General features: G+C 40.7%; 4 protein-coding genes across 5 annotated transcripts in view; 2 read left to right on the top strand and 2 right to left on the bottom strand.

Moving 5' to 3' along the window:
- Positions 1-805: 805 nt before the first annotated feature.
- On the top strand, positions 806-44,085 carry jph3b (junctophilin 3b). Its single transcript, XM_074678323.1, has 6 exons — positions 806-2,619; positions 16,814-17,300; positions 23,210-23,575; positions 29,253-29,377; positions 32,046-33,025; positions 42,515-44,085. Exons 1-6 carry the CDS (start codon positions 2,238-2,240, stop codon positions 42,593-42,595), a joined length of 2,421 nt encoding a protein of 806 aa, XP_074534424.1. The 5' UTR covers positions 806-2,237; the 3' UTR covers positions 42,596-44,085.
- Positions 44,086-47,492: 3,407 nt separating this feature from the next.
- Positions 47,493-100,800, top strand: zcchc14 (zinc finger, CCHC domain containing 14). Of its 2 annotated transcripts, none has more exons than XM_074678576.1 (14): positions 47,493-48,452; positions 50,885-51,109; positions 59,602-59,782; positions 64,511-64,581; positions 64,722-64,793; positions 64,931-64,998; positions 80,473-80,654; positions 83,531-83,567; positions 83,659-84,172; positions 86,476-86,573; positions 91,733-91,830; positions 91,961-92,104; positions 93,620-94,828; positions 96,254-100,800. In XM_074678576.1, exons 1-14 carry the CDS (start codon positions 47,958-47,960, stop codon positions 96,307-96,309), a joined length of 3,450 nt encoding a protein of 1,149 aa, XP_074534677.1. In that variant the 5' UTR covers positions 47,493-47,957; the 3' UTR covers positions 96,310-100,800. The 2 variants fall into 2 exon arrangements, with proteins under 2 accessions (XP_074534677.1, XP_074534679.1); XM_074678578.1 differs by having other exon boundaries at positions 91,964-92,104.
- Positions 100,801-102,540: 1,740 nt separating this feature from the next.
- Positions 102,541-112,228, bottom strand: map1lc3b (microtubule-associated protein 1 light chain 3 beta). Its single transcript, XM_074678493.1, has 4 exons — positions 111,949-112,228; positions 106,498-106,553; positions 104,074-104,180; positions 102,541-103,919 (listed from the first exon to the last, which is right to left on the bottom strand). Exons 1-4 carry the CDS (start codon positions 111,986-111,988, stop codon positions 103,742-103,744), a joined length of 381 nt encoding a protein of 126 aa, XP_074534594.1. The 5' UTR covers positions 111,989-112,228; the 3' UTR covers positions 102,541-103,741.
- A 23,888-nt stretch (positions 112,229-136,116) lies between these two features.
- det1 (DET1 partner of COP1 E3 ubiquitin ligase) overlaps positions 136,117-144,179 on the bottom strand; it is a 10,876-nt gene continuing 2,813 nt past the window's right edge. The window contains exons 3-9 of the mRNA XM_074677673.1: positions 142,421-142,687; positions 142,105-142,317; positions 141,181-141,404; positions 138,960-139,089; positions 138,671-138,861; positions 137,038-137,229; positions 136,117-136,784 (exon numbers count right to left, since the gene is read on the bottom strand). Coding sequence (XP_074533774.1) covers positions 136,595-136,784; positions 137,038-137,229; positions 138,671-138,861; positions 138,960-139,089; positions 141,181-141,404; positions 142,105-142,317; positions 142,421-142,687 — 1,407 coding nt within the window. The 3' untranslated portion in view covers positions 136,117-136,594. The remainder of the gene's footprint in view (positions 136,785-137,037; positions 137,230-138,670; positions 138,862-138,959; positions 139,090-141,180; positions 141,405-142,104; positions 142,318-142,420; positions 142,688-144,179) is intronic.

Raw genomic sequence — 144,179 nt, forward strand, 5'->3', positions numbered from 1 at the left:
TTACACAAATATAGAGTAGACTCAAAAAGACCTACTTATGTTGAATTCATTTCAAAGTAGGCCTACACACTAAACTTCTGTTTGGAGTTTTCTTTTGTTATAACATGAAAAAACAGACAAAGAAAAAAATCGTAAAAAACTTTAAAAGCTGTGTTATGTTTTTCGGCTCCAGACCACATTTCTTTGGTGAAAGATGGTGCGAAATGGCCCTTTTGATAGTAAAGGTTGCAGACCCCTGTTTTAAATAAATTGCCTGATCATATTCTTCTTTGTCCCACTTCTGTCTCTCATTTTAGCATTTTGAAACTCTACTTTTAACCTTTTAAAAATCTAGCAGTTAAAAATGTAAATTTGTGCAATTTCTCAACTGGTCTTAAAATTCTGATTGGGTTTTTATCAGTGTTTATTAAAAATATTCACTCCAGCATAAAACCAAGTAATTAACACTTGTATCCAAGAAAAGACAGGTCAATGCAGCTTTCAGCCTCTACGTATTATCAGACATGCTTCTCAAGGAAGAAAGATGCAAAAGTTAATTTGTACGTTTGTTTAAAGTCTTGATCCCTTCACTCACCTTTGGACTCTCAGGTCAAGACAACCAACTGGGACAGAAAGGAAGACTGAGGATGAGAACAAATCAGTAAAAGCTACAGTGGACCTAGAACATGGGAAGGAAAAATGCTCCCTGTCAGATTCACCAGCAGGCGCATGTCTCTTTAAGAGCTGGGGCGTGCTATTGAGCAGGATGGTAGGGGGTGGGTGGCTGCAATGGAACGGTCCTCTTTAATGAGGAGATTTTCTGAGAGACACACACACGGGAGGGATACAGTGATCCAGCTATAGGAGCTGAGGAGGCAGTAGACTAAGACAGCAGACCGGAAGGCTGACTAGGTGATAGCCGGTACTCCGTAGGGGAATAAAGGGAAAATCAGGAGATGTTGAAGAGGACAGAACACACCTCAACTGGATCATAAAGATGGATGTTATTTTAACAAGCAAGCTGTCTGAAGACTACTCACGCAGAGGATAAACCAATTATGGACGCAGTGGATTAAAGACCTACGAAAGGACCTAGAGTGGGAGAAGGAAAGAGGGAGGAAGAAGGGAGATATATCAACTTAGATGTTTGGTTTCTTTGTCTATGCGCATTTTCTGTGAAATAGATTGTGTGCCTGTGTGTGCGTGTACCAGGCAGCAGACTGCATTGCTGCTCTTCAGTAAGACAGGACAGACAAAACAAAGGCAGCCAAACAGATAACCTTATGTGTTTAGCTCATTCTTCTGTCTCTTCCTCTCTTTACGCCTGTGTGCGCTCTGTAACCAGGCACAATGTCTGTGGTGAAGGCTGAGAATAAAAATAGAACTATAAGCTACAGATGCCAAGTTAGACTTTGATGGTCGCTTTTTGTCTCAGCATCAGGAGGAGGTTTCGAGGGAGTTCAAAAATATATACTTATTACATTACATTATATGTATGTTTATTTTTGAGGGAGTGGGTGTAGAAGTTGAAACAAGACTTGTGTTTTTCCTCCAACACGTAAGATGTCACAAAACCAGCTTGGCCTTAGGTCTGGATAGTGGGGACGGAGAGTGACTTCCATGTGGAGGCTGGGAGGTTTGCAGAGGGAATTCTCGGTTCACTCCAAAGAGGCGGAGGCATCATCAGGTAGGAGGCCGCTGAGCGCTGATGCCTGAGTGGAAAACAGGAAAGAAGTAGGTGGAGGAGTTGTGCATGTGTGTCATAGACTGTGTAGGCAGGCCATTGGCAGGCTGATGTGGCTGGCTGAGGGTTAAAACTCCTGCTGAGAGGGGATAATGGGAACTCTGCGCCCGGTCCCCTCCTATCTATCTTGCATCAGCCACACAAAAGCTGTAAGGGCTAGCTGATGCCACTGAAGTGCTGACCAAGAGAATGATGTAAACTGCATCGACATTTTTCACAAGGCCAGGAGACCCCTCACATCCCTGTCAGGGGCCAAGTTTTTTACTCGCTACTTTTCTCTGTTTTCTCCGAACCACCCCTAACAAGTGGAGGCAGTACTTCTCCTAAGCTACAGTCCTTTCCCTCTTACTCCTTCTTCCTCTTTACCCCTGACCCAATCAACCTCAAAACCCAGATCCATGGATTGGTTCTAGTACCAACCTGTCCTCCTCCCCTTCCCCCCTTCCCTGTTTTATTCGTCCTATCTTTTCTTTTTGTTGAGGCTTCAGGAGAATCGCCAAGACCTATTTCATGCATGTCCACTGGCGGCAGGTTCAACTTTGACGATGGGGGGTCATACTGCGGAGGGTGGGAGGAGGGCAAGGCACACGGCCACGGGATCTGTACTGGACCCAAGGGCCAAGGCGAGTACTGTGGATCCTGGGCACACGGCTTTGAGCTGCTGGGCGTCTACACATGGCCCAGTGGAAACACCTACCAAGGTACCTGGGCTCATGGCAAGAGACATGGTGTGGGTGTTGAGAATAAAGGCCGCTGGGTGTACAAGGGGGAGTGGACACATGGCTTTAAGGGACGCTACGGCGTGCGTGAGAGCTTGGGGACGAGTGGGAAGTATGAGGGGACTTGGAACAACGGCTTGCAGGATGGATATGGAACAGAGACCTACTCAGATGGAGGTAAGACACGCGAAGGGATGGGTTTCTGTGTATGTTAGCGTCTGTGAAGCAGACAGGGAAGGGCTGTATGTGATATATTATAACCTCATCATGATTTACCTGCTACACTGGAGCGTTTGACAGGTAGACAGAGAAGATATACATTAGTCTGGGTTGTCCTGAGGTCTACTCAGGTCATACTTTCATTCTTCTGTCCTTACCACCTAGACACACACTCACACTCACTCTCACACAACTGTGTAGCGTCAGGGGGTGAATAAGGACAGGCTCTGAGTTATTTCTACTCTTGTTTGCTTCTTTCAACAATCTCTGCTCATTCTAGTCACATGTACACACAGTTATGTTCGTTAAGGTCTGTATTTTTAGGCCGTGTAGTGGTGTCAGATGGAGAAAAAGCTAGTAGGACGAAGACAGATTAATGCTTTCTAGTGACAAGTCATCGAAGAATTGAGTACTGTAAAAACGAATGAGTTACAAATGAACAGAAATAGGATGAAGTCCTATTTTCACAGACACTGAATTCACACTGGCATATCATACGCTGCTCTTCAACCGATTTCAACACTCGCATGTACTTTTCTAAACTTCAATTTTCTAACAATTATTTCTAAACCTCAGCAAATAGATTTACACCTGAGAAGGAAAATTCTTTTTTGATATTTTGTTAATCATCATGCCAAGTTTGACTGATCTGGACATATTAAGCTGGTGTTCCCCAAAACTAAGTTGCGGCATTTTTGGGAGTGAGCTCTAACCTACAACCATGTTCCTTAGAAATGTGGCTCCATTCAAAGAGAAATATACAAACTTTACAACAGTAAGAGATTTATTACATTATTAGAATCACTGTTACCACAAAGAAATAATCTGACAAACACAAATTTCTTTACTTTTTGCGCTCATTTTTGAAGAATTTCTGCTCAAAAATGGACAGAAATACAACAACACAGGGTACCCTCCCACTGTGCATTCAACAGAGCTGGCCGTAGCTTTTCTACAATTTTAGCTTTGTTGCATAACTCTACGACTGGAAGGCTGTTTCACAGTGTTGTTCGTGGATACACACACACACACACACACACACACACACACACACACACACACACACACACAAAAACACAGTCGTGCACGCATACAACATCCCAAGCCTTTTAAATCCCTGAGATGAGTCTGGTTTGAGGGGCTAAATCAGGGCAAAGTAGAAAAGATGGCTGGAAAGTTATCCATACAGACTGAGAGGAAGAGGATGGACGGAGGCAAGTGAATGAATGAATGAATGAATAAGCAGCTTTCTGTATCAGTAAGAGAATGTGAATGAATGATTTTTGTAATTACAGTGCGAGCCACATTTTTTTGTGACAGAAAGCAGCAAAATCAAAAAGCAGATTGTAAAAAAAATTACTAAAAAAAGGGACCAGCAGGAAATTCATGGTGGCCTTATGAAGCCTTTAAACCCACATACTGTAAAAGCAGCAGAGATTGACCTAGTTGTGAGTGTTTATCTTGCTTCAGCAGTACACAGTGTCCTCTACACGTTTGCTTTCTAAGAATCTGTGACATATTTAAAATATTTGTTGACTTCAAGCTTGCAATCAATCTTGATTCTCCACACAAAGAAACCAAAAGATAGTTTAAACTATGGCTGTTTTTGTGAAGAGGAAGAAGAGGAGGATGGTACGCAGGAAAGAAGCGGAAGTGAAATGAGAAATAAAGCTGGAACAGCAGCAGAACTGCTTATTGATAATTTAACACACATCAAAGTCGTGCTGCTTACTGTACAACTCTGACACTGATTACACTCAGTGATTATTGATTCTACTCATCTAGATCTCCAACCTCCTCAACATACAGTTCATAAACATGCTGAGGAGCCCAGAGTGATAGGATATCCTGCCACTTATTGGTTTCTCATGTGTGTAAAATGCAGAATATTTAACAGTGGTCAAAATTGAGGTTACCAAAGACAAACTTCCTAACAACGTGCAAACTTAGGACGCTGTCATCAACCTTGTGGATTAACTGCTTAACCTTTAAAGCCACAGCTGCTCCAGTTGAGTATATCATTTTAATTGAGATTAGTGTATCAATATGTGATAAGTACAACATGTAGCTGAACCGTGGACGACAGCTTTAAGTGAAGCAGAGTAAACACATTTTGTCAGTGTTTACACTGTTGGAAAAAGGAATAAGTATAACATTGGTGAATTAAATGCAACCAGCCTTTGTGACCTCAAATGATAAGTATTTTTTTCTTAAATGTATTCAACTTAATACTATTTCAGTCTCAGGATAAATCTTGAAGTGACTTACCTATCCAACCTGCATGTCTATCTCCAGTGGTTTTGCTGTTAGTTTTGTGTGTGTAAATGTGTCTGTGTGTGCTTGTGTTTGGATACATTTGTGTGTTTGTTTTTTTTTGCAAAAGGAGGATTTCTTTTAATTATTTTGTTATTATTTGATGAAAGTTCAATCGGTCTCATGGGGTTGCACTACAAACAGCTGAACAAACTCCCAGAGCAGGAGTCTTCCACCTTTTTCAGATCAAGGACCCCCTTAAAGATAGAGAGATGTAGCAGGGATCCTCTACTTCATATATCGAATAGTCTTTTATATTTTAGTGGATTTGGTACTATGTACAAACATACCTTATTATCAGGTATTCAAGACCAAATTATTCAGATAACACACCGGTTTATACATTTAAATTTTCATTCGAAATATCTGGAAGGTACTGTGAGCAGCCTTACCACTGTCATTTAGTGAACATACCCTGTTAACTGACAATTCCAATGTCAATACTGTTTGTCAATTGCATGAGAATCAAGTGAACAAGCTATTCAAGTTTTTATTTTAAACATAAGTGTTTCTGACAGAAAACATTTTTGACCTCCATGTGTTCAGTAATTTGTGTTCAAAGACATTAATGTGGATACAAATAGAATATTTGGAAACCCAAAAATGTCACAGACCCCCTGCAGTACCTCCACCAACCCCAAAGGGGCCATGGAACCCCCATTGAAGACCTGTGTCCTAGAGTATTTAAATCATTGACTCAAGTATCCTTCATCTTAACAAAATTATATATGAATGACTACAAGCTACTCTCATGTTCACACTAACAGCTAAAATCCACCATCCAATAGGCTTCATGTAAGTCAATGGGCTCTAATTTCGTAGACCAGGCGCAAGCGCAGGCACACCTGCCCTGCGCCGGCCTTCGCTGCGCGGACAGGAAGCTCTGATTTCGTGGTGCAAGCCTGGCACACCCTGCGCAGTGTAAATTTCGTGCGGCGCACCGCCGTGCGCTGCCAATTTGACAATTTGTTAGACCGTCTGCGCAGAGATGGGTGTGACTGCGCGCCAGGGGGAGTTGACAGCGCACCTGGGGGAGGTGTCAGCAGATTCATGTTGGCGCAGTGACAATTTCATGCCAAAAACAGTGCAGAAAGTGCGCTGAAAGCTCACCAGCTCCAACCTGGTCTATTCTCGGCGCAAAGCGGAGTGCACCCTCCGCAGCGGTAATTTGGTGACAGGCGCACATGTGCGCACATGTCAACAAAGCCTCAGAGGCAGCTTTCCAGAGTGTCAGGCACATTTTAATGCAATAAACAATCACAGCAATCACTATTTAATATAACCGTCTGAACCAGCATATACATTTATATCTATATTAACTGTCCCTTCACATCTGATGTCAGATTAAAGCCGTTTGTCATAATGGAAAGTTAACCTGACGGCAGCTGGAAGTTTGATTCACATCTTACAAGTCAACAATAAACACCCTTTACATCTGGTACTGAGTATAAATCTGGCTTCTCTCATTTCATTTAATTCAAAGAAAAGAGGGAGAGAAAAGACGAAGAAAAAAAGACACAAAATAAATGTATGTCACTCAGGATTTACCCGTGATTTCCCATATATCCTGTTTTAGTCTTTATTTTTAACGTGATCTAAAAAGATGGAGTACATTATTGTAAGGAGGATGAGGTGGAGACACCGGGAGAGTATACAGTATATCACCAGAGGTTCTGCTTGGCGATGACAGACCAGGCGTACAGGTGGATCAAAAGTATTCTGAATGGATAAGCCAGCTGTATTCTAACATTCTTACACTTCCACAATTGAACATTCTTATGCGTCTGATTTCTAAAATTCTTATGTTCATTCTTATATTCCCACTTTTGTACATTCTCATATGTATAAATTCTAGCATTCTGGAACATTCTTTTTCTATATATTTTTTTTCTATATATCTATATCATTCTTGTGTTTCAGTTCTAACATCCTTTTCACATTCGTATATTCTTATATGTTACAAATTAAACATTCAAGAATTTTTAAATACTAACATTCTTGAAATTCTAGGGTTCTTAACTCTCTGACATTCTTACATTTTTCAACATTTTTACATACCCTTTTTTACATCCTGAAATTCTCATTTTTTAACATTCAAAAATTCTTCCATTTTTATTATTATCATATAACTTTTGTAACCTTCTCATATTTTAACATTTTAAATATTTAAACATTTTATTTTTCACAGAGTGCCTGTTCTCTCTCCTTTACTTTCATCAGCTGTTTCTCTTTCTTTCCTCTCCCAGATTTGTAAGCAGTTCCCTCTCCTCTCATCTATCTTTTGCCATTGCTCTACTGCATTCCCACAGCCCTGTACAGTTGGGTTTCTATAGCAACGCTCATAGACATGCAGCAGGTCAGGAGTCACATGGGACTCTGTATTCACAGCTGCTATTGGCTGCTCAGTTGGGCCCTCCAGAGCTCTGATTGGTTGGTGGTCTTCCGGGCTAATAGTGTTTACTAAGATGAAGAGCTAAGCTGAGTGATTACCAAGCACACAGAGGGAGGAGGGGGAGGAGGAGAGGAAGAATGAAAAGAAAGCTTGAGTAATCATTTAGGTGAGACATGAATCACAAAGGAAGAGGCAACTATTACATCACAGTGTCAGTGGTGGCAGTGGTTGTTGTGTATTTAACTCTAAACACTCAGGGTAATTTACACAGGAACTTTTAATGAGAGTTCTTTGAGGGCAAAATAATTCAAATGATTCTAACAATCTGCTTTGTTCACACTGCAAATGTGTTAGGATCAAAATATATGATATATACATGAAGGATTCCTCTTTGTGAACTGTGGCGTGCTGCTCCTGTAGCAGAAAGCTCACTAATGTCTTTATTCTTTCCAAGATGATCCGGTTAAGCCCCTGCCTGGCATGGATAGGAACAGAGAAATCTTGAGAGGGGAAAACGTCTCCGTGGTGTTAAAGAAAGTTTGCTATGGAGATACAATGCATGTTAATTTTATGACCATAAAGCAGTCCTAACTGGGATTCAAGAAAAGTCTAGCTGAGAGCAACTGAGAATATTCAAATTCTAAAGTAATGAAACTTGTCATTGATTCATCAGCTATTCATCCGTCATTGATGATATCATTTCTTTACATTATGATCTTTCTTGAGAAATTTCTTTGCGGGTGTGTAATCCTTAAGTGGAAATCTAAAAGGCTCAGACAGGAAAAGAGCCCAAGCACAATCTCTTTAAGGGATAACAGCCCCACACGGTGTTTTAGTCAGGCTGAGGTTTAGCTCTGACTTGACTTTTCCTTGCCTTTAGTGTCCAGAGGAATCAGCAGAGTTTAGCTCGTCTGCGTGCGAGCCTGTCACACATTACGGTTAAGGGTCTGTCTTGTTTATCCTACTCGTAAGCGACCTTGTCCTTTAAGTTGCCGCCTGTTTCCCCCCTCCTGTTTTAGTTGTGGCCTTTCTCTTCTCATCCCTTTTAATGATATTGGTCTTGGGCCTTCTCATTTCTCAGAACTGCTTTTACCTTACGAACCTTCACGGACTCTTAGAGATAGATACAAAATCAATATAAAGGAAAAACAAAACAAAACATTTGTATTATTCATTTAATTATTTCAGGGTTTTTGTTACATGTAAATGATCGTGGCGCACAGCCACGCCTTCAGAGTTATGATCTGCTTTGTTCAGATGTTTCAAATGTAAATCATATTGCACATAGATCTTGTACATACATGAAAGGATTTTATTGTGATCCAAACCAATAGGAGACAGCGCTCTGGCGGGTTTTTCTCTCTCAGAGACGTATCAATGGAGTGGGAAGCACGGGAACTCCTTGGTCTGTGACTCCAGCTGTCTGTCAGTCATACAGCTGGTGTAAGTTGACAAACACAGTCAACACGCAATGGAATGGAGTCGCACTACAGATGTATCTGGTGTACCCTTACGAAAGAAAAATATATTGCAGCATATTGGAAAATATCATGTCATATATTAGGTAATATATTTCCATATATGAGATTTAGTATTTATATTTTCCAATATATTGCAATATATGGAAAGCGGCAATCATTTGTATATTTTGCAATACATTGCAATATGTTTCATGACTATATAATATATTGTATATGTGCCCTCAATATATTATTCCATGTATATCATAATAGATCAATAATATATTACAATACATTTCAAAAAATATATTGTTACATATATTTTTCTTTCGTAAGGGTATTTCCGGCCTGACTGTAAATCTTTGTAACCTAGCCTCACCCCTCTCCAAGACTGTCACACAGTTAATATTTGCTGTTTACACAGACTGTGTACAATTCTTCTTCTCTGTTCATTCTTCTGAACAATTCTTAGCTGTACATCACGCATGGCAGAGTTCCTTCCCAATGTGCAAACATAAGTCACAATTACTGAAGGAATCAATTGGGTTTATGTTTTCCAGTTGCAGAAATGATTAAAAGAAAGTTTTTCAGTCACATTTTATCTGCAAGCTCATTTTGTAGAAAAAAATTGTGAGAGAATCACATCGTAAACCAAGTATTAGAAATCATATCAAATTGTAAGTTGAGCGTATCGTTGCATCCCTATAGCTTAGGTTTCTTATTTCATCTTTATTTATATCTACCTGCATTATTTAGTAGTCTTTGTCTTATTTGCTTTTTATATATTACCTATTTTTGTCCTTTATCCTTTTTAGGAACCCCAGTGTTTCCTCAGGGAGCCCTCTGCACTGGGAGCACTGGGAGCAGTGGTCTGCTGTGGTTGCAGGGGCCTGTCATATTGGTGTCTACTGGAGGTTGGTGTTTGCTGCACCTCTCCTCTGGGCCCTGTGTCGGTGTCCTGTGGCTGCGGCTGGCTCTCTGCTCCTGGTGTAGACGGCTCCTCTAGTGGTGCTTTCTCAGCTGGTTCGTCTGTACCCCCCTTTTTAATGGACTGTGAAGCACTTTGTGTTACACCTCTTTGTATGGAAAGCGCTTTATAGACAAAGTTTAATTCTGATTTAATTTGATTTAATGACAGATGATCCTGGGGCCAGCACACTTATGACTAAAAAAATAACCCCTTCACTGTATTTTTTATTTATTTATTTATTTGTTTGTTTGTTTGTTTATTTGTCTTTTTTCATGACTGGCTCACAAATCCAAATGTGTACATGTGAGGTACATACCATTAAAGTTTTGCCTTGTAATGACATATGATCACAAAAGCAGGCACTGACTTCACACAAAAGGTTCGAGAATACCGATGTTCATTTTGAAAAGTTAAAACATATGAATGGATGAACTGTCAGAATGAGATACTGGCCCTTAGAGTCATGTGCTTAGTGTCATCTTCTTATGTAAACTCTTCCTTGTGCACTTTAGGCTGGGGCCTGATTTAAGATCATTTCACCCTTTGCCTCTGAAGAGTATCAGGGGCATCATTTTGCTGTTGTGTGCCTCGCGTCACAAAGCAGGTTAATCAGTGAAAAGATGCAGCCTTATCACTCATATGCGCTATTTGCCCTTGCCTTAAATATTGTGTACAGATTCCTACCTTTTACTGAGTTTTCAGTTAAAAACTGCAAATTTATTACAGTCAAAAATGCCCTGCATCTCAGATGGGGTTTTCAGCACCATGGAGAGCAACAGACTTGTGCTGAAGGAGCAGTCTGGTGTCCCACTGAAGCTTTTACTTTTCCTCACACTAACCTGAACCACCCTCTTAGATAAATGAAGCTGTTAGAGGAGATTATAAGGTTTTATAATATCTGGAAAGGCAGCTGTAAAAAAATTCACCATCTCTTTATTAACTTCATATTGCTGATTTATCATAATGCTCACTGTAGAGGCTGTGTGATATGATGAACCAGTGAGTCACTTTTTAGTTCTTTTGCTCAACAAGGTTATGACAACAGACCATGAGTGACAAACTACTAACAATATCCTCCATTTATGTAATGTAAAAAAAAAAAAAGGATGACCTAAGCACATTTCTGATTATGCCTCTGTGCAATTTGATCCTTTCAATTCTGTCAACAATAAAGCTTAACAAACACACAAAGGTAGCATAATGCTGAAGAGGCGTGAGCATCTCCTCACTTCTCCAAAAAGTCAGTCCTTTGTTATTAGTCATACAAACCATTTCAACCTGTTTGATTGTATGCAGATTTATTAAAAGGGGCAGTAACTACAACTTAAAAGGATTTGCAATTTTTTAAGAAGCCTACATTCAGAACAACACTCAGGGGACACAGTGTAACAGTTAAAGGGGTCTCCCAATGGAACACCCTGGATAATGAATCTAAATAATTGAAATCATTCAGTATTTTCAAACATACCAAAAACAACATACTTAAAAAATACAATTACAAAATATGAACCTTAAATCGACAAATCTAAAAGAAAGGGCAAAATAATAATACTACTTACACTTATTTTTAAAAAGAGTTGTTTTGTTTCTTTTGTCTGTTGATGTACTTCTAAGTTGAACTTCTAATTTTGTGATTAAGGATTGCTTTGGTTGCTTACGATCATTCTGTACAAATATATGTATATGTGTGTGTGTGTGTGTGTGTGTGTGTGTGTGTGTGTGTGTGTGTGTGTGTGTGTGTGTGTGTGTGTGTGAGTGTGTGTGTGTGTATCTATCTATCTACCTATCTATCTATCTATATATATACAGCATGCTGGCCTTATTTTTGGCTGTCTGTTCACCTGTTTATTTAACAATTGGGTGAGTGAAGGGGCAGATACTATAAGATTGTTCTTCTTTCTGCTCCTTTTCATTTATTTTGAGACCTATTTTCTTTTGTATTGTACTTCTATTTTTATAATATCAAGAATGACATAAAGACTAAACTAAACAAATATAGCATTCAAATCTCTCTGAATTACATCACACAATGTAGAAGAAATTAGCTTAAAAAATGATTTCAACTTTCCATTCTTGGTCCAAAGCTAAGTAAAATAGCTTTGTCCATGCACATCATTTAGCTAGCTTTAGGTGGCTTCATTTAGCATGCTGTTTTGCTGAATAAAATGAAGAAAATAACTATGTCATAATAATAACCTAGCCTGTCTAATGGTAAACCTCATCACTTACCAAGAAGGGTAAAGCCTTGAATCATAGAAGTAACTTCAGTGGCCCAGTAAATTTATCTCCTCCATAAAGCAGCCGCCATATTGACAAAGCTGAACAATTGCCTTGGTCACATTATCTTTGGTCTAAGGAAAAAAAAAAACAGCAAAAAGCTTAGTTCATGCTAACTGCATCCATGTGCAGATGAATGACATCAGGGCCCTTTTCAAGATTAAAATTTTCCCTCCAAAAATTTCAAACTTTATCCCGGAGACACGCAGAGGAACAGGAGCTCCTAGTGACTGACATACAAAAATACTGGCACGTACATGATTCATCACACAAAGATAAAAAGTATAAAAGCCACACGTGTTCTCTCGTGCTGATTCCACACGTCTCATCAAGTGTTTGTATGGAAAGCATAATGCAACCTTAAGCCACACTCTTGCCACGGGCAAGAGTCAGGTCAGGTCAGGTCAGACTTTCTGTTGGAGAGCATGAATCCATTTACAACACCTTGACAAAAGTATCTTTGACAACAGTACACTGGCCGACAAAGTTGGAGCTGGAGCTCGAATGTCAAAAAAAAAAAAAAAAGACATCACAGCAGAAGAGAGGTAAGCGGGAGAGCGATAGAGCACAAGCTAAAACACGGGTTAAACTGTTTTTGCTAAAGTTGACTCCAACCCACAGTCAGCATTTATTCTGCAGTGGTCTGTTCAAACTTGAGTCTATCAATAAAATGAAGAGTGAGGTTACGCTAGCTCTGCTTGGTGAGGTTGAAGTTGGTAGCTGAGCATTGGTAGGATTCACTAATGCTACATGTTAAAGACACGTGTCAGAGCACTGGGCTGTGAGTGACACTTGACAGATAGTCTGCTCACCTTCTGATCATTAAAGGTAGGGTCTGCAGGATTTTTTTTTACTTGTTAGTAAACTCAGAGAGAGGAGACTCAGGAGCTGTGCACCTGACTTGGCATGTTAGCTAGCAAGCTAATCACAGGTATTTGACACAAACCTGGTTAGCAGAGAGCCAGCTCATCATCCTGTGCTGCTCTCCAAGTGCCTGAAATCAGTTGAAAGTTGAAGCTGAGTGCCATCCTTGTGTAGCAAAAAACTTTATCTGTTTCACTTTGGTTGTGTCTTCTCTCCTCTGTGCTATGTCCACTATCATAGCCGCTCAGGATAGCTTCTTCCACTCGCTAATCAACTTGCTCACTCTCCGCCCTGAAACAACCAAAACATCAACACACAGGCTGAGGAGGAGGTTGAAGCAGACACAGACACTGACACACATATATAGAGGGCCTGGACGATTGAGCGGGATTATTTCTGTAAAAGTTGACTTTTTATTTTTCTGGAAAAAATCCACCAAACTATACTTTTAAACTACAAACTCAGTTTACAAAGTCCGATTGTTATCAGTCAAACAGTAGCACTACTTAAGTGCAAACTGCAAAATAGGACTATTACTCGAAGAATGCCTTTGTAAATAAACCCGACCACGACTCGGTAATATTGTATTTTCCTTTCTATTTGTTTGAATGACTTTTATGATTCATACTTGGTCTACTTTTTCTTGTTCTGTCACTTTCTAATACAAAAACTCTTCATATTTAAAACTAAGAGTGCACATAAGCCTTTGTTTGTTCAGCTTACTGTCTCCAAGAATGTGTCAAACAAAAGTGATGCTATCTCCGTCCCAGGACTTCCCTCTTTATGTCTCACCTTGTTTTTCTCACCCTTTAAGAAAAGCTTTTACGCGGCCATATTTCTTGGCCTCAGTGTGAGACTGTATCTGTGGTTGTTTGTTCTTTGATCTGTCTCTCATGTGGTATCAACATGATTACAAAGGCTTCACCAGATGTGCTGGCCAGCTGTCTGTGAAACAGAGAACAGACAGACTCTTTATTTATATATTTATTGTGTGTGTGTGTGTGTTTGTGTGTGTTTTAGGGGTGTAATGGATACACCACCTCGTCTCGCTCAGAAATATCATGTTTTAGTGTCCTTAACAGCATCCCGATGTGCTCGTTGTGTCAGTGTAAATGTGTTTTTGTGTTTCTATTATTATCTTCATTCGGTGCTTCCTACCTCCCTGACATTTCCCCCGCTGAAGGAATCGTTTGTGTGTTTGCGATGGAGCTGGAGAACTTTGTTGCAGCCCTTATATGGTCATGTAGTTTGGTCGAAGCCCGTGCGTTTGCTACAGAATGAATCAGAGTGCTGTTACATCAGAGATATGGGCAGGCAGGATGGATCTCTAGCACTCCTATTGGAACACATTTCCGTGTGTGTGTGTGTGTGTGTGTGTGTGTGTGTGTGTGTGTGTGTGTGTGTTTATGAGTGAGTGAGAGAGAGAAAGGGGGAGAGAGAGAGGTGCAATTGAAACACACACACACACACACACACACACACATACACACACACACACACTCAGATGGCCTACTTTTCAGCAGCATGGGGACGTAAGAACTGCTATGCAGCAGTGTGTGTGGGGTAGTGCTGAGACAGTGTGTGAATGAAAAAGATTAGGCAGGAAATAGGTATCACTCCTCTGAGCCATTCTACTCTGTCACTTCTTTTATCTTCCTTTCATTGTTAAAACATTTAAAACTGTGAGGCTGTGAATGTTAGGGAGAAACAGGGATAAAGCATTTGTCTTAGACTAAGATTGACTCAGTTTATAACAGATGAAGTTAGACACTGAATAGTTGTGTGTGTGTTATGAAAGGGGCTGTGAGGAGTATAAAAGTGGTCTTGAAAAAGTCTCCTAGTCTAAATATAGACAGCTACTAAACCACTTACAAACTGACAGAGTTTACTTGTTGTCACGTTAGCCTACAGATACGTATAAGCATCGGACTGTACTGATAAATACATTACCTCGGCGTGTTGTATCCAGTGAAAAGTTGTCTTGAACAAGAAAATTTGTTTCAATCTGATCTCCATTAATAACAAACAAACACACGCCTTACTAAAAGTTATTTACAACAGTGTGAGTAAGACCCCAGGCCAGAAGGTGGCGAGGGAGTGCAATTAAAACAGATCCTCCTCACAGCACCTTTTAAGTATTTTTCTTTTAAACCCTTTTAACCCTGAGATCACCCAATTGGGCTTGACTTTGAGGTTGCACTGTAACAAAAGGCATTAAAAATTCTTGAGTTCTTACTTTGAGCCAGTGGCATAAATACCAATACTGATACATCTGAACAAATTTCAAAAGTCTTCTTTTTATTATGACTCCAGAATGATTCAAAGAGACATTTTAGATCCAGAGAAATACTTTTATCAATTAGGGTATATATATATATATTTTTTTTCGTGCAGAGACAAAAAACAGAGGCCAGTGTTTTTAAGGGTTAAAGTTAGACCTTTCAATGAAAAGTCCTCAGTTGATAAATCAATCAATCTTTATTGATATTGCAAGTTACAACAAACTTTATCTCAAGATGCTCTGGCAGAACAAGTCTCATGTAAGAAGATACACTCTGGTAGAACTAGATACATGGTACACTGCAAAATCCAAAGTGTTAATTCAACTCCTGTAGTGTTAAATTTAACATTTCCCTGTGCCTATATAATTCTCTCAGAGTGAAAGTTACACTTTGGAAAGTTTAAATATTTTAACTCTCTCAAAGTTTTAAAATTCTAACACCCACTGTGTTATTTTATCACAAAAAGGGGGATTTGTCACACTAAGTTGTGTTTTTCTTTTTCTGTTGTAACCATGAGTGAGGAGGGAACACTGAGTGGTTGCAGGGGGGCATAGGTCATGCAGCACACAGCGAGACACTCTGTGCCATGCTGGACACAGACAACTGGTCCGTGATGCTCAGAGCACAGACAGCCAACCTGTGCTGTGGAGCACAGACAAGCAGTCTGATGCATAGAGCACAAACAACCTGTGCCCTCATGTTCAGCAGGGTCTCATATCCACTGTGTTTCCTCCTCACTCACGGTTACTCAACAGCAAAATATGCTAAAACCATTGTCTTAAAATGTAAAGGAGCAGTTTTTTAAAAGTTTGTTCACAGAGAATATTTAATGTAAAAGTTTTGAAATTTAGCTTAGCTTTTCTTGAGTTGGATTTATACAAGGTGATAATTGAAATGAATCAAATTACTAAGCACATGAGACTAAACCCAATGATGTTAGTCCAACATTAAACAGTTATTTGAAAAAACTGTTTGTATGTTACCAACTGAAACAGTTTTATCAAGTTGGACCAACAGTTTGTTTTTTTTACAGTGCAGTGTAGTTTAAGTCAATTCTTTTAGCAATGAAGTTGAACCTACTTAAACTTTTTATTTAGTTCATCATCACTAAAATCATTTGAGTGAAATCACTTGCCTCAATTTTAAAACAGTGCGGTTCTTGCCAAAAACTTCAGTTTCATTTCAATTGAATTAAAAGTTATAAACCACCCACTCGTGATTTTTGATAAAACTCTATTGAGAAGTTTTGCTGACAAACAACTTCTGGGTTTACAGTGCAGATACAACGACAGGTTATTGTAAAACAAAATTATTGCAACCATGATTGGGGAGTGTTTTAAGTAACACTGTGTGGAGTTATTTATTCAAAACAACACCAAGAATTTAACACTGGCCTAACACTAGAAGTTTAACACAGGTGGATTTGCTGTGTAGACAGAAGCCTCGAGCAGAACCAGACTCATGCTGGTCATTTGAGGAGACTGTGGGGGTTACGGAGAGAAAAGAGAAACAGCAAGACTGAAGTTTGAAGTCAATATTCTTGAATGTCATTCCTGGTCTTTCTAGCTGACTCAACTTTCACCTCTTTCTCCAGGAACATTTCAGGGCCAGTGGGTTGGAGGCATGCGGCATGGCTATGGAGTCCGTCAGAGCGTCCCATATGGCATGGCGGCCGTCATTCGCTCTCCACTTCGTACCTCCATAAACTCTCTCCGCTCAGGCTCAGAGCACAGCAATGGCACAGCGTTGCTGGACCGGACCGGGGCAGTGGTTCCCGGTCCTCACCCCGGTCCTGGAACTCTGACAACGAGTGTGTCCATGTGCAGCACGGGCAGCAGCGGCAGCAGTCCCGCTGTGTCTCGTGGAGGTTTTGTGCTGACAGCCCACAGCGAGGCTGAGCTGCTGAAAGGGAAGAGGAAAGGCGGACTGTTCCGGAGGTCCATTCTGTCCGGGCTGAAGCTGAGGAAGTCGGAGTCTAGGAGCTCTCTGGCCTCCCAGAGGTCCAAGCAGAGCTCCTTCAGAAGTGAAGCTGGGATGAGCACTGTCTCCTCTGCTGCATCTGACATCAACTCCACAATCAGGTAAATGCAGGAGCTGATCAGGGAGGGGACTGTCTGATAGTCTGCTCTACTTTAGGGAAGGTGAAGGTCAGAAAGGAAAGAAAACCTACTAATACCTGTATAACCTAGATTATATCTTGTTTTGTTTTGTTTTTTGTTCCTGAAAAAAAAAAAAAAAAGAAAGAAAGAAAGAAATAAGAACAGCAGCTGTCAATCGTCTGTAAACAGGACCTAAAACCCTGTTTCAAAACTCCAATGATAAATTAAAAAGAAAACTTTTCAGATTTTTTTTTAAATTTATTTTTTATTATTGTTATTATTTTTAAAACTTGAACTACTATTCATTGAACAGCTTTATTTATTTAAAAAGTAAATAGATAAATTTAGAGAAACACTTGAACAATAAACAATTAACATCAATATTTTTGAAAATATATAAATAAGTAACAAGATATGAGGAATCAATATATGAATTAAATAAAAAACGTCGGAATAAAACATAAATAAAAAAATAGAAATTGAATTTATTCATTTAATTTAAATAAATGTAAAAAATAAATAATAATGAAACAGGCACCCAGGTGTTTAAAATGTTTGCTTGAGTTGCTTCAGTGTTTCACATTTTTGTTACACAGATCACACTTTGCTGTAGTTTTATCCACGGGTTAAAAGCAAAGACTGTAAAAGTACACCCTCATTTGTTGCTAGCAGGCTAAAAGTATCCAAGAGGAGTCACTTCACTTCTGGTCACATGACATGGATGGACTGGTTCAACTTAAAGGGGCTGTGAGGAGTTTGAAAGTTATCTTGAAAAAGTTTCCCTTCTAGATTTATGCTTAATCGTAATCCGCACCTTAAAATGAGATTATCAGCACCAATATTACTGGTTACAGTTTATTTTAGATTGCTACTTTTTAGCTGCCAGGTCAGGTCGCGCTGGACCAGATTGATTTACGGCATGTCTAGGTCTCTATGACGACACCACGCCGGCTGATGAAGCTTAGTAGAGAGAAGAGAGATCTGTGTTTTTGTCCATTGAAAACTATTTCTGTGATTAATTTTCTAGTGATGTTGGACACTGGAGCCTAACTGTCAGACAAAAAAAGGACAGAAAAGCAGAAGAAAGATAAACAGGACAGAGATAGAGCATGAGCTAAAGGCTAACACAGGAGCTAATCTGTTTGTGCTAATGTTGATTCCAACCCACAGTCAGCAGTAATTCTGCAGTGGTCTGTTCAAACTTGAGAGTCCATCAATAAAATGAAGAGTGAGGTTACGTTAGCTCTGCTTGGTAGATGACTGGCAGGACATAACCAGGATTCACTAACGTTACACATTACAGACACGTCTCAGAGCACCGGGCTGACAGCTGTGCTAACAGCTACTAAACTACATACGTACTGGTGTTTACTTGTTGTCATGTTAGCCTACAGATACCTCGGAGCCCCGGACTGAGGATAGCACTACATATATCCGGCTGCTAGGTTTGCTTGATGTCAAGTTTCAAACTGTAGCGCTACGTAACTGTACTGATAAATACCTTACCTCAGCGCGTTGTATCCAGTAAAAGTTGCCTTGAACAAAGAAAATTTGTTTCAAGCCAATCTCCATTTAATTTTAAAATAAACACGTCTTGCTAAAAGTGATTTATGACAGGGTGCATGAGACCCTGGGTCACAAGGTGGCGAGGGAGTGCAATCAAATCAGATCCTTCTCACAGCTTCTTTAAATTTGACTGTTGTCACCTTTCAAACATTAGCTCTATGTAACTACAAAGTACATCGCCCTGTCACTTTGCATCCTGGGAAAAGTTGTGTTGAACAAAAAAAAAATAGAGTTAAAGAGAAGAGCAGCTCTCCAAAACAAATGCACGACTTGGCAATAGTCACATTTTTACAATAGTGGGTGATAGTCCTCATGGGAAACAGAGTTTTTTTTATTAGTGGTTCTGGCCACAGGTGTCACTGCATTCAACATCACAGATAGTCCTCACAGTGCCTTTTGACTCTGTCCAAGTCAAAATGGCCGTGACAGTGACAGTGAGAACAAAGAAGCTCTTTCATGATGTGATGAATTTAACCAGAGTGGGCGGAAAGACGTGAGAGGACCAGGGATCAGTGTGTATTGTACAGAAAAAGAAAACTGCCCTTCATTTGAAGGGCATCAAGGCAACAACAAGCACCTGTCCTGCTTAAGTGTGTTTAAATTGGATTGGCATGCAGTCCTAAGATCCCTTAAGGGCAAAAGGTCAGTTTAACACTCCGCTGACCCAGTCCCTAATGAGAAACTTCCGGCTGTATCCTGTTCTCCAGTGATTCGTCTCTACACCCTACATTACAGCTCATTCGTTTTTTCTTTAAATAACTCTTGATCAGTCTCAAAGGACACACCACCTTCCAGTAAGTCATCATGGAAACGTGTTGTTGGGCAGTCTGATGCACTGAGGTAGTCAAACCCTGTGTTTGTGTTCAGCATCGTCTTTGACAAAAATGAGTGGAGTCAAATGTTTGGGAGAATACAGCACTTTGAAACGAGTGGCCTTGTTTTAAAGACACATTCACTGCACCACTAACGTCAGCAGCTCTAATCTGTTTGTTGGCAGTGACTCTTACTGCAGCTTATTATTAGGACTGATTAATTATCGGCAAAGCTGATTCTGGTCATGCAAACGTTTACGAGAAAAGCTCCTCCAAGAACTCGAGCACAACTTCTAGGAAAATGACCCATCTTTAACCGCTGTTAACAAGTTCATGTTCCCTTTGATACAGAGTGCTGATTGACTGAGTCATGAGAAAATAACGTACAGCCATAGAAGCTCAGTCTGACTGTCTGTCTCCAGCAGTTACATCTCACCATGCACTATACATTTTCCTCTCCTTACTCAACCCCTAACACCTTTTTTAAAATAGAGTATCCTTAGGTGATCCAGGGCCAAACCAGAAAAGCCAGTCCCTGAGTCTGCCTCACTTATCATTCAAAGGTGGTACATTTCCAAACAAAATGAAGATATAAATAGTCATTCCACCGTACAAAACGGGAAACAAACATCATTTCACAAACTACAGGCCTGTCTTCTTCCTACAGCAGTTCTCCACTCTCTAACAATTTGTCAACACTAGACTGGACAGCTTTATAGACGGAAGTAGAACTTCACAAGCACTAATAAAATCATTGGATGAAATAAATTCAATAGACCATAAAAAGCGTGCAATGGGAGTATTCATTGACCTGAAAAAAAGAATTTGACACTATCAATCACAACATATCAATCAAAAAACTGGAAGAGTATGGGATCAGAGGTGTGGTATTGGATTGGGTATGGAGCTATAAGAGACAGAACACAGTTTGTGGTGTCCCCCTGGGATCAATGTTGGGACCCAAGTTCTTTATACGGAATATTAATGACATATGTAAGGTATCATATGTATTGCATTTTATATTATTTACTGATAATATGAGTATTTTCTGCTCTAGAGAGAACTTGGAAACATTACTAAAAGACATTGCTTCAGGAATTAATAGGATAAAATCATTAATTATTGTTTGAAGAAACAAATTACCATTGCACAAAACTCAAATAATGTTATTTGGTAACTGGAGAAGAAGCACAAATGTTAAAAAGTTAGAGATAGATTGGGTGAAAAATGAGAGAGTGACTATTAAAAAAACCCAATAATAATAATAATAATAATAATAATAATAACAATCATATATATATATATATATATATATATATAATAAGTTTAGTCTGTGATTTAACAACTTTGTGTTTTGTTTTGTTTTAGAGTGTTTGAAAAAACTGCAAAGTTTTTATGTTCCAACTTTCTCTTCATCTGGAGTTTTTCTCTTTGTTTTTTTCTTGCATAATTTTTCTTTTACATTTTTTTTTTTAAACAAACATTTTCAATCAATCAATCAATCAATCAATCAATCAATCAATCAATAGTCTCCAGATGGTTGGGTGTGTCTGAGAAACCTCACAATACCGAATTGCTGGAAGATTTTGTGTCTGTTTGAAGGAGCAGCTGCCCAACCAGCTTCGCGGAGGAAAAGTTTTCTATTCTTAACGTAATCTATCCAGTGTTACACACTGAACTTATCTGTGAAAAGCAACCACATTCAAAATTATTTTCCATGTAAAGAAATGTTGAGGTGAGGGGTTTTATCCTGTAACATTTTATCCTTACGATTTAAAAGCAAGCTACAAACCTCTTTATAACAGACGTCATCATAAAGATGCACATACATGTTGGCAACAGAAGTGACATTAAGCTTTATTCAATCAGACAACTTAGCTTTTTAATACTGAATTAAAACTGTCAGCAGTACAAAATTGTCTATTTTTTCCGTGGTTTGTTGTCAGAAACCATTCTCCACCGTGGACTTAAGTTCTACTAAATTCTGACAGGATCACGACTGTTACAGAGCAACCAGTGTTGTAAAAAGTAGCCTTGCTAGCTGGAGACCTTCAGCAAAACGTGTCAATAATTGTTGCAGTTAGAACTGTTAAAACGTAAAAAAAAAAAAAAAAAAACTCTCAAATTTGTTTTCTTTCTTCTTCTTTTTTTTGTTGAGAATGTAAAAGTAAACCCATCAGATGTTTCTTTAACTCAAACTGATGGTGTTCTAGAGAGGTACACTCAGCCAACAGTCATCAGTTAACAGGGTCACACGTTACACTGAAACACCAGAGCTGCTTGTGTCTGTGTGTTATTAAACGTGTACCTGTATCAGCCTCAGTTAACCAGATCTGACTGTAAATAAGTCATGTTAACTGATGAAACTCTGAATCCAGTTTTGACTTTGTGGAGTTCATGAAAAAGTTGGTTTGGAGCAGAGGCTTTGACCAAATGCAACACTTTGGACTCAACATGGAGAGTAGATACTATGAGGATATTTAAATGGTGATTAACAGAAACAGATTTCATGTCCACAGCAAAACCATGGTATTTTACCAAAAAATTAACTATGGTGACTAGCAATCCTGAATTACTTGGTTATTTGTAATCTGATAGTTTTGAAGCAGTTCTCTGTCCGAACATGGTTTTCTGGATCCTTTATCATGATCCAGGTCGTTTGCTGTATTTCTCCATGAAAAAACATCAATCCACTGAATGTCTGTCCCCTTGTTGATGTCTTCCATCCACTGACTGATTTCTCAGAAGGCAGGGAGTCATTTACCATCCCTTAAAGAGGAGTTATTTTGGTAAAAAATTGTGTTTTCTGATGTATAGCAGCTAAGGGGCTTATCAATCTAATGAGCCCCTCTACTAAATTCCTCCAGTGAAAAATGACAAATTTGAGAGTGGTTTAATGATTGATATCAGAAATCTTTGACACTGCTGAATAGGACTTAATCTGTGTGGCTCATTAACAGCATTTTTGTTGTAATATAGTTTATAACATTTTCATACCCATCCCATGTGCAACTTGCACTCTTGAGGAAGAATCATTAGTAGCAAAAACACATGAAGCCATGCGACATCAGAGACAACCTTGTTTATGCAGGAGTGTCTCAGACTTATTCAACAAGAACCACATGTAGTTTTGAGAAAATTAACACACATGTGAACTCTTTCTCTAGGTGATTTCTGTAAAAAATAAATAAATAAATAAAAATTTAAAAAACAGCAAACATGGGTCTGACTTTGGACCTGGCCTGAACTCCACATGTCAAACCACATTCTACCACAGCAGCTGCTCCGAGTGCTTGTCTGAGCAGCCCTGTAAGAGAGTTGTGCAGAAACAAATCAAACAATAATTTAGATTGACTAAACAAAAACGGCTTAAGGATTATAATTTGGCCAATAAACTGTGCTTTTTTGTCGTGTCAGCACTTTTCAAAGTTTTTTGAATTTGCCATGATTACACATTTAAAGTTTCTGTACAAATAAACCAAGTAAACCAACTTCTACCTTCAACCTTTACAGTCTGGGAGACGCAGACACCGATTTGGCTGTTGCTGACGATGAAGTTGACGCCACAGCAACGGAGACCTACAGTGGCGAATGGAAGAATGACAAGAGGACTGGCTTTGGAGTGAGTCGACGTTCGGATGGGCTACAGTACGAGGGAGAGTGGCTCAGCAACAAACGCCACGGCTACGGCTGCACCGCGTTTCCTGATGGCACAAAGGAGGAGGGGAAGTACAAACAGAACATCCTGGTTAGCGGCAAAAGGAAGAACCTCATCCCTCTGCGGGCCAGTAAGATCAGAGAGAAGGTGGACAGAGCTGTGGAGGGTGCGCAGAAGGCAGCTGATATCGCCCGTCAAAAAGCTGAGATCGCTCTTTCCAGGTAGGGAAATTGTTTTTAATGAATCTGTATGTCTGTCTTTTTTCATCACTCTTTTCTTCAAATTCGGTGAAAGATGTTTAAATATTTATAACAACAAAAACAACAGGTAGACACATATCTAAAAACATTTCTACTTTTACTATCACTGCTTACACAGCTCTTACTTTTCCTTCCAGTATAAGGTGTGTAGTTTATGCTATTTATACCCAAACCATTGTTTCTAACTGAGATAACTGAACAGCTGATGTGTCACCCTTAAGGTGGTAGGGTCGTCCTTTCTGATATTTTAAATAGAGAAATAAAGAAACAAAGAGTCCCTGAATCTCTCTGTAATCTCCTCAAAATGAGACCTTCATGAGGTCTTCTCGAGACTTGCTGAAGTTATGACATCATCACATGAGGATCTCCTGATTGGTTCACGACATGTTGCAGGGGTGGGCCTCTAACACCAAGATCTGCCCATAGCTCCATCCCAACAGGCTTCCAGAGGGCCAGCCAATCAGAGGAAAGACGGTTTGTGGAGCAGGGAGCCCTTACGACACATGGTCATCCCTATGGTCACACATTTCCAGGACATTTCAAAATTAGGTCCTCCTCTTTGATTTAAGGCCCAGCCTTTCACCAGATTTTGGAAGCACTTTATAGTGAATGAATAAACCAAAATAGTACAAATGTGCAAACAGTATCTACATGAGGGGCTTGATATTAACACCCACCAACCTGCCAAATGTGGGTGAATTTCAGCTGTGGTGGGTAACACTGCCACTCTTACTAGCCTCTTTGCTGGTTGAATTATTTAATTGTCGGTTTCTGAAATGGCATCCGAAATACTAAACCATTTGCAATGTGAGACTACGACACTACAACTCCCATGAGCACTGCCTGCACACAGTTCTTGCTCATTGGTCCATTGGTGAAGTCTTCTGCTGACAGGAGCACAGACTCCATCTCCAGCCTGGACAGTCTGGTAACTCACAGTGTTTAGCGCCTTATAACGCGATTTAGAGAAATAAAAGTTCACTTAAACCTTCTTCTCTCCCCATCCTGTAACTTTTTAAAAGTGAGGGTGTTTTTCTGATAAAACTAGTTAAAGCTTACAGTAGAGGGGTAAGAGGCCAAGGGGCAGAGACGAGGAGAGAAGAGAAAGTGAAAGTTAACTTTGGTCACATAAGAGATGCTGTAGGAATATTAAAACCTCCTGGCATACAAACACTTACTTATCAAAGTTATATGTAAGTATTTCTCAATATAAACACTATAAACACACCAAATAATTCTGAATAAATGCGACTTATAGTCCAGTGCAAATTATATGTATTTTCTACAGTGGCCCTGAGAGCTCACATCGCTGCAGCTTAAAAAGCACATGCAAAAAGAGAAATCACAAGCAAATTAAGAAAACATCTTCATCAATGTGGCAACACGTGTATGCATTTAGAAAAAATGCTGCAAAGACCACAACACAACACGTGAGAAAAACGCGCTGCAAATACACTACAACACAACGGAAGTGTTTCCAGAGGACACTTAAAAGTGATGCACATCTGCCGACACGCTTGTGTGAGGGATTTTCAGTCACAGCTCTGCTATGGTTATTTTCCCGTCAGTTGTGTGGGGAAATGAGGTGGAAAGTGTGTGTTTTTGATTAATTTAACATTGTACTAGAGTATATGCACAGATTGCTTCATATTACCCTGAGGTGGCTTCAGCATTTTCAGTTCCAAAAGAAGCAGCAGAAAGTGACAGTAGACGGTGTTATGGTGGCAGAGTTTGAATAAATAAGGTGTCTGCTGGAGTTGCCTAAAGTTTCTGTTAATGACATACAGAGAATCATCCAGGTAACTAGTACAACACCATGTAGCAAGTCGTATAAAGGCTTTAAAATGTACGTGTTTTTATTTCTTTTGAGCTTTGACAGTAATTTTCCAATAATAGCTAGCCTGAGCTAGAAGCCTTGATTTTGTGTTTAAAGTGGAGAGCTTCAGGTCAATCATACTTTATAGTAAGTTAAATCATGTGTATATACCTCTCACTTTTGTGTTTGTACTTTTACAAAAATAAAGTGTAGAAATGGGGCTACTAGATATCTCCCTTAAAGCCCCATAATGGCTTAATACAAAACTCTTTTATAAAAGATTCCTATTTCAGACATTCAACATATTATATATCGTAATCTACCAAGATGCTACAGAGCACTTGGCGCTAGCTTGATACTAACGTACATTAGAAATTGCATTGAACTAGCGGTCAGTACACATCAATTGAACTTCGTTTTTTCAGCAAAATACTAACTTTCATCACTGAACCCACAAACAAGTGTAATAGTCTTGCGCATGAGATTCATTTTTAATCCAAACATATTATATAGCTTTTAATCTATCAAAATTCTATAGAGCACTTGGCGCTAGCTTGATGCTAACACATTGGAAATTGCATCAATATGCTAGCAGTTAGCATACATCGATACAACATCGTTTTTCCAGCAAAATATCAACTTTCATCACCAAACGCGTACATGTGCATAACTTCCTCACAAGAGACTCATTGTTAATCTACTCAGCATGTTACATCTCTCCTACACCGCACAACAGTGGAGTGGAGAAGGCTAAAAGAGCTGTCATTCTTTCTTTAAAAGGACATTATTTACGATCACACGTAATGTCCTTCAGCACGTAAAACAACAAGCCATACTCAAAAACTTCAACATTACTTTTAGAATTAACCACACAATAACAACGAAAATGCAGCGTTTTGGATGATTTGACGACAAACATTTAGCTGTGACTGAAAGTCCCCAGCAACAACAAGCATGTTGTCAGATGTGCATCACTTTTCAGTGTCCTCTGGAAACACTTCTGTCGTGTTGTAGTGCAGCAGCGAATTGATGAAGATGTTTTTTAAATTTGCTTGTGTTTTCTCTTTTTGCTTGTGTTTCATACGCTGCAGTGCTGTGAGCTCTCAGGGACACCGTAGTTTTCCTCTTATTGACACTTTTTTTTTGACTGATGCGACTTAAAGTCTAGAAAATACCATACTTATGTAATTGCTGAAAGATTACTGTTGTGCATAAATATTGAAGCAGACAGTGTCTTTCACTCGGTTTCTCAGTTTAATTGTATCTTTTCAGTTACTCTTCTATACTCCTGCACCACTTTCATCAAATGCAATAATAAACTCCTCCTTTTATGAGTTTGTATTAAAAGACTGCATATTTTTATTACATATAAGAAGCACAATCTTACTCCCTGCCTTATCAGAACTGAATGCCTGATATTGGCCTATGGAGTCAATCATTTATGTAGTCTTGATTTGAGGGTGCACAGGGCTTGTTTACATTTATAAGGGTTGTAAATCTAGTTCAAGCAAACTTCAGTATAGTCAGCATCAAACAACAAAATTGTGGCTAGTGAAAATGCTGAGTAAATCATTAGTCACAACAATCTTAATAATGTAGGAATGCTTCCAAAAGGACAGCAGTTAAAGAAAAGTGTTACAGACAGAGGCTGAAACAAGAGTTTATAAGACACTGGTGTGACAAAAACAGAGATTTTTTTAAGCTGTAAATCATGTCAAACGACTATGGGGGCACCCAGACGGGCAGAATACGGCTTGAAAGAAGAGCACAGGGCCTTCCCTTTAAGATGCAATCTAAACATGGGAAATTGTGAGTGTAGGTAACAGAGAGTGGATTGCAGCACATAATTTTTAAATGAAAAGTGGGTTAGCAATTGACCCTGAAACTAATCAGTAATGTGACAACACGGTCAATAACTACATATTGATTGTGCTATATCCATTCATTCGCCTGTGATCAAGAAAGACCCTGCTGTCCTGCTGTCAGAGCCTAAACAGAGAGGACAGGTTGAATGGACTGAGGAGCATCGATGTGGGAGTTCAGAGAAATGTTTCAAAGTGGGGCATGAAGTGTGAGAGAGTAAAAAAGAATTCCGCATTATGCCAACCATGTTGGCAGGTAGCCTAAGAGAGCACACAGAGGATAAATTAAAGGCTCACACACACACACACACACACACACACACACACACACACACACACACACACACACACACACACACACACACACACACACACACACACACACACACACACACACACACACACACACTAACCTGATTAGTATGTTTGCTTAACTTGCAGTTAAACACATAATATTTAACCTTTACAAAGAGTTGTTAAAATCAGTGAGGAGTGTTCGTGTGTTAACAGAACATTGTTCAAGGCCAGTGTACCTGATAGTCTGGGGATGCATAAGTAGCAAGGGGAGGTCATTTATCTCAGAGGGCACCTTTAATGTTGCACAAACTATGCCTTTTTAAGAAATGACTGTAAAAGCAAGAAAATAATGTTGAAAGAGATGAAGAAACCTTGTTTTACTACAGAAAGGCTCCACAGTTAGAAAACTGTTTCAAGCAAAGAATAAAATCCCTCTCACCCGTATTCATTTTTTTAATAGTTAAGAGAAAAAAAATATTTAATTTAAGGAGTTTTGTTGTCTTTGAAATCGGTAAGGTGAGAACTACTGTGAACTACAGATGTGTTTCATTTTTGGGAGTTAAATTATGGAATTGGGCTGCAAGGTGGCACACCTGCATCGTTCTCTTGCGTCTTAGTCCCTCTCACCAGAGATACATGGGAGAGATGCGAGGAAATGAAAACAGGAGAGGATGGAGGAGATTCATTTTTAGAGCAATGGGACATCCTCTCCTTCGGAGCGTCACGTGGAGCGACGTTTTTCAGTGATGATGACATCAGCTGATCACCTCTGGATTATCTATCAGTCAGCTCTAACAGCTGTTTGCGGGTCTGAGCATGTGCGCTGTAATAACTCTGATCAAACAGAAACAGTAACAGAGATTTGTCTGTTCCTTTAACCTGTTTAACAAACATGTTACTATGAAGAAAACCTGCTCTCTGTTTATTTATTTGCTGTGTAGAAGCTCACAGATCACTTTACCGGTAAAATGCGTAATTGTTAGATTATTTAGGAACTATTTAGCCTTTATCTAGAGCCCATCTGATCGTAAAATCTGAAACTTATTAATATAACCTGGTTTATCGTGTTTCAGAAAGATATTTGTTAGATTTTAGTTTTCTGTATCAATCCTCCGTTATACTGATTTCATGATGGCTGTGTTCAGCATTTTGTGCTTTAAACTCACATCACTTTTTAATCCCAGATTTATGATCCGTTTCTGAACGATCCTCAGTGCCTCTTTTTAGCTCATCTTTTCTCTAATTAAACTCTGTTGTGTTTGTGAAGTTTCATGTAGAGAAGTCTGAGCCGCTGCAGCGTCCAATCAGAGAGTGATATTCCATATAGGGGCGTGTCTGTCAGTTAAAAGACTTCCTCAAAGACAGCTCTCGTGTTTCCTCCATCATAGCTCCTCCAATCAGTCTCCTCCATCCTCTCTCCTCTTTCCTCTGAGCTCTCAGAAGGTACTTCTGGTGCCACGGAGGAGAGAGGACAGAGGAGGCAAGGAATTATCGCTTTGAGACGCACACTAAGACTTTAGTTACCCTTAATCTCCATTTACTTTATGTTGTAGATCTAGGATTCAGATTTAATATGCTGGGTAACATGTTGCTCTAAAGCAAAACAAACTGCTGCCTTTTCAATGAACTCTACAAATCTTCTCGTCTGCCTTGTGTTTGACAGGACGGCACACGCGCAGGGTAAAGCAGAGGCAGCAACTGGTGCTGCCCAGAAAGCCCAAGATGAGAGTCGCATGGCAAGGGTCACCGCCAAACAGTTTTCCCCCTCCTTCAAACACCCAGGAAATGGTGAGCAAACACGCTTTCTGAAGCATAGTAAACGTATACATGTTTGTCCTAATGTAACTTTGAGTCACGATCCAGCCAGGGAGAGATAACAACAGTATGGGCACCTGTGTGTGGACAATCGTAATGCATGCTGTCGTGAGTTTATGAGTGTGGGTTGATGATAAAGGTCAGTGGACTCCGTCTTCTAGCCGTGCATTAAAGGCTCTGCCACTCAGAGGTGTACAGCACAGCAGGTAACCAACCAGCATGAATAATGAGTGCTGTTACACACACACACACACACACACACACACACACACACACACACACACACACACATATTGATTTAATAAACAGGAAAAAATTAAAAGTCACATTAAGAGTCAGTAAACATCATTACTCGGTGGTTTCTTATGGTAAAAAAAAATCTCAGTTGGTCAAAAAAAAACACTTCAACACTCAAAGGTGTCAGCAGCTACAGAGAGGGAGATTATTAACATGTCACCTATTCTGTAACACAGGTAACTGTTACCTCAGGTTTCTTACTGAAGTACTACAGGAGTCAGAATACAGTACAGAGTTGCTTTAAAGCAGTTTTTGTTCTACAGCGCCAATGCCCCAAAAAGTTGGGATGCACTATTAAATACTATTTTGTATTACAAGTAATTTTGAAGTTGATGTCAGCAACAAATCTCAAATAAGTTGGAAAAGGACTGTCTTTATAGTCGATATTTTCATTTTATGATAAATGAATGTTTTCATTTTTGAAAAGTTAGGACTGCATCACCTGGACTCTTCTACTACAGAGCCATGCTGTTATAATGGATACAGTATGTGGTTCAGTGTTTTAAGTGGGACCTTCCCTGAAAAGGACGTCTGATGGGAGCACATGTCACATTCAACGAGTACAAAGCGCTCAGGGTTTACCTTTCAGATGTGTAAGCTGTCCATGCTATAGCCATTAATGCAAGCGCCTCCATCAGAGACCCAGGCCTTTGGACCATGAGCTGATAACAGTCCAGATGGTCCCTTTACTCTTCAGTCCAGAGGACATGGCGAGTGTGATTTCCAAATAGAAATTTAAATTTTAATTGATCCGCAGAGCTGTTTTCCTTTGCCTCAGTCCATTTCAGGCAAGCTCTGGTCCAGAGAAGATGGCAGTGTTTCTGGATCATGTTCACTAAGGCCTGAACCACACATATATCGATATATTTCTAAACTCACATTTTTCTGTCCGATTGGGCCTCTCAACCACTCGAACACAGAGATTTCACTCACATAAACAGAGATTTTTAAAAACGGATAAAAAAAGTGAAGAAATAAAAAAATATCCGGTTGAGTGGATCCGTGTAGCGGTGTTAAACGGAGCTGATGTTGACGTGATGACGTCAAGCGCCTAGCAGCAAGTCACTGTGTTTGACTGCACATGCTCATAATGTCTTCTTCTATGGTTTTCACATTTTGCTAACCTGCCACTTATCGGCCAGGCATGGCATTGCAGTCTTCAGAGGCGATCGTTTTCAGTTTGGCCTCTTTGTATGGACAGAGATATTTCTGTGGTGTGGACAAAGATTTTTTTTTAAACAAGGACAAAGATATCCGATCCAAAAAATATCCATATACGTGTGGTTCAGGCCTAAGGCCATGTCCACACGTAGCTGGGTATTTTCAAAAACGAGTATACCCCCCTCATTTGTTTTTAAAAATACTTTCGTCCACATGCAGTGGGTAAATCTGCCAGTGAGTGCGGCTCGTAGCACTCCAAATCCATGATGGGCAGTATCTTACAAACATAAAACCTGTGCCAGCCAATCAGAATGAGCCCACGTTGTTAAGCTGTGACGTTTGAGAACCAAAAACTCAGTTTACCAGCGTCCACATGAAACCATGAAACCTGAGTGTTCAAAAATCTTCATTTTGGCTGGAGTTTTCAGAAAACACAGTTTTTAGTGACGTAAACCTTCGGTTTTATGTGGACGACAGGCGTAAACATATTAAAATGTACGCGGTTTCCCGAATACTCGGCTACATGTGGACATGGCCTAAATGTCTTCTTCTTTAAATGACTGAGCTTTGACTTCCATGCAGTGATCTCCACTTCAGAGCCATGTCTGTTTTTAATGTGTCCATCCAATACAGACTTTTATATTTGTCCCTTGTTTACAGAGATTTCTCCAGATTGTTGGAAACCTCAGATGATACTATGAACTGAAGATGTCAGGACAGTCAAAGTCTTCACAATTTTCCTTTAAGAATTTTTTTTTTTTAATGGTTCCTCAATCTTTTTTGTCCGTTTCTCACAAACTGGTGAACCTCACCAACATATTTTCGCTTCAGAGACTCAGCCTCTCTAAGCTGCCTGTTTTGTACTCATTCATCTTGCATTACCTGTTGACAATTTACCTAATTAGTTTCAAAATGCTCCTCCAGCTGTTTCCTTTTAGAACCATTTACTTTTTCAGCCTTTTGTTGCTGCTGTCCCAAAGTTTTTGAGAGGAGTTACAAATTTAAAACAGGCTAATATTTGACATGAAATAGTGAAATGTCTCACTTTAAACATCTAATATGTCACCTATTGTGTATTGTGTGTAAAGCATGGGCTTATTGGATTTTCAAATCTTTGTTTTTATTCACACTTGGCACAACTCTCCAACATCATCATCCTCCTTATGTTTTTTCTCTGGTGTAGGCATGGAGGTCCAGCGTCCAAAGCGTCAGGTGTCCAGTGAGCTGGAGGGCGAGGGGTTGTCCAGTAGTGCTGGCACTGCAGATAGCCCAGACCTCTACGTAAAAAGCACAGGCTCAGACGACCCCTCTAACGATGCGGCCACACCTGACCTCAGTCCCCCTTCTTCCTCACCACCTCACACTCCTCCTCCTCCAGCCCGACCAACACAGCGGACCAAGAGTGCCCGCTTCCACCGCCAGAGTGCGGTGGACCACACTGATCGGGGGAAGGATCTGGGAGACAGGGATGAAAAAAGTGTGGAAGGGGGGCAGACAAAGATCCAGGTGTTGATGGAGGGAGGAAGTGGGGAAGGGGAAGGAGGAGGAAAGGGGGAGTACCAGCGGGTTAACACTTGGGATGAAGACAAGAGAAGAGGGGTGTTTCCAAAATCAGGGGGGGTCAGCGGTCGAGGAACAGGCCAGACCAATGGCCACAAACACAGCTCCTCCAATCACAAGTCCCGGGAGCATGGATCATCCAATCACAGACAGACCAGAAGGGACAAGTGGGCCGCGTCTTCCTCTTCTGCCTCTTGGACATCAGGGCAAAGGGGTGTGCACAGCAGGGGGGGCCGGCTGCTTGAGCAAGATGAGGAAAAAATTAGCAACTATGAAATGGAGATGAAGCCTCTACAGCCCAGAGACTCCACTTCCCATAAGCTTCATGGGCATGGGGAAGAGAGGCACGGGCACTTTCAAGGAGAGGGGCGATCGCACACGGTGCAGCGACAGAGGCACAAGAACCGGGACGGGAAAGAGCGGAGGGAAGGAAGGGAAGGGCGGGAGGCAGGTAAAGACTCAGTGCACAAGCTGGACAGAACAGCAGAAAAGATGGAATCGCTGCCTCTGCGTCGGGACCTCACGCTATCTGCTCCTCTGAAGTCCTCCCCAATCACACCGGAACAGCACGACCACAGCGCTCTGCTTAAAAGAGGCAACTCGGTAAGACACATGACAACAGCTAAACACAAATCTTTTACATGCAACTACAATATCAGACAATATCAAGAGCATATTTCACCACAGTCCAACTGGCAGCTCCGACCTCACGGGGCTGCAGTCTTCATCCTTGCATTTCTCCAAAACATGGAGAGACGTTTAGTCAAAGAAAAGATGACTGCATTGAGCTTCCAATGCCAGGACTTTACCTTCCTGCAGGAAGGAAAAGAAAACTTAGGTTTGTAGATCTGCTAGCAGAGACAGAACAGTGAGGCTGGCGAGGGTTTGTCCTGTGGAGGTAGGACATAGAGGGTTTGTAGCGCTATCAACCTTCTCACTGCTGGGGGAACTGGGATGCACGGAAACGTCAGGAGAGGCACTTAGGACAAGTAATGGGGTCTGGATGAAGTGCTTTTGGGAAGTTAAACACTTGGTTCTTTGGCTCAAAGTTTCACTGAAGTCCTGGTACAGGTCTTTAGAGATGGAGAGATCACTGTGCTTGGCTCCTCTTCCAACCCAAAGGTGAATTGATGATCCTCAGATTTAGTGTCTGGGGTGGACTTCCAGTCAATCCTCCTGTGGATCTTTCCCATTATGACACGGCCCTGTGATTAGGTCTACCTACAGCTTAAACCCTTACACCTACACGGCCCCTAATATCCACTGGATTCCCTCTTCACTCACGGTTTGGAATGTGTCAATTTAATGGGCTGTAAAGTAAACTTAACAAGTAGACATAAAGTAAACTGAACTTAAGATCATCAGTTATATTTACTAACCTTTTTAGAGCAATTATTTTCCTTGATTCTTTCATCTAAGCTCAACTCGTCTCATTTTCACAGTGCAATAAAGTATAAAAACACCTCGTCCGATTTTACTTTGAAGTTTTGCAAATTATTGAGTTGAAACAACTGAAAACCTTAATTTGGAATGATGTTAAATGTTGATTTGAGAACAACCAAATTTGTAAGTTCATTTGACTTAATCAATTGTGTTCATTGAACCTATAATCTTCATTTCAAATAACTCAATTTATTGAGGTGTGACCAATTGAAGCAATAATTTAAGTTGGTCCAACTGTTTTATTTTTTCAGTGTAGCAGCAGTTTCTTTAGCAAAGCTACCTGTCCATCAGAAACAATTTCTTAATTCTGGTTGTGCAGGTTCAATTTCAAAGCATAAAAATGAATTTGCCACAGAGCAATAGCAGAGATCCTGTGGCTGTTTTCCTGAGGTTAAACAAAGAAGGGGTCTCTGTGGAGAGGCCTGGGAGCCTGAGGGTCCTGTGCAGTATCCTAGCTGTTCCAAGTCTGCATCTTGAAGTTCTATATGATCTTAACTCAATCATCCTCTGCCTCTTTTTTAAGTGTCGTCTATTTTAACCCCGAGACCCCCAACCCCAAACTTGGTACAGATAATTCAGCACAGACACTTATGATAAACTTTACCAGCCCCTGAATGAGTAAAAGAAGTCATAAGGGGTTTTTCATCAATAAACTTCTCCAAGGGTGTTTATTTAAACCAATTTCAGTTTGGTTTACTGCAGTGACAGACCTTAGAGATGAAAAGCAATCAAAATGTCACAGAAACTCAAAGGGCATGGATGTGGCTGCTCTCCAAATTGATGCCTTCGAACTGAAGAGGAAGTTACTGTCACTCAAACACAGAGGTTCCCAACTGCCTTTGTTTACATGGTTTATTAGAGTCTCAACAAAAAGACATGCCTTTACTTATAAGCAGTGAGTTTTTGGCAGAAGGCAGGGCTGTAGAGGGGTAGTAACCTGGGATTTTTGGGATGATAACTCGCCACAATAAAAGCCTCTCTGGCACCGTTTATAAACCCACCAGGAAATCCACAATTTTGAAGTTTTGGTCTTACCCATTAACAGAAGTCGTTCTTGGGATTAATTCCTCCTGGAGCATTGAAAAAATTCTAAATTATTCATTGTTAAAACAAAACTCATGGACAAAAACCTGACAAACTTAAAAAGTATGGCCATAATCACCCATTGAGTTTGATATCTTACAACATACTATCTTTGACAGACACCCTATGAGGGAGAATTTTGTAATGGTGTACTCTTCTGCCTCTATAATATCACACTGAGGGAAAGTTGCAACAATGCATAACTGTTTTTCATATCTGAATAAGAAGAAAGAAAGCAAAGGAGCTAAAGTTGTGAAAACAGGTCTCAGCCAGCAACGCTTCATTGTGTCAAGTGACTTTGTCTGCTGTTTGTTTTTGCACACATTCCAAGAGAAGTTCACCAAATGAATACAGCTAATACAAGAAGGTACAGGAACTTTTAGCTCTCAATAAAACGTTCTCATGGGATACAGGATTCCTGTGACCCCTTGTTGTCTGTGTTTCTACCTCGAGCTGAAGACCCATGTAGATTATGTAAATCAGACCAGTGACATGTGGAGATAAAAAACTAGGGCTGTCATTTTAAGGCATTAATTAGATTAATTAATTACACCGCAAATTAACGGGTCATAAAAATTAACGCAGAATAATCTGGATCCCAAACCCGCGAGGCGTTCAAAGACGCACTTATTTTCAAATGTCTAGCATTTACAAACCGTTTGTCCTACATGGAAAAAGTGGAGTTCTCGTGAGATTTTCAAATTTCCGACGGTCCCTGAATGTATCACACCTAGCAACATGCTTTGAACCGGGGGAAGAGAGCGCACTGTTAAGGGGACTGCCGTCCACATCTCGTTTATTCACACGTCCTTTTTGAAAATCTACAGAAAATCAACCATTTGCTCTAGCTCAATTCTGTAAAAACAGGTATTTTTACACTCTTTACTGCATCAAACAAGCCCTGAATGATCGAAAAATGTCTTGTATTTAAATCTAAAGAATTCTTTGAAAATTTCCTTCCATCTTCCTGGTGTCATGTTTCAGCTTGTGGCTGCTCTGCACCAATGAGCAACAGTTTGTGTGTTCAGAGCATGTAAAACTGAGAATACTTCACTTTTCTTTGATCCAAGACTTGAATTAAGTGTTTTGTAGATAGTTCCTCACAGTTTTTAGCCTTTAGCCCTGGTTCTCCTGACCTCATAGAAGTATAGAAGTTCATATTGCAGTGAAAATTGAGTCCACATCCACCAGTAAAAATGTGAGCAGAAGCAAAAAACGCCCTAAAAATTAAATCAGCTTATCTTAGGTGCAGGACTGTGTAGATCTTGTAAAGATAGAACCATAACACTTTTTTCATTTGTTCCTTCTGCCTCAGGGTACCTCAAAATGTGTTGTTCATATTCCCACCTTATTTTTAAATGTCTTTTAATGTAATTTTAATGTCCTGGAATTCAAATTCTTTATTTTGGGACCTTAAGCAGATATGAGATTAAAATGTGATTAATTCGATTAATTAATTACGAATCCTGTAATTAATTAGATTAATTTTTTTAATCGCCTGACAGCACTAAAAAAAACTACGGCAAAGCACTGCTTAACCAGTAGAGGGCAAATTGTGCTGATTTTATTGGTGTTTTATTTCACTGCAGATTGATTTGTTGACACTTGTTACAGCAGACAAGCACTTGTGATGAAGACATAAGCTCAGTGCTGCTCAACCTTTTTCACTAATTCATACCCAATGTCCCATTTTTAAAAAAATAAAAAAGAACGTTGATTGACTGTCAGCCGGATGCATCCATCAAACAGCTTCAAATCATCATGAAATACTTAAAACCCAACTTAACTAGGATGCCTTACTGAGGACTTCTTCTGTGTTTGATCAGCTGTTGTAAACTGGATATCGACTGACACTTTCAGCTGAAGGTCTCCAGTTTGCAGGGTTACTCTTTAAACCGGAACACCAGGGGCCGACAGAGACACATTCACACTGTCAGACTTAATGAAGACCATTGTTTAAGAGGTACTAAACCAAGTCCATCACAGCTGGGGGTCATTTTATTGTGGAAGGATTGAGGGGGAAATAAAAACGCAATAGATGCCCTACCAGTCAGAAACATTCAGCTTTAGGCCCTGCTCCACAAAGTACCTGAACATCTGGACAGTAGTACCATCCACAAAGGGCCATTTCAAGCATTAAATCAACTGCTTCAGGGCTTAATTTAGATTCTGATTCACAAGGTTAATGGCTACTTAAGACAAAAAAAAAAAAGATTGAAACTGCAGACACCAGAATAAAAGCTGTTCAGAACACTGTGAGTTTTCTAACTTGGTGTTTATAACTAACCAATCGGCTCTCTTGAATTGGTGATTTTATCTCCTGCTTCTCATAACTGCTGCTTCAATAGTTGAAACCAAAGCAAAGCTGTGTTTGGCCTTAATACCAACAGGACAGCAGCTGTATGGTGCATTTTTCATATTTGTCATGTGATCACTGTTACACATTGATTTGACTAAAAGGATTTGTTGCTCACTGTGGTGAGGATACATTTCAGTCCCAGTGACATAACACAATGTCATCCCACATATTAAGATAATCCAGGAAACAGGCACAGAGTTAATCTGGTTAGATTAATTAATTTTTTTTCTCGTGTTATAAACAAGTGTGTGTGTGTGTGTGTGTGTGTGTGTGTGTGTGTGTGTGTGTGTGTGTGTGTGTGTGTGTGTGTGTGTGTGTGTGTGTGTTGGGGGGGGGGGTGCTGTTTTAATGTCATTTATCATCTGCGTTCTAACAAAGACTGTTGGACTGCCCCTATCACACTAATCCTGGATGAACCAGTAGTAAATGAAACTATCAGACCTCAGTATATCATGAGCAAGCACACACACACACACACACACACACACACACACTCACACACACACACACACACACACACACACACACACACACACACACACACACACACACACACACACACACACACACACACACACACACACACACACAGGGGCACAGACAGATATAAAAGTGAAGAGAGAACCCCAGCAGTCCTCTCAGCACCTTGGTAACAGCAGACTGGCAAACTAGTCCCATCCTCTCAGAAGGCCCTCTATTGGTTAACCAGAGCCCTGTTGCTAGGGAACAGCTTATGCCTTGCTTCGATGGTAGCCAATCAGAGGGAGAGTGTCAGTGACAGGGAGGCAGAGGGTGGCTGGAAGTGTGTGTGTTTGGAGGGGGGTGTTTGTGTGCTTGCAGCAGACTAGTGTTAGGCTGGTTCACAGCATACACAGATACTATCACACTCAGATGAATACACAGAGGCAGTGCTGCTTCTCACACACAGATACATTTAACCAAACACACACAGGCTTTTCAACAGGCAACTAAATGCACCATAACTGAACTGTGCAATCCTTTTCATTACATCAGATATACTCCACCAAACCCCTGCACTCAGGAGAAGATATTAATAAGTCATTATTATTTAACAAAGAAGGAACTGTTGTCCTTCCAAAGGCTGAAAAGAACAGTGACAACACCTTAAGGTGCTCTTCAAGGACAGGAACCTTCCCTGGGTACTTTTTTGAGGAACTATGTGCTTTTAAATTGCAGGAACTGAGATCTAAATATAGATCTGGGAAAGCTGATTTAACACTTGAAATAGTCTGCCTGGGTTGTGGTACCTAACTGAGATCCAGGAACTTAAGGGGACAGGGCCTGCAGGCTGAATGTTTCTGATTGGTGGAGAAGCCACAGTGTTTTTATCTCTCCCTCCCTCCATCCACAACAACATGACCCCCAGCTGTGCAGACTTGGTATTTGGTGATGATCTAAAGCTGTATTTAGAGGAATGTGAGTCCTCAATCAACAGGTTCATTTTTTAAGCCAAAACACCTGGTCCAGGCTTTTCAACAGTGGTGGCAGCTTTGTCTCTGGCACTTGTCTCTGTTTAAATCTGAGCAAATCTATCTGAAGTGAAAAAAGCATCACCAATACTATACATGTACTTGTTGTATATCCTCCATGCTAACAGGCTAACTGCAGTGCTGCACATAATGGTGCTAGCCTGTCTTCTCCTTGCTTTAATATTTGCTGAGCGGTCTTCATTGTTGTCTTGCTGCCCTCTTCAGGTCTGGAGGTGTACTGCAATTTCTTTGTTTATAACTGTAAATAAATGACCTGTTTTGCACAATCTCCCAAGGTCTTCGGCCTTTTGTGGAAACAGAGACAAACAACGAGCTACAGAAAATATTTAATTCCTGGAAATTTTTTACCAGGTACTAAAAGTTACTAGACTTACTGGGTAAATAACACCTTTTGTAAGATGTTTCCCCTGACCACAGAGATCTTTATATCCTGTATAAGCTAAAAGTATGATGACGGTATAATGTAATTAAAATTGAAAGATTGAATCAACTTTAAAGAAATACACAAGCACAAAATTGTTACTTCATTTACTGTGAGTGAAAATTAAATCTTGTTTGAGTTAGAGACCAATGAGGTTAGTCTTCACATGAACATTTTAAGATATCTGGCACCTAGAGGAATGAGTTACAAGAAGAGTGAAGGTAAAATCCTAAAATTGATGAAAAAGAGTAAACCTTAGAGACTGGGCTTCATGCCCACTCCTTCTCAATCTGGTCTCTTCAATTGGTGCAACATTTGGCTGTTTTCCAGTTTGTTCCAACTCTGTTTTGTAAGGCTTCAGTAAAGTGCACTGGAAAACTCAAACCTGTTTGAGAAGAAGCGAGTTCTCTCAGATTTCTCATGGTATGTAAGGGTTACCTGAGAAAATAGCAGACGAAGTGAAATTTTCAAGTCAAACTCACAAATTTTCACGTCAGATTTTTGATGATGGTCTAAAAAACCAGAGATTTTAAGATCAAAGCTCCTGTTTGCTGCTTGTGATGTTAAATCTTCGTTTTTACTTTTACAACTATTACCTTCTGTAAATTGAGGCAGTTTTGATAACCTGCTGTATTATAGCTTTTAAAAGTGTTCACTTATCAAATCTTTTGTGAGCTCCTGGATGCAGCTGTCTTATTCATGAAATGCAGTTCATTGTAGTGAAGTCTGTTTATTGTGACATTGCCATCTCTGTCTGACATCGGTGTAGCTATTATTAGCTTTAGCTGTAGCTATAACAGCGTTAGATAGAGCTTAACCATGATTGATTTCAAAACACTACCAACAATTCAAAACATGGCTGAAATGAAAAAAAGAAATCTATCTTTATCATGGGAAATTTCTCATACCCCTTGGTTTCAAGTGAGGTCCAGGTTTGTCCTCTATCAAGGGCTGTTTGCCTCTTCCCCTTAACCTCATGGGAAACTGGGACACTCTTTCACTAGACGTGAATGCACAAAACCAAGAGCTAAGGGACAGAATTAGGATTGGCCCATAATTAAGAGTTGACATTAAAGGCTGCAGCCTTTGGACAGTGGACATGTTTCAGGAGGGAATTTAGGATGATGGGCAGTGACTGTGAATTTAATGCTCAACAAAGTGGTTCAATACCCCCATGACTGAATTTGACTTGCTACAATCAATGATTCACCATAAAGCAAGAAATGTTCGGACAAAGTCTCCACAGTGTTACGTTACTTTGTATAGTTAAAGTCTGTAAAACAGAGTCAAACACCAGGACACCTGTTTGATGCTATAACTTAACACCTTGTGGTCTGTCCCCACATTAAGCTGGGTTAGGCTAAATGCAGAAAGAAAGAAAGAAAGAAAGAAAGAAAGAAAGAAAGAAAGAAAGAAAGAAAGAAAGAAAGAAAGAAAGAAAGAAAGAAAGAAAGAAAGAAAGAAATAATGAGGAAACAGTGTTGGTTTGTAGTTTGGTATTCATTGTTGTTAAAATGAAATCAGTGAACAAAACATGACCTACTCACTTTGATCATTTCAGTAGAGAAAGTTTCATTGGTCTCTGAAAAACAACTTAAATCCAGAGCAATAAAAAGGAGAACACAGCATAAAAAGCACAATACAGTACAAACTACATGCAGTGAGAAGATATGTAGAAAGAATAGTCTTTGTGATAGCGGCACATTAGCAAAGACAGTCAAGGATATAAAGTTTGAATTAAGGAATATATAAGGGTTGTCCAAACCTGTCTCATAAGGCCAACATTTGTTTTTGTTTTTTTAGATCAGGGCCAGCAGTTCTTACTGACACACAACCCTTAAGGTAACATCGGAATGCTATGTTTACTATTTCTCTGCATAAACATCAGCAAACTCTGCTTCTGACCTAATGTTCTCCATTAGGGGGCGATATGGGGGAAATATGTCAAGATGTTTTTATGTCACAATCAGGGTCTGAAGTTTTTCAAGATTTTTTTTTATATTCAGACCTGAAAACAACATTTTTAGACCCAAATATTTTTGATCCCACACCATAAACTATTTTTGTGAGCGAATTGATTTCTTTTCTCCTCCATTTTTTAACTTTAATCTGGTCTTGTGTCCTCTGATGTGTTCTTTAACTAGGCAGTAGATATGAGACCCTGCTGTACATTAAAATATTGTTCTTCAGGAGGCACAGGTTGTCTGAGCCCCACTGCACTGACTGGTGGTCTGTGCTCCATGGCACGGGCTCTTGTACCTACTGACTTTGCACTGTGCGCAAATATCTTAATATCTTTATAAATGAATTTTGACTGGACTATCGTGCTATTTAGGCCAATTTTGAAAATGTAAAAAGATATATTTATTTTTGACGCAGACGGCCAGTCCACACCACGTGGAGCATAGACAGCTGATCAATGCCACAAAGAGCACAGACAGGTGGTCCATGCTGTGAAGCACAGACAAACAGTCTGTGTCGCCCACGCCACTGTTGCATGTCTAGAAGTCAATGCAGGGTCTCATATGGACTGCGTCCCCTCCTCACTAACGGTTACAAAACGCGGTCACAGAAACTATGAGTTTAAGTTGTGCTTACTCAAACAGTAACAAAAGTTAAATCTACTCAGAAATCATCAGTTTTAACACTAAAAACACAGACATTTGAATGAACTAAACTTTCTAACAAATTGTAAATTATCATAGATTAGTCCAATTGAGTAATTGGAACTTTGGGGTTTATAGTGCAGACAGACTTTGGTTTGGTTTGTGACTCTGACAGAAAATGTAAATGTACACATGATTTAGAGCATGGTTCATTTCAGTGACATGATTAATACATTTGAAGATGAAAGCTGGGGGCCGTATGAAAATGGATCCTGACTTTGGGCGCTGGGTGATTCAGTAAGCAGTCTTAGGCAGTGAGATTTTTCTCTGTTCCTGATGGATAAGTCTTTTTGTGACATTGTTTTGCCTCTAACTACCTGCACCGTGGATGCACATTAGCGCGGAGGAAGGAACCCCTCTTTCTTGTCTTCATATCACTAATACTGCATGCAGTGTGATAGTCCAACCACAAACTGGTCAAAAAGTATCTTTGCAATCATGCATCAAGTTATCACTATAAAGTGATGAACATAAAGGACTGTGTGTGTGTGTGTGTGTGTGTGTGTGTGAGCTTTGGTGTAACGTCTGTATGATGATGCTCAGTGTGAGCTCTGTGTGGCTGCATATTTTAACACTCTCTTTCTCTCTTTCTCCCTCTCTCCCACGCAGGCCTACAGCACCATCCTGGTTGTCATGGTGATTCTGCTCAACATTGGAGTGGCGATTTTATTTATTCACTTTTTTATTTAAAGACAGCACCCCTCTCAGAGTCAGCCTATCTACACTCAAACAGCAGAAGAGTCTGACGACCAACATGCCCCTCCATGGTCCCTGCTGAGGAGCTGAGCGGCGCTCTGCCACCGTTTGGGCTGAAGGTAGCGCGCCCAGCCCTGACATCTGCTGAGCTCAATCACCTGGTGAGAAGTTGTTCAAGCGCAAAGCCCAAAGAAATGAATGAGAGATGATAAAGCAGTCCAGTTTACATGGCTAAAGGGGGGAAAAGATGATCTGAACTTCGACTTGGATGTGTTTCAGTTTTTGACATATAATGGACTTCAGGGGGCTGAAGTAGTCTGATTACCAGACCTGGCACTCCAGCAAGAAATCTGCTTCATCCGTCTGCAAACGAAACTGAAAAGACAACTTTTTAATGTTCGAAGAGGTGTCATCAGATTTGTAACTTATAATTTATTAATTACATGTACAATATGTTGATGGATAAATTCTTTATTTTGTTCCCCGTCTATTCTAACTCCTGTGTTTTGGCTCCTCAATCTGCCCTGGAAGTGTCACTGATTCCCAGAGGTGTGCATGTGGGCGTCTGTGTGTCAGGGGCTTTATCACACACACACACACACATACACATACAATCTGTCCCCACTTTTGAGTCAATCTTATCTCACTTTTCATCTCATTCTGGTAAATGTGTGTGTTAGTGTGTGTGTGTGTGCATGTGCGTGTGGTTAAAAAAGAGCATATATGTGTGAATTTTTGCATACATCAAGTATTAAGGCGAAAATGTATTTTGCTACTTATTCCAGCAGCAATATCATTGCAGCACTGTGTGTGAGTGTGTGTGTGTGTGTGTGTGTGTGTGTTCAAGTAGCCCAGTGGCTTGTCCCACTGTTTATAAACTATAGATCTCATAGATCTCAGTATGATACAGCCACAAGCTGCTTTTATTCCACGCTTTCCTAAAAGTTCTTCCCTCACAAGAGTCAGAGGACGGAGCTCTCTGAGTTGAATTTCAGTAAGACCGCCCCCTGGCTAAGTCCTGTGCTTGCTCTTTCATTTAAGGTGTTTTTCGACCAGAAGGTTCTGGAGCTATTAGTTCCTGGTAAATTCTCTGACACTGTAGGTCCCCAGAAACTGTTTGTTTGTCTGCATTTCTACCAAGGGCCCAAGACCTGGGTAGGGTATGTAAATCAGGCCCGTGACATTCGAGAACAAAACACAACAAAACAAATCTTGCACCACATTGTCAGACCAGTAGAGGGCAGGAAGACAATGACAACGACTGTTCTGAAAAAATTACACCATAGAAGGAGAAGACAGGCCGCTATCTTAATGTGCAACCCGGCAGTTAGCCTGATAGCATGGAGGAGATGCAGCCTGTGCTGGTTTTGACTGTGATTTATTTAACTACAAATGGGTTTGTTGATCCCTGAAAAGAGACAGGTGCTAAGGGCAAAGCTCATTCAGAAAAACTGAAACAGCTTTACCTGGTAAACACCAAACTGCTCCAGCGTCTAAAGCTTGAAGACACTACACTGGAGATAGACCCATGTTCTGGTTCAAACAGTAGACTTGTTGATTGAAGGCTTTTAATGGGATGCGTCCTGCTCAAGCAGGATTAGCTTATCACTAAATACTTTTCTGATGAGGAGATTATGACACATATATTGAACTAAAATAGGATGCCTTCCCAAGGACTTCTTCTGTGTTTAAACAGCTGTTGTAAACTGGATATCCACTGACACGTTCAGCTGAAGGTCTCCAGTTTACAGGGTTACTCTTTAAAGTGGAACACCAGGAGTTGACAGAGACACATTCACACTATCAGGCTCAAAGAAGACCATTGGTTAGGAGGTGCTAAACCAAGTTCATCACAGCTGGGGGTCAGGGGGAAATACAAACACTATGGCTTCTCCACCAATCAGAACATTCAGTTTACAGGCCCCACCCCAAAAGTTTCTGGACCTTTGGAAAGCACTACTACCCAGGCAGGGCAGCAGGTTTCGAGGGATAGATCCACCAGCCTAGGACTACATTTAGACCTTAACTCCTCTAACCAACATCCCCCTTCCCATTCTCTCTACTGTATGTGCTATTTTTCATATTTACTATTTTGAATTACTGGAAACCCATGCTAAGCTCTGTTTGTTCTTACTACCAACAGGACTGCAGCTGCACCAATAGGAAAAGTTCAGCTTAAGTAATTTGCACCTCCAGTCAAAAAAAAAACATAGTTCCTCAAAAAGTCTATAGGTCCTGTGAAAGTTCCTCTGGTCAAAAAGCACCTTATCAAAAGTATTAAAGGCTGCAATCACTGAGGCTGAGCCTGGATGTTAAACACCACAGATTTGGTTTTAAAAACTTCTCAACCATAAATCATTGTGACCCACACTTTCCTTTTTTAAAACTGGAGACAAGTATTCATTTTATTCTTGCAGATTTTATTTATACATTTATTTATTTATTTATTTATTGTTCAAGGATTTTTTTTCTGGGTTTATGAAAACCACTGGAGACTTTTTGTAAAGTGAAGTGGTGGTTCACTGGTTGAAAATGATTTTATTAAACAGATGCAAATGTGATGCACAAGTTCTACAAAAAGCAGCAAGGATCTTTGCCAGGATTTACCTTCACACTCCTCAGCCTCCATCACACCCTTCAACACCTTCACCAACAGACAGACGAAAGTACAGAACACTGCTCAAAATGTGTCTATTTTTATAGTCATGTGAGAAAAACAAATGTGTGTGCGTGTGTGTGTGTTTGTTTACTTGTGTGTGTATATGAGGGCTCATCAGAGTGGCTGAGAGTTTGTGTATTCCCCATCTCCACTTGATAAAATGCTATCACAGAGCCTGGTGTGATCAGTAACAGATTCCAGGGGACAGGGAGGCGAGCTGTCTCTTCTTTCAGACAGGGTTTCTCAAAATGTGGATTTGAAGTCAGTCCCAGCACTTCGTTTATCGCTAATGTTTACCAATTTATCGCAAGGGAACCATCTAATGTGCCTGCACCCCGAGAGGCAGTACAAGATATATTGATGCATTTATTTTAGTCCCAGATTGAAGCCCTGTTCTATGTCATCAGCCTGGTGATGATGCCCTGCACCTCCCCTTTTAGTCTGCAGCATGCTTCAGTATGCCAAGCTATCTCTATAGTTTGACTATTTTTCTTTTTCTTTCTTTCTTTCTTTCTTTCTTTCTTTCTTTCTTTCTTTCTTTCTTTCTTTCTTTCTTTCTTTCTTTCTGGGAATTACTCAGTTTTGTTTTTGAGTAATGTGGAGAAAAATGAAAGTGTTTGAAAGAAAAATGTTTTGTCTCTTGTCTTTTTTTTTGCCTATGGTTGCTTGATGCAGACAGAAAAAGAGAAAGAGGCCCTGGCCTGGTTGGAACAGAGGGGTATAGTTACTATAGCAACCTTAACCGACTCTCCTCCGTCAGCAAGTGGGCGGAGTCTGTGCATGGAGGAGCGCTTCCTTTGCGTCTGTTCTCATGAAAAAATGAGATTGAGGGGAAGAGGAGGAAAAGGAGTGGAGCAGAAAGGTAAAAGTGAAGACAAACAGTCGCTTTCTGATGTTCCTCATGTTGAGTCTACAGTCAAAATTATACTAATCTTGTTTTACCGCAGCAAAAAGGCAGGAATTAGGTCTGACAACTGATCCTTCTTGAGGTTTTACCATGGACATGTGGCGCCATCGTGCGGTCCTAAAGATGAACTACAATGAGATCAGCGTCAGGCTTCATTGCAGGGAAAGGAAATATTATTATGGTTCGCTCTTTTTTCCGTTGGTAAATGAAAGATATATGGAAAATAGTTTTGAAATTCAAAACAAAAAAGGCAAGTAGCCCTAAAACACTATATATATATATATATATATATATATATATATATATATATATATATATATATATATATATATATATATATATATATATATATATATATATATATATACATAGTGACAGCCTCATATCAAGTTATACTGTCACTACAACAGTATGTCCCAGGAACTGCTGAATCAGCTGTTTTAACCAAAATTCAAGAATTGAATCATTAACCAAGATTTTATGATGGGTAATGGAGTCAATATGATTAATTCTATATGGAAAGGTGGCATTTAAATTTTGATTCATTAAGGAAAGAATAAGTCCTCTAAGAAATTCACTTAAAATGATTTTGGTTAAGAAAACTATTTTATTGTTATTTTTTTACATTACTTTTTTTTAACTCTGTACTGTAGGGAACAAAAAAAACATGAAAAGCTAAACACAATTATTTTTATTCTGATGTAATTCTGTGTTTCTGTGGTGAAAACGTTTTGGGAGAGGAAATATAATTTGGAAAAGTTAGGAAATATATTGTAAACGCGTCTTTTACTTTATATGTGCCCCTTAGACCTGGTGCAACATGAACATGGGAAAAGTTTTCCCTAAATAAGATGAATTTCACTCAGATTTGACTTAATGAAACAGCTCAATAGAATGGTCCATATTTATCTGTTTCCAGCAGACGTCGTTCAGGACCAATCACGATTGAAGCTTTCGTCACAGACAGGACCCGCAGCCAATCAGAGGCGTCCTGTGAGTTGGGCTGATCTTCGCAGAGTTGGAGCAATCTTGTGGAAAGCTTTGTTTGACCCGATTATGTATCTATGGCAGATTACGGAGGGACCGTCTGACTTCATGTGCGGAAAAACTCCGTGAGTGACTCAGAGAAACGTCGTTGTTTACTTCGCGGTTTGATTTTAACTCGAGCTTCACAGTGACTAATGTCTCCGAAAATGTCTCAACGTTGACTTCATTGGCAGCATCAGCTGAAGCTTCGGACTTGTTCTGTGTTATCTCTAAAACTTCAACCGAGGCACCAGCGGCGAGTTTTACGCCCACGGCTCCCCTGTGGAAAACCATGAGGACGGAGGAAAATGGACTCTGTGCCGTGTGTAGCAGGAGGGGCAGCTCGTTACGGAAAGCCTCACTTTGTCTGAATGTGTCGGGTTGTTTTGGAAGCCTCCGTCAGTCTGCAGGAGCTGTGTCTTGTTCCTTCAGGGGGTAGCGGTCCGACCGGCGGAGAGGGACCCGGCGGAGGGACTCCTGGCTGCTGCGCTGCGTCCTGGACACCAACTAGTTCTCTCTAGTTCTCCTGCAAGATTGACACTCTGGATTGCCTTCTGTTGACTTCTCCCTGTGAGTGTAGCAGACTATGTGCAGAAAGATCAAATCAGAGTAGTCAGCATCAGTCATAATAAACAGAAATCAGAGTATAATCTGAACTTTTCGGCCACAGAAAGCAGCGGGGCGGCCTCTCTCTTTGATAAAAGCTGCTTTCAAGTGCCGCACAACTTTCATTGCACTTATCACATTCAGGTAAATGTGTGAGGATGGTGGAGGGCCGGACCTGTGTCCAGAGGGAGGGGGTGTACTGCTGGTTCTCCTACCTCACTTCAGCACAAAGAGTGGAGTTCCTGTGCGGCCTTCTGGACCTCTGCGTCCCCATCGAGCTCCGCTTCCTCGGCTCCTGCCTGGAGGACTTGGCCCGTAAGGACTACCACTCTCTTCGGGATGCAGAGATCAGAGCCAACAACCCCACTGACCTCTCCGGCCTCGCTAACATCACGGACGAGGTGGTGCGCAGTAAGCTGCTGGTGTCCCTCGCCCTGCTTGGCTCGGACAACAGGGACGCAGCAGGGGTCCTGTACCGGATCCTGACTCACATTGACGCCGTGATCAATAATTACGGCCTGTCACTGAACGACGGGAGGACCGATGAGCAGTTTCTGTTGTTGTTTACCATGGCCTCTCATCACCCAGCCTTCAGCTTTCACCAGAAGCAGGTGCTGAGGCAGCTGCTCAGCCAGATCCAGGACATCTTACAGGTGAGGAGGGTCACTCTGAAGCTCACACCTTTCACCTGACCTGCAGGGTCATCAGGAGCAGAGGGGACAGCTCTTACTGCACAGAAATCATTTGATTCAACTTAAAGCTTTAAGTGCCGCTCAAACTGTTTTAAATGTTAATAAAGTGCAGGTAGCTTGGGTTTCTTGGCAAATTGCTGCAACTCTATCAGGTGCTTTCAAAGCACAAGAATAGAGGGTTTGCTGTAGAAAACAATTGGGCGCTAATGATGGGCAGAGGCTAGGCTTTGGGATTGGAGCTGAACGATTTATCGAATTGAAACCAACATCACAATATGATAGAATGCAGTTTTCAAATTACAAAGGCTGCAATTTAAAAAAAATACTTTCATGTGCACAGCCCTGGAGGGAATACAGTAACTTGGACTGATTCTGTCTCAAGACTTGCAGAAGTCAATATGTTTGGTTTTTTTGGGCAAAACCACTGTGAGCTACAGGTATCCACAGTAGAATGAGAGTAGCTGGCAGAGCCTTACCCCTTATTTACTTTATTCTGTTTGTTACTCTCACTGACAACTGAAGGTCAGTAAAATTTCATAGTGTTCCTTTTTTTAATTAAGTGCAGGGAAGTGACAGTATCCTTTGTCGTGTTGGTCACACTATAGATTGACTTACTGCATCTGTTTAGTGATTAACACAGAAGATTAATGTCCCACCCCCCAAAAAATCTGATGCTAACCAACCACAATATTCATCCAAAAAAATGTGCAATTAGATTATTTTCCAAAACCATTCAACTAGGGCCGAACAATTTATCGTTTTCAGATCGAAATCGCAATTTTAGACAATGCAATTTTGAGATCGCCAAAGCAGCAATTTTTTGCAGCGCTCCTGACTGACTCAGGATCTGTTGTGTCAAGTATTATACACATTCTGTTTTACAAATTTGTAGACAATCGATATGTTAAAAGTGCTGGTAAGCAGGTCAACAACACAAAGCCTCTGTTTAGGAGTAGAAGTTGATGAAAACAGATAATTTATCATCACTATTGATGTTTAAAAAATTGTGAATTGTAATATCTGCCAGAAAAATTAGATCTTTTCCTTAAATCGTTCAGCCCTACATGTGAATATCCCAGAGCTTGATTTGAAGAAAATTGTGAATTGAATTGAAATCACAATATCTGCCAGAAAAATCGCAATTCAATCTTTTCTTAAAATCGTTCAATCCAATCCAATCCAATCCACTTTATTTATATAGCACATTTTTAAAAACATTTAAGTTCACCAAAGTGCTGCACAGTTAAAATAACATAAAAGAAATAAAATCAATTTACATAACACATAAAAACAAATAAGAGTCATAAACAGGGGTTAAGACCATAAAAGGCATAAAATCGTTCAGCCCTACATTCAACCCTACTTCAAATCCTCAATGAAATGGTCTGATGCTGAGATTAGACATTATGGTATTAACTAGACATGCACCGATTGAAGCTCTGACAGCCAGCCATTGTTGTTTTTTGCTCTGACACCTAAAACTAAGGACACTTTATTAGTTGTTAAAGTTAAAACATAAAGATGTTATTGTTTCAGAGGTATTGTTCAATGATTTTCAATAAAATAAGATTGGGACATTGAAGGTAAATGCTGTCAGTTATGAAAAATATAAATCTGTATTGGCCCAAATTGGTATCGGCAGGTCAGGTTTTTTAAAGATCGGTGAGCAGCCAGAAAATTGTGATTGGTGCACCCCTAGTATTAACAGTCAGGAAACCAACCAGAGACTGGAAACGTCTAATAAAAAGTGAGGATCACCTGCACTGAGAGTTGGAGCTGAAACCAGGTCAGAGGCTCTAAAAACTGAGGAATAAAAAGAGCAGAACTTAAAGATGATCAGAAGATGTTCTGGCTCATATCTAACATATTTTCAACTCCACACCCCCTGATTGAAAGACAAGTACTCAGGACTTTAAAGGGATAGTTCAGTTTTTTTGAAGTGGGGTTGTATGAGCTCTATGTAAGTACTAAGGACATTAGATACAGTAGAAAGGTGTCTCCTCTCCCTCAGGAAGACACAGACTGTAATCGATGGTGATGAGGAAATAGGCGCTAACAGGGACAGACCGTACCAAATTCAAAGGCTATTTTCTCTGCCTACAAGAACTAAAATCAAAAAGTAATACCACAGTTTAAGAGTACGCTACATAAAATATTTTTTTACTTACACATTTTATGATGGGGTGGTAGAACTGTTGGTGTTTTAAAAAATGATTTTAGAATATTTAACTTTACTAAATTAAAGTTTATACTCAAACAAGGGTTGGTACAGGTCAGTAAAATGTCTTCTTGTTATGGAAAAAGCAGAGATAGGTAAAATAAGAGATGTCAGAACTGTTAGTTCTTACTCCAGCTGTCCCTCTGATTTGGTACCTACCTGTTGATGTTTGCAGGTGAGCAGCAGAGGAGCAAGAGGAGCAGAGGCTCCAGCAGAAGGCTCATGTAACCACAAAGCTCCCATCTGTAACACTCAGCTTCATCCACCTGATCAAGAGCCTGCTTCCCTGCCTGTGGACACACTGTCCCCTACAGCCTCCTCCCCACCTGATGCCAGTGCTTCTTACCTGCCTTTACCCACCAGCCAAACCTGCCCCTCACTCTGCACCCGCTGGCGCAAGGTAAAAACAGATACAGTCAAAGTGTCATTTGTAGCCATATCACTCTCCTGTTTAGTTTTCTTTTGCTCTGACGTCCCTTTTCCTATTACTACAGAAGGCATCACAGAAATCCTGTTCTGCAGGCAAAAACATAGATCTCTATTCTCTCTTGGTCAGCTTACTCCTCACTGCCAACCAGTGTTGTATCATTCTAGGACTTTAAATCTGTGTGTTGTAAATGGATTCATGTTCTCCAACCTCACCACAAATAGAAACAGAATTTAGGAATAAGACATTATGGTGCTACCAATCTCTTTTTAAAGGGACAGTGCGGAAATGTCCGTTTGAAGTGGATTGCAGTGACATCTTTGACCAGCAACGCACAGTGTCATGTAGATGTGACTCTTAACAAGGTGTGTGTTTATTCTGAAAAATGGAGATCAGATCCGTAAGTATCTGTGGACTAACATGCAACATTAGCCATACCTGCCAACAGTTGACTTTGACAAAGTGTGAGATTGGCATTCTCCAAAATGCCTCAATATTTTCACCCTCCACACACACACACAGACAAACACACACACCCCTGGCTGTGTGCATTAACATCTTTTCCGTTGTTTTTTGTCCTCAGTGCTCTATACTGAAATCGACACATATCCTACACACTACTCATTGATGAGGCTTTCTGCAAAAGAGACTCTGATACCTAACCCAGGTTTGATGTTAATAGTTATTGAACCACTCTATACCACCACGAAAATAAAACCTAACTCTCTAACTAACTTTCAGATGAGTGCATCCCACAGCTCTCTCAGAAATCACACAACACACAGACGTTGGCTACTGAACTGAACTGACCATCGCATGTGATGCATTCACTGAGCCTTGTAATTCCCATGGACAAAATATCTCATCTTAACCATAACACATTCTCATTATTATGACAATGAAACAGCTGTTTCTGGTTCTGATGGCGCAAGAGCCGAACTCCCTCGGTTGCCCTGAAGGCTTGACTAACCAATTAAGGGTGTTGTTTGTGTCACTCCAAGCTGTAGCTCAACAGGAAGATAACAGAATAGATTTTTTTTTGTTTGTTTTGCTCAAAACAGGCACCTCAGGTCATGGCCAATGCATGACTGTTGGCAGCTATGCGTTAGCTCACCTGGTCATGTCCTGCTAGTGCTCACCTACCAAACATCTACCAAGACTGACTCTCAAGTTTGAACAGACCACTGCAGAATAACTGCTGACTGTGGTTTGGAATCAACATTAGCACAAACAGATTAACCTGTCCTTAAGCCTTTAGCTCCTGTGTTAGCCTGTAGCTCGTGCTCTATCACTCTCCTGTTTAGCTTTCTTCTGCTCTTCTGTCCTTTTTCTGTTTGACAGTTAGGCTCCAGAGTCCACCATCACTACAAAATTAATCACAGAAATTGTTTTTGTTGATAATCTCATTCTAAGTACTGGACCTAAAATAATCAGGCATTTATCTTGATGATTATACATTAGATTATGAACACACACGTGAGACTGTATTCAGGTTTACTTGTAAATTCCTCTACAGTTCTCTAACATTTGCTCTCCTCTGCTCTTCCTCCAGGGTTATTTGTGGATTAAAATGTGATACATGATAGAAAAAACGAACTTACGATGTAAAATGCCACACCGTTTGCTGTCAGCTCAGTCATCAACCATAAGATTTAAGCTAGCACCAGACACTGGTTTGACGTACCATATATGGGCTGACACAGGTTTTAGACTTTTTTGAGTTTACAGAGTCTCCTTTATTTTCTTTGTTTCTGCAAATCTTAAAGTGAGGCACATTTTTGTAAACTAAGTTTGTGTTTTGGATTTATTACAGTCCATTCATTTTGACCTGAATGAGGTGACTCACATGAACTGAGGAGGAGGCTGTTTCACAGGCTGTGTCATCTGTTACCATTTACTGAGTATTTACTGCTGATGTGGCTGATACATTTTAAAAATAAGAGCAGAAAGTAATTGACAGTAGTTGTAACAATACCAGAGAGATATTGAGATAAAACATTTCTCAGACCTGAATGATCTACAGCCTGATATATTTCTCAGTGGAGTCTGTGACAATAAGTTTTGCAATAGAGGCGGGATTTAATAAGCTGGTCTTTGTTTTGACACCCATGAAACTGCAGGGGGGAGCACTGCATGCTACCACCAGCACATTTTTTTTTAACAGAGTACTACTTGTTCCATAAAAGTTCTTTTGGGGCAATTTTATCTCAGCAGCAAGCAGCTATATGATTTACCATGTGTTTTGTAAATATCTGACTTTAGTAGTCTTGTGTCATTAGAATGAAGTTTAGTAAATTAATTAAATTTAAAGCGTAACCTAGTCCACTGCTAATACCAGATGAAAAACTACAAAAAATAAAATAATTCAGTTGAGTGTCTGTGAAAAATTTTTATACTGACTTTTTACATTCTTTAAGATTTAAATTGTCATTATTCTCATGTCAGTCTGATGATTTTAATTAAAGACAGAGAGAGGTTCACTTCTTCTCCAGGGCCTGCTCATTCAGTCTTTAAACAAATGGGACCATTAGTCTTGAAAGGGCTGTGAGGAGTTTCTAAGTGACCTTGAAAAAGTCTCCCCTCTAGATATATGCCTGATTGTAATCCACACATAAAAATGAGATTATTAGCACCAATACAGGTTATTTCAAAATGCTACTTCATTTCTTCTTCGTAGCTTCCAGATCAGGTTGAGCAACACTGGTTTGTCTCTATGACAACACCATGCTGGCTGACGAAGTTTAGTAGAGAGAAGGGAGATCTGCGTTTTTCTCTGCTAAAAAATGATTTCTTTGATTAATTCTGTAGTGATGGTGGACACTGGAGCCTAACTGTCAGACAGAAAAAGGACAGAAGAGCAGAAGAAAGATTAACAGGAGGGAGATACAGTACGAGCTAAAGGCTAACACAGGAGCTAAACTGTTTGTGCTAATGTTGATTCCAACCCACAGTCAGCAGTTATTCTGCAGTGGTCTGTTCAAACTTGAGAGTCTTTTAATAAAATGAAGAGTGAGGTTACGTTAGCTCTGATTGGTAGATGACTGGCAGGATATAACCAGGATTCACTAACGTTACACATTACAGACATGTCTTAGAGCACCGGGCTGCCAGCACTATGTATGGACAGCTACTAAACTACCACATCAACTGACAGTTTGCTTGTTGACACATTTCAAAAAGCGCTGGATAACAGCTCTGATAAATACCTTGCCTTGGCGCGTTGTATCCGGTAAAAAGTTGTCTTGAACAAACACACACCTGGTTAAAAGTCACATCTTCACAACAGTGTGCGTAAGACTCCAGGCCAGAAGGTGGCGAGGCAGTCTAAATTAAACAGATCGTACTCATAGCATCTTCAATGTATTGTTACAGAAAGATAAGGCAGAAGACGTCAAAATAAAATAATCAATATGAAAGCTGCTTTGAGGAACAAGCACTGCAGCAATGCTCCTGTAACTCAATGAATAACACTACAGGCAGTTGTTTGATAAACTCCAACATTTCACCACACACATCTTGGATGGACTGAGGCACATAAAAGAATAATAATAACAAAATATTTTACATGAAATAGGTTGTTAACTTTCCACAAAATTTAATTCAAAGGCACTGTGAGGACTTAAAAGTAGGGTATGCATGATTTTTAGAAAAATGAAATGTCAATTTTTACAGGAATAATCCTGATCAATTGTTTCCTACAGGCCTCTAAATGTGTGTGTTAGTGTCTGTGGCTGCCTCAACCCCCTCCTCTGTCTGTATGTTGGTGTTTCAGTTGTTTTGAGATGTTACTAGGCAGAGAGTAAGTGTGGTTACATCAACCAATCACAGAGCACCCAATGTGCAAGTGACTTTGCGCGTTGATGATCCTGAGTGGAAGCTAATCGGAGCAGCTACAATAGTGTACGTAGCACGGAGGAAGACAACCAAAGTGAAAAGAAACATTAAACTGATAAAGCTTTTTGAGGGGGAATGAGGGGAAAGTTTGGCTCAACTTTCGCTCGCTTTCAGGCTCTTGGGGAGCAGCAGGAGCAGCAGCGTCACGAGTTAGTATGTGTCAAATACTCGGGATTAGCTTGTTAGCTAACATGCCACATCAGGTGCTCGGCTCTCTCTTCCATGCAGAAACGCGATGCTGCAGGTGGTTGCTGCGAGTGTATTTACGTAGTATTGGTCCGAGGCTGTGGGTGTGTGCTGCCGCTGGCACTGAGCCAAGGAGGAGGAGCTCAATTTCAATGTCGTTTACTGACAAGTAACGGAAATTTGTGCAGACTTTTAAGACCTTTAAGCATTTTAAAGATCTGCCCATCCAATATGTCATAGGAAATCTTCATGTGATGATCTCACTGTTTCTGTTAGCCTTGTAAAAATCTATTTCTCCATTATATGAATATGAAGATGTTTAAAAATCTGCACACATTAAGTTAACACCCAATGTTGTTACTTTATTTCTATAATAAAATGTGTGACTGCTGAATACCCCCTCTTTTAGGATGTACAGAAACACACAGTAATGTGTAAAAGGTGTGTGTGCTGTAATGTTAGGTCTTGATGTTATGTGTGTACTGATAAAACAAACAGTTTAACTCATGGTCACCTATCAAAGGCTGCCATGCTGACAGGAAGGTGACAGGAAGAGCCTCAGTCTCTGGAGCTGCAGCTTTTGCCTGTTGGAATAAAAGTCCTGGGATCGTGGCAGGAGGGAGAGGAAGGGAATTTCCCAGTGATTCAGTGTGGTTCGTTTTGCCTGTGTTACAGTAACATCTGGGATCTATCTGTAGACTGCTGCAGAGGAATTCTTTAGAGTGCATTTGTAAATGGATCTGAAGAAGAAACATTCATTTTTTCAGGCCTGCATAACAATGTTCTTGCTTTATCTTTATTTTTGTCGTCTTATGACGTGTGACGTGTGCTGCTGACCTCTTGGCAAGCTTACTCTTGTGACAGAAATCCAGATCTCAGAGGGTCTTTTATCCAGTTAGATAAAGGTTAAATAGAATTATCCTTCTTGTCTTTCTCTTCTTCTGCCATATGCAGAATGTTTTGATTCATGACAGACAGCTTCTGCTGTCCTGTGTGAAACGTGCTGAAAAGAAGGCAGCATGTGTTACACAACATATCTTCAGTGGAGAACTGTACTGTGTTGTTCACGATGCAGATTTTTATACTGTGCTGATGGTACACTGTAAATACAGGGAGAAAGAAGACGGATGGAAACATAGAGTTAGACTCATCACATCAGGTTTGTTTCTCTGTTCCATCCTGTCACACAGATGTAAACAAACACTTGTGTACACACACACACACACACACACACACACACACACACACACACACACACACACACACACACACACACACACACACACACACACACACACACACACACTCACACACACACACACACACACACACAGAGTCCAGCACTCTGTTTTAAATCCGTTTGAGTAGCAGTGGAGGGAAAGTACCCAGACAGGAGCGTTTGTATTTAGTGTTTTGTTGCCCTTGGCTCCTGTTTAGTGCAGGTCAGCACATTTCTCTATGCTGAAATCAACCCGCTGCTGTGTGTGTGTGTGTGTGTGTGTGTGTGTGTGTGTGTGTGTGTGTGTGTGTGTGTGTGTGTAGTGTAGTGTAGTGTAGTGTACGTAAGTGCATGTGTGTGTCTCCAGGAAGTTATAAATGCTCTCTCCCTCTCAGCTACTCCCCCTCCTGCTCTCAGTTATTTCTCTTTCTCTCATCTTGTTTCTCTCATTCTTTCCAAGTTATCTCTCTTTCTCATTTCTTTCACAATCTCTCTCTCTCTCATTTCTCTTTCTCTCTCCTTCAGTTTTTTTTTTTATTTTGCTCTCTCTGTCACTCCCTCTCTCCTCATTCTATCCCTTTTTCATTTCTCTCACACCTTCTCCCATTTGTCTCTTTTCCTCCTTTCTATTCAGGTTCTCTCACTTTCTTATTTCTTCTCATTTTATCTTTCTCTTTCTCTTTTCTCCCTCGCTGTCTCAGATCTTTCTCTCCTTTCAGTTCCTCCCCTCCCTTTTCAGTTCCCTCTGTCCGTCTCTTTCTATCTCAGATCAGTTTTGCACTCAGCTGCATCTTTTAGCGAGAGACCACAACACATTCATCGCTGACGTCACAGCTTTTTTCAGGACTATTCCTATTATTATCCAACTCATCAAGCGGTAACACAAACTGCAGAGTAGGGCTGCAACTGACGATTATTTGAGTAATGGATTACTCTGATTATTATATTTACGATTAATAAATCAGGAAAAAGATGAGAATGCATCATAGTAGAATTCGCAAAACCGAACGTGTTGTTATTTTAGTGGATGACTATAGTTTGCTTAATGATAATAATGATAATATATATATATATATATATATATATATATATATATATATATACACACACACATATATACAAAATATATTCATCGCTGGGCTGCAACTGACAATTATTTTATATATATATATATATATAAATATTTATTTTTATATATTTTTATATATATATATATATATATATATATATATATATATATATATATATATATATATATATATATATATATATATGCATATATATATATATATACATGCATATATATACATATTTATATATATATATATGTATGTACATATATTTATATATATATATATATATATATATATATATATATATATATATATATATATATATATATATATATATATATATATATATATATATATATATATTATTTGAACATAATTATTAAACTGACCAGATGCTACATTTATAAAGTATTAAAAGTGATATGAATGTGTTGTCAGTTAAGAACTTCGTGCCAAAAAGGCAAATAAATACAAATGTGTCCTCAATCTTTTCACCTGCAGGTAAAACAGTTCACCCCCTCTGCCCTACCACTATCTGTAGCAGCTAACACTAATGCTAACTTTGGTTTCATGGACTTCTTCAGGTTTTCTAGCGGGGTGACGATTTAAAAAAAAAACCAACTTAACAAGTCCTAAAAGACAAACCATGCATTTCACAACATATGAAAGGAGTGTATGTGGGATCTTGTAGCTCCTCATCTCGCTGTTCCCGGAGTCACGGTTTAACTGGTGTTAGGTTAACTGGTGACAATCCAGACAGATGCTTTGGAGGGCAGTCTTGAAGGACCCCTTGTCGGGAAATGAAAACAACGGGAAAACATCGCTTGTGGACCAAGACTGTTAAACAATACGTTGTTAGGAGGAACATGCAAGCCTTAATGGCGACAAAGTGTGTGTAAATCGTAATTATCCCAAGAAATACGACACAACGTCAAATTCAAATAACCCTGCAATGAACTGTTGTATCTCTCGTCTGAAGACAGCTGGAATATATTCCAGCCACCCACAATTCTTCACAGAATGAGTGGTAGAAGATTAATAAATGAATGAATGAATGAAAATGATGTGTTGGTGTCTATGCTATCTAATATAACAGGAATAATGTTGACTTCTTGTCGTATTTTATTAAGGCAAAATGAAAATATATAGGTGGCTATGTTGAAGCCTGCTCAAAACACTTCAAACTTCAATAAAAAGTGAAAATCTTTGTAAAGTTTCCCTTGCTTATTTATTTTGGGACTTTTTATCCAACGCGCGTATCTACAAAAATCTCTAAGTACATCTTAAAGTCTGTGTGAAATCAGCTTTATTCTTGAGCTCTGCTCAAAGTCACCACACACCTGTGGTCGAGCAACTGATCAGATTAACTTGTGATACAACATGAAACATCCATTACATTCACATCTTGGGAAACTGTTATCTATCCGCTAAGCTAAGCTAGCTGAGGTGATTAGTCAGCGTAGGGTCCGACCTCTCTGGCGTAATGTAAAGAATCAACAAAGAGATGGTTAGGCATTAAGGCTGATGACTTCAATGGATGGAAACATTTCTAATCGACTCTTAACAGGAATCAGTTTTTTGACTCCCATCTCTTTCTCAGTCTTTCCTCAGTTAACTGCAGCTGGCAGCAGCAGGCTCATATTTTGTAAAGACGCTTTACCATGGGGCAGAGGATTTTATTTTATTTTATTTAACCTTTATTTAACCAGATTGGTCCCATTTTTCAAGGGAGACCTGGTTAAGACAGGCAGTAGCCAAAAAACACAGATGAAAAAAAAATAGAGACAAAGCACAGTGAGCACACTGCAGGTTCATGAATTAAGGTCTAGGTGTCATGAAACCAGTTGTTCTAACAGCCGAGCTAAGAAGGAGAAGGCAGCAGCAGTGCTGTGTTTGGGGTTATTTGTTTCCAGAGCAGCCTGTGAAATAAAATGCTTAGAATCTTCTGTGTTTAGAAATAAGGTAATGAAAATGTTTGAATTGCAATCGCAATCTTTTGACAATTACTCAGGGCACAGTTACATATAAGAACAGAGTAATTGCTGCTCTACATCTATATGCACAGGATCTCTCATCTTTTATCTTCTCTCCAGGGTCAGAGCAGAGAGGCCAACACAGATGCAGGACCGGGAGCCGTTGTCGCTGGACGGCAGGACCAAGCTGCCACCCCTCCACCAGCTGCACCTTCTCCTCATGTGTCCTCTCCTGTACCAGCTGAGGGAGACCTTGACTCAGCAGCATCAAACAAGGCCCACATGGGGAAAGCAGGAAAAGGTGAGGGACTGAAGCAGTTTTCACAGTGTCTCTATCAACACCCTCCTAATTAGACTTTCAGTGTTATAGCTGGTCGCTCTGCTGTTTGCCCAGTTAAGTCTGGTTAAACAAGATGTGACATGCTGGCATATTTGAAGACTAAACTGAGCTTAAAGAATGTAGCCTTCAGGCTTAGGCATGTGAGTGTGTCTGGAAAGGGAGATCTGCTGTGTTGGAGGAGGAGGTATGTGATATCAGGACCAGGCTCATCTGTTGGAGCAATCATCAGGCAGAGCCCAGGAATTTTACTCTCAGGTTAATGTCAGCTCCTTAGTGTAAGGTTGGCTTTGAATGAAGAAAAATCCCAAATGATGATTTATGATATTCATTTCCAATTAAAGAAGAACTCAAGTGCAGACTCAGCGCTCAATGGAAATAAATATGTAATAAAAAAATACTTCAAGCCTTTGCACCTCAGTGAATTTAACACACTCCCAACAAATGCTTTGTCTTCTACTTTCCACTAACTACATGAGTTCACAAAATCGTTATTAAGATAAATTTACATAAATTTCATGCTCAAGTCGACCTTTAAGAGAATTTCTTCATTTATTTGTACAATCCTACTGTCTCTGCTACGAAAAAATACAGCCTTGGATGAGCTGTGGTGATGTTTTCTGAGATCATCAGGGGCAAGTTGTTCAAAGAATTTAATCCGCATCAAAATGATCCGGATTTGGAAATCCCATTTCTTGCTTTCCAGGATCAGAAAATCAGTCTCAGTTTTATGCCGGTTTTTCAAAGCAACATTGGATTGGATCACCCTGATCCAGATACACAGTTTTCAAGATTATCAAATCCAGATTACCAGTGCTCTAAATGGGACAACATATCATGATGTGGGCTATTAGCTCTGTAAAGAACAACAGGTAGAAGAGCCAGCAGAGGGTCTTTGTAGGTATTTTTTTATTTAGAGAAAAAACAAAAATAACAAAAATCCACTCCCATTTTTTATTTCTTTTTATGACCCCTCATCTAAACCATAACAAATGAATAACAAATATACATTTAAAAAATACAAAGTGGATATTTTGAAAAATTCTGAAATGTTAAAAAAGAGGCTAAATGTCCAACAGTTAGGAAAATAATTTTTTAATGTTCAGGGTTCTTCTCCATCTATGAAGGAGAGTCATTTTCAGGCATTTTTAAGCTCTGCTTTTAGAAGGTGGATCTGAAGTTTTTGTCTGGTTTGCTGCAGTTTGGTCAACTCGATTTGTTCCTCTCCCAGGAGTATCTGTGCTTCTTCCATCCAGTTTCTCTTTGTTTTTATTCTACTGTACTGAAAGGCTTCATTGGTAGCCTAAGTTAACTTTATCTACTTTATCACTGTAATGGTAAAACAAGTCAAATGCAAAATACAAATACAAATAACATTGGATTATGTGATCTTAACCGACTTTGGAATCCTTCTTTCCCGTTTGAACAACCCATTTTCAGGATTTAATCCAATCCGATATCCAAAAGACGATTGGATTACCTTTGAACAACTGGCCCCAGGTGTTTTAGGCCCCATTTACAAAATGTTTCACCTGAAAACTCTAAAATGCAATGAAAAAAAAAAAAAGCATTTACACGAAAACACTGAGGGACTGAAATTGCTGTAGTAAGCATGCCAGGCCTGTAGTTGGTGCTATAACTGTCTTGTCCAGAAGCTGCTTTTGATAGATCTCCACTGAAGTAGAGTTGAGCCGATCATCGAGTGTATTGGTAAATACTAAGAGCAGAAGTGGAGCTACAGATGCACATTTTGTTGAAAGACAGTCAGCAGATTCAGCAGATTGAGCAGCATAAGAACAACATGGTAGTCTGTGACGATCGTAATCATGACAACGGTGCTGTCGTACTGCTGTACATGCTTGCATGAAGTCGAGCATGACGTCAGCAGTTCCAGTTTCCATTGAAAACGCCAGCTTACTGTTAACAGGACAATGGTGTCGGCAGTGTTTCAGAAAAATTCCACTCTGGAGGCTGTATCTAAAAGTGTACGTTTTCGGTCGACTAAAATGCCATTTCTGTGTTAATGCAAGGCCGAAACGCAACAATACTTTTGCGTTTCACCCTAAAAACGTGGTTGTGTAAATGACCCCTTAGGTTTTTTAACCTTTTTAGCCTCTCCCGGACACCCTGCAGAGAAAGCTCATTTCAGCTACTTGTATTAATGAGGGTTGGATCTTAGGCCCCGTTTACACGACGCCGAAAACGGTCGATTCCGCAAACATTTCGTTGCGTTTTGGCCTTCCGTTTAGACGAGACCACGTTGCGTTTTCAGTGAAAACGCAAACTTTTGAAAACGCTCCCCAGAGTGGAAAGATCTGAATCCGCTCCTCCACCCAGCTTCTTGTAAACACAGAGCGGAGCGTCTCAGGGTGAAACGCTGACGTCACCGCATGCGCACTCGCAGTTTCAGGTGAAGGCTCCGCACTCAGCCACATTTCCAGTTGAGCCAGTAGTTGGCGGTAATGCGCGTTATGGTTTGATTGCCGACCGTCTCACACAACAAAACGGCAGAAAAAGAAAGAACAGATGAAGCGACTTGTCCTCCTGGAGTCGTATGAGGACGCCGTTTTCACGCCGTCCTCATGTAAACGCGGGTGGCTTTTGAAAACGCAAAGGAAGAATCGTTGCGGGAGTCTCCGTGTAAAAGGGGCCTTAGATTGGACGTTAAACTGAGAGCCCTACCTTTTGGCTCAACTCCCTCTTTATAGACCGCTATACCACCACCTGTAGGAGGAGCCATAGGGGTTTGGTGCAATGTGGATTGGGTGGCAGTCAAAGGTGGAGGCCTTAGCGGCCTGATCCTCTGTTACAGAAACTGGCTTTGGGACATTTTGGCCACCCACTGAGATGAAAAATTACCTTTTACTAGAGAGTTTTAGCAAAGACAGCAGCACCCATTGTTACATGATCAGCCAACAGTCAGAAACAAACAAGACAATCACTTCATTCGTCAGCTCATCAGTCATCAAAACGCAAAAATACAGCAGTTTGGTGAGCCTTAATACTGGTTTAAAAAAATGTCAAACTAATGAGTTGGTCTCAAAGTGATCCTGCAGGTCCAACATCGACGATAGAGCAAAGAACAATATTAAAAGCATTTTTACCAGATACTTTAGAATTTATGACCCCATGTCCTTTAGAGTTTATTTCTATACAGTATGTTTCTGGACCAACCTCTGCTGAGTCTGTTATTGTCCTGGACCCCAGCATCTGTCTGTAACATGACTCTTAAACATTTCACTTCCTCATGGTCACACCTCATAGTTGTCACCAGGACACACACACACACACACACACACACACACACACACACACACACACACACACACACACACACACACACACACACACACACACACACACTGGACAGGTTGTTGATGACACCATAAAAAATGCCAAAGCTATTTCTAAATTTTTATTTCTTTTTTTATTAGTGATGTTGGTATCAGGCCCAATCAGCAACTTCCGTCTGTGAGCACTGAAGCCCATGCTAAAAACTGCAGTTCTTCAAGTGTCCATAAGAGGCTAGCTGCAGAAACTCTAAAGATCTTTGGGTACAACTGGTAGGGATGGAACAAAAACCATGGTTTAGTTCTTATCACAGTTTTGTGGTCACGGTGTTCAGTTTGGTTTGGTGTACAATGTTGTTGTTTGTAACACCCCAGATTGCCATATACCCTAATAATCCGCTATAATCAGATTAATTTTACCCCATTCTGTCATGCATAGTCCTGAAAAACCTGAAAGAATGAGGCTGACGATTTTTTTCACAAATTTTTACATCTCTAATAACCGGTGGAGGTGCAAGCGGCAACCTCTGGTCTAAAGATGTGAGGCAGAAGTGCTAATGCAGTTCCTTGAGTGTCTGCTAGAGGACGGCTCCTAAAGCAGTGGAAACCACAGAGCCGTTTGCACAGCAGAGATAAACATGTTTACAGCCTGATGCAACAAATGACTTTAGTATGAATACTTTATTTCACCAACGGGGCACAGGGTTATTTTTCAAACTCACAGCACAGCTCAGCTGATTGACAGGTGGGCGCCATATGGCTGTTGGTGTGGAGGCTCAATATGGCCAGTGCTGATGATTTGCTTCAAAACTCTGTTTCAGGAACAGAAGGGTGATGTCATAGAGACTGTCCATTTATCATAAAGACTGTGTGTAGGTGTGGAGAGCTGGATAGCACCAAGTACAGAGTCCACAGAGTGGGACCTGCCACACAACTGTGTGTTGTACAAAACTAGACAAAGTTAAAATGAAGCCAGGTTTCCACAGCACTATATTCACTTATCAGACATAAGAAGCTTGTTTGGGGCGTAGCAACGACTGACATCTCTGAGCATAACAACTTGTAACAGAAGCCAAAACAGAAAGGTGGCACCACCTGGTGTCGCTATTTGGTAGTGCCATGGTATAACCACATCTAGACGCTGGCTGTTACAACTCCTAGCCAAAAAGACTTTTTACAGCAAAGATGACCATGTACATTTCTGTACTCCTGTCAAAAAATTGGTCACACACCAAACAGGGGGTGGATTTTTTAATTACTTTTTCATTTCAAAGTAAAAAAACTAATGAGTTCCTCCCATATAAGGACTTGACTGACAGGTGGACACCCTGTAGCTCTCTGTAAACAGACTAAAGACCTGCCTCTTCACCATATGTGTGTGTGTGTGTTTGTGTGTTTTCAGTGGTGATAGAGAGCGTGGTGCTGAGAGGAGTCACACAGAAGTCTGAAGATGTCAGTGAGTATATGTTTGAGGTGGGTCCAGCGGAAACGCAGCTCATTGTTCCACATCTCCTGTCATCACATCTTCTGAGTTGATTTCTGATTTGTTTTTATCTCTTCTGCTCTATTCCTCTGTCTCTTCCCCCTTCTCTATTTCCCTCTCATCTCATTAGACCAGGTGGTCTGATGGTTTCGTGTCCTCCATTGTGAGAACTCAGCAGGAGATCACAGAGCTGCTCTCTCAGGTAGGAAGCACCTCAGACTCTCTGGTTTGTGGGTGTTTTCATGTGTAGCTCAGCATCATCGGGGCAAGAAGGTGTGTTCAGTTTTGTTCTTAACCATCTGTGTGTCATGCCTTCTTTGTTACAATGTTGTTTTCCAGCTGTCCCAAGCATTTCCTGATGAAGGGGTGGAAAAATACATCCCACAGTCTATGGAGCTGGACCCAAGGTTAGTCCTGTCCCCTCTGGGGTTTTGTCTTTGTAGAGTGCGATGTTAAAATCAAAGAGAGCTAGGGGAATATGATTCCTTCAGTGACCTATTTTAGCTTCCCTTCACTGGCTCAGGTACATTTCAGGATTGACTTTAAGGCATTATTGTTGGGGATGGGTACCTTTCACATTTGAAACAATACGGTACAGATCCACAGCCTATATATCAACAGGCAAGGCGGGTTGGTTTCTCCCCGCCTTTGCAGGCTGGCACACCGCTTGTGGCTTTGGGCACACCTCAGGTTTCTGTCCCTGAGGGCAGTCCATGTGCCAGGGGTGGAAAATCATGCAGCAGATCAACTGTCTCGGGGGGTCCAGACCCAGGAGGGTGGAGACTACACCCAAAGGTGGTCTACGAAATCTGGCTCCGTTACAGACGTGCAGAGGTCGATCTGTTTGCATCAGAGGAATCAACCCACTGTGCTCTCTTCTTTTCCCGAGGGGGAGACAATCCTACCCTTGGAGCAGATGCTCTGGCCCTGTGGCCACAGACTCTGCTGTATGCGTTTCCACCATTTGTCCTCCTTCCATCACTCCTGCAGAGGATACGAATGGGGAAAATGAGGCTGATCCAGGTGGCTTCAAAATGGCCACACATGACCTGGTTCTAAGAAATCCCACCATTGCTGGACGGGACGCCGTAGAAGCTCCCAGTATGTCGGGACCTGCTGTCTCAGGGACGGGAAACTCTGATTTGTCCCTTTCCTCAGGGCCTCTTATTATGGGCATAGCCCCTGAGGGGTTGGAGCTCCTAGCTATGGGGCTGTCTCTGTCTGTGATTTCTACAATGCAAGAAGCTCATGCACCTTCAACAAGGGCACTTTATGCACATGGATGGCGGGTCTTTTTTAACTGGTGCAAGGAGCACCATATTGAACCCCTAGCTGCCTCTTCTCCAGCTATCCTTCAATTCCTTCAAGGATTGTTGGATGGTAGAACCATACCCCTCAGAGTGGATGGTGGAAAGTCACCCTTCACTCTGAGGGGTATGGTTGCAGCAATTAAGGCAGCGCGGGTGGGGCAGTACCAGTTGCCGGTAGAAACAGACAAGCTGGTTTCTTAAGGGTGCTAAGAGGCATGCTGGCAAAAGGTCAAGGCCATCACTCCTGCCCTGGGACCTGGAGCTGGTCCTGCAGGCTCTTGAGACACCTCCATTTGAACCTTTGGCGGCAGTGGCTGTAATTTAAGTCTGCTCTTCTTTTGGCACTCGCCACAGCCAAGAGGTTGGGCGAGCTTCATGCTCTCTCTGTGCATGAGAATCTGTGTAGATTCTTGCCCGAAGGGGCAGGAGTGTCCTTACGAGCAAATCCAGCATTCCTTCCAAGAGTCCTGTCCGCTTCTCAACCAAATTTGGACATGGTTGTACGGTCTCTTTACTCTGCATCGACAGAGGATGGAGTGTGTAGGCAGTCACCTGTATGCCCAGTCAGGGCACTCAGGGTATATGTGCAGTGGACAGGGTCCACAGGCAGACAGATCAGTTGTTTGTCTGTTTTAGGCCAGATCTGCTGGGGCAGCCTCTGTCAAAGGCTCGTCTTTCCCACTGGATTGTTGAGACTATTCAGCAGGCGTATATGGGGGCGGGGGTCCCCTTTCCGGCCGGTGTGCGGGCACTCTCCACTCGGGGTATGGCAACGTCCTAGGCGTCATGGCGTGGTGCATCTCTTAGTGAGATTTGTGCAGCAGCCACCTGGTCTGCGCCATCTACATTTGCTAGATTCTACCAGTTTAACGTGGCTGCAGGCACATCGTTCGGTGAGCAAGTGCTTGGGGCAGCCCGACAGTAATGACAGAATCTTCAACCAGCCTTGGATAGGCTGGTTGAGTGGCCTTCTCACCCCACCCCTTGGGATGACCAGTCTTGAAGACACACACCCCACGGCACATCAGCAGCTTTTTTTAGGTGACTTTGTAGCACAAAGACATCAACGGCATGGTTTTGCTGGCACTGCATGTGACCAGGTAATTGAACAAACAGCCAACCGTAACTCAAAGACAAAAGGAGGCAGTAGTGGATTCTCCTTAAACAAAGGTGCAGTTCACAGATGGACCCTGACACAGCATGAGAGGGCAGCCATCACACTCGAAGCTAAAACAATGGCTGGACAATGCTCAGTGTCATACCTTCATTCTGAGCTTTACAGTGCCAGAATGCAGAGAGCTCAGGCTTATGTAATGAAAGGTCAATCCTTCTGACCCATTGCTGGATGGAGAAGCCTTACATCACATCTCCTCTGGCCAACAGGCACCAGACAGCATTGCAAGAGAATTACTGGGGGCAAAACAAAAAGGTTTAAGAGCTCTTACTGAGTTCTGTAAGACAAGGATTGTCACTGCAGAGAAATCCTTCCATGACCCTAAAACGAAAATGAAAACATTCAAAGACAGTGGTCACACTACAAGCACCAAAATCAAAGGAAAATAAATCGTGCTCAAAGTCACACCACAACTTGTTTGCCAGATTAATTGTTGTGGGAACTGTCAAACACATTAACATTGATGAAATGCTCACCTACAGTCTGGGTCCTTTGCCACAATCTCTTGCCAACTTTGACGGCTCACAGGTAAAGACCAACGAAGCAAAGCTGATGCACATACTAGAGGGGGGTATCTGCCAACCACCAACAGTGAGGGACATTCCACAAGGCTCAGTTTTGATATGGGATGCTACGGCTCTAGTGCAGCAGCTAAAGCCACAGCCAACATTTGGACTTTACGCTGACCATGTACTGAGGACACTGGTCAGGTCAGCCAACAAAACAGTCAACGGAGATCCATTTTTTTTTTGAGACACACCACAGCATTAAAAATTCTGAAAGAAACAAGCGGGCAGAGTAAGGTTGTCAAAAAATCAAAATACATGGAAATGACCAGAAAACACCAAAACAGTGGCGAAAATTCCTGGCATGTGGGGAAAACAAACAAAACTTGCTGGAATACTTCTTCCAACATTGGAGCACATCAGCCAAATTTATTTTTGGAAACACTACCATCATTATAGACAATGGGGACAAATGCCACGCTGTAAAGATGAACAGGAGCAACACTGACCTTGAAATACTGCAGGTTCAGGACCTGGTGACAACACAGGAGGAGGCAGACACCAGAATTCTGCTGCATGCAGCTTATGCATCAAAATACAGCAGCGAACTGGTAATTAAGAGCCCAGACACTGATGTCTTTGTGTTGGCTCTTGGATTCTGCCAAAAATAGATGGTCACCGCTACTTTCATACAGTCAAAGGGAGGAACACATACATAATTGACATTAATCTCACCTTGGAGAGGAAAAATGTGATGCTCTTGTTGGTCTCCATGTGTTCTCTGGATGTGACACTGTAAGTGCTATGCATGGGATGGGGAAAACAGAGCTTTCAAAAAGCTAATTTCCCAGGAGAAATATATATAACCCAGTTTAGAGAACTAGGAACTAGTTTCTCTGCATCACCAGGGCTCTTCCAGGGACTGGAAACTTTCACCTGTGACCTATATGACCAGGATTGTCAGAATGTTAATGAGGTGAGAGTCAGGCTTTTCAAGTCAGGAAAGTGTCCTGACACAGGCCTACCTCTAAATAAAGACTCCCTGCACAAGCACATCCTGCGTGCCAACTACCTAGCTGCAGTCCACAGAAGGAGTCTCATGGATGGAGGCTGACAGGAGGTTTCCTAGAGGTGGACTGGATGACACTTCCCCATCTCCAGAGGCAGTACTAGAATTGATGCACTGTTCCTGCAAAAAAAACAAAAAAAACAAACAGCTGTGTTCAGGGTAGATGCCCTTGCAAGCTGCATGAGCTGCCATGTACCAATCTCTGCCAATGCACAAACTGTGGCAATGGGTCATTTGAAGACTGAATTTAAAGTAACCAGCAGATTACTGTACATAAGTTTCTGTTACACTGTAAAATGGTCCACACAATGCTTATGTAAATATTTTTCTCATTGTAAAGGTCAATTTACTCTTCAGTAAATGATCCTTGATAGACTAATTGTTGTTAGTAGGTTGTCAAAATAAAAATGAACTTCGATTCAGGTCTTTGAATTTCAATGGTTGCTTATGTTTGCAAAATGACAGCGAACCTTTGAGTTTTTTAAGAGCTAACGCGTGGTCAACACCTTGTGTATGAGGGCTAAACATTGGGCAAACAAACTTGTGTTCTCAACTCTTACCTTCGGCTATGGAACTGTTATTTGAAGAGCTTGCATTCGGCTAACATGCTCCTGTTTTGAGAGCTTACTTTCGGCTAACGGTTTGCGCTACCTTTCGACGATATACAACTTTGCCATGTGTCAGGCATAATTACTACCTCTGCAAACATAGAATTGAATAGAATAGAATAGAATAGAATAGAATAGAATAGAATAGAATAGAACTTTATTTGTCATTGCATCAAGTGCAACGAAATTGCAAAAGCCCTTCAGTCGGTGCAAAACAGTTTAAAGTGCAAAAAAGCTGCTATGTTCAGGTACATTAATTACATGAGGTAATTGTTACATTTTAATTATATGACGACAAATGAGGTATTGCTTTCAGCCTTTGTTCAGGACCCTTTCTGCTGTTGGGTAGAAACTGTCTCTGAGCCGGTTTGTCCTTGTAGTGATTGACCTGTACCGCCTGCCTGACGGTATCAGATTAAACATGTGGTGTCCGGGGTGAGAGGTGTCCTAGGTTATATTTCCCGCCTTGGCAGCGGGAATGGTGCAGCTCTTTCGGTGTGAGGAGGGGACAGTCGGTGATGTTTTTGGCCGTTTTGATAATCCTTTCCAGTGATGTCCTCTGAGCCACTGTGCAGCTGATGTACCACACACACAGACAGTACACCAGGATGCTCTCAATGGTGCACCTGTAGAAAGACACAAGCAGTCCCTGGGGGATGTTGTTCTTCCTGAGCACCCTCAGGAAATGTAGTCTCTGCTGGGCCTTCCTCAGTAGCTCAGAGGTGTTCACAGTCCAGATCAGGTCCTTCTCTAAGTGGACTCCCAGAAAGCGGAAGTCTTCTACCCTCTCCACTCATTCCCTATTGATGTGTAGTGGTGGAATGTCTGTTTTAGTCGATGATCAGCTCCTTGGTCATAGCCGTGTTGAAGAGCAGGTTGTTATCCCAGCACCACCCACTCAGCTGCTCCACCTCAGCCCTGTATGCAGACTCATCCCCCTCAGAGATGAGCCCCACTACTGTGGTGTCATCGGCAAACTTAATGATGGTGTTAGACGCGGAACTGTAGTCCACAAAGTGACTGTCCACAGTCACCGCGTCAGTACACCAGGTGTTGTTTATGTACAAACACACACCACCTCCTCTACTCTTCCTACAATCCTTCGATCTATCTTGTCGTTAGGCTATGTAGCTCAATAGCCGAGTCCGGTATGGATGAGTTTAGCCAGGATTCCGTAATCAGAGTAATGCAGCTGTCTTTAATGATGTTGTTAACTACAACCTGGAGCCTCAGTACATCCATTGTGTTGGCGAGGGATCGTGCATTTTAGAGAAAGATGCTTGGAAGCGGTGGTTTGTGAGGTTGCTTCCGTAGCCGCGTTAGCACTCTGGCCCTGCAGCCCCGCATCTGCGTTCTCTCTCGACGCCGCCTACGTCGCCTTTCCGCCGGCATGGTGATCCACAAAGACCCAGGAGTTCTTGCAATGTCAGTCGAGTCATTAAAATCAGCAGTAACGCTCTGTGTGACCTCTTGTCCTATCCGGAGCAGTTCCTGTCTGTCATATCTGTTATTAAGATCGGCCATAAGTCTTTTTTTTAACACACTGGTTGGGAGAGCAATTAACAGCAGCTGTTGGGAGCGCCGCCATGGAACGTCAGCGGAACATTCACCAGCTACTTACCTACATATGTGACAGATTTGTCTTTTGCTGGAGAATCCTCTCTTGCCGAGTAGATTCTCGCCTATACTACTCATTGTATTCCAGTTGATGGTTGAAAACAACAATGGGTCTTCACACAGCCACGTCTTGATTGGCTGAATAAGATCATGTGATCTTTGGCCTTGCGCATGATAGGTTCATCTGACTTAGCAGGCTGCGTCGTTTACCTGTAATTTTAACAAACTTTAAACATTTATTGTGAAAAAATGTGCAAAAATCTCAGGTAGCAACAAATGGAATCTGATTTTCTTTTTTTAAATAATCTTTTATCTGTCAGAATTTGATATCCTCCCACTCTGCAGATCTTTGTTTTCAAAAACCAAAGCAGACACGACTCCTTGGCCCCCCACCTAAGAGCCACAAAATCTACTTTATCTTCACAATAAAGACAGTGCATTCAATTCTATGGACTGAAAGTGATGACGTTTAGGGAGCGCCAGGTGAGTTTAACACACTTATTAATTACCATGAAATTGTGTTGTCTTGGGTGTGATTCCTGCAGGAACATGTGGTTCTCCTGTGATCTCAGGTCTCCAGCTGCTTTGGGCGCTGCCCTGCACGGTGCTCCAGAGACGCATCCAGTGTGAATTGACTGCAATACTGCAGTGCTGGGTAACACAGAGCTTACGCTTTATCCCATTGGGGCTAGCAGAAAGACAGAAAGTCACAGACACACCCAGCTGTAGAAAATAACTTTTACCGCATTAAAAAGCATATTTACAGCCTGGTTCAAAAAATGGCTTGGGTGTAAAACGCTGATTTCACTTTTGGCACACTGTATGCTAAGTGAATTTTTTTCTATCTCTGCGGTATAGAAGTTGGATTTAATTTTCCAATCAGATGCACAGCTCAGGTCCCATAACCGCTGGGCGGTTAAGACCAAAAAAAGTTTCTAGATTGAGTTTTATGAATATGGAAGTCTTTTTATTTGTTAAATAATGGAGGAAAAGAAAAATGCATGTTGAAGAACTGATTCAGTTTCAAAGGCTTTATTTTATTTAAGGAATGACACACAGAGATAGGCAACTTTTTTTCTCCAGACAATTTACAGTGACTGCTTAACCAGATGAGTGTTTTCTTCGGCCCGTGGAGGAGCCGGGGCACCCGGAGAAAACCCGCACATGGGCAACGGGAACATGCAAACTCCACACAGAAAGGCCCACCAGGCAAACTGGGATTCGAACTTGTGGCCTTACTGTGCAGCAGCAGTACCCCGTTGTGCCCAGATTTCTTTTTACAGACATATCAAATTAAACATGACATCTATTGTCAGGATCCTGATCTACGTTTCATGTTAGCCTGACTGAAATGGCACAAATTAAAGCATTCATCACAGTTAAGGTCACCTCACCTCATGGGGCTGTAGAGGGTTTGCAGTCTGGAGGTTGAACCCTCAAACCTCTTCGTCGTAACAGCCGTCTTGGGTTAAGAAGACTCTCCTCTTAAGTGATTTAGTTTTTGGTTTGGAGCAGACTGGAGGTTTGGGGCTCAGTTTCCTCGTTGAGGAATTGGAGCTCCCTCCTATTGGGGGTAGAACTGTTTTTGGCCCAAATGTCCTAGATCTGGCTGCTGAATTTGGTGGGGCGGGAGGTAAAAGGTCTGTGGAGTCCAGCTGGGACTCTTCAGCAATAGGAGCAAAATGGCATTGCTCTTCCTGAGTGGGTTCTCTTGCAGGCCACTGTGTGGTTCCACTCATCTTCATGGCCTCCTCTAATTCATAGTTGTACTTTTTCTCTCTGAGATACAGCTTTTTGATGGCAGGCAGCTGATCAGCCAGGTTCTTACTTTTTTCCTTTTCAGCTGCAGCTTGACTACGCAGAAAAATACTCTCACCTTTCAGTGCATTTACCTTTGTTTTCATCGCTCTGTTTTCCCCCTGCAGCTCTGAAACTAACAATAAATCCTGCCGTGCTGGACATATTGAGAGCTTGTGTCTCAGTAGCTCACACTCCTTCTCCAAATTATGAATGATCTCTTCTTTTTCCTTCAGCTGTTTGTAGAGTGCCCTTTGCCGTTTGTTGTAAGCACCTAATGGTTTTAATTTTTCCTCAGCTTTAAGCTTGTGTGATGTTTCCAACACTTTCAAAATATCTGGCTGGTCGTTTTGACGCTCCAATATGTGTCTTTTTTCCCTCTCTTGAGTCAGCTCTTTGCTCAGTTTTTTATATCTTTGCCTTTCTTTGACAATGGCCTTATTATTTTCTTCAACTTTTTTTATTCTTTCAGCATCCAGACTTTTTTCCAGATCACTGTTTGTCTTCTTGAGTGCCTCTACCTCAAGCTCTAGGGTGTGTATTTTTTGCTTAAACTCTATCTCATTTTCGCTCATAGTCTGTTTAAGGTCCTTGTTATTTTTTTTTTCCTTGCCATATTTATCCACATAGTCTGAGAGTTCTTTCTGGTACATTTGGGCTTTTCCTTCCCATGTTTCTGCTTCCTTTTTGGCATGATTCAGGCTCTCAGTCAAAGTTCTCTCTGCTTTCCTTTTCATCTGCAGCTCAACCTGAAGCTCATCAAGGCTCTTCTTATTGTTGTCAAATCTCTGTCTCTCCCTTAATAAAAACAATACCTGCCTTTTTAGAGCGGCGTTTTCCTCTGTAAGTGCCTCCCTAGCGAAACAGCTGAATGCGTGGTGAGGAACTGCATTGGTCTTCTCCCACATGGAAAAGCTCTTTGTTTTTTGTTCCATATTGACGTTCTCTGTGAAACGAATGTGTAATCCTGTCGTGGTTTTTTGTGGTTTGGTCTGTGTCTTACTGTCTTACACTGTGTCTTAAACACTGTGTTTGGAACTCCTCAGTGATCCTCTGTTCTGGAACAGAACACAGTACATTATGACATCATCGCTTCATTAATCAAAGGGCAACTTCAACATTGGGAAAAAAAAAACATTCCGCCCTGTTTGAAAGGTCATGTGACTTTTTTTTCTAACTCAAACTTTATTTACAAGGCACAGATAACAGATTCACAATGGAAAAACTTTTAACAGGTATTTAATAAAGAAGACCACAGAACGACTGTTTCAGCCACCCCTCACTGGCTCCTTGATAGTTTTATTAGAGATTTTTATAATAAATCAGGGGTGGCCAACCAGTCAGAGACTAAGAGCCACTTATTTACGGTGTTCCTGCAAAGAGCCACATCATACACATGGGCACACACTAACACACACACAGGCACAGACACACACACACAGGCACAGACACACACACACACACACACACAGGCACACACACACACACACACACACACACACACACACACACACACACACACACACACACACACACGGAGACCTCGGCTCAGTCAGATTTTATTGTAAATGTCACACACCAACATGATAATGACAGAAATTGACTCCTACAGTACGAAGACCACAGGCCAGTTATTTTCAACAATTAACATTGTGTGCACGGTCTCACACACAAACTCTTAAAGGGCAACTCTGTTTTTTTGACACCAGGACCTTATTTATAGGTGTGTGCATGCTCATATACTCACTCAGACAAATTTTTAGATATTTAGATCCAACCAATTTTAGCCGCACTTAGCGGAGGCCACAGTAAGGGAGCTTCAGCGCGGGACATAATCTCTGCAAAATCGCTCATTTTGGCTATATTTTTTCATCCATCGCCACTGTTATCATAAAGTCAGCTCGTCTACCGTCTTCAGACTACGACTTGAGTGTGACGGTTGTCCTTACCGGTTTGAGCCTGAGTACACGGACGAGGAGCTCCATGAAAGAAGGATGCAGAGGCAGAGAGACGAAGAGCTGGCTCGAGAACAACAAACAGGAGCACGTCCACGACTCAATGCCAACTGGTGGTGCGCTTGTGGACAGTGTTCGCCTATGGCAACAGAAGAGGAGTGTGTTTGTGATAACGATGGATAGCGATAGATGAAAAAATATAGCCAAAACGAGTGATTTTACAGAGATTATGTCCCGCCCTGAAGCTCCCTTGCCGTGGCCCCCACTAAGTGCGGCTAAAATCGGTTGGATCTAAATAACTTCTGAAGGACTCCGAGCTGCACGATGTTTGTCTGAGTGAGTATATGAGCATGCACACACCTATAAATAATGTCCAGGTGTCAAAAAACCGGAGTTGCCCTTTAGGTTCAACCAAGTCCTCACCAAAAATATAATTATTTACAGTGTTTTTCTCTCACCATGCATGTTGCTTAGTGGGACTTCTGGCATTCCTTGTCCTGAACGATCCTCTTCAAATCTGGCTTGTATTCCATTGTTGCTACTCGAAGCAATTCTTTCACATGGGTGTCTTTCGGAACAGATACATGTTTCAGGGTAGAAAACTGTGGAGATTACGAAACTCTGGAAATCTTTGTTCAGCACAGATCTGATCATGGCATGACTTTTCAAAGTTACCAACTTGTGCTTGCAAAGTTCAGTCCCTTTTGGAAATTCTTGGTCAATGTTAGCATGGAGTGAGCTGAAGTGGCGCTAAAGATGTGAAGCTTTGAAATGCGCTTATGACGCATACCGTATTTTCCGTGCTACAAGGCGCTTCGGAATATAGGGCGCACCTTCGATGAATGGCCTATTTGAAAACTGTTTTCATATATAGGGCGCACCGCATTTTAAGGCGCATAGAGTAGAAGCTATAGTAGTGGCTGGGGTTGCGTTATGCATCCACGAGATGGAGCTGCGCTAAAGGGAATGTCAACAAAACAGTCAATAAGTCAGTCAAACTCAGGCTACATCCACACAGAGCCGCACATTTTCCTATCCTACTATTTTCTGTGCTGTTTTCAAAAAATGTGCGCTGTAAAGACGAAGCCGTTTCTGCCGTCCACAAAAGCCGTTTCCAGAGATCAGTTCACATGCCAGACCTTTGGGGGGCGCTGTATTGCTCTAACAATAAACAAGAGAAGAAGCCCGGGCCAGCCTGTGAGCTAATGTTAGCACTTAGCAGAATTCCTCTTTGCCAGTTCTTACTCCTTACCGCTGTTACTCTGGCGTCACCCCCTGACTACAGTACCCAAGATTAATCAATATTGATCCATATATAAGGCACATCGGATTATAAGGCACACTGTCGGCTTTTGAGAAAACTGAAGGCTTTTACGTGCGCCTTATGGTGCGAAAAATACGGTATAAGGCAGAATGGCTTGCCATCACGTTAAACAAAAAAATGTAAACTCTCCTACTCTGTTAAAAATGTTCTGTGTTCATCTTCATATTTTCGTTTTGCGTTTTCGTTTTTTGTTTTTTCCCTGCCATTTTGAGAGCGAACTCGACAGGAATTGTTTACTACTCAAATGCTCTCACGCACATGCGTGTTTGACGTCACTCAGACCGACTCCTTCTTCTTCATCTTCTTCTTCTTCTTCTTCTTCTTCTTCTTCTGTGCAACTCACACCGGCTTTGGTCAGCTTGCCACATAGGGAATGAATGGCAGCACCAGGCCGAGCATTTTGACACTTGTCATGAGAAAGCCCCTGAAGAGCCGCATGAAACCAGCCAAAGGGCAGTAAGGCTTGATAGCCGGGGGTTTGCCAGGCTGGTAATAGATCGTCTCACTGAAAACTTCTAACCTCAAAAAAACATATTTGTATGTATTTTTTCCTCAGTGTCAAGTGCTATACATAATTCTTATTGTATTTATATATTCCCTGTTTAACAATCATTTTGTCTATTAATGGGTAAAAACAGTAGGTTCGTTTAAATAAACAAGACAATAATTCCTGCATTATTGACTCGTGCCATTATTAACCATCAAACCTCTATCAAGCAATTTATAGCCACTTATCATAGTTTTACTTGGGATATTTGTCAATGAAAACAATAGATCAGTGTTACACAATCCTGGTCCTGGGGCCCCCCTGCCCTGCATGTTTTAGATGTTACCCCACTCCAGCACACCTGATTCAAATGAATGGCTCGTTATCAGGCTCCAGCAGAGCTTGATGACGAGCTGTTGAAGATGGGGGGTGATTTCAGCAGTCTTTGTTTATGTATAAAAAACTTGGCTAAAGAGAGGACCAAGTTGCAATAAAGTTCATCGTTCTTGTTTTGAAGAAGGGTTCGGAAAGTTACAATGTCTCTTGAGATTGAGAGTCTAAATTTCATTTTGTATCCAGTCCTGCAAGTGTTTCTAAAAAGTCTTTTTTTTTTGATACATTCAAAAAAATATATGGTCTGTTGTCTCCACATTGACTTGACAGAAAGTACATGTATTATCATCAGTATTTAATTGTTTTCTTAGTAATTCTTTAGAAGGGTAAATGGTATTCATAATTTTATAGTGTGTTTCTTTGACTTTTGGTTGAATTGGAAGCTTTAAATACGAGGTTCTTAGTTTCATAATGGATGCTTTATTAAATTTATAAAGAATTTCATTTTTGTTTACTTTACTAGGCAACATACTCTCAGTTAAACAATGTCTAATGAAATGATTATTACATTTCTTATCAGTGAGAGAGATCCCCGGGATGGATATGGAACCAAGTTTTGGAGTGATACGATGATATTCAATTAGATTTTGGGGTTTGAAATATGAATTCTTTAGGTAGAGCTTTTAATAGTCTTGAAAATTCATATTGAGGGGGATTGAATTTGTATTTGAAACAGAGCTGCTCATAATTTAACAGCTCATTGGACGCTCATTATTCCAAAAGTTCAAATAGTGATGCAGGCATAAAATTTGGCACAAATACTACCGAAGTGCCTCTCTTTCGTAAAATTACTTTCAACACCTGAAAATTCAAGATGGCAGCCATTTTTCAAGATAGTGGCCATTTTTAAAGATGGCCACCATTTCCATTGTACGCTTATTATTCCAACAGTTCAAATGGTGATACAAGCATGAAATTTGGTACAAATACTCTCTAAGGGACTCTCTTTTGAATAATGATGCTACCCTGTGCAGGGTTACCCTGTGCAGAGCTGCTGGACCTATGAGGACCACAGGCATACCGGGCTTTTACACCCTCACAAGTTGTGATACTGTATCAGCCTTTCACAACAAAGGCAAAAAGACTGGCTGGCAAACCTGGGACATTTGACCTAAAACCTCTCCCATCTTTTGGAAACTCAGTCAATGCCCAATGCCATGGTGACCTTGAGATCCTGGAAAAGTTTGTGGTCCTGATGTACGATAGATCAAGAACAGCTGTTGGTGTGGATGAGGCTTGACCTGACATGTTCCCCCCTGAAAGCAGAGACCATATGATGCCATTCCTCCAATAAGAGCAGCTCTGCTTCAACACACTAAACATGCTGCATATCAGGCAGGCTGCATATGGGGTCAGACAACCAAGCATCAACCTAAATCAGAGAGTCCCGCTGACTGGGGATGGAAAAGGTTGGTGAACAACGGTGGGTCTTCTGGACAGAAGTTGCACTAAGTTGTGCACAACTGGTCAAGTGTGGCTGCAAATCAGAGAGGAGGAAGGTGCAAATGTTTCAGGTTGGGGTTCACCTGCACAGCACTGTGCAGCTGCAAGTGTGAATAGGAAAGTAAGCAGCAGCTTCAGTCTTTGGTATGGCTCAGTCTTCGTGTTTTCAGGTAGACCTATGCCCCAGCTCTTCATCAGTGTGTCTCTAGTCGTAACATTGAACCCCAATTTTTAGTTTGGTTTTAGTGTTAGTTTTCCACTGACTAAAATTCAGTGAAAGATATTTTAAGTTGAGTTAATAAAGTCAGCACCTCTATCTTTCATTTGTGAGGTTTTTCCCACTCCGCAGGAAAACAGTCAGTTAGAGCTGCTGCTGCCTCAAAAGCTGGTCACATCGCCATTCAACATCAGTTAAATCATATTTTTGGTGCTCTTTTAATTCAGCGCCACAGCTGTGCTACTTTACTCATCTTTCTATTTGTTTTCCCTTCCCCTAAATTGAAAGAAAGAAAGAAAATTAAAGGTCTTTAAATATAAAACCAAACCAAAACAAATCAATGAAAAACCAAAGAAATGAAAAATGAAACAAAAATGAAAGATAAACAAACAAACAAACAAACAAACAAAAAAACCTCTCTTGTGGCTGTTACCTTGTGGTGGTAAGGGAGCTTGTGTACTTTGATGAACCCTGTAAGCTTTGCTGTTAGGAGGCACTCCTGGGAGGTTTTACCAAATTGGACAGGTGGAGGGTAAAGAGTTAGACAAAACACAGTCACATAAACACTCCTGGCCTTCAGAACTCACAAATACTCCTAATACTTGTTTTCTACTCAGGTGGTGGCTGTCCTAAAAATGACTACCACAGCTGATTTTCAAGTTTTTGATGTCTTCATTCAAATGAGGGGCCAAAAGAGAGTATCTGTGCCAACTTTTAAGCTTGCATCACCATTTGGACTATTGAAAAAATGTGCCTACTATAGAAATGGCGGCCATCTTAAAAAATGGCTGCCAATTTTTATTTCCACTTGTGTAATGTTATATTTCAGAAGAATGTCACATATAGAGTACTTGCACCATTTGAACTGCTGAAAAAATACACTTTTGATAGAAATGTTGTCTGTCTTGAAAAATGTCCGCCCTCTTGAATTTTCACATGTCTAATGTTTTATTTCCAAAGAGTGGCTCTTAGAGAGTATCTGTGCCAAATTTAATGCTTGCATCACCACTTGAACGGTTTTCTTGAAATTTGCGATTATCTGCTGCCCTCGGGAAAAACTTGAACTGTTCTTAGTGAAAAAAGAGAAGAGGAGCTTTCCAGTCTTGGTTTTGCACTATTTTAGGTCAAAATAACGAAAAAAAAAAAAAGTCTTTAAAGCATGTTTGACAATTGGATGATAGACGGTTTTTAAGCATGCTTCTCCAACCTACATTTCTGATCTCCTTGGCACATACCTGTTTTTTTGATACCTGAGGTCTTTTATAACCACTTTATTATCCTATTTATTGTCACTCCTTTATTAACGCTGTTGCACTGGAAGTGACGATTCTTTCAACTAATCAACAGGCTGCGGTGTTTCTAGCTCCACCTTCTGGATCTGTATGTCCGACACCCCAGCAGAAAGGTGGTTGAAAGTGTGACGGTACGGGTCGGGAATTTGGGGACCTGTCTCTGTTTTAGTCAAAGCAAAAAAAGCCACAAAATGTGTGCTGTACTAAGATAAAATGAACTGAACTACATGGAAACAGTGCTTTCGTTCTTTTTTAAATCTGTTTTAGGAACACATTTTTAAGTTGCTTTTACAGGCGGCGTTATCTGAGTTTTCCTATGTTTTATTTTTTATTTTCGGTGGATTTGTGTTGGCACATTCTCTCCGGTTATCTTGTGGTTTTAGTCTTGTTGTCCTCATATTTTGATTTGAGTTTAAGTTTTCATTCAATGTTCTTTTCCTCATATTTTGTAACACTTTTTGTTTAGATAATTCTTTATTAAATAAGGTTAACTATTACTGATATATATATATAAATATATATATATATATATATATATATATATATATATATATATATATATATATATATATATATATATATATATTATTATAATTTTTTTTTTTTTGAAAGCAAACTATAAAGTTTATAATCTTCTAATCCAACTGAACTTCGTCCATCCCTCTGTCCTTTCCCCGTCCTGCATCCAGGTGTCTGACTGCACTCCCCTGCCACGTCCTCCAGCACCACAGTTTCCAGCTCTTCTTCACTTCTACCAGGCCTCTCACGCCCAGCTCCCCTGCCTCCCTCCCCTCCCCCAGTGTCCCTCTGTTACCATCCTCTCTACCCATGGCTCCTGTTGCCTCCACATACCCCGTCACTTCCAGCTCCAGTAAGTGTTTCACACATTTTGTGTAGAAAGGGGGAAGTTACAATCAGTCATTTCTGTAGAGTAGAATCAAACAGGAGTTCATCAAAATGTAACTTTTTGATGTTTTTTCCAAGGATGCAAACAAGCATGGTGGAGAAAAACTTTTTATAAGCACATAGGAAACTTGAGCAGGACCAGACTTGGTGGTGGACTGCTTCTGCAGCAAACAGCTGATTGAAATTGAAAATGTAGGATAGAGGAGTGGGGGTGGGGGGGTAGACACACAGACAAACAACAACATGAGCAACAGTTGATAAAGAAATAAGGAATAATTAAACCAATAATTCTATTAATAATGACAATAGATGGATTTTTTTTATTAGGTTTCACACAAACGCTTGTTGCAGCAGCCTCTTTAAAAACAATCTTTCTGATCCAGGGACAAAAAAAAAGAGGAAGCCCATAAGTTTAGACCCAACCCTGAGAGTCAGATATGAGAAGTGTGTGGAGTTAAAAGGAAAGAGTGAGATAAGAGACAGCAAGCAGGCCTTTCAGCCTGTGTTCTGGAGGTGTTGGAGGGAGCTGAAGAGATCTATTTTAGTCTGGTATGGGAATTTATCATGACGTATTTGTTTTGGAAAGCCTGGAGTGTAATGACCTTGTGTGTGTGTGTATGCATGTGGGTGTGTGTGTAAATGTTTTCTAGAAGGCATAAATAAATGACCCTGCTCAACTTTTCCTCATAAAAACAGACCTTTGACACAAAATAATCTTCCTAGTCTGAATGTGGGGGTGTATTATGGGTGCTGCAGAGGCTTTTGTCCTCAGAACAGAGTCTGACTTTGGGACCTGTTGACCCTAAAAATATTAAGCTGTGCAGACAGATATAATACTCTGCAAACAACTGAAATCACTTTTTGACAATTTGATGTCAGATGGTTTTTGAATTTAAAAGAAACTTAACAGGTCCATGCTAACTTCATTTTATTCATGTTTTTACCATGATCTTCAGTTTTAGGCGTATCAGTGATGCTGGATTGAAATTGAAGCACAATAGTTCAGCCTTGATTTGTTCTTTTAGAAAAGTTTAGGGACAGATGAGCTTAAAAGGTGTAGTTAATGTATGTCTTGTGTGTCTTTAACAAAGTGATGTACTGTTTTTTTAAGCAATCCAAAAGCAGCTCATGGTATGCTGATCCCACAGCTATCCCTGCCAATTTTTCAGCCGCACCTGCCATTTGTTAAGTGACACCTGCCAATCCATCAGCAACACCTGCAAATTGCTCATTGATACATACCAGTCACTCAGTGACACCAAAAAGCGATTCGCAGGTGTCACCACCAAGTCATTGCTAGTTGTCAGTGCGCTGTAAAAAAAAAAAAATCATCTGTAAGAAAACGGTAAAAGCAATGGCAGCAGTTTCCATACAAATACCGTAAAATTACAGTCAAACCAACTTACAGTAATTTTTCTGTGAAAAAACTATTTTTCCCATGTATAATAACAGATTTGTAATGTATAAAAACAAACTCTCTACCTAAAACTAAAGATAAATGTCTGCAGATTTACAGTATTATTATGTAATTTTACAGAAAAATACCATTATTTAACAGATTTTCCTAAATTATAAGTCAAACACCTCCAATTTAGTGGCAATGCAAAGAGTTCTGCAGAAAAATACTATTATTTTACTTCAAAATACTTTCTGTTGTGAGGGTGTTTAGACACCGTGAGTGAGGAGGGCACACAGAGGATATAAGACTCTGCAGAACATTTAAGTATTGCATTGGGGGAACGTGCTGCCTCTGCAACACTGCATGGACTGGCTGTGTAGTTCAAATAACATTGTTATTAAAAATTGACCAACATTGCAAAGACCATCAGCAAATCATGTTTATTAAAAACAAAACACAACGTAAAAATCACTGGGTACGAGGTCTGCACGATGGAGCACAGGCAGCCAGTCCACTCCATGGGGCAGATAGAGCTGGTCCGCCACCTGGGGCATAGACAGCCGGTCAGTGTGTTCTGTTTGGAGTTTGTTTTTGTTTTTTTGTTTTTATTTTGTCTCTGATAAAAAAACAATTAATTCCTGTATTTTTTACGTTTTTTTATGGTAGTTCTATGTTACAACGTTTGACTGTAATTTTATGGTATTTGTCCAGAAACTTTGCTGCCAGTGCTTTTACCATTTATTTACAGTTTGTTTGTTGTTGTTTTTTTATCAGTGAATTGCAACCATGAGTGAGGAGGGTAAAGGGTTCAGCTGTTATAATACCTAAAAAAACATCCAGGATGTCATTTTACAGATAGTTTCTGTAATTTTACAGTTTTGTACAACAGAAAAACTACTTTTAAGATTAAGGGTCAATAACCATAAAATTCGGATTTATTTTTTTTTGACAACAAAATCACTGAAAATATCAGTAAATCTACTAGCATTTTGTTGTTTTATAAGAAAACAGGAAAAATCTGTCAAAAAATTACAGACCATTTCCTGTGGAATTACATTTTTTTAACAGTGTGTGCAATACGCAGGTGTTACTGATGGATTGGCAGGTGGCGCTGTGCAATTGGCAGGTGGCACCGGGAACTTGATGGCATACCATGAGACGCTTTTTAGTCACTCATTTCTTTTATCACTTTTTTTTGTTTTAATAAAGGGGAAAGTGGTACGTAGTGCAAATACAGCAAACCATAAAGTGTGATCTTTCTCCTGGTTTGGTCATTAATGAAATCATATGTTTCTTGAAGACTAGTTTGAAACATGTTTTGATTATTCTTTGATTTGAGTTTTTGATTTTGGGACTTTTCCTATTAAATCTCTATTATGGAAGTTGAATTTAAGCTCAATGCTGATAATAACAGAGCTTTCTTTTTGTTTTCTCTTGTTCAGATCTTAGCTGTACGGTTCAGTGCAGGGGAACCAGCAGGTAGGTTTTTTTTCTCTTTTTAATCACAAATCATAATCACCATCATCATCATCATCATTGTTGCCTCCCTGGACTGTCTTTCATCTCTTAGGGCAGTGTACAGAGTGGCCAGTGTCCAGCCTGTCATCAGCAACCACAGCTCTGTCTTGACTTGCCCATCGCCTCATATCTCCTCCCACCCTCCCCCTCTTCCTCCCTCCATACCTCCTCTCCAGCACTCCCCCCAGCTGTCCTTCCTCCCTCCCCCTGTGCCAGCTCTGCCCACTGCAGGCTCCATGGCCGGCGGTGGTGATCCCCCTCCCTCCCAGGCGCTCGGCCAGTCCCACTCTTACTCCCAGCCCTCCCAGCAACACCTCTCCCCACAGACTAGCAGTCATTCCTGCTCACTGCCTCAGTCCCTCCGCCTGCCAAATCCCCATTCAATGTCCCACTCACATTCCCAATCCCTCTCGTATCCCCAATCCCATTCCCAGTCTCGTTCCCAGCCTCACACACAATCTCAGTCCCAGCCTAGCACTCCAGAGCAGAACAGCATCCTGGACTGGCTACGCAAGCTCCGGCTCCATAAGTATTACCCAGTCTTCAAACAGCTGACCATGGAGGAGGTGGGTCAGCCTGTGATTTCTTTACTTTAGATACCTCAGTCCTTATGATGTGTGTCACAGACAGCAGGGGAAATGGATCCATTTTATACAGGGAGAAAAGTCTTTGATTCAAACAGCACTGTGAAGCTTAGAGGCACTGTGGGGACGTCTTAAGTGATCTTGAGATAGTTTGACTCTTCAAATAGTTGTCCACTAGTGTTCATGTAATAATGAAGCTGAAACCACAGTAATTGAACAATTGAAGTGTACTCTGTCAGTCAAGCAGCTAACACATTCAACAGCAACACTATTCAATATACAATGTTTGAGCATTTTTTTATTTATAAAGCCTGATACTATACAACAGCGACAAACAGCAGCAGTCTATGTCACATTAAACCCTTTTTAACAAACATGAAAACATGACTGTGCTCCTTAAATTTCAGTCCAAACTCTGTAGTAACAGCTCAAACACTACGAATGAATGCACTACCACATGGGAATGGGTACCTTTCACATTTGAAATGATACAGTACCGATGCCTGATACCTAGCAATCGGTACGGGTACTTAAAGGTACCACTTTTGGTACTTTCTTGTATCTATGTGGTAAAAAATATCAATTTGTCTAATAATAAAATATTACTTTTTTAAAATTTTACATATTTATTCTTCAATAACCTTGTAATGATGTGTTCATGTCCAGTATGGAAAATCACCTACTCTTCCACTCACTCACACTCACACTCACAAGGATTTATTTAGGTACCTAAACATGGTACCTTTTGATTTTACGTGAATCGGTACCTGGTACTTTTGACGGAATTCGGTTGGTACCTCTAAAAGTACCTAATTCGGTACCCATCCCTACTGCTGCACACTACACTACCTCTCCTCTACTTGCTTATAATGTCTACCTTTCCATTTTTTGGGGGTTAGCTTTGAGGAGAACCAAGGCATCAATTTCGGAGGGATGGAGGCTCGACCATGGCGCCAATTCTGTACATAGAATTGGCGCTGGGCTCTGCCTTTTGTGATTGTACATGATTGTATGGCAGCTGTCAGCCATTGTTAAACGGGACGTAAAACCCTGTTTTTAACCTTTAATAACTAATGAAAAAGAATAAAAGAGGACTGAACAGAAGGCAGCCAAATAATATCTTCATGTCACCACAGCATACAGACGAGAGAAACATTTCTACGAGGAGTATTAGTTTTTTCAAAGTTTGACCACAGCCTATCTGGAATGCCTGGGGAGATGGACTTTTTGACATTTACTGCAGCCAGCCACCAGGGGAGCAGTTTTTATGGTGAGCTCACTTTGAGCCAAGCAGCACAGTCAGGGCAGATGTCTGTCTAACATGGGTCTGGTTCTGTGAAAGGTTTCTGCCCATTAAAGGGAAGTTGCTCCTCTCCATTGTAACTTGTAAATGCTGCAAAGGTCTGTACTCACTGTGGTTTAAGATGGGATCAGACTCCTTATCTTGTCTTGATGTTGGGTTTCTGTTAATAAAACTTTATTAACAGTAACAGGTCAGACAACAATAAAATGCATTACCTCGTCACTTTGCATACTGGGAAAAGTTGTCTTGAACAAAGTAAGGTAGTGACAGGTAGTGGGTGATGGTGCTCAGTGGAATCAAAGGCTGTGTCACACGTTGTGTACTTCTGTTTCTACACTTACATGAAGTGCACTCTGTACACTCTGCACTTACTGTAACAGTGCATGAAATCTTACTGGGTAGTGTCATCCTAAATCAAACACAGTGGCTCCACACTTACAGTATGTGATGATCACATTTCACAACCGTTCAAAGGTGTTCTTCTGCTTTGTTGGACTACATCCACCTCCCACCTCCTTCCTTTCCGTAGCCAATGTAGTGACCACTGTGTGAGAAGTGTCCACCGTTTCACACCCAACTTTTTGCCTATTTGAGAACACCATCTGAGAAATCAAAGTGCACTGTGTTTTTCCACATTGTCAGTGTGAATGCACTTAAAATAGTGAGTGAAAGTACTTGATTGGGACAAGGCCAGTCTCGTCAACATTTAAATAAAACACTACCAATTCCGGCCACAGGTGTCACTGCTATCGACTCCAAACGGATAGCCCTCACAGAGCCTTTAAGTAGAATTTTCTACAATTACATGTTGACAAAAACAACCTCTGATTTATATTTTTTTTTTTTTGTAAAAAAAGATTTTCCTCTACATTCTGACTCATCATATGGACTTAAAGTTTATCCACTAGTTGAATGTGATGTTTTGGTTGTTCAACTTTTAACATATGCAAGTCCTAACCTTATTTGTTGTGTTACTTTTTAGTTTTTAGCTCTGACAGAGGAAGACCTCAACAAGTATGATCTTACCCAAGGAGCGAAGAAGAAACTCAAGACTCAGCTTGAGCTGCAGAAGTCAGCAGAGTAAGTTGCAGATGCTACTCACTCTGTACTGAATTCTTCAAACCTAACCTGTGTGGTTAAACAGTTACAAGAGAAACATGTTAAACATTTAGAATGAGCTGATGTCTGCATTAACTGGTCATAACTTGTTCTGATTTTTATCAAAGTTTCAACATCAGGCAAACACAGTCTGCTTACACTAAAACCACACAAACAGTGGTATGTTTTCATGTTTTACTGAACACACCATGTAAATATCCACAGGGCAAGGTGGACAGAGTAAATGATCTTTTGTATCCATGACTGGTTGATCCTCCTTTAGTTGGAAAACCCTCAATCAAACGTTTCCTGTAGTTTCAGATCAGACCTGCACAACTGTTTCAGTTCAGCAATCATCTAGAGATGTCTGGTGTGAATCGCTCTCTTGAGCATATCATTCAGATAGTGGTCCAGAATCTGACTGGCCCCCTCCAGAAAGCCTATTTTCCTCTGTTCATGACTTATGTCCGTGCTGTGGATCATTGTCCTGTTGGATCCACCATCTTCTGCTGAGCTTCAGTTGATGGATGTTACAAACAATGTTACTGTCACTGCTCAAATACTTCTTTGAGTCTTTTATGTCGGCATTGCATTTAACCAATACATCCACCAGGGGGGGCATCTGAGTGTCAAAAGTTTTGTACAACAAAAAACTGAACAACATGTAAGGCGGCTGTGGCGACGTTTCACTGACGTACCGCTTGTCTAAAAGAAACAAACGGAGACAGTGTTAAAGGAGGCTGTGGTTGGTGAGACTGTTAAATACATTGTGGAAGTTCCACCATTTTTATTTCTTCTTTGCGCATCACTAAAGCTACGTATCGGGTGATAACAGCCACACTGCCCCCACTGTGTCTGGTGGTACTGTCCGGTGTACTGTGAAACATGCAGAAATACAGAGGGGATGAGAGCAAAGCACGGACAGAAGGCTCCATCCATATCCAGATCCGTATGTAACGTTGAGCATAAATGGGCCTTTAAGGTCTCCAGCTAAATGTCTTGTTTAACCTTGGAATGTATTTTTCCATCAATAATCTGTCCAGGAGCTAAAGCACAAAAGCAGCCCCAAACCACGATGCCCCCTCCACCACACTTCACAGTTAGGATGAGGTTTTGATGTGGGTGTTCTGTGCCTTTCTTTTCTCCACACAGTGTTGTGATCCTTCAATAACAGCTCAGCTTTGGTTTCATCTTCCCAAGGAATATTTTGACGGTAGTGCTGTGAAACATTCAGGTGCTCTTTTGCAAACTTCTCACCAACAGCAGGTGCTTCCTCTGTGGTGTCCTCCCATGAACTCAGAGGTGTTAGCATGTGTTAGCATCTCCAGCTTTTCTGACTCCTGACCCCATTAGCTCTTGGAGGAGTCAATAGCCACAGGGTTCACATACCTTTCCCAGCCTGCCTTGTGAACGTTTACATGGTGGGATCAATAAAAACATGAAAACGAATCATTAAATGTGTGGTTTTAGAATAAGCAGACTGTATTTGTCTGTTGTTGTGACTCTGATGAAGATCAGAACACATTTTATGATCGATAAATACAGAGACCAGATCATTCCAAAGTTTTCACCCTCTTTTCTAACTGTATTTTGTTGATCGCTAAATTAATGTTAATTTGGAGACACTATAAAAAGCAATGATTAATAATCACATCACAGCGCTGATGCTAATTTGTGGTAGCTTTTCCAGAACTGTGATGTCTCACTCAAATGAAGACTACTTTTGAGGTGTTACATGAGCGCACTTGATACGTCTGTCTCGTTTGGTAGTAACAAAGCTTGAGCCAGTTTGCAACAAGTCTTCTTTTAATCATCACATCTTCCCGCTACTCTGAGTATGGCTTTAAATGAGAATGTGTTGTTTCTTTGATCGGTAAACCTGAAAAGATGATTTGGTGCATCACGTTAATTCATCTAAACACCAAGAACTATTGTTCATTGTCTCGCTAATGTGTTGGACCTGTTATCTATCTGTCTGTCCACTGATTTCTTGATGTCAGCAGACACACACAAAGAAGTCTTGGCAAAAGAAAGAGGTACAGAGTGGTTACCTGCTCAGTTTTTGACCCGGTGAACACCTCATAGTCATTTTTCACTTTCTGGTGTGGATGCAAAAGTAAAAAGTTGCCCAAAGAAGAAATCATGAGAGGAGCTAACGACTGATGCTGTCTTTTAAATATTATTTTTCAATAAGAGGAGTAGTATATGGGAGATGCTGAAGTCTACACTGAAAGTATTTGTTTACATTGTTGTATATGAACACAAAACACAATGTCCAATATATGGGTTAAATATATATATATATATATATATATATATATATATATATATATATATATATATATATATATATATATACATATCTTGGAAAAAGATAGATATAATTAAGTAACTTAGAAATTAGGTGTTTCATCTATTTACCCATGAACCGTCAGATCAGTCTGTGTTTTCAACTGTGAGTAAAAAGTAGTTACAGACCTGAAGTTAACAATGGTTAACCAGCTGTAGGTGGGCAGCAGAGATAAGATATGTGTGCTTAAAGAGGAGATAACCAACAAAACACACACTCATGGATGTGTAAGCTCGTGTGCAGACTTGCTCAGACTCTCCTGCCAACACTAACACACACACTGGCACAAACAGCATGAAAATAACTACAGTTTCTACTTAATCAGGTTTATTGTCTGTTGATTCCAAACCACAGTTTCAGCAGGTTTCCATTAGGTGTGCTTCGATGTGTGTGTGTGTGAGCGTGTGTCTGTGTGTGAGCATGCTTAAACAAGCAGTAGAAAGTGGAATTTCCAGCAGTGGTTTTCCATGGGACATGTTTCTAAATGCTCTCTAGAAGAAACTCTGGAATCTCTGGCAACATTTTGAGCAGACAGTGTCTCCCCCTGCTGGTGAATGGCTGACACAAGCTGGAGTCAGCTCTGCAATAAAGCAATCCATTATTAATGGAGATGAAGGGGCACATGTTTCCATATCATTGTTTGGTTTTGCTTCAGTCCAGAGGACATATTTTGACCCAGCCATCACAGGAAAGATTAGGCTGTGTGTCTAAAGCTAAATCTCTGAACATTCTTCAGAAACTCAACAACTCTTACAGCTGACATCTTTAGATAAATAGATTTATAAGGATGTAAAAATGTGAGAGTTCAAAAACATATCAGAGGACACAAGACCAGACTAAAGTTATTAAATAGGGCTGAAAAGAAAAATGGTGCATAAAAACTATAAAGAATGCAGGATTAGAAATCTTTGGGTCTGAAAATTAGGGATGTCCTGATATTACATTTTCACTTCTGATACGATACCGATACTGCAGCATTGAGTATTGGCCGATACGGATATTAATCCGATACGATATCAGCATTAAACATACATACTTTTATAACTTATTTTGAAGTATGTCTGTCATGTTAGAAAAGGCTTGATTAAGTGATATTATTCAAACAAAGAACAGTAGTCAGCAACAGTAGGTATGAGGAAAAACTGACCCATTTATTATTAATCATTGGGTAACAGAAATTTTAATGTTAAACATAAGAATAAACTAGTAATTAAATAAAATAAAGAATAAATTAGAAGACCCAGAAAATAACCTAAATAACTCAAATAAAAACAGCAGGAGCAGAGTCTGGAATGGACTGTTTATATCGGAGTGCTTATATCAGAGATTTTAAATGCATTCCGATATAATCCGATACTTGTTTTTTTGCTGATATCTGACCGATAGCCGATATCTCGGGATACCGAAAATGTTGTTTGCAGATCAAAATGGTCTAAATTGGAAAAATACTCTTTATTTATTTCAGGGCCTGTTTTCACAAAGTATCCAGGGGCTTTGTGAGGTCATTCTTAAATATTCCTAGAACACTAAAAACAATTTTTAATTTTCACTTGATGAGTTAAAAGTTATTCATAAAGCATCTTAGGCCTTAGGAGCTTTGAAGGTGAAAAACTGTCAGGAGGAGGGAAAAATTGAAGAAGCCTAAGAGTGGTCACTGATACTGGGGTCAGACTTTCCCATCATGCAAAACACAGTTTCTGCCTCCTGCCACAGCTGTTTAGCTGGTGATTCACTACTAAACAGTCCAGTTAACGAGCGAATGAAATTCTGTAACATTAATACAATTGTTAAAATCAAAGTAAGCAATCTCAGCTGCCAGCGACTAAATCTAGCCTACAACACTTTGTTGTTGTGCTGAAATTTCTGCTGTCTCTCAGGATTGCTGCACATACCAGCGCTTTTCACACTCATTGTTTGTTAGTCCAAGGAGAGGGACCAGTACAATGATCTGATGTGCCCCCAAGTCTGCTAATTCCTGGGACACAGTTTTTTAATACTCTTTGATTCTGAGCAGCGGCAACGGCAGGCTCTGCTCTGTGCCCAGTTTGGCTTTCTAGTTTTTTTTTTTTTTTTTTTTTTTTTCAATCCATTTGGTTTGTTGTTTCTGTTGTTCTGCCAAATCAAAGCATTTTATAAGGGTGTCAGCAATCACAGGAAGTGCTGACAGCTAAGTCTGTGTCCACCATTAAAATCAAACACACTGAGTAGTACAGTGACAGTTGATAGAACAATAATAATTTAATTTAGGTGAGTTTCATCATCGTGATATGAAATTAATGTCACCATTACACATTTCTTAATACAGCCTGAGTTATGTGATCCGGTAATTGTACTGTCTATTCATTACTAGGAGCATGTTTTGTACCAACCAATCACAGCTTTTAGAGGACTGTGTCATACCTAACAAGGGGGTCAACCACACCTCCTCACTAAGATCGAAGTTTCTGTCCCCTCCTTGCTCAGAGCTGCTCTCAGAAACTTCCTGAATCACTCTAAAGCTCAGACTCCTTGTTGTGAGTTTTTAGGCTAAGTTAAGAGCTCTGAGAGGACTCTGAGGGGCTTTGTGAATATGGGCCCTGATCTAGATCCTGATCCTGCCATAAAAAACATCCTGATATATTTCTCCCCTTCCCCATATGGCCCCCTAGTGGAGAATATATACACTGCAGAAAACTGACCACTGATCATCTGGGATACTTTAAGGGTTTATAAATACGAGGAAAGTTTGAACACTCCTGCCTTTGATTCAGAAGAAAATCCACACAGTCTTTCTCTCTGCCTTGTTTTCCAGCAGAGAGATGAAGACAGAGAAGAGGTCTTGCAGCGGCATCGCACGAGTGACTCCTTCAAGTCACATTGGACTCACAGCACATCCTGTCCCCATTGCAGGTAAAAAGTTGATGTAACTCTCGTTAATTTGGATTATTTTCCATTATATGTAAAGAATCTCTAGATGTTAGACCAAGAGAAAATGTATGTTTCCAAAATCAAACCTGTAAAGAACTGAAATGCATTTCAGTAGAGCTGCAAGTGGAGGTGGACACCGTGCCACACCATCACCCCGTCTCCAAGGACAGCAGCTCGTCTTCAGGATACTCAAGCTCCTCCTGCTCCCCGCTCTGCTGCGACCCCACCTATGACAGAACCAGGGACAATCACCGGCGTGAGTTCTTCACAAGACCATTACATTTTTGCAATGTTAAGCCAGTTAAGATGTTTTTACGGTGGTCTCAAAGCTCAGTTCAACACGCCTGATCAAAATTTTGAGAACTGTTAAAAAAAAGGCAAGAATTTACATTTTTCACTGTTCGATCTTAAAAAGGTTAAGTAGAGTTGCAAAACGTAAAAAGAACAGATCAAAACAATCTCTCATCTCTGCTGAGGTTGGATGCAGTAAGAGCGCCATTTTGGATTTCTTCAAAGATCCTGAGGGTTATGGAGCAAAAAAGTCCAGAGGTAGACCCAAAAACATTTCACCAGAGCTGAGCCAGAGGATCTGATTGGCTGTCCGTCAAGACACAAGACGATCTTCAAACCAGATGAAGGCCAGTATTGGAGCCGACTGCAGCCCAAAAACCATCAGACGTCGTCTGAGAGAGAAGAGCTATAAGAACAAAACACGTCTTCAAAGGCCTCGTCTCCTGTAATGCCACAAACTCACCGTTTGGACTTTTTCAGGGAGCAGCCAACATGGGACACTGAAAGGTGAAGAAAGTTTGATTCTCTGAGGAGAAAAAACTGAACCTTGACGTCCTGATGGCTTCAACGTTACTGACATGACCAGGAGATCCCACTGGAGATGTTTTCATGGCGGCACAGTGGAGGGGGCGCCATCATGATCTGGGGCTTTTTCCTTCAATGGACCAATGGAGCTTCAGGTTGGTCAGGGGCATCAAACGGCGGCTGGCTCTGTGGAGATGTTGCAGGGGGCCTCCTTCATGACTGAGGGCCCTGGTCTGTGTGGGAATGACTGGGTTTTTCAACAGGACAACGCTGCAGGTCACACTGGGCGCCTGACAAAGGACTTCTTTCAGAGGAATCAGCTCACTCTTTGGACCATCCTGATGTTCCCCTGATCTAAATCACTCTTGACAACATTTGGGGATGGATGGAGAGGGACGTTTACAGAAATGGACATCAGGTCCAGACAGTGGATCATCCTCCATGAAGAACAGTGGAGCTCCTCATCACTATGTCATTCTTTCAAACTTTATTTCTAGTTTAGTGGTTTTCGAGATTGTTTTACTGTGTTGTTTGTTTGTTTTTTATTATTATTTGCCTCCCTCCCATGTCTACTTTTGCATTTTGAAACTCTACTTAAAACTTTTTTAAGATCTGACAGAGCAAAATGTAAATTTGTACAATTTTTCAACTGGTCTTAAATTTTGATCAGGCGTGTATGTTTACAGTAATTAATTGGCTTGACTACAACAAAAGGGTGTCTTTTTAATGTGCATGTTAAATATACTCAGTGTCATCTTTACTGTACCAATACAGATGCGAATGAACCATTTCTTTAAACCTTTATTGACAAAAATTTGTGATGAACTGTGAGTTGAACCTTGTAACTTCCTTGTTTTTGAGGCTCTATTCAGCAGCACTCTAGCCTTTGTGTCGTCAGCGTTCAGTCAGACGGGTAATGGTTCAGGTTAACATTCAGACCACGTCTGTGTTCCAGGTGTGTCAGGTCCAGACCCATCAGGAGGAAGTCCAGAGAAGGACAGACCTTGCCTCTATGTCCTGAACTCCAGCAGCTTCAGTCGGCCAACAGCCCAGGTCCTCCCAGTCCAAACTGATCCAGCAGCCTCTCTCCCTCCCTCCTGCTCCTTCAGCCACCCACAACCCCCCTACCACCCCCAGGCCACTTACCCTCAGACCCCCCCTCACCCAGTTTCAAACCCAGCACGCATCCTGTCCTCTCCACGTAAGCCGAGGCCCCCTCCACTGAGCACTGAGGACCGGACTAAGCCCCTGGGCTCTGGACATCCTCTCAGCGGTGCTGGCTTCAGTAAGGGTCTCAGTGTGGGCATCGGGGTGAAGTTGGAAAACCTTTTCCCGGGGCTCAAAGTGGACGGCTCAGCACTCCAGGACTCTGTGGTTTGTTGTGAAATGGTTGGAGGTGCTGCTGGTCTGATGGTAGAAACCAGTTCTGCTCTGACCTCCACCTCCAACAGCCTCCACCATGTCTCCCACCCCCCTCTGCACTTCCACCTGTCCTCCTCCTCCTCTCCCTCTTCATTTGGATACTACTCAGACCCACCTACCTCATCCTCCTCCTTCTCTCCTTTCTTGTCCTCCTCCTGTCCCTCCACAAAGTCTAGCTCGGTCTGTGGCAGCCCTGGTGGTGGAGGAGGCTTTGTTCCCATGGTAACGCCAAGTAGTGTTCCTATTGCTGCAGTATCTGGCAACACCTACTACCCACCTCAGCCTACCTCTAACTCCTGCTCTTCCTCCTCTGCTTTGGATCAAAGTTCAAGTCACAACCTGTCCATGTGTGTCTGCAGCTCCTGTGGTTGTCGTGGTAACTGTGGGGCCTATGGTATGTTGCCTGGTTACGCAGCAGCTGGTTACCTGCAGTCATTCTCAGCCTGCCCCTCCCTCTTAACCCTCGGCCCTTTACTCCATCTCAGCCCCCTGGTGGCCTCATCGGGTACTACCAGCACCGGAGCCGCTCCGTTCTCCTACCCAATGATCGTACCCCCTCCTCTCTATCACCACAGCTCCGTGTCACACGAGCAGCTGCACAGCTTCGCTTTCTACAAGTCTCACTGCATGGGACATGGCAGCCCGCAGCGGGCTGAGGTCAGCCTGTCGTGTTATAACTGTGGGGCCAGTGGACACAGGGCGGAGGAGTGCAACCAGCCCTCTGTGGAACCAGCACAGCAAGGTGAGGGAAGGTCATTCAGTCACGAAAAATACATACCTGTCTGTTCCTCATTGTAAACTTTTAAACTTTAAAGAGAGGGGTAATCTGCCTCTCATATTGTTCACATGGGTTTGAAGTTGTAACTTTCAGCTTAACTCTGTCGCCATTGAAAACACTTGAAGGTTTTTTTTTTTTTTTAAATATCTAAACCTCGTAATCTGTTTTACGGTTACTAAAAAACTCAGTTTCATTATATTTCTAACTGAACTCAGACTTTCCTGTGAGATATCAAACAATTTGAGAACTCCAGTGGTGGTTACTCAAAAGCACTCAGCACAATTTGATGAACAAAACTTGTGCAAATAAAGGAAAGTACTTAATTAATTTAAACCTTGTTCGCTTCAAAACTAACCAGAAAAAAAATCCCAATCTAAATGAGTAATTAGAATGTTCACTCTTAATCTTTTTATTGTCCCTGTTTGTTTTTAGTTCATCGTCCCCCGCCTTGCTCCATTGTTCTCATATCTCACAATCTATAAGTCCAGAAAGGACAAAACAAAGGTGATCAGTGAATACAAGCATTTTTCTGCTGCATTTTATAACTTGTTTCATTATTAATTTAATTTATTTCAAGGATAGCACCTTGAGATATACCATCTCATTTTCAAGGGCGTTCTTACAACATCAACACAGTCATTGATAAAACGAGATCATAATAAAACTAAATCTGGAACATAATCAAAGAGATTTGAATACAAAGACACAAACACCACACACACACTCACACACACACAATCATTCACACTTCAAGCTTCCTGAAGCCAGGGCACCCACCAACTTACCAAGTATCTGTTTGTTTATTGATTATTTGATTAAGCTTTTAAAGCCTGGTCCATCAAAGATGAGCCATAAAAATTAGTCTTTTTGGAATTTAGATGTTCATTGCTGGAATAAACAAAATCCACACAAAAAATTACTGTATTGATTTTTATGATTTTTTTTTGTAACATATTTGACATATTGAGCTGTTTTGGCGACTTTAATTGTGAACTTTTTAGTAATTTTGCATTTTTTAATGCAGGAAATACTTATTTAAAAAAGGAACATTCAAGATGTTTTTCTTGCTGTGTGTAGATGATTTTATGAGAGCAGCCATTTTGAAAAGGGTCAAAATAAAAATGCTGCCTGTAGTGGGATAATAATCCTCAAGGGGCTAGAATAAGTTTGGGTGTTCTTGTTTTTGTTGTTTGTTTTGGTTTTTATTGCACACTTTTAAACAGGTTTCAAGGCAACTTTTTCTCATGTTGATGAGATAGAAGTTTCAAATTCATAAATTTGGGGTTAAATGTGAGACGTTTATCACAGAGGACCTTCCTGTGTTTTTGATCTGTGGGGCTCTGAAGCAGCAGTTTTGACTGATTTCTTTCTCTGTTTATTGTCTCCCAGGTACTTTTAGGCTGAAATACGCTTCTCACTCGGACAGTAAGGACTCAGGGGACTGATCAGCAGAAACATCTGTGGATTTGAACTGCCTCTGCACTCCTGACACAACTGTACCTCATGTTCCTCCTGAAACTTGCTGCAAAGTTGGTCCTGGGTACAGTAAGACAACACAAGTCTGACTGAAGACTGTGGATCAGGACTGGACCTGATAAAACAGTTTGTACAGGGATGGAAGAAAGAGGAAGTAGAGGGGGGAGTGTAAGTTGATGGATCAGCTGATGTCAAACCAAAGTAAGGAAAGGAGCCAGCTCTGTAATGGATCGCTCCATTGCTCCCGGTCAGTCATGTTACTAAAAGCTTTATGGTAATAAGAATGGTATGAAATACTTAAGTTAAACGGCACTTTTCTGAAAAAAAGAGTTACAAAGAGGGCAAGATAAAAACACAAAACACAACAGAAGAGATCAGCTTTGAGGATTGAAAAAAACGCTCAGATAGCATCTGCTGTAAAAGCACGTCAATTTAAAAATGTGTTTTTAAAACAGATTTAGAGGAGATCAGAGAGTCTAACACTCTGATCTCAGAGGGTGGGAGCTCGGACAGAAAAGGTCAAAGGTCACCTTTGGTCCTTAGCCTTGTTTTTAGGGCAGCAAACAGACCTTAGAGGAGACGAGATCAGAAGTGTAGACAGGGACAGAGTGTGGTTTAAATGAAATCTGAAAATCAATTCCAAAGTTTATCAGGAGCCAGAGAAGGGAAGCTGGAACAGGAGTTACATGGTCTCTGGTTCTGGTGAGGAGTCGGGTCGCTGCGTGTTGGACTTCAAACTGTTTTGATTTTAACCTGGGCAGAGTTACAGTTACAGGATTTTTCTGGATTAAAACCTGATTTTAGATCTTTTCCTCAGCTGCATAGACCATAAGTAGATCACCATCATCATAAGTGAGTGTTGACCTCTAAGGCACAGAACTCCACCTGAACCTGTGCTGTCACCTGGAGTGCTTTTATGAAAAGTTACATCATAACAAAGAGAGCGCAGGGCAGCTGTGGCTCAGTGGTGGACTCGCAAGGTTGATCCAGGTCCCGCTCCCAGACTTACCAAAGTCGCCTTCCACTTCCACCCTCCATGCCTCTGGTGTTCGTCAGTGTGTGAATGAGGTCAGTTAACACTCATGGTGCTTTTAGCAGCCTTTGCCCTCAGTGGGAGAATGTGGCGTGAATAGGTCTGGAAATGTAAAAGTGCCTTGTGTGGTCAAAAGATGATTATATCTAAACACTTTTAAACGAGTACAGTAAAAGTATAAAAAAAATAAAAATAAACAAGCTCAGATTAAGGTTTTTATGAAGTAGTTTATGAAGCTTCATAGAGGGATTATCAGTCATCATAGAGCTGCTCACACATCTTGACTGCAGAACCAGCGTTTAGCCACATTCATTTAGAGGAGTGAGTGTGTTTTAATTAAACACTAAATTCAGCCTGTTAGCAGCATCAAAATGTATGGTTGTTCTGTGGTCAGTTATCAGAAATGATACTAAACAACAGAGGCAACGTCTATCAAGTCTTGACTCACAGAGCAACCGGTGTTTTGGAGTTAATAGCGACCATGCTAACTGGTGACTCTCAGCCACAGTATGATTAACCACAGTGATTAACAGCGCATCCGCAGTTGGTGATAAAGAAATATAATCTCTAATATCTCTAATAATCTCTCTATAGACTCAACAGACCTGGTGGATCAATAAAGCTGATTGTTGAGAGAAGGGGTATGCAGGAAGCTCAAGCCCCTTCTCTCTGTTCTTCAATTGGAGCAGAGATGGAGGAAGACCCAGGTTAGATTATTAGAGAGGAACAAGAACTGAGGCGTTGTCATTAACACGATCCTTAAGTTGATCCTTAATTTAACAGGAAGCTAGTGCAGCGATCTCAGAACAGGGTCGGTCATAGTGAATAATGAGGGGGCTGGATTTTGAACCAAGATGATTGACTTCAGGAGGTATAACGGGAGTTAGAATGGTCTGAAAGAGGGAGAAAGAATGAAAGTATCTGAATAGAGGTCTAAAAGTTGGAGATTATTTATCTCATTACAGCAATATTTCAAAACTGCAGGAGCAGGGCTGGAAATACTTGGTTACATGATGGTGTGAACAGCAGGGTGAAGGGACTTATTGACAGTGATTCCTTTTTTTTTTAAAGGTAAGTTTGTGTTAGGAACAGAGGAGCTGGCAGTTGGTATGGTGTAAGGAAATGAACTTAGAGATCAGGAGGCTTATTTGTTTTTTAATGATGCATCAGGCCTCGGACCCTACATGTGAAACAACCTTGGATCATAGTTAGCCCTCTGTTATATTTGTGCTGTTGGTTACAGAAAGAAAGGGAGCTGGCTTTGTGTCCCAAAGCTTGTACTTTGGTGGGTAGAGATGGAAGATGAAAGGAGTAAGATAGAAAAATGTGCAAAACAATCAATCAATCTTAATTTAAACAGCTCCAAATCAAAACCAAAGAAAGAAAGAAAGGCCAATGTTTTATTATTGGCATAGACCCAACAGGAAGACAAGATAGAGTCTGAGCTCATCTTAATCCACCATGAGAAGAGACCTGTGCAGCATTTTTGAACAGGCAGAAACCTCGAACAGGACCAGACAGACGTCTGCTGAGACCATCAAGGAGCTAGTGGAATTGACCCAGTTCAAAGCTGGAGTGTGTCAGGTCCACGGCAGCTGGAACCCATGAGACGGCAGAGCTCAGGGACTCTCAGAGAGATCTGTGATCAAAGACTTAAATGAGACATGAAGGTTTAGAGTTAGTGACAGACAGAGGAGACACAGAAGCTCAGTCAGCAGGATTAAGAGCTGGTTCAGATATGACCCAGCGCTATTATCTTTTTTTTAATAAAGGAAAGTTTGAAGTCTGCTCTTAAAGTGGAGTCAGGTCTTGGCTGTCACCCTGACGAAAGGGAATCACAATAATCCAACCAGGTGGAAACCACAGCATGAGAGACAAGATGTGTCTGATTTTTTTCTTTAAAATTATAAAGATGAAAAAGGGCTCTCCTTGAAATTTTACCCCTCCTGCCTGACCTTTTCTTTAAATACTTTATTGGTTTAGTGGCTAAGATCTTCAGGCAGGAGGAGGCTCTGATGGTTCACACCTCTCTTCACCAGTCTTCCCCATTTATTCCTGTAATGGACATTTGAAGCTGTCTAGTCCAGTTAAAAGTGTCTAACAAGCAAAGAGCTCAGACAGTGTTTCAAAGCTTTTGTAAAGACTCAGATGAGAGATCGTGTCCATTATCTGCAAATATCGTGACAATCACAGAATACAAAGTGTCTCTCCTTGCACAGGTTTTGCTGTAATATGAACTACACAAAGGAAAATTCAGGGCTGGTAAATTAACATGCATTAGGAAATGTTTTGTGTTATACATAGTGACTATAAAGGAGGATCTGGGCAGGACCCAGAGTTCACAGACACAAGGACAGCTCGTCCTTCAGCTCCAACTTTACCTGTGCTCCTGGAGGGTGCAGCAGATGTTTATTTAAAATGTAAAAAACTGAGTGTTAGGAGCTTCAGAGTGTTATCACAGGTTACTCAGCAATGTGCTTTTCTTTTGTATGAGATGCCTTTTCAGAGGAACATTGGACTTCAAATCAGTCACCTCTGTTTGTGTTTGTACATGTAACTTCTTCAAAAAGGGGAACTCTTAACATATGCAATTCTGCCTTCGGTCATACCAAAAACTGCCTTATTATGATTTTTTTTATGTGTAATAGTTCAGCTTTTGAAGGTTTTAAAAACCAAGCACTCACAATTAAGGACTTAGAACAGTGCAAGTTAAATGATGCTGCAGCAGGCTTGTTTCATATCTTTGGAGGCCCTGTGAGGAATTTCTACTTGTTCATAAAATAGTCTCACTTTTATATATTTGCCTGTCCATAATCCATAGTTTAAAGTTAGATTATCAGCACCAAACTGGTTATTTCTAAATGTTGTATCTCAGTTTCTGTCAGACAGAAAAATGAGGTCAGAACAGAGGAAAGCTAAACAGGAAAGCGGTAGAGCTAAAGGCTAACACAGGAGCTAAACTGTTTGTGCTAATGTTGATTCCAACCCACAGTCAGCAGTTATTCTGCAGTGGTCTGTTCAAACTTGAGAGTCTATCAATAAAATGAAGAAAAGTTACGTTAGCTCTGATTGGTAGATGACTGGCAGGACAGAACCAGGATTCACTAATGTTACACATTACAGACATGTCTTAGAGCACCAGGCTGTGAGGAACACTAAACAGATAGTCTGCTCACCTTTTGGACGCAAACTTTGTCACCTTTCAAACAATGGCTCTACATAACTAGAAATAAATACATCACCTTGTCACTTTGCATCCTGGGAAAAGTTGTCTTGAACAAAGAAAAGTAGAGTTAAAAAGATCTGCCCGCCTTGGTAAGAATCACATCTTTATGACAGTGGGCGATGGTGCTCATGGGAAACGGAGTCCACCAAATCTGACCATGTGAGTGATGCAATCAACACCAAACAGAAAGTCCTCACAGAGCCTCTCAGCTTTTCTGTTTGTTTGTTTGTTTGTATTTTTATTGTTGTCCTGCAATTAAATTGCTGACTTTTTAAACATGTATTGTTCAGAACAATGTCAGGGTAATAAACATTTTCTAATTTTCTTTGAAGAGACTGTTGTTGTGATCTGTTGAAGGTGTGTTAAAGTTTACCATTCTATAAGTAATACTGTGTGTGTGTGTGTGTGTGTGTGTGTGTGTGTGTGTGTGTGTGTGTGTGTGTGTGTGTGTGTGTGTGTGTGTGTGTGTGTGTGTGTGTGTGTGTGTGTGTGTGGGCACGTGTGTGTGTGTGTTGAAAAAAAAATGACTGCTTAGAAATTCTCATTAACGACATATGACAACATATCATTAAACAGGATTAAACGTAACTATTGCTGAAGGTGTTACACATTAGTGGTCTCAACCAGGCATGTTAAAAAAATCTGTCTATCTTTATTCTTTTACCTTTCTTTTTATTCATTATTTTCTACCGCGTTTCCTGTTCAGGGCCATGGGTGGCTGGAGCCTATCCCAGCTGTCATTGGGTTGAGAGGCAGGGTACACCCTGGACTGGTCTTCAGTCAGTCACGGGGGCTAACAAACAGAGATAGACAACCTTTCACACCCACTGACAATTTAGAATCACCAATTAATCTGATCAGCATGTTTTTGGACTGTGGGAGGAAGCCAGAGTACCAGGGTACTGGGTTTGAAAACATTTGCAGGCCAAAGTAGTTTGACTTTGAAAAGTAATCTTGATTAAATCCAGATCCTGATCCTGACATAAAAACATCCTGACATAATTTATGCCCCCCTAATGGAGAACACTTTCATTGGTCAGAAGTAGAGTTTGTTCATGTTTACACAGCACATAACTAAGTAGGTGTCAGAAAGTTTACAGAAAATACAACAATGAATGCAAAAGTAACATCACAAATGCATCCGCCAAGTTCCCTCCTTGCACATGGTTGATTTTAATTGTGTCACTGTAACAAACTACTGTAAATTTGCTGTTATGTCTGTCATTTATATTTTGCGTTTTTTACAGGAAAGTAATTTTTTGTTGTGACAGCGATTTGAAACTATGAATGAGGGAAGAACGCAGTGGATGTGAGACCCTGCTGTATGTTAAGACACAGACAGTCTGTGCTCCACTGCACGGACAGTGTACCAGGTGCCTTTTACAGTGTGTTTTATGTTTTTGCTGGTAATAAATGAGATGTGTTGATGGTCTGTGAGAGATTCATTTTCACTTTTTTTGAAATATGTATGACAAGCTGCCATAAAGTTTTATGGTTTGCGACCAGCTTTATACATGATACCTATTACATTACCTTGAAATGTTGAAGCAGTACAAATATGGCCAAGTGAAGATGTACCAGTGACTACAAAGGTAGCAAAAATGAAAGTTCCAAGTGAAGTTATCAAGTGTTATTTTTAATAACATGGCTGACAAAGTAACAATCGCAACAGATGGGCTGTGCTATGTTGCCAAATTTAAAATGTAGTGTAAACAAGAGCAGGTTTTTTCTTTTCTTTTAAGTTCACTCAAAATTATCACTGCTGAGACAGAAATCTAATGATAGTAACAAGACAGGAATGTTTTCATGAATTTTTCAGGTACTGTTCAAAAAAAAAAAAACTTAATATCAACTCTTTTATACAGCATCATAACAAATGTATTACACAATGAATATTGTGTATATCAAATATCAAATTATGAATGGTGTTTTAAACAGAAAACAGGGACCAGTCTGATTTTTTTCTCCTTTTATTGTTTAAAAAATACCAACATAAATACATAAGAGGAGGCTGAGTGATATTGCTGAGTGTAGATGTTTGTGTGTGTGTGTGTGAAACAGAGGAGCAGGCAGGAAGGACAGCAATGAAACAATGCTCCACCCCTCTGTAACAAACACACGGTGGCTTTCGCTTGTCAGACAAAGGTCACCTTTGTACTAGACAGAAAAGACTGAGAAGACAAAAAAACACCATGAAATTAAAATCATTTTAAATAAGAAGAACCAAGATTATAAAACACTGCCATATAAAATGAGCTAAACCAAGATGTGTTGGGACGATGGCGACAGCACAGAGAAGATTTAGTGTGAAAACTAGAGATGAAGATCAATTGTTCCATTAAAAAAAAAGACTGACAGGTGCAGGTTTCACACAGTGTCAGCACTTATTGAACCCTGTGCCCTGAAACACAGACAGCGAAAGGTCATACTGATCATCTGATCTGCATCTCACTCCTTACGGTTTGCTGTACATCACTCCTTAGTAACAATTAAACTCTACAAGAGAAAAGAGAAGAAAATGGCAACCTCTTCAACAGAAACACCATCAACCTGTGTCCACACGTACAGGGAAACCATACTCCCTGTGTCCAAATCCAGCCTGATATACTGTCTTCTGGATCTGTGTGTTACAGGCAGATGCTTTAGGCTAACAGAGGGTAGAAAAACAAAGCACCTTTAAGGGACTGTGCTGAGAAACAAAGCAGAGGTGCAAACACCGACATGGAGCTTCTCTACGTCATTTTGCATTTATCTGTGTTCAATGGCTAATGTATGTATAGATACACAGTGGAGCGTCGCCACATGTCACATAAGTACATGAAGCGTACGTATATACATCAACATAGACTGCCAGGAGACCTGTGACCACAGCAGGGGAAGAGCGGGCCAGTAACAGACTGGAAAGAAGCCGATACGATCATCAATCTGACAGTTGGAGTCAGATTTGGGCGTTTTGGTACCGTGTGTAAAATGTGGCTGTATGCTAGCTGTGAGCGGTTTTCACCCACGACCAAAACCTTTTCAAAGTGGGACAGATTAAAGACTGGCTAAAGCTGTTTGTTGTTTACTTCTTACAGCTCAGATTTAATTTACGTGTGGCGAAAACGTCATCAGTCCATCAACTCGTAAGAGGGTGGAAGGTTCACTGAGGGGTCCTGGCAGCACCGAAGGTCTCCTGGGAGGCGTACACCATGTAAAGGAAACCATCCTGGTCCCGCTCCCGTTCGTAGACCTCAGAGATGGCTGCTGACACCGACACCATGCTGTGGCCGTTTACCAGCAGGAAGAAGGCCTGGTTGGAGTTGAGCTGGAGGCGCCTCCTGGTGGGAAGGGAAGAGACAGCAAAGTGAAGGCATGTAAGGAAATAATGGTTGAAGAAAAATAAACAAAAAAAGATAAGTAGAGGAAGTGCATTGGAGAATAGATAGAAAAGCAGGTGAAGAATGGAAAAAACAAAAAGAGCTTCAGGTCTACCTGATGATCTTGATGAGCTCACTCATGTTGACGTGGTCCGGCACCAGAAACTTGGTCTTATCCAGAATAGGAAGCTGTTTCTCTCCTTTATACCTCTCAATGATCACCTACAGGAGACACAGAAACACTTTCAGGGGCCGACACCTCACTTTTCTTCTACTGGGAGGATATCTAGAAAACTCGTACTTGTGGATGTGATTTTCATAACTACTGGACCAAGACCCTTTCTCTTGGTTGGTTTGGGTATTTAATGAACTTGTCATTTTAACAAGCCTGACAGAAACACAGCAGCACACAGGATGTTTCCAAAACTTACAGACTAAACACAAACATACAATGGCTGTAACAGGTGCTCTATGAACCTATGAACACATGAGCTGTTTCCATAGATTTCCATGATACTTGATTATACCAGGGGTGGCCAACCTGTGGCTCTTTGCCTTTCTGTGTGTGGCTCTTTGATCCATTCATCCAAAATTGGGATCAGTATTGATCAATAATCGGGTAATGAGATTGATACTTAAGTTTCATTTTCTCTTCTCTACATGTGATCCTCTCAATCGCTCATGTGCTCACAGCTACCTAGATAGATAGAAAGATAGATAGATAGATAGATAGATAGATAGATAGATAGATAGATAGATAGATAGATAGATAGATAGATAGATAGATAGATAGATAGATAGATAGATAGATAGATAGATAGATGACGACAAATAATCTTGGTTTGAGAATCAGAAATGTATTGATTTTCATTTTATGTCATTTTGTTTATGTTTAAGAGGAAGTGTGTTTGTAAGACCGCGTGAGTGATGTGGCTCTTTGTAGTACCATGGTCATTTTTGTGGCTCTTGGTCTCTGACTGGTTGGCCACTCCTGGATTGTACCATGCTTTAGTCTCAGGGTTCCTAAGCTTCATTACTCTGCATCAGGAACAGAAACATGGTGTAGCAAAGACTACGTCCATATTTTATACAGACTATAGCCACGTTTCTACCAAGCAGACCGGTTCGGTTCATCTCGGTACGGCACACATTTTGTGGCGTTTCCACTGACTTATCCTGGGACACATCCCCTGAAACTGAGATGAGCCTACTTTTTTGGGACCCTTCTGTATGGGTGCCAGACTGAACCGATCCGCTCTTGGAAGGTGGAGCAACACACTGCAGACCTTACCCCGACAGCGGCTGCATTTCTCCTGGCAGCACACAGACTTCTCTGAAACAAAACTTGATTGCACTTTGTATCAAAGATCTACATACCAATCACAGAGAGGACGAAATGCCACATGTCTTCCATCTGTGAACTTTGTTTACTGTGTCGCGTTTTTCTTCTTCATTGGATTTAATAGTGGGGTAAACTGTGTCAGCTTTCAGCATCCGGCTTACACGCCGCCTACCACGAGGGGCCACAGTTTGCTGTGGAAACGCAAACAAGATCAGGCTTTAATGTACCAAACCGTACTGAACCGCCCCGGACTGCTTGGTGGAAACGCGGCTGAAGGTATCTGCCAGTGGCCTTCTTTCATGTCTTACTGCCCTCTACTGGTCTGGTGGTGTGTTGCAGTTTTTTTTTTCCACATGTCACTGGCCTTATTTGCATCATTTACCTGGGTCTTTGGCCAGCCATGATAAAATATTTAAACCAAAAGTTTCTGGACCTTTTGGTCCAAAAGCCCCTTTGGTGAACAAAGACTTGGAGCTCGGTCTCACAATGTCACTGATACAGCCTGAGGGGGTGCAGATAGAGTCCTATTACAGAGACGCATCTGCCTCTGGTCTCAAGACTGACTGAAGTTTATAAGCCCTGAGGAGCACACAGACACCCTCCCCCCGTTCAACCAAAACCACACACACAGACACACACACAGACACACACACACTCTTTAGGGCTCTTAAGTGAGAAGAGGCTTTTCCCTCAGCAGCAGATGGAAGGCTGTGGTGACAGCAGACAGCGGGTTAAAGACAAAGGTTCGTTTTCAAAGTGGTTCCTCTGAGTCACTGAGATCTTTTCAACAGATGAAGTCATTTCTCACATGACAAACTGAAACCGTTTCCTCTGTCGGTGTATTCAGGGAAAAAAACAACCTAAACTCTAAATAAGTTTTGTCTTGGTCCAGCACAGCGAAGATATCTCTAACCAGAAGTTAACGAGCAGAAAGCCCTGATACTGATGTGGCAACACAGCAAATAAAAAAACAATCAACATTTCAGTGAAGCAGGAAATGAGGTTACACTTTCCGTGACAGCCCATCTCATGCTCTGCGTGCTGTTTTTGCACAACATGCTGATACATTTTTTTCTGCTTCAGGATGTTGAACTGCATCTTGTGTGTGTGTGTGTGTGTGTGTGTGTGTGTGTGTGTGTGTGTGTGTGTGTGTGTGTGTGTGTGTGTGTGTGTGTGTGTGTGTGTGTGTCTACTCACAGGTATCTTGTTGGGGTGCTGCTCTCGGATCAGTCTGACATCTTCTACTCTCTGTTCTGAGGACCAAAAATGCAGGTTTGAGTTAATGAAGCATACGGACAAGACGAAGAGATAAGCAGGGCAGGGAGCAACACACAGATAACCAGTCAGCACACACACACACACACACTAACACACACACAGGAAAACAGAGGAAGAGCCCCAAACCACCTCTCTTTTCACCAACTCTGTTCTTTTTCTCATAATTCTTTACAGCGGTCTCTCCAGTCGTGGATTAATTCAGTTTGGTGAGCTTATGTGAAAAAGCAGCCATGATGCTAGAGATTATAATGTCTTGTTTTGCAGCTTTGTGGAAATATGTGCATCATAATCCACCACATTTAACAGAACTCTGATGAAGTCGTGGAAAAACTGATCACAGCTCTATCTTACAAAACATCAATATTATTAAAACGTCGTAACGGGACTCTGAGAAGAATTTTGTGGACCGTTCGATGGAATAATGCACCCTGGTGAAATCATAATGGGCTTTTCTGAAATCCGCTCATGCTGTACACATAATTGTGAATAGCCGATTGTTGGCAAAAAATAATACAATTCACTTTTATGAAATAACTCCAGTGTGAGTTCATAATTGTGTAGAGTTCATAACTTAGAGCTCACCTGAGCCCAGCTGCTGCTTAGTCTGTGAGAGTCTTTGCTGGGTGTTCACATTTTCAATGTTAGGTTTTCTCCCTATGTTTACAGGATGAGGTCAGGGCCTCAGCCTTGGTTTGGGTGCATCACATCAAACACAGAGGCTCAACAAGGAGCCCACCTTATTGTCAGAGAGCCTGTTAGTCAGGAAATTGGCATGGGTTTAGTTTATTTGCTCAGGGCCCAAGTTTAGAGGGCCTTCAGGCTTTTTACGCCATTTCAATCAGAGAGGACAGGACAGTGAATATCTGCGCCCAAAGGCTTTTATTCTTATTCATTCATTTATCTACTTATTTTGTGGTTGTTGACAGATTTTGGCATGTAAGGGGGCCCCAATGTACTGACTTAGCCCAGGGGCCCGTGATGTTGTTAAGACAGCTCTGGCAAAAATAGAGTAATAGCATCCTATTACAGTAGAAGAAACTCAAAATAATATCAATAAGAATTGAAAGCTTTATTTAAACCATCAACCTTAAATAAAAAATATATGAAAATATCAACCAAATCTTAACTAATGTTTTGGTTAAAGGTCTTCCTGACTAACAGGCCTTCTAGGAACAGGACAGGCCCAGCTCAGCAGAGCTTTTTCTGAGTATCATTTTATTTCAAATGGGAAAACCAAAGGCAAAGGCTCGCCTTACTTCTCCACCAAAAACATCAGCTGTCGGACAGATGGTCTCATCAGCAAAAGTGGAGTTAAGCAAAGGCTCTGTGAGGACCACCTGTTTGCTGTTGATTGCAGCTCACTGTTTTTGTTTGTCAGTCCAGCTCCAGTGTCCACCATTACTACAAAATTAATCACATAATTTTTTTCCAGCAGAGGAAAACAGATTTTACTTTTCACTGCTAAACATTGTCGGCTGGCTTGGTGTCATCAAAGAGACTTTTGTTTTGGGAAAAAAAACAGTAAAAATAAATCTTGCAGCTTGTCTCTTAATCCAGAAACAACGAGTTAAAAAGGGCGCACAGGCCCCTGATAGATGTCGGAGTTCGATGTTGGTTATTCAGATGTCTGAGAGTCCAGCCTTGTGACAGCACATCACACAACAAGAGGAGTGTTTGTGTGCCGACTGATGGGCTCCTCTAATTTAATCAACTCTGGAATGTTTTCTTTCTGAGCTAATCAATTCAAAACCAAATGCAAGCATTGGTACTAAGATAACCAGAGTCGGCTGGCCCATTAGGCAATATAGACAAAAGCTAAGGGCGCCGTGGCCACCAGGGGGCGGGACAAAATCTGGAAAAAAAATCAGCTTCTCTACAAATATTACATTAAAACTAGGTATTTCAACTAACTCTGAAAATAGCAAAGCTCACATTTATTCAAATGTAAAGAAACATTTATTTTATATAACAACCGATAATAAGAGAGAAGTCTCCTCCTGCTCCTCCAGCTGAGGAGTCTCCAGCTGTGCCGGCTTTTCCACCAACTGATCTCTCAGCTCAGTGTAGATCCATCCATGGATGAGCAAAGTAACATAATGTTATGGCAACAACGTAGGGGCAGGTTCTGACTAATGCATCGGGGAATTAATTATATGAGTCCAAACTCCAATAAACAGCATTTGTTTTAGCTTATTTTCTTGTATTTAAATTACAGAATTAACAGGCTACAGCAGCTCTTTTCAGTTAGCGCCTCGCAGGCCACATGTGACCTAAAAGCAGCTGCCAAGTGTGGGTACTTGGATCCAATGAAAAAAAAACATACTACGCTAACACGGACAAGTTCTTACAAAATATCAACGTTATGACAGATACTGACTGCAACACCTATCGCAACAATAGACTGTATACAGAGTGGACAGTGTGGCTCTGCCATTTATCATTGTACAGTTTTGAAGCCAAAATACCGCCGTTTCAGGCGCAGGCATTGTAGCAGTTTAAAGCCAGATTCTGCACAGTAGAGCCAGGTGACAAAAATAATTATAATTTTTTTTCTTTCGAGAGTCTAATCACTTCCTGACTCTATCTCCCGACATATATTACATTCCCCCCCAAAAATACACGAAAACGGCAGCTGTCAATCATTGTTAAACATTACATAAAGCCTTGTTTTTAACCTGGTATAACTAATGAAAACTTAACTTTTCAGAAAAAAAAGGACTTGGATACAAGGCAGCCAAATGATATCTTCAAATCACAACAATCGGACATGAGAAATATTTCTAGGAGGTGTAAACATTTTTTTAAGTTTGACCACAGCCCATCTGGAATGACTGGAAAGCCGGATTTTTAAACCTATACTGCAGCCAGTCACCAGGGGGACCAGTTTTCGTGGTGACCTCACTTCAAGCCGAGCAAGTGGACGTCTATTTTTTTTACTGTCTATGATCGCAACCTAGCAACTTGCCCACAATGCATTGTGTCGTGAAGCAGGTGTGTTTGAAAGCTAGCATTAGCAGCCCTACAAAGGTGAAAATAGCATGTCTCTTTCTACCCTATAACAAAAATCAGCGAGGAAAAATTCAGTTTAATCATGCGTGGACTGAAAAGTATCTATTTATTTTAGAACCAAGGCCAAAAACCAAACTAATGTGTTTGCTCTGCAATGCTAAAAGATTATGAGGTCTGAAGACACCACACTGTAAAACGCGATGCGTTTCAGACAAACTTTCCCGAGGTTTCCCATAAGGGGCGACTAAAATTCAGAATTTGGCTGCGTCTTACAACCAGAGCTGAACCACAATAAAGCAGACTTGCATAACCCAGGAGAGGAACACAGCAGCTGAACTTTGCAGGTAAAAAATGTGCAGCCCAGCTCATGTCATTAGTCTGAAAATCTGTCCTGGCAGATTCTTTAATTGACTAGCCCTGGGCTGCAGCTTTAAATAGATAAGTTAATAAACAATGATAAAAAACTAAACTACAATAAAACAAAGAATTTATTACAAAAAAAATCTAAAATTTAACTGAACAGTGCTGAAGTGAACTGAAATACTTCTGTACAAGCTTTCTTTTTAGGCTTAGTTCTTCAAAATTCAAAATTTATAAAACCAGTACTTGTTTGTTATTACTTAAGAAGTACATTATTCACAACTACCAATCACTTATCTGTGTTCCTTTATAGCAACGTATTTAGACAAATATTATTAAAATCGCACATCATGGTATTGTCCAAAATAATCATATTATTTTGCCAAATCATGCAGCCCTGATCTCAGTTGGGTGACAAGGTACCCTTTAAAAGACGGACAGTGGTAAAACAATCCTACTTGACTTCTTTTGTAAGCATGTGTAAATCACCCATGGAGGGGCCGCCATATAAAAGTTTGTCTTGGCGTGTGACATTAGGTAGGGCTGGCTCTGAAAACAACACATCAATCAGGAAACAGGAAGCTCTGATCCTCATGTCAGTGTCAGCCACATGAACACAGAGGTGCACCAAGGTGCACGTGCAGGATAGAGTGTCTCACTGGTGTCATATGACCTGCCTGACTGCTGGTGTTTGAGTCACTGTCAGCCTAACGGGGGGGATAAAACAGGAACTCTTGGCTGACTTTCCCATGAATTTCTGTGCTTTGGTAACACAGGTGTTGGTCAAGACCACTCGGCTCCGCTGGGAAGTTCCATGTGGTTTCCTGAGGTTTATTACAAACACTTTCAAGAGATAAAACATAAAGCTACTTTAAAATGAACTGATTATCTGAAATGGACCCTGACAACAGGAAGAAGCCTGTTTAATGGTAAAAGTTGACTCACTCAAACACGCAGGGCCTGATAATATTGTGTACACAGTGACACAGCGGTGAAAAAAACAAAGGTTACACAATGTAAACAGGCTCCAGAACAAACTTCTGCTTCACAAGTTCCAGCTTTGACAAACTCTTTTTAGTCACTGTGATATTTTGAATAAAAAAAGACACAACCTTTGCTCTATAATTATGAGGCATAAACGCACATCTGACATTTAGAGAAAAGGAAACTTAACTCTTTGCCACGTGCTCTGATGTGCAAGTTTTGACCAATAACGTGACGTCAAAATGGAAATCTTCTTATTCTATTTGTCGCTTTTAACAGTTTCTCATGTGACATTTGAGTATATTTCACCAACTCATCATGTTGGAAAGTTTAACAGAGTTTAAGGATGATCACTTTTGGCTGTGGGGGGGCTGGGAAAGCGGAAATGAGCATATACACTCCATCAGTGCTCTATAAAAACATACACATAATGAAATAACAGGAAATGCCAACTTTGGGAAACATTTTGCATAGGTTCCCCCTTTTTGATCCCGTTTTCTCCTTCACAAACGGCCCCATCCCCCAATCCTGCAGCTCTGTTTCCCTCTGCCCTGCGTTTCGACACCACTGTGTTTTCGTCTCACTGCTCTGAAGCAAAACACAAAATAGAGCCTGAAACACACCACACAGCCAGCAGAGATAAAACATTTTTATGTGTTCTTTGTTATATCCTCTAACCACGCTTTGGTCTAGACGTATAGTTTTTGTTTTTAGCTTCCTTTATTAAGTTTACACCAACACATCCGAGATGTCGTCGTCTTCTCTAACTTGTCTCCAAGCCGATCCTTCTCTGTGTGTCTGACACTAAACGGAGGAATGATAACTTTAATGGCCGATGCTCTACTCTTCACTTTATCTGACAGTTTTGTTTACAGTAGCGCTAAAACTTAGCCGACATGAACCATGAACATTTCAGAGGACAGTTTTAGTCAAAGACTTTATCCAGCCATCATCATTGTAGACATGGGTCAGATGCGCTGTGTAGATCAGGGTCAAAGAGGCAGTTATATCACCTACCGAGCGTCCTTCTTTGTTTGAAGGTTTTTTCAGAAGGCATACTGCGTCAAGCCCAGCAGCTGGCACAGGACGAAGCGGAGGTAGAGTCTGTATCCGAGCAGATATCTGAGGGTAAAAACAGAGACAGGTACCCGAGGTCTCTGTGCTGTTTTTTTTTTTTACAGCTCAACAACAGACAGAAGAGATCACTGATGGTTTGATGTCGCTGCTCTCTTCCTCTGACTGTATTTTTATCAGCTCCAGCAAGCAAAACAAACCTGTCAGCTGACCTGTGACGTCACGCGCTCTGTCCCTCCTCCTCCTCATCGTCGTCTTCTTCCTTAGTCACAAAAAAAACACTTAATAATCTTACACACATGCACTCCACTGTCCTTGTGTGTTTTTCATACTTTAAGCGGACTATTTTAGTAGTTTGGGCCACTGCGAGTTACATCAATATGATAATAACTAATAATGACAATTCATTGATTTATTCTACACCTTTATAAACATCGGTTGATTAAAAAGTACATAAATAAACAAAGAAACAAGACTGAAAAAAACAAACAAATAAAAAATGAATACAAAGAGATCTAAAAAAAAAAAAAAAAAAAAAAATCCAACAAGAACCCAATCAAGGAGTTTTGACCTGAATGGGCATGATTGAAACAAGGTAATAGGTCTTAAGGTCAGAGGGAGAATGTAAAAGAAGGACACAGAAATAAGATTAAACAAGATAAAAAATGAATTTAAAACAAAAACATAAAAGATAATAATGGTAAAAAGTAAAAATAAAATGATAATGTTAAAACTAATGATAAAAGTACTAGTGGTGAAAATGATAATCATTTTAAAACTAATTGTACAAGCATTAAAGAAAACCAAAAGTGAGACCAGTTACAGATAATTCATGAGAAAGACAAAGAAATGTTGAAAACTTATACTTCTATCCTCAAAACAGCAGTCAGCTGTTCAGGTCTGAATCAAAGGGAGACAGAGGGAGAAAGGAAGGAAGCACAGTTACGCTTTTTTGAAAACAGGGAAGCTTTAAATTAAATCTTTAATGTTTTTAATGTTCATTTGATTTTCTGTCAGTTCAAAGGCCTCCTCCTCTCTCTTCAGTTGGATTCATCCAGAGGTATAGAGCCAACCTGTGAACAGACACAGACTTCAGACTGTGCTCTATGAGTGTTTACTCAGGGTACAGTGCACTATCAGTATCAAGGAATTTATATTAATAATGACAAGAAGAAGAAGAAGAAAAAGAAGAGGAAGAAGAAGAAGAAGAAGAAGAAGAGGAAGAAGGTCATCAGTCTGAATCCTGGGTTGGGTAAAGTTGGCCTTTCCATGAGGAGTTTGCATGTGTCAGCCTATTGACTGGCAACCAATCCAGGGTGAACCCCTTCTCTCAGCCTGGGATAGGCTCCAGACACCTGTGAGCCTGAACAGGGTTTGTGGTAGAAGATAATAATAATAATAATAATAATAATAATAATAATAATAATGATAATAATAATAATAATAATAATAATAATAATAATAATAATAATTATTATTATTATTATTATTATTATTATTATTATTATTATTATTATTATTTAATAATTGTTGTGTATTTTTTCTTAACTCCTACATGAAATATGAATCCCTGTGTCCAGATTTTTTTTTATTCAACCCTTTGATGCATGTAGGTAACTTTCTGGAAAAAAAAAAAAAAAAAAAAGAAAAAAACAACAACTAAGTTTTAAAAAAGGTTGTACGTGGCTTTGGAATAAAATTAAATGTAGAAAAAAAAAAATATATATATATATATATATATATATATATATATATATATATATATATATATATATATATATATATATATATATATATATATATATATATATATATATATATATTAACCACAGACGAGTAAGATGAGAAATACTTATACTAATAAATACTAATACTTTTTTAACACTTCAGGGAACTCTTCACATCACTTTCCTACAAGATGCTGAGGCCCCCTACAGGTCTGATCCTGAAACTGGCCCTGACAGAAAGTGTTACCTAATCCTCACATGATGAAACCCTAACTCTGCCACACTGACATTAAACACAGGGTGAAGCACAACTTTCTCAAACTTAACTGTCACTGTCTCCAGATTCCTCCTCCCCTCCACTCAGTAGTCCTTAAGCTTAGCCTCATCCTGGACCCTGCTCCTGCCTTCAAGTTCATGTCAGACACAGAACCAACACCTCCTTCTCCCACCTCAGACACTCCCTCTCCTCCTCTACTACAGAAACACTCACCCTTCATGACCTCCAAACTAGACCACTGTCACAGCGTCCTTTAAGGCCTTCCCTGTGCTGACCTCCAAAACCCTCAACATGTTCACATCACACTCATCCTCCAGCACCAAGTCCACTTCAAGATCCTCCTCATCACCTACAGGCCCTCATTAACCTCACCCCCTTGTACCTGAAGCCCCTCCTCAAATGAGCCGCATCCCTTCAATGATCAGGTGCCACCCTCATTGCCCCTTTAATCATCGAGACCAAATTCTGCATCGTGGGGGACAGAGGTTTCGTCCCTGCAGGCCTGACTCCCTGAGCTCCTTTCCCCTAGACATCTCCTGACTCACTTATCTTATTCAAAACTCAACAACACTATTCACCGTTTACTCTGTCAATCTATCATCATCTACACGTCACATTTTGAAACATCATCAGTCAAAGTCACAGACACACTCTAAGCTAAGATCAGCTCCAAAGTTTATTCAGTAATTCATTATATACTCATTATAAACATGTGTAAAATATATCAGCAGTTAATCAGCCATGAGACTAAAATTTGTCTTTTTTCGTGACGACTGTGACAGTGAAACATGACTCATTTGTAAGTAACATAGTCCCTCAGAGTTTTATTCAAGTAAGTCTTTAAAAAGGTGACTCTGAAAAGTAAACACTGCTGGTGGACTAAGGGATGCTGTTGAAACAAGTGAGGTTAAAAAACACTTCCACTTCCTGTTTTTGTCCAGCAGGGGGAGATCTCTGATCACCTGTTGCTTTTAATCCAGGGGCGGAAGCACTGTGGTCTGCCATAGTCTGCTCACCGTTTCATTTTGTCCCTCCCTAACATATAAAGGTTTGAAAGTACTGGAGCAGGAGATCATTTGTTTAACATGCAAAATAACTCTCACCGACACTTCCTGATCACATATGACGCTTTAACTTCCTGTGACGTTGAGATTCTGAACTGTTTCCCTCCAGATGTTTTTCTCACTGAAGTAACACAGAGTATTAGCTTACTGGATGTGGGCACCTGTTTTTGAAGGGGGCAAGGAAGGGTTTGTATATAATTTACCAATTTAGTGGTACATACAGAAAAAAAATTATATACACACAGTACAAAAATCTGTCTCTTGTTGCTCAAACCTCCTCGTTCCATCATCACAGACTGATGAAATCAAAGCTCACCTGTCCCTCAGGTGTCCCTTGATCCCAGATGATCAGTGGTCAGTTTTCTGCAGTGTTACGTGCTGCATTTACATCAGCAAACTCTGCTTCTGACCAAGGGACATGTTCTCCATTAGGGGGCGATATGGGGAAAAAATTCTGGATGTTTTTATGTCAGGATCAGAATCTAGATTTTACAATGGAGGAATAGGGCTATGATAAAAAAAAATAAAAAATGAAAAAAATAAGTAAAAAATTTGCAAGATAAAAAGTCCTAAAGAGCTAAAGAGCCAATTAATGTTTATTCTCGTTATTTTCAACATAATTCTCGTTTATTTATGTCTCATATTTGTACATTTATGAGAGTATAGTCGTAGCCAAAAATTTTGAGAATAGCACAAATTTTGTTTCAAGAATAGTTTGCTGCCTCACTTCTTACAGCTGCAGTTTGTATTGACCCTAGTTTAGAGGTCACCAGATTTTCTGAGACCGGGGTCTACCACACGGGAAGGCACAAAGGGCTACTTGTCTGAAACAGACGTCCTGAACAACATTACACAGACCACTTTTCAATAACACTAATCATAGTAGAAGTGATAATACTATGTGAAGAGACTGCTCATAGGTCAATGTTAATTATTTCACAATTATTATTAATGAATTACACAACAACAATGGTAGGAAGAAGCTCCATTGTGACCAGTGCTGTTATTTGGAACATGTCTCACAGGCACCTTATGTATAGTTCTTGCCGGCGCCCAGGTGCCCACGGGCACCACGCTGGTGACCCCTGCTCCAGATTGTGAAGCGTGATCAGATTAACCACAATTCACAGAAAAGTCATTCCCTGCAATGAAAAATGACCTTCGTGAAAATCAAAATTTGTACCATTCTCCAAACTTTTGGCCGTAAATCTTTTGTTTTCTTTTCCCCTGCCTCTTATCCTTCATCCAAGGATTTAATCAGGATAATATTTCATAATCAGACCTGCAGCAATGTTTTTAGACTCAATTACTTCTGTTTATTTTTTTTCTCATGGACTATTTTTTTGTATTTTCTGCTCCATTTCATCACTTTAATCTGGACTTGTGTCCTCTGATGTGTTTTTGAACCCTCACATTTTCTTATCATGATAAATCTGTTAATTTAAAGACATCAGCTGGAAGAGTTGTTGAGTTTCAGCAGAATGTACAGAGCTTTAGCTTGAAAGCTGGAGGTCATATGAAAATGGACCCAGGCCTGGGTGTAAGTCCCCTACACCTGTGAGCCAGGAGATATCCTGCTAGTCAAATATTTACCCATGATATCTGAACAGTATCCTACACTGTGCTTTGTTCTCTTTGTCTTTGTGTTGTGAGTTGATTTTTTTCACCAGGAGGCTCCACAAGGACGGACTCAGTCTCTAAGGCCAGTAGATCAAATGGCTCAAGTGTTAATCCAGCAATATGAAATGTCGACAGTGTTATAAACCAGAACTGAAGGCAACAGTGACGTGGTCGATAACAATAGATGATAGAGCTGAAAGGCAGAGGTGGTTAAGGGATCTCTTGTGTGTAAACTGATGTTATACTGCACACTGGGCCATCATTGTTTAAATCTGGGTCCTGAAACGATGAAGTCGTAGAGCCAGAGCTGTTCACTCTCCACCACAGCCGACAGATTCTTGATGACCGTCTTTTAATCCATTCAACACGTCTGTGTGTCAGGAGACTGCTGCTCCAGGGGGCGAGCGCAGCTACAGGAAGCAGTTAGGATTGTGGCCTGCACTAGATCACATTGGTTGCATGGTTGCCAAGACAACAGCAATTAGAAAAGACTAGGTTACCAAGCAGAGAGCAGTTATGTTTCCGTAGCAACCAAGGTCAGAGAGAAAGCTGTGGGTTTACTTGATTCTCATGAATAAGCTTGGTACGACATATTTACTGGACTGGGAGAGGGGCATTGAGTTCAGGCAGCACCACGTGTTCACAGTGAAGACTCCTGCTTTAGCTCTTCATCATCCTCATCATCAGCATCTGTGGAGAAGTCTGTCACCATCACTTTGATGCTTACTACAACCTGAAGGAGGAGATGTGGAAACATCTGTATGCTAGAAATTCTAGCTGAGGAGCAAACATCAAATCATGCAAAGAACCAGGAAGTGGTGAAACATTTCCTTACAAACAAGTCAAATATTCTACTTCCTGTATCTTTACCCAACACGTGTCCAACATGAAGTCTTCACCTGCTGCGCGTGCTTCCTGTAATTGGTGTACAGCATCATGCTGTGATAACCAGCTGACTTACATGAACGTTATAATGATGACATAACACGGTTTCAAGAGAGAACTGTGCTTATGCGAAACCTCACAGACGGCCCAGAAAGATCTTTGTATGGATCCTGTTATTCACCAATGCTCTCATCTCTCAATCATCTTTCCATCTGTAAATATCATCTTCCCTCTGCCTTAAACCCTGGTAAGCCGCTCCCTCAGACATGCACACCTCCCAGGTGCGCTGTAGCATGTAACCAGAGGCTTAGAGGACACTTAATCCCTCAGCACCTGCTTTCAATACCACTATGACCTCTTGCAGCTGCTTTGTCCTGAGCTTTGGCCGTATGTCCACTTACTCTGTGTGTTAGCAAATCAGGAGTTTACGTGTGTGTTTGTGGAGGGGGGAGTATTCACGTTGGTAGATTTATGACACAACTGTATGATCTACATCAAGAGTCTGTAACCTGCAGCTCTGAAGCATCAACGGCTCTTTGCAGTGGCTCCTTTTAGTCTTAAAAATAGTATTGAAATAGATATTTCTTATTTTTCTTACGGAGGGTATTGAGGATTAAAGACATTTACACTAAATAAAATCATGCCTCAACATTCATCACATCTGTCAATAAAGCCCGCCACTGCTCTACTTCACTTCCTACAACATCAACAGCCCACCAACTTTCCATGCATCTGTCCGTGGCTAACCGCAAGTTTTACAGCCCTGGAAAGAAAACTAAATCTTCCAAATGACAAATCTGAAAGAAAATACAGATTTTAATTCTGTGTAAATGGATGCATTTAACTGCCAACGTTCCAGTTTGATAAACATGCTTGATATGTGGCAAGACAAGAAACAAACAGAATTTCTCCCTTTTTTAAAAATAATTTTTGCAAAGTTTTGAAATTTTTACAAATTAATGAAGTTGATTTTTTTTCAATTTTTTAAATTCATTTTTTAGTATTTGCAAATGTATTAAAAAACATAGAAATCACATGTTCATTTTTATAAATTAAAAATATATACATATTTCTTCACTTGTATTGAAAATTATTCACTTGATTTTAACTGTGTAGAATTTGACACATTTTGTGGCTCAGGAATGACTTTGATCCAGGTGAGCTGAGGTAAATGGCTCCTTTGAAAGTAAAGGTTGCGGACCCCTGATCTATATGAATGTTGTCTACATACTTTCTACTCCCACAATTGTCACACACCGATACATCTGAGTGACAACCCGATTTACAAATTACTCAAAACTATTTTTATCACAGCTGTGCTTTTCAGCCAACTCCAAGTTAGCTTTTTAAACTCTTTACCTACCTGGATAGTACCGGCGTTATATTTACCCTGGATGTAGCGTTATTACTGTAACTCTGTCACTGTTAGTTCAGTGAAAAAATTCAAACCACATCGGTAACTTAAAATGTGTACTTTCCACTGATACATGGTTCATTACAAGAGAATACAGGTACGCGCAACATGTCCAAAAGTGATTTATGACCCTAGAGGTCAAGAGGTCACCCCCCCTCCCCCCATCTGTTGTTGTCAATCAATTACATATAATTACATAACAACACCTGTTGCTGTCAATCAATTATTTACATAACAACCCCGCCCCCTCACCTGATGTTGTCAATCAACTCCCCCAACCCGTGGGAATTTGGAATGCCCCAACCCATGGGAACTTCAGGTTCCATCACTATTGTATATTTAATGTTCTTTCGATATAAAACTATGATTATTTGAATACTTGAGGAGAATACTTGTGGCTGAATACTTTGAAATGTCTGCAAACAGGCTAAAAGAAAGCTAACTTGCTTTCAAACACACTCATAGAAAGCTAGCCTGCCTCAAGCTAGCCTAGTAGATGGCTAATTTACCTGCAGCTAGCCTAGTAGATGGCTAATTTACCTGAAGCTAACCCAATAGCTGACTAATTTACCTGAAGCTAGCCCAATAGCTGACTTATTTACCTGAAGCTAGCCCAATGGTTGACTAATTTACCTGCAGGTAACCTAGTAGATGGCGAATTTACCTGAAGCTAGCCCAATAGCTGACTAATTTACCTGCAGCTAGCCCAATAGCTGACTAATTTACCTGAAGCTAGCCTGATAGAAAGCTAATTTACCTGCAACTAGTCTGATACAAAAGCTAATTTACCTGCAGCTAGCCCAATAGCTGACTAATTTATCTGCAGCTAGCCTAGTAGATGGCTAATTTGGCGGCAGCTAGCCTAGTAGATGGCTAATTTACCTGAAGCTAGCCTGATAGAGAGCTAATTTACCTGCAGCTAGCCCAATAGCTGACTAATTTAGCTGCAGCTAGCCTAGTAGATGGCTAATTTACCTGAAACTAGTCTGATAGAAAGCTAATTTACCTGAAGCTAGTCTGATAGAAAGCTAATTTACCTGCAGCTAGCCTAGTAGATGGCTAATTTAGCTGCAGCTAGCCTAGTAGATGGCTAATTTACCTGCAGCTAGCCTGATAGAAAGCTAATTTTCCTGCAAACAGGTTAATAGAAGCTAACATGCCTTCACACAGGCTATTAGATCTGTAATTTACCCGCTTTCAGCCTACCGTCGGCCTACTGTCTGAACAGAGCAGAAGAGAAAAGCATATGTGTCATCTATCATGGTATAATACTCTTTTGTCAGCAAAATATATGAAACAACTTCTCCACACGTGACAAAAGACCTCTTTCACCCACCACTTTCTCTCCTTGAGCCAGTGTCAGGCCACTGTGACTCAACTAGAGACTCATTCAGCTCCAGCAGTCGGCTCAAATACTCAACCCCAGCAGTCAGCTCAAGACACAGTCGGCTCAAGACACTCTTTACAGCAGTGAATAAAATGTGAAAAACTGAGAGAGCAATGTGAAGTGCAAGATCTTGTTCATTCATAAATGAAAATTTCACCGTCCCAGTCTCTTTAAATTTACCTCTTACTTGTCAGGACATTCTTATATGAGCAGAATTAAACAACTTCTCTCACACAGGCCTCACACAGCCATACAGCTCTGTGACACGTGGTCCACACACCTCGTGGGTCTTACACACCTCGTGGGTCTTACAGGCCTCTACCCCAGTTTCAATTCCTGTGGGAGTAAGACAGACACTCTGGTTCCACTGTTTTCTGTAACCCTGTTTGTGTCTTGACACATCTTCAACATAGATTCTGAAGATGTGTTGAGATCTTTGCAGCATGAAAAAGCCCCCCTGTATGTCCAAAGTTACTCTTGTTGCAATCAGTGAACACTTTTTACAGCTGAGGCGGGACGGTGGCGCAGTAGTAGGCGGGGTTCCTTCACTGCAAGACAGCATGGGTGAGGTTTTCCCTGGGTAGCTCTGAGACAGACTAGGGATCTCTGCGAGTCATTCTCCATCTCCCTTGGTTCCAGCAACTCCACGGGCCTCAATAAAGATTTTCAAAGCTACAGGCGTCATTTCTTTAACCCATCATCCACACTCCAGCATTTAGCCAGTTTTCCTATTTAGTCTGAGCAACTTTGCTCTGTCGTAAAAACTACTGATTCATAATGACTAAACTGACAGCCATTACTTCTTCAAAGGATTGAAAATATTTCAGCATAGTGTGGTCACACTCCAACTAACATGTTTATGGCAGCAACAACAGCAACAACAGCCACTGCAGGTACTCCAGATGCTGTGTATTCAGATCACAAACGAGCCAAAGCCTTTGGGGTGGTTAAAAACAGGTCTGAGTGTTTTCAGGAGAATACCTCCGTTGTACTTATGTACCCTGCAGTTAGACCCTATCACTGAAAGCATAGAGGGCACTCATGTATTCATTCAACTGTATACAACATCAAGAAACACCTGATTTGAGAAGGACATACATACGTCTTAGGATTAATTTTGACCGCTGCTCTGTCAAATCTGAGTGATGATTTTAATCATTATTATCATCATTAAAGACGTGTTTAAACTAACACCATGTTGTCTGCGTCAGTCACCTTACCAGAGACAGAGGCATAAATCAGGGCTAAAGGCTCAAAGGGTAACCTGAGGCTCGCACTGCTCCTCTCAGCTGCTTGCAGCTGTTTGCAACTGCTTGGTTAGAAAAGATAACTTGTGGCTGTAGTAAGACTGAGAAACACATCATCAAAAACTGGCCAATAAGTCCAACAACAGAAAAAAACAAAAAGCCAGTACAGTTCACTTCATTAGACTGCAACAACGGGATCGGTTGAACCCTTTAACTATACGGGGTATGTTTAAACACACACACACAAACAAATAAATAAAAAGGTTACGACAAACTATCTGCGCAACAGAAAGAGACGTGGATATGAAAAGCCTGCAGTGGTCCCTGTCCAGGTCAAAGTTTAACAAAGGAGAAAGGAAAAACAAAACAGAGAGACAGAAAAAAAAGGGTGGGAAAACAGAGTAAAGATGATGAGACAGCATGAAAGATGTGGTCTGTGTTGTGTCCCACAGGAGGCTGAACTGTGCAGTTGGCAAAGGAACTATTACATACGTTTCTCTGATGGCTTACTCTCTCATTACGCCAGCTTTGTGATCATGTTTTATCACCTAATACACACGTTTTAATAGTTTAAGCGGCTGTTTTCATACGGCATGCCATAAAGTAATGACTTATATAGCATTCTACCTTAAGCCTGAGCTCTTCAGAGCAACTTAAGACCTGAGCAGCAGTCGATGACTTTGCCTGAATTAAGACGCAATAGCGCTTTGTGATGAACTTAAAATTTTAATTAATCAAGGATTCAAGAACAGGTCTGTAATACTTCTTGAGCATTCTGTTTCATTTGAAGTTATGAAATGGACTAAATACTATATTAATGACACCTTTTACCATATACAAGCCACATAAATAATAATAATAAAGAAACCACAGGACAAGTATGGTTGGTGTTACAGCTATTACAGAATGGTTATTCCGTATCTTTCTAGAATTACTCAGAGTCCAATGTTGCATGCTACTTTACTCAAAGCACATTCATGGTGAAGTTTATGTAGTTTGGTAGTTTCTTTCTATGTGTTCATGTTATCCTTTATTATCCTGCTTGTAAAAGTATATTGTGAGTTTTACTTCCAATACACTCCATCCTCTCTCTTTCTCTGCTTTGATAGCAGAGTCGTGAAGCAGCTGAGCTGCCAAAACGAGTTCAGCATATTAGTAAGACGGCCGGACAATCACTTTGTGTTTAAATGCTAGTCTGATCAACATTGGTTTCACATGAAACCAAAAAAAAGGAAAAAATGAACTTGTAACAAAAAGCAACACACAATATTGCTCATAATTAGGTGCACTCTCAGATGGGTAAAAACGCTAAACAAAAAAAAACAAAAAAAGGAAAAAAAAAAAGGAAACAAAAAAAACAGAAGCACTTTCAAGAAGTATATCACTGTGCACACACATAAACATAACCTCTACTGATGGTGGAAAAATCATTTCGCTGTACTGGCAAAGGGCAAAGAAATACCTAAATGGACTGAAACAAGATAATTCTTAAAGACTTTTTTTTTTTTTAAGCAAATACATGCCTTTTTAAATCTGTCTTCAAAGATGTTTTTCTTGGCAGAATTATTTGCAGCTGCTTTATGTGTTAGCAGTCCACGATCCAAACAACAATTTGATGACATAACATTAAAACAGGATATAGAAAATGATGCACAAATATGCAACAAAGAAAGGTCGAACCAAAGACTGGGACGCTTAAAGTCCTCAAAACTGTGACCGTGTTACATAAAACCTGTTTAATTTCTCTGAGCTAACGTTATACCAGTAATTACATAATGCACACTATAATTATAAAGCTTCACTGCGCTGACTTCCACATGCATTAATTCCTTATCATGATTTATACTCAAGAAACAGAGAAATGTTCTCACAATGTAATAAAAAAAAACGCTTCAACTCTTTATCCCTTTTATTAATTGGAAGTTTTTAAACATCTGTTTTGTTTTGTTTTTTTGTTTTTTTGTTTGTTGTTTTGTTTTGTTGCTTGTACGTGTACTCTGTAGTTTGTTAGGGTCAAATGTTTGCTTCTTCCTTTGTTTCTTTCACTGTAGTGGAGAGGAACGTTAACCACTCCCCGTATGAACCTAAAGGCCTGGCTCTCCACACTCATGGATCTTTGGTCATGTTAGAGGCCTCATAGTGCTTTCATCACAATGTCCACTGCCACACCAGTCACAGTGGAGAAGATGTGTGGCATCAGACGGAGGCAAAACAAAGTAGAAAAAAAAATTATAGGTTTCAATGAGGTGAGGTGAGGTTAATAATTTAAATGACATTCAACAGATTTAGGACAAAATTATAAAACTGGCTCAAAAATAAATAGATGATTTTAAAAAAGCAGATTACATGTTTTTGTTGCAGGGCTCTCAGAAGTAAGCAGTGACCGGAAAACACTGAGGTCTCTGGAGGCCAAAAACTCTGGTTGCATTAAAGTCAGGGTGTGGAATATTAAGACGATGGATTGGGAGTGATTACAATCCATAATATATGGAAATAAATATATCCAGAGTTCATTGTGTAAGTGCATTTTGTTGTCATCTGTGTCTGGGGGCGACAGATTTGTGCTTATGTTTTTTTATGTATGTTCTGTTCAGACTAAGGAGACAAATGTCGTCAATAAATGACAAACACAGGACATGTTTCTATGTATGCATTGCCTGGATGCACAAAGCACCAAATAGAAACCCCCCACTTCATCCAACACATTATCAACCTTTACATCCCAACACGATTCATACAGTAATTAAGAAATTGTAATGATAAATTATGAATGAAACAGCTGTTTACTTAAATTAGCATTCTTCAGAATCATCTTTGAATTTGAATACAATAAAAGAAAAAAATATTCTTAAACTTTTCTGCAATGTTTACAACACTGAGATTCAAATGACTCTTAACTCGTGTACAGATGCTCTAAAATAAAAAACATAATAGGATTTTCCCATGGGTAAGGCCACAAATGATTTTTTGCACAGCATGTTCAATACAAGGAAAAAAAGTTAAGGTAATGAACTAATATGCTGCTAAGCGGTGGAAAACAAACAACTGAACGAATAAACTTTTTACAACCAAGGCTGTACTGAGGTTAAGTTTGAATAAAGTAAATATGTATGGGGCTGAGTACATTTCAGTTCTGATCCATGACAATGTTCCTGTTTAGTTTCCATTTGACAGTGGCAGGAGATGGCACAATAAAGAGGAACTTGATTTTTCCCCAATTAGTGGGGGAATAAAAGTATACATTTTTATTTAGGTTGAAATTTTTCTTTGTTCCCTCTGTGCCCGAGTCAGGGCAACACTAGTGTGTAAGCTGAGACAAGGGAAGGGTCTGTGGACACGCGCACACACACACGCACACACACACACACACACACACACACACACACACACACACACACACACACACACACACACACACACACACACACACACACACACACACATCCCAAACTGCTGCCCCAAAACTTTACTGAGAATTGTAAGCTGGGTGTGGGAGAACAAGACAGATTGTGTCAGCTGCTGATGAGTCAACTTCAGGTCTGAAAAAACATCTTCAAGCTTGACGTATGCTGCTGGAGAGGTCCAGCCCCAAAACAGGGGCCAGCGAGCTTTTGGCTCAGCTGAAGAAGAAGGTGCTGCTTGCATCTGAAAGACCAAGAATATAACTTCTACGACAACACTGACAGGTTGTCATCATTACAGAGAGCTGTAAAAATTATGGGCCTCATGCAATACCTCGAGAGCTGTAGAGTTAACAGTAAGTAAACTACTAAGGTAGACCTACAGTTTGCTACACGGCATTTGGACAGTAAAACTTATAACCACTTGGAGTTTCAGCACAAATGATAATGTGTTACTGGTTAATGATGCTAATATTTTGACCTCACAAGTTGTTTTTTTTATAAGTAACGTTGCCCATCACTAGATATCAGTGGATGGATGCAAACAAATGTGTTGCAAAATGTAGTCTTCACCCACAGGTCGTACATATCCTGGCTTTCTGAGATGTTGAGCAAGTTTGAAAAGTTCATGCTTACAGTGACAATACCAAAGTCAGTGGGATAAAAAAAGCTGATGCTTGTTGAACTGAATCATATACACAAATACATTGGGAACATGATATAATGAATAGGTGACTTCAGAACAACAGGTATTACAGGTACTGCATACACCTAAAGTTAAAAAAAGAACTGAAGACAGCTTTTTTTTCTTTTATTTGCTAAGTATACGTATGAAACAGGTTACAATCAGGATAGATGGTTAGAAAGTTTAAAAAAAGGGTTTTTTTCCCTTTCATTTTCTTAATATACCAACAGCTTATAAAACAGGTTGCAAATAGAATACATGTTTAAAAAAAACACACACAGACACAAGGTGTCAAACCAAAATACACGTCAAGGTTTTTCTTTTTCAGAAGTTGCCTGTGCAACTCAGTTGTAATGGTCGCTGACAGCAGCTCTCTGATTGTAACGTATTCCCCATTGCTGATCAGATATTTGTGCACATCTAACAGTTTCTTATAGAATTGCCTGGTCGATTTCACTTCATACAGGAGAGTCTCTGCCACAGCCTGGACTGTGAGGTTGTCCACGGTCAGGCGACGGTTGATCAGCACATACTGGATGGAGGGAATGAAGCGAGGGGTGATGAGTCTTTTCATCAGACTGTAATAGTGATCCCGGATAAAGTAATCCTCCAGCATCTCCTGGCATTCATGCTGTTCCTCACTGGGGTGACTGATCTTGCAGCCGTAGCACTGCTCTTTGCGGTAGCTTTTGATAGTCAGGTTGAGCAGATGATAAACAGCCGGTTTGATGGAGTCAAAGATGAGAGAAGACATCCACCCACCAACCTCATCTTCCTCCTTCTCTTTCTCATCCTTTGAACAAGAGGACGTCTCAGGAAGGGTCTCAGACAGGGTCTCGGACAGGGTCTCAGACAGGGTCTTGGACAGGGTCTCGGACAGGGTCTCCGTCCCTGTAGAATAAGTCACCTGCTTCTCCCCTGGGTTGATGTTTTTGTTAAAAACAGCCGCAGTTGGCAGAGTTGTTGTTATTTGGGGGAACGATCTTGCATTTCCATAATCATCTTTGCTAGAGATATCATCTACCCCCAATCCACCTGAATGAACATTAGGATTCTTCTTGTAATACCTTCTACACGTTGTGTCAAGCAAGTCTGTAAGTAAGTAAAAAACAGTAGTGAGTAGTAAGAGTAGTAAGAGTAGTTTACCAAAACGATTTACATACACCTCTATACAGCAATACATAAATAATTTGATACATCCATACCTCAATACATAATTTAATTGGTTTGAAAAGGAAAAAAAGAAAGACTGAAAAAAAACTTAAATAAACTCTGACTCTGTAAATACCCCTGCCTAAATGATAGCTCCACAATATCAGCTACAAAAGTAGAAATTCAGAGAGATCAGTACTTTGATACGGTTGCCTATATTCAAATTTATATTGAGATATCAAATGGGACAATAATGAAGTGAGAAACTTACCGGGGAACAGAGACGTCTCATCACTGTTTCTTTTCAAGTCCATTCTGATGACTTCTCAACTTAGCACGCAAAACTCAGTTACAGATTTAGTCTTTAACAGACCTGAAATCCAGGACTGGTCAAGCGACAGGGCTTTATGGCGAGGCAAATATATTTGCATATATACATCTCCCCATCCTCCTCCTCTTTCCTTTCTCTGATTTACCCAATCCGCCTTGCTCAACCAGAGGCGTTCCTGTTCACTCCTCATCCTTCTTCTTCTAGTCTACATGCGGCCTCACACAAACACAGTCTTGAGTTATCTGAAGGCCTCTTGCCTTGTGAAGACGTTGCTCTGTACTACAGGAGATGATATAAATACTTTGCACTAAGAGATGCATAAAGTAACTCAGAAAATCCCAATGAAGACTAAACTTGAGACACTAAACGAATGGTCTCCCCATTTACTCATCTTGCTTTTTTCCTGTGTTTAGGACAGAACCAGTGCAGGGACTATCAACTTTGTGTTTTTCCTTTAAATCACATAGTATGAAGTCAAGCAAATCTCTATAATGGATTGTCCTGACAGCTGCAGTTACTAATCATATTGTTACAACAAAAAAGAAGGATACAGGGTGTTTTAAAGGAAGGGGTTATCATGGTTCATCTCATGCCTCTGTTCCAGACTTTTAGAGATCGTCAGAATTTCAAAGGTAAAACATGGTAAAAGATGTAAGTCAAAACTAAATATAGGCTTTAAAGATCTGCAAATGATCTAAGTTTTGTTTTTAATCAACATTTCACGGTAGCTATGGTTTAAACTCCTGGACTAAGGCTCTGCTGATTTTTGTGGTTTCTGATCTTCACGTAACAGCAACATATTTTTTACTTTTTTTTTCTTGGATGGCACGTTAAATGTTAAAAAATAAACAGACTTAATTTCCCATGCATTTAAAAAGTAAAAGTTTCAAAGGAGTGAAATTTAAAAGATTTAAGTGTTGAGGCAATAGATTTTGATATTCAGTCATTTTAACTTTGACAACAAACTTTTTCTGAATTACTCACTAACTGGGTTATTCTCCCACTTGTTAGCGTTCTAAAATAGAGTTTCTCTTTAGACATAGCAGCTTTTTCAAAAACTTTTCTGGGTGATGTGCAGTGACATGTGAAATCTGAAAGTGATCTTGTGCAGTTGGTATAATGTTGGTACAATGTTGGAATGATGTTTGTATGACGTTGGTATGAGTGGGCCTGTTGGAATTTGAGGAACTTGAATGGGACTGGGGTTTCAATCATGCTGGGTAACGGGATGTACAGCAGAGAAGTCATGGTATATCCGGGGGGAGGCCTCTGAGGACTCTGATTTATGCACCCTGAACTCTGCTACGACCTGGGTCAAGACCTTCAAATTTACACGAGGGGCCCACAGGACACTTAAGGGGGGCAGAGAAGATTACAACCCCAGGAGTAACTAGAAGACATTTGTTCATTTTTCTCAAACTTTTTTCCACACTCAATGTATCTACCCTGACTCTCTGAGCTGAACTCACTGCAGGTTGCATACAATGTACCTTTCCAAAGATTATCCCATTTTTTTTCTACCATTCTTTTGACCTAGTGAATTAAAAAAAAATCAGTCACACAAAAGCGCTACAAAGCACGCAAAATAAAAAAGGGCCATTGTATGAGATTTTTTGGCTCTTACAGTCCCTCCACAATATTGTCAGCTGAATCCTGGTTCAAACTCTGATCTCATTAACGGCACTTTTTAAACCTCTTAAACAGACTGATTTCTTCAAGTCCCAATGAGAACTTTGTTTTTTTTTAAACATGTCAACTTAATCTTTCCCTGAGCGCCTGAAGTGGCTCCTAAAGAAGACTTGATTAGTCTCCCCTGAGATGCTTCACATGTTTTAGCAGCTTCAAGTGTAATGTTATGATGCAGGGTCATGGTTCTGATTGTAATCAGTGTGCCTGGTTAATTTAGTCGCACTGAACCTGCTGTTTGACGGTGGAGTCCTAAAAAATGCCATAGTGTCAGCTACATGCTACAATGTCAGCTACATCGGTGTCCAACAGTTGTTTTCTGTCCTGTGTAGGTTATGTAACACATGCGAGCTCTGGAAAACCCATGAAAAGAAAATTTGTCAAGAGGTGGAGTGTATCAACTCCTGCCGTCATAAATCCAGATCTCTGATGAGTGGTTAAGGTCCAGTGTTGGACATATAGAAGAATCTAGATACATAAAGAGTGTTTCCACTCATTTCGGCTGCTTGGTGGGCTGAATATTGTGAGTTTTGGTTGCTTCTGATTTATTTTTTCTTTTTTTTGTTTCAGCCGAAACCAATGTTGATCAGACTAGCATTTATATTGTTGAGGATTCATTCTGAGTGGATTCATTTAGAGTGAGCTGTAGAGCAGCCTGCAGAGGTCCAGGGGCCTGCAGGAGCTAACCTTTGACCCTTTGACAAGTTTAGCCTAGCCGTGTACTTGAGATGACTCTTCATTTCACCAGGATTGAAAGATTTAGTGCCCACAGCTGTTTTGACCAAGGTGTCTTGACCAAGGCCTGCCCAGCAACTACATGTTACAGAAAAACAAGCTACAGACACAGAGTCTGTTTACCATAAATGGTTAGTTGCATGCATTCAGGGACGCTCCAGCAGTATAAAGGGGGCTAGGACATCAGGTTTAAGAGAGAGGAGAGGAGGGTTTTGTCTGTGTGCCATCGTTGTGTCAACTTCAAATAAAGATGTTGGACTGAAGCTGCCATTGGATCTCCTCTTCTTTATTGAACTCCATCTCTTCTCCATGCCAGTATTAGGGAAGTGGCCCACAAATTTATAACGCAGTCAGATCAAGGAGACCAGGAGTGAACCTCACTCTAGGAAAGACACGTCAATATATATATATATATATATATATATATATATATATATATATATATATATATATATATATATATATATATATATATATATATATATATATAAATATATATATATTTTTTCCTTTTTGTTTAGCGTTTTTACCCATCTGAGAGTGCACCTAATTATGAGCAATATTGTGTGTTGCTTTTTGTTACAAGTTCATTTTTTCCTTTTTTTTTTTTGTTTCAGGTGAAACCAATGTTGATCAGACTAGCATTTAAACACAAAGTGATTGTCCGGCCGTCTTACTAATATGCTGAACTCATTTTGGCAGCTCAGCTGCTTCACGACTCTGCTATCAAAGCAGGGAAAGAGAGAGGATGGAGTGTATTGGAAGTATAACTCACAATATACTTTTACAAGCAGGATAATAAAGGATAACATGAACACATAGAAAGAAACTACCAAACTACCAAACTACATAAACTTCACCGTGAATGCGCTTTGAGTAAAATAGCATGCAACATTGGACTCTGAGTAATTCTAGAAAGATACGGAATAACCATTCTGTAATAGCTGTAACACCAACCATACTTGTCCTGTGGTTTCTTTATTATTATTATTTATGTGGCTTGTATATGGTAAAAGGTGTCATTAATATAGTATTTAGTCCATTTCATAACTTCAAATGAAACAGAATGCTCAAGAAGTATTAAAGATCTGTTCTTGAATCCTTGATTAATTAAAATTTTAAGTTCATCACAAAGCGCTATTGCGTCTTAATTCAGGCAAAGTCATCGACTGCTGCTCAGGTCTTAAGTTGCTCTGAAGAGCTCAGGCTTAAGGTAGAATGCTATATAAGTCGTTACTTTATGGCATGCCGTATGAAAACAGCCGCTTAAACTATTAAAACGTGTGTATTAGGTAATAAAACATTATCACAAAGCTGGCATAATGAGAGAGTGAGCTGTCAGAGAAAGGTATGTAATAGTTCCTTTGCCAACTGCGCAGTTCAGCCTCTTGTGGGACACAACACAGACCACATCTTTCACGCTGTCTCATCATCTTTACTCTGTTTTCCCACCCTTTTTTTTTCTGTCTCTCTGTTTTGTTTTTCCTTTCTCCTTTGTTAAACTTTGACCTGGACAGGGACCACTGCAGGCTTTTCATATCCACGTCTCTTTCTGTTGTGCAGATAGTTTGTCGTAACCTTTTTATTTATTTGTTTGTGTGTGTGTGTGTGTGTGTGTGTGTTTAAACATACCCCGTATAGTTAAAGGATTCAACCGATCCCGTTGTTGCAGTCTAATGAAGTGAACTGTACTGGCTTTTTGTTTTTTTCTGTTGTTGGACTTATTGGCCAGTTTTTGATGATGTGTTTCTCAGTCTTACTACAGCCACAAGTTATCTTTTCTAACCAAGCAGTTGCAAACAGCTGCAAGCAGCTGCAAGCAGCTGAGAGGAGCAGTGTGAGCCTCAGGTTACCCTTTGAGCCTTTAGCCCTGATTTATGTCTCTGTCTCTGGTAAGGTGACTGACCCAGACAACATGTTGTTAGTTTAAACACGTCTTTAATGATGATAATAATGATTAAAATCATCACTCAGATTTGACAGAGCAGCGGTCAAAATGAATCCTAAGACGTATGTATGTCCTGCTCAAATCATGTGTTTCTTGATGTTCTATACAGTTGAATGAATACATGAGTGCCCTCTATGCTTTCAGTGATAGGGTCTAACTGCAGGGTACATAAGTACAACGGAGGTATTCTCCTTGAAAACACTCAGACCTGTTTTTAACCACCCCAAAGGCTTTGGCTTGTTTGTGATCTGAATACGCAGCATCTGGAGTACCTGCAGTGGCTGTTGTTGCTGTTGTTGCTGCCATAAACATGTTAGTTGGAGTGTGACCACACTATGCTGAAATATTTTCAATCCTTTGAAGAAGTAATGGCTGTCAGTTTAGTCATTATGAATCAGCAGTTTTTACGACAGAGCAAAGTTGCTCAGGCTAAATAGGAAAACTGGCTAAATGCTGGAGTGTGGATGATGGGTTAAAGAAATGATGCCTGTAGCTTTGAAAATCTTTATTGAGGCCCGTGGAGTTGCTGGAACCCAGGGAGATGGAGAATGACTCGCAGAGATCACTGGGTCTGTCTCAGAGCTACCCAGGGAAAACCTCACCCATGCTGTCTTGCAGTGAGGGAACTACTACTACTGCGCCACCGTCCCGCCTCAGCTGTAAAAAGTGTTCACTGATTGCAACAAGAGTAACTTTGGACATACAGGGGGGCTTTTTCATGCTGCAAAGATCTCAACACATCTTCAGAATCTATGTTGAAGATGTGTCAAGACACAAACAGGGTTACAGAAAACAGTGGAACCAGAGTGTCTGTCTTACTCCCACAGGAATTGAAACTGGGGTAGAGGCCTGTAAGACCCACGAGGTGTGTAAGACCCACGAGGTGGGTGGACCACGTGTCACGGGGCTGTATGGCTGTGTGAGGCCTGTGTGAGAGAAGTTGTTTAATTCTGCTCATATAAGAATGTCCTGACAAGTAAGAGGTAAATTTAAAGAGACTGGGACGGTGAAATTTTCATTTATGAATGAACAAGATCTTGCACTTCACATTGCTCTCTCAGTTTTTCACATTTTATTCACTGCTGTAAAGAGTGTCTTGAGCCGACTGTGTCTTGAGCTGACTGCTGGGGTTGAGTATTTGAGCCGACTGCTGGAGCTGAATGAGTCTCTAGTTGAGTCACAGTGGCCTGACACTGGCTCAAGGAGAGAAAGTGGTGGGTGAAAGAGGTCTTTTGTCACGTGTGGAGAAGTTGTTTCATATATTTTGCTGATAAAAGAGTATTATACCATGATAGATGACACATATGCTTTTCTCTTCTGCTCTGTTCAGACAGTAGGCCGACGGTAGGCTGAGGGCGGGTAAATTACAGATCTAATAGCCTGTGTGAAGGCATGTTAGCTTCTTTTAACCTGTTTGCAGGAAAATTAGCTTTCTATCAGGCTAGCTGCAGGTAAATTAGCCATCTACTAGGCTAGCTGCAGCTAAATTAGCCATCTACTAGGCTAGCTGCAGGTAAATTAGCTTTCTATCAGACTAGCTTCAGGTAAATTAGCTTTCTATCAGACTAGCTTCAGGTAAATTAGCTTTCTATCAGGCTAGCTGCAGGTAAATTAGTCAGCCATTGGGCTAGCTCCAGGTAAATTAGCCATCTACGAGGTTAGCTGCAGGTAAATTAGTCAGCTATTGGGCTAGCTTCAGGTAAATTAGCCATCTACTAGGCTAGCTGCAGGTAAATTAGTCAGCTATTGGGTTGGCTGCAGGTAAATTAGTCAGCAATTGGGCTAGCTTCAGGTAAATTAGCCTTCTACTAGGCTAGCTGCAGGTAAATTAGCCATCTACTAGGCTAGCTGCAGGTAAATTAGCCATCTACTAGGCTAGCTGGAGGCAGGCTAGCTTTCTATGAGTGTGTTTGAAAGCAAGTTAGCTTTCTTTTAGCCTGTTTGCAGACATTTCAAAGTATTCAGCCACAAGTATTCTCCTCAAGTATTCAAATAATCATAGTTTTATATCGAAAGAACATTAAATATACAATAGTGATGGAACCTGAAGTTCCCACGGGTTGGGGCATTCCAAATTCCCACGGGTGGGGGCACCCCAAGTTCCTACAGGTGGGGGGAGTTGATTGACAACATCAGGTGAGGGGGCGGGGTTGTTATGTAAATAATTGATTGACAACAACAGGTGTTGTTATGTAATGTTATGTAATTGATTGACAACAACAGATGGGGGGAGGGGGGGTGACCTCTTGACCTCTAGGGTCATAAATCCCTTTTGGACATGTTGCGCGTACCTATATTCTCTATTACATTAATAAGGGGTCTGTGACACAAAGCAAAGCACTTAAAATATAGCAAAAGAGGCTTCTGAATACGATAACTAATCAAGTTTTTGCTAAGTCTAAAATACTCCAACGCTGGCCAAGAGCTGAGCTTTCCATCAATTACTGTGTTTTGCTTCACTAAGAATTGTTTTTGCTTTTTTGTACTTCTATTCTGCTAATACTTCCACACCATGTGCAATAAACTTTTACCAGATGTTAGAATTTTAAGTTTATGTACCGCTGGAGAAAAATGAGGCCAAAGCACACGACAGAGCGTTTTCGGACCATTTTTTGACTCTGCAGGTAAAGAGTTAAGGGGCTATGAGGTGTTTCAAAGTGAACTTGAAAAAGTCTCCCTTCTAGATATATACCTGATCATAATCCAGACTTTAAAATAAGATTACCAGCACCAATATTGCTGGTTATTCTAAAACGCTATTTCGTGGCTTCCTGATTGGCAGGAGTAGATTGGTTTACAGCACATCTAAGTCTCTATGACAACACCACACCACCTGACAAAGTTTAGTAGAGAGAAGAGAGATCTGTGATTTTCTTTGCTGAAAACGATTTCTGTGATTAATTTTGTAGTGATGGTGGAGCCTAACTGTCAGACAGAAAAAGGACAGAAGAGCAGAAGGGAGAGTGATAAAGCACAAGCTAAACACATGCTGAAGGCTAAAATGCAGGCTAAAAGTAAAAAAAAGTGGGGGCTGAAAGCTTAAAAGTAGGCAGAAGACTAAAACATGGGCCACAGGCTAAAACATGCTAAAGGCAGAAATATGGACTAAATAGGCACGGGTACCTTTCACATTTGAAACAATTCGGTACCGATGCCCAGTACCTGGCAATCGGTATCAGTACTCTTTGTGTTAATGAGGTTTTTTAATTATTGTTATTGTTTTAATAGTAAAATCTCAAAGTTTTTTAATTTATTGTTCTGTTTCTTTATATATATAAACTTGTAATGATGTGTTCATGTCCAGCATGGAAATTCACCTACTCTTCCACTCCCTCACAGTCACAAGGATGCGTTCAGGTACAGAAACATGGTACCTTTTGATTTTACATGAATCGATACCCAGTACTACAGGCGGAATTCGGTCAGAACCTAAAAAAGAACCTAATTTGGTACCAATCCCTAGGGCTTCAGGCTAAAACCAAGCAGCAACCTCCAATCTAAGTATATGAGATCACGCAGAAGTGCTAAAATCTGCTGTTTCTCCAGTGTCTGCTTGATTTTGTTTGTATCTAACGTTCACACTAAACCAGAAAAAGCTGTTTTCAAAGCGGACACTAACCTATTTACAGCCTGGTTCCAAAAATGTCTCCTGTCTGATTCTTTAATTTCTCGATCAGCACACACTGTACAGGGGATGAATTTTTTTTTCCAGCTCAGACAGTTTCGAGGATATTAAGATTGTGAGCTCGCCGAAACAGAGGCACAGCTTAGGGTCACATGGCTGATGGGCACCCTATAGCTGTACTCAAAGCCCCTGTCACTCCCAATATGGCCCCTATAGCTGATTTGCTTCAAAAGTCTGTTTTAGAAACAGACGGGTAACGTCAGGGAGACTACGTCCATCAATTATACATTCCACGGCTAAGACACAAGCTAAAGGTTAAACAGAAGCTAAAGACTAAACCGCAAGCTAAAGGCAAAACACTTGGACTAAAGGCTAAAACATTAGCTAAAGGCATAGATTTTAGCTAATGTCTATAATATAGCTTAAGGCTAAAACGCGAGTTACAGATCAAAACGTGGGCTAAAGGTTATTACAGGAGCTAGTGGCTAAAGCACAGACTAAAGGCTAAAAGAGCTAATCTGTTTGTGCTAATGTTGACTTCAACCCACAGTCAGCAGTTATTCTGCAGTGGTCTGTTCAAACTTGAGAGTCTATCAATAAAATGAAGAGTGAGGTTACGTTAGCTCTGCTTGGTAGATGACTGGCAGGAGCTACACAGGATTCATTAACGTTACACATTACAGACATGTCTTAGAGCACTGGGCTGTTAGCTGTGCTAAATATAGACAGCTAGTAAACTACACACAAACTGACAGTGTCCATTTGTTGTCATGTTTCAGACTACAGCGCTACATAACTGCTGATGAACATCTTGCCTTGGACAAAGAAAAGTAGAGTTAAAAAGAAGATCTGATCTGAGTTTTTTTTTCCTGCAACAATCAAAACAAAAAACAATAAAAGCACAACTTAGATCATTTTATTGGCATAAAATACATACAGGCAACATTGGATGTAAAAAAGTGTAAAAACATAAAATATAAAATTACCTCCTGCCCTATCCAGAAAAAAAATCAGTTTAATGATGGGATATAAAAACTAACATGTTTGATATTCAGGTGTGAGTGTGCAGAGAGTGAAAAGAAAAAGATCACACCTTTGTCCTCTTGATATTGTCCAGATAACTACAACCTCCTTCTCGTGGCGCTTTCTTTGTTCTGCAGGTGTAGGGGACAGGTGAGGTGAGGCAGACAAAGGGAGACAGCAGACCAACACAGAGGCTGGAGAGGAGTGACAAAAGAGGAGAGGACCGCAGGTTTCCTCAGGTAGAAAAATAAAGGGACAGTACTTATGGTCTCTGGATGAAGACAGGGCAACAAACCAAACTCTCGAGTGTCCCCAGGAGGAGGGCGTTTGTTAAAGTCATCAGTACCCGCTAGCAGCAGCAAGATTATACTGTGGAAGCTCCTCAAGCACACACATGCCTCATGTGGAAGTTGACCACGTACTCAGCATTGGTGCGCTGCACAGAGATAGCAAACGGTTCGAAAGGGTGGAAGGTGAAAGCGACCAAGCGGCGCACAGCGTGATTCACCGGACGACCCAACAGGCCTGCCTGGATCTTGAACTTCAACAGTCCCGAGTCCCGTGCGTAAAACCTGAGAGGGAGAGACAGGAAGTGAGATCTTTAAATTTCATACAGTCTGATCAATCTTACACTTTGTGTCATCATAAAAACAGAGCCTGCTTGTCTTGGAACAAATCCTGTGTGAGGTCCAAAACCATGTGACAGCAATGACTGTTGGCCTTCATCTCGGACCAAATACTGATAACAATAATTTTGCAAAATAATCAAACAACTGACTATTTTGACAGTGAAATCCTCTTTCTTCATCAGAGATGAGTCTGTACCTGATGGGATGGTCTCCACACGTCTTGGGTCTTTCCATCACTGACACCCATTTGTCATCGTAACTGAAGAGGGAGAGATCCAGGTAAGGACTGCTGCTGTACGACTGGGCACTTATAGGTAGCTGACCCAGCAGCCGGCGCACCGCCTCAGTGTGTCCACCATATTTAGCATTAACTATGGTGTCCTTGAATCTGAGGAGGAGACAAACATGTGAAACATACTGTAATAACATAGAGGATACTGAACAATGGACTCCATCAAAGGTGAGGAGATGTTTTCTGAATGTGAGACACCACCAATTTCTCTCTGTGAGGAAAAAAGTCTAAATAGCAAATCTTACTACAGTGTACACTCACCAGTCACTTTATTAGATACACCTGTCCAACTGTTTATTAACACAACATGCCAAAGTTCAAACTGAGCATCAAAATAGAGAAGAACTGTGATTTAAGAGACTCTGAGTGTTTGACGAACTGCTGATCTACTGGGATTTTAACCCACAACCATCTCAAGGGTTTACAGGGAATGGTCCCAAAAAGAGAAAATATCCAGTGAGCAGCAGTTCTGTGGGACAAAATGCTTTGTTGATGCCAGAGGTCAGAGGAGAATGGACAGACTGGTTGGAGCTGATAGAAAGGCAACAGTAACTCAAATAACCACTGGTTACAACCGAGGTCTGCAGAAGAGCATCTCTGAACACACAACACGTCCAACCTTGAGGCAGATGGGCAACAGCAGCAGAAGACCACACCGGGTGACCCTCCTGTCAGCTAAGAACAGGAAACTGAGGCTACAATTCACACAGCAACACCAAAACTGGACAATAGAAGATTGGAAAAACGTTGCCTGGTCTGATAAGTCTGGATTTCTGCTCCACATTCGGATGGTAGGATCAGAATTTGGCCTCAACAACATGAAAGCATGGATCCATCCTGCCTTGTATCAACGGTTCAGGCTGCTGCTGCTGGTGGTGTAATGGTGTGGGGGATATTTTCTTGGCTCACTTTGAGCCCCTTAGTACCAACTGAGCATGGTTTAAAGTCCACAGCCTACCTGAGTATTGTTGCTGACCATGTCCATCCCTTTATGAGCACAGTGTACCCATCTTCTGATGGCTACTTCCAGCAGGATAACGCTCCATGTCATAAAGCTGGAATCATCTCAGACTGCTTTCTTCAACATGACAATGAGTTCACTGTACTCAAATGGCCTCCACAGTCCCCAGATCTCAATCCAATAGAGCACCTTTGGGATGTGGTGGAACAGGAGATTCTCATCATGGATGTTCAGCCGACAAATCTGCAGCAACTGTGCGATGCTATCATGTCAATATGGAGCAAACTCTCTGAGGAAGGTTTCCAGTACTGAATTGAATCTGTGCCATGAAGGACTAAGACCGCTCTAAAGACTGGTAAAGGCAAGGTGGTTCTGATAAAGTGGTTGGTGAGCGTCCTTCTCAAAGCTATGCAGGTCAACCCAAGAGGAAATCCTTCCTACCTGGGTTAACATCTAAATCCTGCTTTTGTTTGATTAGAAAACACCTTCAGATTCAGCAGCTTGTTTTTCATAATAATTTCTGGTTTTAATTCAGTGATCTTATGAATGGTGGACATAGAAACGTATCATCAGTACCTTCTCTGGACCTGCCGAGCATAGTTGTTGGATGAAGCGGAGCAGGGGAACTGGACAGCCTGACTGTGCAGCGTTGCGTTCCTGAACAGGTCACAGAAATTCTCAAACAGCTCCAGCAGCTGGTCAGAGGTGTTCTCAAAAACAGCCAGCACTTCAGTGGAAACCATGTTGTAGACGACAAAAAAAGACGGCTGTGGTAAAAAAGAGAAGACAGTGAAGAACAAGAAAAAGGATATTTATCCCTATAAATATGCAGAGATACTTCCAGACAGAGTGTGTCTGTTTCTACCTGTGAGGGGTCAGTGACTCTGAGTGTGACCACATCTTCACTGGTGTATTTGATGAAGAGGTGATGCTCATCCAAAAGCTGCATCTTCCACATCCTTAACCTCCTCAGCTGATCAAAAAACTGAAAAAATCTGGAGACGAAACCACAGCCAGGTAAGTCTTCAGCAGTGAATATCATGTCACAGCACAGTGTGGAGGTCATGGCTCATGGAGTTTATGGACTAAGGTCGTGCAGCTATGGCTCATTTACCTGAACAGCAGTGACACGCAACCAAATCAAATACAGATTTAAACTAGGGATATATTGATCATCATTCTGGTAACAGGTTTCGGCCTGATCCAGCCCCTCAAAGCTTGAATGGGTCTCAGTGGGGAGGGGCCGATCCATGGTGCCAATCCAGGAAAGTAGCTCAATGCGTTTTTGTACCAGCACTTTAAGCTTTTTGATTTGAAATGTTACCTCTGATGCACTTTCTTTGTTTTTATGCTGCATTGTCATTCTCCAGTATTTAAATTTGAAAAATATTTTCTGTACATCCTATTTGTTGATACCCAAAGTCCAGGTACCAGAAAAGACCAGAAACATTGGATTAGCACATCCCTACAATTGAAAATAAATAAATATAAATATAAGATGGTCGCAAAAGTTTTGTATTTAGAAATGAAAAACTAAATTGTTCGGCTAAATCACAAAATATTTCCTTCTTTCTGTTTTTCAAATTTCTGGGCATTTAGCTATTGACTTGGCGAGGATACGACAGCAGGGCTGAGACCATGATGTAACTATGCTTGTAGTACCAACTTGCTTGATTTCCTATGGAAAGGGTTTCCTACGGGATTTTTACCTCTGTCAAGGAGGTTATGTTTTTGGGAGTTTTTTTTTGTCTGTTTCCTTGTTTCTTTACCTGTTTGTCTGTGAACAACATAACCCAAAAAGTTACCAACGGATCTTGATGAAATTTTCAGGAAATGTTCAAAATGGGACAAAGAAAAATCGACTAAATTTTGGAGGTGATCTGGATCAACGTCTGGATCCAGGATTTTTTTAAAGTATTCTTTATCATTGTGAGATAGGGCTGTTTTCACCATATGTGAATATAACTCCACGATTGATGGTCGGATTGCTTTGCAAAACAATAAAAGACAAGGTCAACATAATTTCTGACAGATGTAAAAGTACGATCCAGATCCTGACAATATTCTGGATACTAAGATCTGGAATATGAAATATGTACTGGGTCGTCATAATCTTCAAAACTGTCAGGAAACAAATTATGGTACAAACCTGCAACTAACACCAAATTGTAGCAGACAGTCTGCTGAAAGGGAGTATAACATTTCTTCAACTTTCAAAGTCTCATGTTTAGTGAAAAAGTCCAAACAGGCGTTTAAGGAGAGGAGGACTTTGAAGACGTGTTTTGTTGTAAAGCTCTTCTCTCTCAGACGGCGTCTGATGGTTATTGGGCTGCAGTCAGCCCCATTAACGGCCTTAATGTGGGTTGAGGATTGCCCCAAATGAAGGTCCTCCAGCTCAGCTCTGGTGAAGTGTTTTTGGGTCTACCTCTGGGCTTTTTTGCTTCATAACCCTCAGGATCTTTGAAAAAAATCAAACTGTCTGTCTTACTGCGTCCAACCTCAGCAGAGATGGCGTGTTGTGAGAGGCCTTGCTGATGCAGCTCAACAATCTGACCATGTTAAAAGAGAGAACGATTTTTAGCCTTTTCCATCAGGAGGTCATGACAGAGTAAATACCTGACTGAAAATCACTGAATCTACATTTTAGAGCAGATTTTGTCTTTTAAAGGCTGTGCTATTAAACTTTTGATCAGCTGATGAACAGAACGTTTCAAATAAACTGTTTGTAATAAACTGCCAACTTTTTTGTTGTTGTTGTTGTTGTTCTTTTGTTTCACTCCCAATTCTTACTTTTGCATTCTGAAACTGTACTTACAACCTTTTAAAATCTAACCGTACAAAATACAAATTCTTGCATTTTTTCAACTGGTTTTAAATCTTTGATCAGGTGTGTGTGCATGTGCTGGTTGTGTGGTATCGGTGATAGACTGTGATGATGTCTACATAGGTTCATAAACAGGCATCGCATTACAGATGGGCATAAAGACCTGTGTTATCAGGGACACAGACTGGTGGGGGATATGACCATGAAGGACAGAAACAGAGCCCTGAAATGAGTTCATATTCAAAGAAACAGCGTTGTATACCTTCTTTTGGCGGTGGCCCCGCCTTCCTGCTCAGCCCTCCTCCAGAGGTAGACCAGCAGCCTGTGTTTGAGGGAGTTGATGGTTTTGTCAGTGTACAGACGAGGAAAGCCCGACTGACTCTCAGCCTGAGCCTCTGTGTAAACTGCTGAGAGAGTCAGGAGGTCGTCTTCATAACAGAACCGCCCGATCGTCCTCACGTCAAGAAACGTCCCCTCTGCAGTGACCTGTGAAGAGAGGAGGGAATGAGACGTCTTAACAGGAGGTTATGGTAACACCAGAGAGTTCATTCATGTTATAGAGGCTACAGACACATGTTAGTGAGTGAAGAGTTTCTCTATGTGTCTATTCAACCTGATCAACTGTTTGATTCAGAGCCACCACATTCATAAATCCAGCTCATACACACACACAGATGAGACCTCTCTGTAAACTTAAGCCCTGTTTCCACCAAGCAGCTCAGTTTGGTTCGTCTTAGCCTCCTGTTGGCACACAGTCTTCTCTGACACAAAGCTTGATTGTTCTTTGTGACAAAGAGCCACATGCCAATCACAAAGAGCACGAATTGCTGGATGACTTCCTTTGTTGTTCTTAGTTTACTATGTTGCGTTTTTCTTCTTCTTTGTCGGATTTATTATTAGCGTATAATGTGTCGCGCAGCTCTGGCGTCACACGAGTATTTAACTGATGCAGCTGTCAGCATCCAGCTTACACGCTGCCAACTATGAGGGGGCACGGTTGGATGTGGAAACGCAAACAGGCCCAGACTTAACCGAACCAACCCGTACTGATCTAAGCCAGACTGCTTGGTGGGGCTTTCAAGGAACTTCTCAGTTGTAATTCCTGGTGACATCTGGGACAAAACTAGATTGTTTGGATATAAACCCTTTCATTAGAAAAGAAAAGAGTGCCACGATAACACCTCACCTGAAACACGTGTATGGTTTGTTGCTGGACCGACAGCACAGCCAGGATGTTCCTGTACAGGTAGAGGCCCTGGTTATGGGACAGGATGATCTTGTCACACTTAAAGGACCTGGTGTCACACAGCCTGCCAGTGTGGAGGTCAATGATGTGGAGAGAGTAATCCTCTAAGGGGGACCGGGGGTTTGGAGTGACAGACTCGTTGTTTCGATACACCTGGGGGGAGATGGGATGTGAGGCGGCCTGACTCTCTGCAGGTACACTGTGGTCAACTAGAAGATGCAATAATGAATGTGTAGTTACTTATCTGTGTCAGTACCTCAAAGAAGTAAGGCGGGGGCTCCTCCGGGACATACACAGCAGACCCAACGATGACATAGCGGCAGTCATCTGTGAAGAGGCTGCACTCCCGATTAAGGTGTTCCCCGTTCGATGCCACATTAGTAACGTGAAGCAGGGAGAAAAAGCGCTTGAAGAGGCGGCTTCTGATATTAAGTGAACGCTGGTCATTGGCGGTCAGCAGCGTCTCTCCCTCTTGGCCTCTCAGCAGGTCCTGAGCAGCCTGGCAGCCTTGGTACTCGTATATCTGCCAAGAAAAAACAAGGTGAGACCAGACAATAAATAGAATAGAATAGAATATTCTTTATTGATCCCCCTTGGGGGAAATTTTTTTGCCAAAGCAGCTCACAAAAAAAAAAAAGTGCAGTAATGCAATAACAATAAAAATAGAATAATGATAATAGAATATAAAATTTAAAAAATTGGTGAAATATAAAGAATATAAGAAGTGTAGGAAAGTAGATAAAAATATGACTATTTACATATTTATATCGGAGTGAGGTATATATACAAGATTGGTTCTGGAAATAAAACTTCATATGAAGGAGTCTTTGCTATCCACCTGAGTCCTGGGGGTGTTCATGCAAACACGACTATGGTTGTGGCTTCAGGTGAAAAGGCAGCAGTTCACATAAGCTTTGTTTCCACCAAGCAATTCAGTTTAGTCCAGTTCAGTTCAGTTCATCTCCGTACGGCAGGGTATGGTTTGTAGCATTTTCTTTGACTAATACTGGGACTGGTCTCCAAATTACCGACCTGCACGGTCCCACTTTCTGGTACCCTTAAGCAACAACGGCTGGCTGTCAGACCTTTCCAGAGGTATATAAGATCAGTGTCATATGTAAGGATGGGCCGATCACTGATTCCCCAAAAATGAAGGAAATTGGCACCGATCACTTAGTGCATGTCTACTGGATTGGATTCATTCATCTCGCCTGGATGTTGATGGGCGTCATTTTTCATTAGAATATGACACTAATTTCAATGGCAAACTCACCCCGATTTATTGTGCTATAATACCGTACAATGAATATATTGTAAATCCTAATATTACTCCTAATTCTAAAGATAATGATGCCAGATATATTAGTGAGACATAAGAATCAGTTCTTTCAGGAATAAATAAAAAGGCAAGCATCAGAAAAAGATGCTGTTTTTTTTGAATGTGACTCTTTTTTGTGATACCGTGAACAAAAGTTATTTTGTATCGTGAGGCCTTTATCGTATTTTGTATCATATTGTGAGTTTATATTTCATTACACCCCTAATAAACACAGTTATCTTCATAAAGCCTTAGCAACTCAAAGAATGAAGTTAAAGCTGTGATGACGTCTCATGCTGTAATCATCATGAACCCAATGTAACACTCAGTTGACCTTGATGAGAATGAGATGGACATTACTGCCATGTGAATACTGAAATGTCTCATGGCTTTTCAGGTTGTTTCCCATCTGTAGCGACAAAGCTAACAGAGTGATTTAATTTGCTGGTGTACATTATGTGAGGCCATTTCTTCACGTTGCCCATCACTCAACAGTAGAAGGTAGAGGAGCGAACTTATTGTTATGCCTGAGGTGTAAAGGATGACGCTCACACATTTGCATTCACAAATCACAGCAATAATTAAGACAAGCGGTCTTGTTGCTATGGAGAATGCTGGTTAGGTGGAGACAGTACACTCCAGAGACAGCACCAACTTACACAAAGGTTAAGGTGGAAAAACATTAGAGGACAATATG

This window comes from Halichoeres trimaculatus, unplaced genomic scaffold (genome assembly GCF_033239565.1).
Source record: "Halichoeres trimaculatus isolate MK-OKI-2021-1 unplaced genomic scaffold, fHalTri1.1 fHalTri1_scaffold_10, whole genome shotgun sequence".
Lineage (NCBI taxonomy): Eukaryota > Metazoa > Chordata > Actinopteri > Labriformes > Labridae > Halichoeres > Halichoeres trimaculatus.

What these genes read in the sequence shown, in the direction of transcription:
- jph3b (XM_074678323.1), top strand. Translation starts at nt 2,238, where the DNA reads ATGTCCACTGGCGGCAGGTTCAACTTTGACGATGGGGGGTCATACTGC. An exon ending in GCTGAGATCGCTCTTTCCAG is followed by an intron (nt 23,576 to 29,252) that starts GTAGGGAAATTG and finishes TGTGTTTGACAG; the next exon opens with GACGGCACACGCGCAGGGTA. An exon ending in CTTCAAACACCCAGGAAATG is followed by an intron (nt 29,378 to 32,045) that starts GTGAGCAAACAC and finishes TCTCTGGTGTAG; the next exon opens with GCATGGAGGTCCAGCGTCCA.
- zcchc14 (XM_074678576.1), top strand. Translation starts at nt 47,958, where the DNA reads ATGGTGGAGGGCCGGACCTGTGTCCAGAGGGAGGGGGTGTACTGCTGG. An exon ending in AGATCCAGGACATCTTACAG is followed by an intron (nt 48,453 to 50,884) that starts GTGAGGAGGGTC and finishes TGATGTTTGCAG; the next exon opens with GTGAGCAGCAGAGGAGCAAG. An exon ending in TCACAGAGCTGCTCTCTCAG is followed by an intron (nt 64,794 to 64,930) that starts GTAGGAAGCACC and finishes GTTGTTTTCCAG; the next exon opens with CTGTCCCAAGCATTTCCTGA.
- map1lc3b (XM_074678493.1), bottom strand. Translation starts at nt 111,988, where the DNA reads ATGCCTTCTGAAAAAACCTTCAAACAAAGAAGGACGCTCG. An exon ending in CAAACAAAGAAGGACGCTCG is followed by an intron (nt 106,554 to 111,948) that starts GTAGGTGATATA and finishes TTTGGTCCTCAG; the next exon opens with AACAGAGAGTAGAAGATGTC. An exon ending in GAGCTCATCAAGATCATCAG is followed by an intron (nt 103,920 to 104,073) that starts GTAGACCTGAAG and finishes CCTTCCCACCAG; the next exon opens with GAGGCGCCTCCAGCTCAACT.